This window comes from Myripristis murdjan, chromosome 18 (genome assembly GCF_902150065.1).
Source record: "Myripristis murdjan chromosome 18, fMyrMur1.1, whole genome shotgun sequence".
Lineage (NCBI taxonomy): Eukaryota > Metazoa > Chordata > Actinopteri > Holocentriformes > Holocentridae > Myripristis > Myripristis murdjan.
The window spans coordinates 22,308,741-22,450,738 of NC_043997.1; the positions used below are offsets into that span (position 1 = coordinate 22,308,741).

Here is a 141,998-nt window from a genome sequence, read left to right on the forward strand (position 1 = left end):
GAGTTCCATTCTCTGCTGGGCCGGGTGTGCGCTGAAAAGCCTTTGATCGTTGTGCTGGATGGGTTAGATGAGCTGTCTGAGGAGCACGGTCCAGACCTCTCCTGGATCTCCAGCTCTCTGCCTCCCAACGTCCACCTCATCCTGTCTGCAACCACAGACTCTGCCTGCGTTCTCACTCTGCAGGTCAGCACAGTTGGATTAGGTTATATCACACTTCAAAAGGATAGTTCATCCATTTTGGAAAAATATATTAGTTCACTTACCCCCTTGCTGCTATATCCATAAGTAACGGTGCTATCCTCCTCTAATTACAAATAAATTCAAATTACAGGATGTGCAGAAGTTACTAAATCTTTCTGGATGTTGGTAACAGGAAAAATACAGTTGTTTTTTTGAGGGGGCGAGGGGGCTAAGTACTGTCCAACATAACAGCTAGAGGGAAGTAATTTTTCAAAATGACTGAACTATCACTTTATTCCAAAGATGACAGGGAGTGGAGGGGGCACAGGAAGCAACAGGATTTATGTAGATGTCTCACTTGTTTCTGATAATTTTACCGTCCTATCTCAGTCTAGTTGACAGTGATACACAGGCACTTAATAGTGGCACATGTAACACCTTGTAGTTCAAAAAGGAAATGAATGCTGCAGACTCTAGTTGATACCAGTTTTCTTTCTCTCTCTCTGTCTGTCTCTCTTTCTCACACAGTCAGTCCATCCCACCGTCCTGTCCATCCCGGCCCTCAGTCCCGGTGACATCACATCGGCATTAGAGGCCAAACTGCAGAGCGACCGGCGGCGTTTGCAGGAGCCGCAGTGGCAGCTCCTCCTCCAGGCCTGTGTGTCCACTCCCTCCCCCCTCTACCTGGAGGCAGCGTACCAGGAGAGCCAGCTCTGGACCTCGTCGTCCTCCCAGGCGAGCCTCAGCCTCCCAGGCGGCCTGGAGGGCCTCTACCTCAGCCTGCTGGCTCGCCTGGAGAGAGGCCACGGGAGGCAGCTGGTGAGACGGGCAGCATCACTGATATCCGTTTCACGATGGGGCATCACTGAAGAGGTGAAGAAAACTCCACTTACTTTAGTGCATATTTAACTGGAAGACCAATGTCACTTTGAAGGCTGATAATGACCCAGACAATTCTGGACTGAAGCTGCCAATACATGATATTTTGTATCTATATTGAATATCTTTGAATTTCTAGAAATTGCAAAAAAAAACAAAACAAAAAAACAAAAACAAAAACTAGAGTTTGTCAAGGAAAAACAACTTGTATTTTTTTTTTTTTTTAAGTATGAATACCTTTTCTATGTATACATTCTTAGTCTGGCTTTGATTTGATCATTAATCTCCATGCATCCATTTTCCTGTACAACATCAGGAGTTACTGGAGCTGCTGGCCAGGGATGGGAAGGTGCTTGAGGAGGTGAGCTTAGGTCACCCCTCCTCTTTAAGCCACCCCAGGGTGCCTTATGTCTTGTGGGCTCGGCTGAAACACGACCTCGGTCGTCACTTAACTGAAGTCCAGACAGACGGGACGTGGGTGTACCGCTGGAGCCATTCAGAACTGGGCCGGACGTGTGTAAAACACTACCTTAAAACAGATGACTCTCGCATGGCGCTGCACGCAGACTACGCCGACTACTACCGGGACAAATCGCAGCGTGCGCGCGTATTTCAGCCGCTGGCCTGGACACTGGGCGAGGAAGAGGATGGTGAGGGTAAGCCCAAGAGTTACATATTCAATGTGAGGAAGCTTCATGGGCTGCCCTACCACCTGGTTCACTCAGGCCAGGTCCTGCCCTTCTTGTCTGAGTGCATTTTCAACTATGAGTTCCTGCTTCATAAAGCCTGGGGATTGTCTGTCCTGGACATCGAGGAGGACCTGAAGAAGGCTGTGCTGCCAGACAAGTAGGTCCACTCACAATACAGTCACACTGTGGTGAAATGGGAGAGATGGCAGACTTCTCATATTTCCTCTTAGTTATAAGACCAAGAGTGAGCGAAAATCGATGTTTATCTGATCTATTTTTGATCCTTTTATATGCAGATGCGTTTATTCATTTACAAAGTGTATTATTAATCCATCTTTTTATTGTCCAGTTAAACATCACTTAATGAATTTCTCTGTAGTGATTAAGGAGACACTCTGGGTCCTTGGCAAATGTAAAAGCAAATAGCTTAAAGTAGAAGGCGAATAAGAAAAGGAATCCACGATTTCATTTCCTGTCCAAAAAATGTGTTATTAAATAGATTCATGAATCCAGCAGCTTATTTCACATTCAGAAATTGTATTATCAAACTGAATCATAATATTCAGAGAAAAAAACTCAGAATTGTCATTTATTATCCTATTAACAGATACAACTTGGCAAAAAAAAAAAGTTGAATTTTCACAATTTCTACCCTCAACTGAAGCAATGAAGACAGGCCAGAAACAGAAACAGGATACCTAGCAAAATGGATATAATCACATGCATTTGTCCACCTGCTCTTCTTCTTCATGCAAATCAGGCAGATCAGCGACTCTAAATCATCCCTAGGGATATGTGAGTGGCAAGCTGTTTCCCTGTCTTCTGCGCAATGCATGCTGGGATAGGCTCCAGCACCCCACAACCCTGAATAGCAATGACTGGGTAAAGACAATGAATATGGGTAGCTGCTCACATACACACACTTTTAAAAAAGTTAATGATGTTCAGTTTTTGTTGACAAAGTCGCAAATGTGTAAATTCAATTTAATGTTTATTTCTGAGGTCATAGTTAAAGGAGGTGTTTCTAATATTTTGTCCCACTTATTTTCCATACAGGGGCAGAATATTAGAAACAACTCTGAATATAATACAGCACAGTGCAACAGCACCATCAGTTGTGACCTCGATGCTAAACTTACAGTTGAATTAACATCTGTATGACATTGTAAAAAAAAAACATTATAGGCAACATAAAAGCAAAATGTAAGACCTGGTGTATTGGATTACATTAGATTGTACAGGTGTATCTAATAAAGTGGTCATGAAGCGTATACATACAGAGTTTATGCACTGTAAATGCTTGAGCCTCTTGTTTATGAAAACTAGAACAGTCCGGGCTGGGCCTGCCGCATGACATCCCTAATAATGTTTAATGTCACCTCTAGGGGGGTCCACTAGTCAGACACAGGGGTCGGATAATTATGCATGCCATTTAATTTGATCCTAGGGTGCTGGTGGACGTGGAGGTGCTGTCAGGTGCTCTGCAGCTGTCCCGGTCCGTGCTGCAGCAGGACCCCTGTCAGCTGGCTTCACAGCTTATGGGTCGACTTGGAAAGATAGTTACTGAGGACCGTCCCGTCGCTCCGGGTAATCGGACACAGAATATCCCTGTAAAGTTTTGGTTGTTAATTATTTATGCAAAATATATGATTTATTTTTCTTTTGCGGTTAGGCTGGTGTAACAAGCCCTCTATGACTTGTGTTTGAAAATCTGGGTTTAGGCCAGTCAGCCCACCTCTCAAATAGTGGAATTTCCTCTCTAATCTGATCTGGTCTCACCCAGGTGACCCGCTGAAGTTCAGCTACCTCCATGCCCTGCTGGCTCAGTGTGCCCACTCCTCCCTGCCTGTCCTGCTGCCCTCCTACACCTGCATGCTGCCCCCAGGAGGGCTGCAACACACCCTGCTGGCAGGTAACAATACTAATAAAAAAAATATCCTAACAGCGTTGTAGTGGACACCAAACTCGCTTGGCGGGACTTAAGAGCTACACGACCCCAGCCTCTTGGGTCAAAGTGAGCACGCGTGTCGATTTGAAAAAGTGCACTATTCGTCAGGAATTACTTGACAAAAGAACTTTTTCCTTGTCATTCACAGCTGAAATGTGCACTGCATGCTTTTGTACTTGCTCATATTTTATGCCTGTACCTTCAACCAATAAATCTGGATGAATGAACGAATGTTTGAAATTGACTGGCATCTATAAGGCTGGCACCACTAGCCTCATTTCAGCTAAATACGATAATGACATGGAAATTTAAGATTTGACACCAGAGTATTTTCATTACTTAATCACAATATAATGACATCATAATTGGATTTTTGATGTGCATATAGATGTGACCAGTGTTAATGTACTAAGTATTTAATTAAATTAATGGATTGAAAGGCTGTCTGTCTGCGCAGGTCACTCTTCCAATATCACTGCCCTGGGAGGGGGGCAGAGAGGACCTTTGGGTGTCACCTGTGAAGCAGATGGAAGCCTGCGGATCTGGGACCTGGAGCTCAAGCGTACCGTCAGGACCTTGGATGCAGCAGAGGGACTAGTGGCAGACTCCCTTACCCTCAGTTTGGATGACAGGATGCTTATTGTCCGCATGGGACAAAATCTGCAGGTTGGCCAGCTTGTATATCAATTCTTGTTTTAAAGGAATACTCCAACGTTTTGGGCATAACCTTTTACTGACTTACCCAGACTGAGACAAGATGTTCGATACTATTTTCATCTCTGTACGTCTACTGGTTTGGTTCCTATGGGTCATGTTAGCATAAAGACTTAAAGTCTATGGGAGTCATTAGCCTAGCTCCATCAAAGTAAAAAAATAAACTTTACAGCCACTCCAAATCTGTCTTATTTACCCAGTGTATTATGTGTATTTGAAATACATGCCCAGAACGTTGGAGTATTCCTTTGATTGTAAATTATTTCTACTGCTGTCACATCCCAGGCAGTAGCCACTTTGACTTAAAAGGTTAAGAGAAGCTAATTGGCAGCATTCACACATTCAAACTAATGTGGGGCATCAAGATGCAGCGAATTTCCTCTTTAGCTGCCCCTCCATTTTATTCAGCCACAAGGTAGAAATTAACATCTAAATAAGAGATCAGTAAAATCAGATAAGTAATCAAGATTAAATTAAAACTAAAAGGTAAAAATCTATCCTGTAAAGCTCAAGCCAAATACTGTAATTAATAAATATACATTGATTAAGTGATAACACTCAGATAAAAAGTTACCGTATAAAAAAAGATACTAACATATACAAGGACTGGGCACACATGCAATTAGTGACGGTACATTTGAATTTATGCTTTACTGGGAACTCAGCATTGCAATGTCAACCACAAATAAAAAAAAACAAGGAAAGTAAAATTTGTGTCAAAGATGTGAATGTATGAACTCGGGTTGTATTTCAGGTGAGAGAGGTGGAGTCTGGCCGAGTTGTGTATTCAGAAAGTGACTCAGTGGATGCTCCTATTATCACCACCACCTGTGAAGGACAGCTGCTGGTGGCCTTCTATGATGGAAGTCATCTGGTTAAGGTACTGCGAGCCTGTCGCCCCCCACATGATGACAGAGGGGGGATTACACACTGGGCTGTCCATCCAACTGCCCGTCAAATGTCATATCGCAGGTGATATCTCAGATACCACAAGGTCCAGGACTTAAATGGAGGAGGCATTTTGAAACCTTGATCTGCTGGTTAAAAAATTACACTGCTTTCCCTGATGGGGAGTTTGAAAGGCCATAGCTCGCTGCGTACATCCAGCTAAAGTCCATGGAGGACCTCTCACTTTATTTTACTTTAGAGACTTTCAAAGCTTTGATTTTTACTAAAACCAATGGATATTGGAAGAACCTTTCTCAAGATCCTTGATTGGTTCTTGAGAAAGGTTCTTGAGGTGAAATAGTATTATTATTATTATTGTCATTATCTTCATCATCATCATCATCATCATCATTCTTCTTCTTCTTCTTATTATTATTATTATTTGAGAATAGGTGGACTATCCTTTTAAGTCAACGGAAGAATTTTTGATAATTTTAAGCTGTATGTGTCCTGAATGTGTTTGTCAGGTTTTTGACTTGGCCTCATCCTGCTCTCTGCTGTGCTGCGTTAACATTTCCCTGGAATGCGAGGCGATCCACAAAGACCGCTCCATACTTGTGTCTAACAGCTCCATCAGAGACTACGTCCTCTTCGCCTACAGGTCAGAAGCTCTCCAGGTCAGAACTAGCTCAGGGACAGGGTTCGACCGATACAATCTCCCAGAACCTCAGTGTATTCCTTTACCTCATATTGGACTTTTTTTTCTCACTGCAAGTATGTTTGTTCATAGTAGGTCGTCATGAATGTCAAGTGATGGCCATCTCTTTATGGGCACATTTGCAATGCATGTGTCACAAGTGTCACTTTGAGTGACCTTGCGTTTAAATAATATCACATATCCCTTTGTTAACAAGCTGTGAAATCAGGCTGCCATAGTATCTAGACAAATTTCACCGCTGGGTTTAAAAACAGTACTGCATTATTAAGGTGATCCACTTCTCAGGTGCCTAGCCAGTGTAATGTAATCTGTAGGTGAGTTCTTTAAGCAGTTGCTTCTGTCACACAGATGAATGATGCTGAAGTTAATGCGCAGGGGATGCCAGCAAGATATTAAAAGTGATACATTTTCCAGAGAGCATTCTATCTTGATTTCATTACCTAAGTAAAATGAGTGAGGTAGATGCTTTCAGAGTAATTAGGATGGAACCCATACCCTTGCACTGGAGAGATGCAGGTATCAGACAGCAAAACAAATTAGGTCACCGGAGGTTGTTGGTAATACAAGAAGACAGAGATCGTTATAGTACTACACTCCTCAGGGCTGTCAGCTGTCTTATAATTCTCTCGATTCAGTAAATTCTCCTACTAACAATAAAGCCTTCATTCTCAGAACTGAAAGTATTGGATATGAGAAACTCTGACAGAGGAGCCCAGGCCACACAATGGCTAGTAGCAGTTACCATCTACATATGGTAAGGTCATGGCTTTGGTCAGATATCTGTTACACATGAGCAACGCTTTGTGTTAACCAAGGCACAGACAGGCCTCCGCTGTACTTAGGTCAGTAGCATTTCAATGGTTATGTAGTCTTTTGATGAATTACAAAGCACCTTATTCTATACATAAGATAACAGTGAAACAGGCAGAGAGTGATATATTTGTCTGAAAATATATATTCATAATTTTGGCTGATTAAAAAATCTTGGCTTTTGAAGTTTTTGTTAGCTTGGAAGCCCTTGGTGAGCAAAAAAGCTGATATTGGATTGCAACTAAAATGAATCATGTGTTACCAGCTAGCACTATCTTCATCATCTACCAAAATAGGAGAGTTCCTAAAAGTCTCTAACTGTAATAAAATTGGCTTTTAGGGGCTACATTTTCTACTGTAATCTACTGTAATCACTCCAGTAGGGTTAGGTGGGTTTTAGTGCTCTTACTTGTGTGTCAGCTAATGTTTTCCTTGTTAAAACTGCTGAAGAGCTCATTTGCTAAAAACTTCCACTTTTGAGGGTTTTAGTGGCAGATTTGATATGAGAAAATCTACCATTGACCCTGTCACTAGCTAAAGCTGCATATTAAATGATTAAATGATCATTAAATCTGTTGATATAACAGTACATTGGTAAACGTATCCTTGATGTGCTTTATGACAAACTGAAGTCAGTCAAACAGGAAATAGAAACTGAGGTTGTGTTCTAGTGGATTGGATCATTCCCACTCTTACGTGTGAACATTTTAAAGAAATGAAATTTAACAATGAAAAATTGCATATTTTCATTTACTATCCCTTTAAAAGAGATCTATAAAAGCACACAAGGCTGTCTGGTCTGGTGCAATGCCTGGCTGGGCAGCCAAGACTGTGTTTATGGAGATTTAATAAGGCCAGGCTTACAGACTGCAAGGTTCACTAATGGGGCTTTAATAGACTCTGTGTCTCTCACTCGTTTTTTTTTTTTTTTTTTCCCTTCAAGGTCTTCTCCTTTGTTGTTTCTGTTGCTGCTTTGCACAACTTTCTTTCTTTCTTTCTTTCTTTCTTTCTTTCTTTCTTTTGTCTCCCAAATGATGAAATTAGAGTTGGGGAGGTCGGGGTTTGGAAGTTCTCAGGTGATATCTTGGATTCCACTGGTCTGATTTTGGCAAAACCTGGAGAAATTATGCATTTCATTAGCAATTAGCCAAAGAGCCATCAACATTATTCATGAAAAATGACATGTTTACTTGTTTTCCTTTTCAGTGTGTTGTCTTGTCTTTCTGCTGTTTCCATGTCTGTGTGCTTGTGTTTTGCAGATCGGGGTGTCAGGCGGCAGTGCTCAGTGCCAGAGGGGGCGCCGTGTTGTCTGTCCTGTCAGCCAAGCATGATGCCGCCTCCATCCAGGCTGTGGAAATGACTTCAGACTACCTGCTGCTCTTCTGCAGGTATAGTACCAGGGATGTGGTGAAGGATAACACCTCCTTCACTCAAAGAGTAACTCAACACTAAATCACACAATGCAGAAAACGTCTGCTGCACTTTTTCTCTTGGGGTTGAAACTTTCAGGCCTGTTGCACTTCTGGTCACACCCAATCACTGATGTAGCAGCAAGTATTTTTTGCAGTGCAAGATGGACATCTGATGGACCACTGGAAGTTGTCATAGCCCTACCTTAAGAAGGACCAATATAAACTATTTCTTCTAGTAGTGAAACATTCTTCTCCTTCCACCCACTTTGTATGTTGTCTCTGTCAGATACCCATACAAGAAGGACAGTGAGATCATCCACATTGAGCTGTTCAGCACCACCTCCTTCGTGTATTTGCGGTCTGTGCTGGGTTGCAGCCAGGACTATATTTCCCATGTCACTGTGAACCGAATGGGGACTCATGCCGTGGCCTTTTGCCCCTCGCAACGCACTGGCATCACCGAGGTGGTGACGTGGAATTTAGAGACCGAGGACCACAAACACCTTGCTCGCTTCCCTGCAGTTCTGACCAAAGGTTTGTGTGGGTCTCAGCATGGGGTCCAGGGACACCCAGTGGTACCTGAGGGGGTAGGAGGGGTTCTTGAAAGGAATCACGCTCTCCTCTGTCTTGCAGGGTTGTGTTTTGATCTGCGCTTCTGCCTGGGAATCTGCAGTGGAGAGAGGTACCTCCGACTATGGGACCTGAGCTCGAGTATCACCGACCAGACTCTCACCTACAACGTCCACAAGCCGAGGAGTGACGGCACAGAGGAGATCGTCCCAGTGGGCAAAACCTCACGGTGGGTACTATAGATAGTACGTCCTGGCACTGGCAAATTACCATCAATCATGTATGTTGATGACGTTAATTTATCTGTGATGCATTTTGGAAAAGTCTGAAGGAGCTCAAGTCCACCATATTTGTTGTCTGATATTGACATTTAAAAGGGGGGTTTTCTATTGAGTATTATTCTTTTAAGTAAATAAGTAAAGTGTATTTATAGAGCACATTTAAAAACATCCCAATCTGACCAAAGTTATTTACAAGAGGACATCCTTGCAGCTGCCTTCTGGACCATCTGCAGGCCAGACAGTGAGGACTGAGGAAGGTCAGAGTAAAGGGCATTGCAGTAGTCCAGTCGTGATGTAATGAAGGCATGAATAACTCCTCTTCCTGACTGTAGTTTTAGGGTCTGCATTTCCTACAATAATACATCTGGGTGGCCCTTTGCTCCCCTTGTCCATATTGTTGCAACTCATCTGTCCAATGTGCAAAGAGGAGCATGTTCATCATTTTTCATAGCTAACATTGCTTTAGAGCTAACCTGCTAAAAATGTCCCTTTTGGAGGCTTGTTGTAGTAGTGTTGATGTGAGAAAGTCCAAATCTGATGCTACTGAAAGTAAAACTGGGGACCCCTCCAGGCAAAAAAAGACGTTTGACTCAGGAGAAATCAGCTGAAAGGCCTCTCTCTGTTTAGAAAGGACTTCCAGTTCTCACAGTTTCATGACGTTTTCTATACCTAATGATGGCAATAAAAATTAATTTAAAGAATACATATTATATTTTACTATCCCTTTAAAAAAACAATGTGGCCTGCTCAGTGTCATCCATCTCTGATATAATTAATATGATGCAATATCCCTGATAACATATTACTTATAATGTGTTGTATATTGCAAAGAAATATGCATTAATATGTAATATTACTATTAGCTGTATCAACAGTATCAGGCCTTTTTCAAAGCTGCCATTTTGACATTAAATGAAAGGTAAATCACAGGTGTTAGCAATAATATTAATTGAGGTTCTACTTTCCAGTGAGTTAAGACTTTCATTTGTGTTGTAATTGTTACTATATATTTCTGTGAAGAGTTTTAGTGTCCTGTAGTGATCTAAATGCTGTTTCAGAGGCTTTTCTTACAAGAATGAAAATATGGGGCTAACTCTGATCATTTTGAACTTGTTTGTAATTTTTTTTGGCTGGAAAATAAGACATTTAAAGCTGCTGCTCATCCTCACAACATATCAGTTTTCAACAGACTGACATTCCAAGCTTGTGTTCTGGCTCTGTTGGTTTGAAAGAGTCTGCCTCCCTCTGCTGGCAGGTATGCTGTGTGCCGCTCCATCAGAGCGGGGACGGTTCATGTGTGGAACTTGGCCAGACGCCGTTTCATAGGCCGAGCGGTCCGAGTGGAGCACGGCCTCTACGGCGGCACTGATGTGGCGCTGGCCCATGGCCTCAGAATGTACATCCTGACTGACAGAGGCCCAGCCAACAGCACAGACACCTCCTCACCTAGATTCCAGGTCAGGAACTCCACATGTTGAAGTCATTAGCTTTTTTCCCAAATGTAGATTGCACACTTAATAGTAGCCCTATCATTTTCACAGCAACGAAAGTGATAGGGAAGAAAGAACACCTGTCCCCTCACACTGTCTATCAGAGAACTGTTGTCAGACATGTTGTCAGACAGAAGGACCCTTCACATATTCTGCATCACAAATATGAGTTATTACCTTCAGCAGACGTTACAGAGCCAGCCAACGATTTAAGCTCTGTTTCATTCTTTAACTTCTATACTGCTACTCAATAACCGACCAACCCAGTCCTTACTTACAAGTGTCTCACCAGGAAGGAGGCACTGGTGCATTTAGTTTTATGTAACATGTATTATGATTTTTATTTTTATTTGTATTTATTATTTGTATTTTTTACATAAAAATTAAACATACCAACAAAAGAGTATAAAAATTATATCAATGATTTTATGTAGGTTTTACATTTTTATTCATTTTTTTAATGTTTACATTTGCATTGTCTTATTTTATCCTATCTTATCTTACTAGCAGAGAGAAATGTGTTAACTTCCATAATATCTTCTTGTTCAATCATATATTCAATTTGCAAACATATAGTTTTAATAATTTTAAATCATGTTTTATTTTTTAGATAATGTTTTGCTTCATTTCTGCATTTTTTTTTTTACTAATGCAGTTTTTTTTACTGATGTTGCAGCAGTTTTTTTAATAAAATAATTTGCTAATTTGCCTTTTTCCACATTTTCAAAAGACATCAAGTGGATTTGCTCAGGTTTCAAAGGGTTAAATGTCTGCATGTCTACTTGTAGCATTTAACATAAATAGATCATTACCACAATCATTTAGACTTCAGGATGATTACTTGTAAACACAAACCAACACCAGAGGAGTGACAAACTCCACTGGTGTATAAACTGCATTTTACATCATTTTCCCCCTGATCTACTAGGACAGATGAATCTATTAACTTGTCTTTGGCTCCAATGTGGCATCCACATTACTATCTGTCGTGTGTGTTTTCATTATGGAAATGATTTCCTACTTAAACCATGGCACACTGGGAAACAAGACCGCCCATAGTAACATATGAACAGTGGTGACCAGGTGAAGATTTTGTCTCAGCACCTATAACTGACAGTTACAAACTACCTACATTCGTCTGCTACAAATAGCAGTTATTCCAATCTCTATTATAATATCACAGACTTTATCATGTGTTGTCAAATACAAGGAGTTCCACTGTCATTACCTACCATGGGACTGGAATAAATAACGCTAGCTTGGATAAAATGCAACATTTATGGTGCTTTTTCTTCTTAATTCAAATTTATTATTATTTTTTAACATTTTACCGTCTCTTAGCAAAACGAGGAGTGCATATTATTGTTCTTTAAAAGAAATTAAATCTTTTTGATCAGTTAAATTCAAACCATTTAAAATTTAACTGAATGTAATGCACTGTTCAATCACATAGCTGTGTCACAAAAATACCTGAAATTGATTCATTTCATTGGGCTAAGTTAAATTAATTAGTTACAACCAACCCCTCGCCTGTCAGCTATTTCATTCCTAGCTTCAGCAAAATGTTGGTTTGAGATAAGCAAGAAAGAAATGCATTCAATTTGAAGAAGCACTTCTTAACCAAATATACATTCAATCATCAAAATATAGTTTGTACATAATATATCAGTTTTTGGGCTGTAAAATCTGCTGCTCTGATGACAGAGCCATGAAAGTGTCCCTGCTTGGTGGAGCTGGTGCTGTTACATTTAACCCCGTGTTACACTGATACCCCGTCTCCCCTACTGTTTCTGTGGTAGACTCTTCTGGTGTACGATCTGGTGAAGCAGAGATACGTGAGGAGACGGACCGGGCTCTACATCGTTCCCTGTCCTCAGCATGAATACAGGCTTCTGGACGACGGACAGACCCTCCTGGGCCTGTCAGAGACACGGTGAGAGCAGGGATTATAACGGTTAAATACTGAGTGTGGGAAAAGTCTGCACTTGTAGGGGTTTGGCTTTCCAAATAGAGCCGTGGATTCATATCTCATTTCTGGCACGCTTTGTGCCCTGTAATTCCAGACTGTGTATAATACCTGTAAGCCAGTCATAGTCCAACTGATCCGTTCCTCATGCAGAGTGAATTGAAGTATGTGTCCTCCTCTTTAACTCCATTTGAGGAGAAAATGAAACAGCCACATGTCTTAAGAAGGAAATCCTATATTTATGAATCATTGTGTATCAGAGTTGAAATTTAGTTTGGACCATCACACAGATTTGTCTGTAGAACTGATGAATACTAAACTGGGTGGCTGGAGGAAAGCCCTTAACCCTACAGTGAGCAGTATAATAATGTTTCTGGCCTGGAGTGGAGAGCTTGAACGTCCCATGATGTTCAAAACGCTGATTCAGTGGTTTTTCTGTCCTGCCGGAAACAAGAGTTTGTGGAAAACACTAAATACCTTTAATCTGTTTTATTTATTTAGCAAGAAAATGACCGGATTTAAATTTTAATCTGATATCACCTGCAAAAAGCTTCAATCCAAAAATACCATAAATATCGGCCTTCAAAAGCCCATCTCAAGTTGAAACCCCGTCTGTTGGATATTTGGATGTCGTTGCAGAGATCATCTGATTCTTTGGGATTTGGAGTCCGGCTACATCAAAGATTGGATCAAACCGTCCCGCAGAGAATCCGTCCTGTCCAGGAGCACCGTCCGAGAGCAGAAGCCTCACATAACACCAACCAGACAGGCAACAAGTCGGCTGCAGCTTTATTTTCATTTCAAGACTGTAATACCCTTCACTGTATTAAAGGCACAGTTCACCCATTTTCAAAAATTTCACTCTTGAACCTTCTTTGAGTGGATTAAGGTGGTTATTTTTCAGAGTGTTAGCTGGGGGGAAGTTCAGGAGGCAGGAGGCTAACAGTTAGCATTTGGAGCGTCCAGCCAGTATCCAACACTCAGGAACAATGAGAGGAAGATAGTACCACTACTGTTCTACAGAACAGCTGGAGGGAAGTGAAATATAAAACTTTCAAAATGTGTGAACTATCCCTTTAACTTCATGCTTATCAAACTTTATTAATATCTAGATAGAAGGTGCTGTAAGTGGTGTTTCTGGATAAATCAAACTGTAAGACAGAATGACTGCTAACTATGATGGATGTTTGTTGCCTGACCACAGTGATGCCATGGGACATCCGGACAGAGAGCCTCTCTGCCAAGAGGAGGAGGCTGGAGAGGGAGGCGCAGAGGGAGAAAGAGGAGCAGAGGAGGCTGGACAGAGAGAAATACAACTCGATATACCAGTACCTCCTCAGTGGAGATGAAAAGGTACAGGGCAAAAGAGCAGTGAACACACTAACTCAGGATATGGAATGTAAGCAGGGATGTAGTTAAAGGTAACCCTACAGTGACTCCGTTTAGCCATATTTTTATTTGCAGAGACAAGTTTACCATCTTTTCTTGTTGATCTAAAGCCTATGAAGTAACGTAATAGCACACTGTACATCCTACCAACCAGTATCAAACTGATCATGTAAGTCACATGATGATAGCGTCTTTTAAGGGAAATAGAAGTTGGTTTATGCTTATCCAAAATCACTAATAGGAAAAAAACAGTCATCAGGAGCTCCTTTTAGGAATGGGTACAGAAATATATTGAAAATGATTATCTGTTGTGAGGAGTCTAAGAACCATTTGATTTGTTAAAATGAAACGCTTGTTATTCAGAACCCAGAGTAGCTGATTTAAATGATTTAAAGAATCTCAGCTTGGAGCTAAAGAACCAATTTAGACCAGTTTTTAAATTCTTTCCTGCCCCAATAAGGGTTCCACTGAGTTTAAAACCACATTCTGGTACCCCTTTTGTTTTGAGACAGGTGTAAAAAGCCTTGAATTCTCCTTGAGCTTCCATAACTTAAATAAAATGTTATAATTTCCTGGCTTAGTAATATATTAGTCTGGTTTTAATTCTCTTTGGTCTGGAAACAGCCGAACACAGTCAAACAAGTTGCAAAATACATACAAAACACATTCTGGATTCCTGTAAAGTGACCCATTTGTGAAACGCCCCAACATTTACTGATTTCCCCAGAGAATTGATCAGATTTGCTGGCTGTGTCTGTTTGGAACACATTTCAGGGAGTTTGCACTGGGAGCCCTACTTCAGTGTGCAGTAGTACTCCAGTTTCTAGGTCTGTAATTCTCTCAGCCGTGTTCGATGTTGTGTTCTGTAGGTTTTGGTGTGCTCTTATTTTGCCCACCACCTCAACATCTTCAGTGTGACGTCGCGGGAACATCTCCACACCCTGGAGGATAGAAAATCATTGTTGAGCCTGTACACCGCAGCGCTCACCCACACTGGCAGTCACCTCGTGCTAGCCAACTACAACGAAGCCCAGCGCACTCCCTACATCACCCTCTGGGACCTACAGAAAGGCACGGTGGGTAATAACCTTCTACCTGCTCTGCACTTTGCTGTGTTTGTTTAAATGGGACTACTACTTGCTTGTAAAGCACTTTGCAGCTCTGTGTTACCAAGAGCTCTGAAAAATGGGTTTAGCTTAAAGTATTACAGTTTTTATTAATACACAATAGTATGGACTGGATGAACTGGCTATATTATATTTAATTTTAAAGCTATGGAAATTTATTCATGCAGTTTAAAAATGAAATTTGATAATGAAGCTAATGTATTAAGGAGTTTGTAATGATGCACATGTTGATTTTTTTTTTCTCAATATGACGTCAATAAGATCATCAGTGTTTTGGGCCAATATTGAATATTGTTAAACTTGATGAGTTCCTCTGCAAAAACAGTATTTCCCCAGAGTTATATTCTTGTCAGGGTGGAAAAACCTCTCAAACTTTATTTCATGTGTCATGGCACTCTAAAACATCTCCATTGAAATGCTAAAGGAACTGTTTTAGCAGGCTGAGCAGCTCTTCCACCAGATGCATGCTGGGATAGACTTCAAGCCCATCCATGATCCTGATTATGAATAAGCAAGTATACATACTAATGTGTCAGCAGCTCCTCTCTGATCTTGATAATGGTCTTATGAAGAGAAGCTGGAGCTCTGCTTCATCTTGGTCCCCAAGTGAGGGCCCCCACAGTGGTCAAACAGAAAACAACCAGCAAAGTTTTCTTTACTTTTGCTTTATTGTCTGTTTCCCAAACTGACCTGAGGCTATGCTTTGTCTAAATGCCTCTAGGTGAGGAAAAGACTGAAGAACGAGCCTGGAGTTTGCTGCTTGGCAATCACAGATGACGCCAGCAGAGTTGCCTTTGGGGTCTCAGGAAGCAACAAGTAAAAACTGTTGGTCTTTGCCACAGTGAAACAGGCCTGTCTGTGCACCAATCTGGTTATCAGCCTGGATAGAAAAAGCTAGTTCTGATATGATTGCATGCTCACAAGGTCTTATGTTCCCAAGGTCCCATGGTTCCATGTTCCCATGTTCCCAAGGCCCCGTGTTCACAACGTCAGATGTTCCCAATGTCCTGTGTTCCTTAGCTTTATATAGCACATGAAAACCTGAAAAATATGTTCTCCAGCTCTGTATTCAGGGGGTTCGGGTAAATGTGTGTAAACAGAATATTGAACTGGAGAACATAGGGTCCTGGGAACATAGGACTTTGGGAGCATAGAACCCTGGGAACATGAGCTAGCCAGCAAGTGGATATTATCGAAGGCCAAATTGATCACACATTAATCAGGTGATGAAAAGGTTAATTCCAGTCAGAACAGAGCAGAACTGGTACATTTAGAAACACAACCATGTGTCCACAGCTAGTTTTGATTTAGATTGTAAGACCTTCAGTAAAGCTGCCAGAGGGTAACTTAGATCACCTGAAAGACCTCTCTGTCAGCAGGCTCATGGGTCTCAGAGGGTGGAGGGATGAAATGTTTTATTTAACAACCTAAACAAAATTCCCTTTAATTTTTGGAAAAAATATTTTTAAAAACAGCAACTTTTTTTTTTTTTTTTGTATTTTTGCCTCAGAAAAGATCTTTTGTTGGTGTTGTTGTTGCTATTGTTTGTTTTTTGTAGGGTTAGTAGTTAGTATTTTTTAAGGGTTAGTATTATTTACAATGTTTTAGTATTTTTTCCAACACATATGTATGTATCTTGCACAAGACTCTACTTAATAGATCTTTGTAAGCCAGACTAGCATTTTTTTATGATTTTGTAACAAATAAAGGAAGATTTTGTTCAGAAGGTTAAATAATCCATTTAAAAATAAAAAAATAAAAAAACTCATGGGTTGCAGAGGGTTAAAACATTCACCATGAAAAGGTTTTTACACTTACTGCACATTAATTAGTGCTGTCTGTCTTTCCTCTGATAGGCTAAAGGTATGGGACCCCTTCAACAGAAACCACAAGAGCCTCTCTGGCTATGGCAGCCTGAGGATAGGAGTGTCCAGTAAACTTTACATGACCGAGGGAGGAGCCAAAGCTATTCTGCTGTCAGGTAACAAATAGCATCATAAGACTGGAGTCTAATTCAGGATAGTTCACCCATTTTGAAAAATGTGATATTGTTTCATCTCCCCGACAGCTGTTATGTAGGACAGTTGTTTTTCAGAGTATTAACTGGGGGGAAGTCCACTTCAGTGGAAGGCGGCTAACAGTTAGCAGTTGGAGCATCCAGCCAGCATCCAGCACTCAGTAACAATGAGAGGAAGATAGCACCACTACTGTCCTATGTAACAGCTAGGGGGAAGTGAAAAAATATCACATTTTTGAAAATGAGTGAACTTTCCCTTTAAAACGTCTGTAAAGGAATAGCCAGATTTCTCTGGGTTTGCCATAGATGTGTTTGTCATCACATTAAGGCACTTAAGCGCTCCTACAGTATATGTGTGTGTTCTCAGGGAGTCTTCACATACAGGTGACATTTTACAGTGTGTGTGTGTGTGCGCGTGTGTTTCAAGTAATTTTTCCTCTAATTTTCTGGTAATTTTTTTGCAATGTGTTTTGCAAATTTTCAATATTGTTCCAGTAATTCTTGGCTTATTTGCTCAACGCCTTTCTTCCCATGTTTTTGAAAGAACTCAAGTGAACCTGCTCGGGTTTCAAAGGGTTACATCAAGGCCAATGTCCTGGTTTCCCATGCAGAACATGAATCTGTAGCTGACCATTTTCAGGAACTTGAAATGTGCATCAAATCTTTTTCTTGCTGACTTGCTTCGTCCGTGCAGGACAGCTCAGCCTGTGGGACCTGGAGGCCTGCCGCGTCCTGTCTGTGCTCTCCTTGGATTCCCGTGTCCGCTGTGTGACGCCACTGAAAGGGCAAGGAGTCTCCATCCTGGTGGGCCTGAGCCACAGCCCCGTCCTCGTCACGGTCAGGTCCACATCCCAGGCCGTCACCCCGACCTCACCACTCTCCAGAGACCAAGACCTTTTTGGAGAGTCCAGTAGCAGCGAGGATGAGGATGAGACTTCATCTACAGCTGGGTGATGGAACTAAATCAAGTATCACCATGTACTGAACGCACTGATACTGATGTTGTGAGGACATTGTGGGGATGACCAATAGATTTTTGATAACCAGTCATTAGTAATGTGGATATGATGACCAAACAGGTAGAGACAAATAACAGACCAACTACAACAAGCCTAAAATCTTCACGAAAGGGAATGTGTTTATTTTATTCTTTATTTGGATCCACATTTGCTTCCATAAGTGATAAATGGTAAATTACCAAGCAACTACTGACTAGTCAGCCTACTGTAATGCAGCCTTTAAAACCAGGGAAGGATGACAGTGATATTCATGCCATCATCATATTACCATATCCAAAAACCCAGGCGATATCTGTCTCATATCATGACATGGATATAATAAAGAAACATCGCCCAGCCCTGATAATCAGTCAGTCTGATGTTCAGTGTGTTGAAGGAGTTATTTTATAATGGAAGGTTTTAATTTACATTCTGGTGGACCCGCCCTCCTCCAACCTGCCACATCGACTTCTTCAGGTAGAGATGTCCTACATTACCCAGAATGCCCCTAGAGAAGAAACGTGAACTTTTTGCATTCAGCTGTGGATTTGTCCATGTGGCTGTTGAACATTGGTGCACAACGCCAGCTCTTTGGTTGAGGGGAGCTGACAGTAAAAGCTGCAGTTTACTTCATGTTTGAAGCATTTTCCTGCTGTCATGCTGGGCTGGAGCTGCTGGACATGAGCGAGCACCGCATCACGCCCTGCATGTTCATCCACAGGAACAACAAGCGTGAAGTCAGGTCTTACAGGACAGTCAGCTGATCTGGGCTTTTGTTTCTTGGCTCTTGAAGTATCAAACAAAGCCGCTGCACAGACACTGCCTGGTCACAGTCACATGACTGTCATGGCGGTCACATCCCAGCAGAGCACAGGCTGACGTCTGTGTCTGTGAATGAATCACTCATTTTATGCAGTAATAATGTAAATATGCATGTTATGTACTGTTGCAATAAAATAATATAAAAGATGTCAATCAGTTTTGCTAAAATGTTGATTACTGAGTCATAACTGCTAATATTAGTCTGAATAACACAGGAAGTAAGGGACAGTTTTCTGATAATATGGAGCAGTTATGAAAGCTTCTTCAATATCTGTTTATTTTGTGTGTGTGTGTGTGTGTGTGTGACTGGGAATGGGACTCAGCAGGAACAACACAATATGATTCATATAATGATTCATGTAATGATAATTGTCATTATTGTGATTGTGTAAATATTGCAACTTGATATTGTATAATTTTAGACTTTTTACTGTTAAAATTGTTGTAATGTATAAAGATGAGAAATTAAATTTAAAAAATAACTAAATTAAATAAGTAAAATAGAAATAAAAAATAAAAGTAGATATACTTGATTTAATTAATTAGTTTGATTTAATGAAGGACAAAGTATCAGTTAAGGGGCAGCATGGTGATACAAAAATACAGACATTTGTAACTGAAGAGATTTTCTTTCTCACATCCCCAGATATTACTTATCAGACATGGGCTTAATTCTTGCAAAAATAACAATAAGTCAAGATAACTGCTTTTTGTTTGTTTGTTTGTTTGTTTGTTTGCTTTGAGTAGATGAATGAGTGGAAAGCCTGATCATTTCACTGACTCCCACACAGGATATTGAGGGTAGAACATGTCAGTGAGAGCGGCTACAAAGCCTTTATCAATGCATTTCCTTAGGAGAGTCTCTGCCATCAGTTACATAATGATGTGCAGTTTGAGCCAGCAGACGTCCTGCATGAAAAGACATGGCTGTGCAAGAAACAGATCAGGCGACAGGTTCTGAGACATTTCCTGGAGGAGACTCTTTCTTCCTGTGGGTGTCACATGATTGACAGTGAGCACACGGTGGTGGCAGGGATACATCTGAATTGTAGTCGAGGAAAATGTAGGTGGGAGTAAAGGAGAAAAGACAAGGGCCACATCGCCAAATTACTGCATAACTTTGTTTAATGAATATAAAAAGAAACTGACACAGTAGTGACAATAAGCCAGTGACAACATGGAGAATGTCCACAATCATGACGTCCTACTCCAGTGTCCCATCAGCAGTCTCACACAAACAGTTCATGTGTTCATGTTTTCCTCTATAAGCCATATAGAGTTCACTCACCTTTCTCATTATTGTATATCAACAGCCACTGATTTGAAATACTTATGACTGATTTAGGTTTTGTGAGCTGAAATGAGGGACAAACTTAACATTTCTATTAGCAAAAAACAAACATAATACAGACCATTAGTAGGAATATCGTATTAAATTAGGACTGTGTTCAGATTTTTTTTTTTATAAAAAAAAAAAAGACAGTAAACCAAAAGATGCTGATACTTCTACTCCATTCTGTCACACATCAAAAAATAAAAAAGTCACAGAAAAGGCTAAACAATACAGTTAGGGGAATGCTTTCTTTGGACAGTCTCCTGTAGATATACAACATAATGTCAAATGATATTAAATTTAAATACTGTATCAACAACAGTTAAGTAGAATATCAATAAACCATAAATTACATTTCAACATGTCCATAAAAAGTTATTGTGGATCCCACCAGAGTTCAGGGCAAGATGTGCCCACCAGCACTGTGACTGGTCATAAAAATTGCCCATTCTCTAAAAAAGGCTTGACATAAGCCCTCACCCAACCAGAACCCTAACCTTAACCCTGTGGGTTGATACCCAGAACTCTGGTGGGTTTCATAATAACACAGAGGTGGTACAGCAGTAAAGTCGACCAGGCCGACATGTTGGTTTGAATTCAGAAAACAAATAGATAAGTCCAAATGTTGCTGAAATCTAATTTATGGCTGCTGACATTCTCCTCTCTCTTGTAGATATTTCTCTGATATATCAGCTGATATTCTGCTGAACATCTGTAAAGGACTATTCAAAGAGAGTGGGGCTGAGACATGGCAGCTTCAGGCTGATGATTTGTCCCACTGGCTGTGATGCAGCCAGTGGGAATCATCAGGGATGTAACAGCACAAGTTTGATCACAAGTCCTGGATTAACAATAAGCGCTGCTACTAATAGTGTTCGATTGTGCTCTCACGACATCTTGTGTACTGTTACAAACTACGTCTGGTGGTCTTCACCTGAGGGCGAGGACTCTCCAGAGCGAGCATCTTGCAGAAGGGAGAGGGGGGCACCCGCCGACTGGTCACTACCTCGACCTCCGGTCCTTTCTGTTCTTGTCTAGGCTTTTGTCCATGGTCTTTTCGTTGTCCCCTCGGCATTTGGGGCAGTACCACTTGCCTTTGGGCTTGTAGGTCAGCCCCACGCAGGAGAAGTGGAACCACTCGATGGGGCACTGGTCGTTGTCGCAGCCGATCATCTCACCATACGACACCTGCTCACAGAGGCAGTATGTGGGCTCATTGGGGTCGATGGCGAAGTCGACAGGCGAGGCGTCGCGCTCCTGCTTGGCCTTGCGCTTCTTCTTCTTGGCAGACTTGGACTTCTTCTCGCGGGGCTGCGAGAGGGACAGCTCCTCCACCGGGTCATCAGCCAGGGAGCCGTTGGCCGACGGGTGGCACGAGTCGCGGCTCTCGCTGTTGCGCTGGCGACGCGGGCGGCGGGCCGAGGTGCGCTCCGGGGCCGGGGACTCCTGGACGCCGGAGCGCCGTTCGGTGGTAAGCCGCTCGGTCTCGCCGGGCTCCTGGAGGCACAGCGAGTGGGACTCCATCTGGCGAGAGCGGTTCTCCACCAGCTCCGTCATCTGGGTCACCACGTGGATCTTCTCATCGCCCAGCTCCTGGCTGATGATGAGCGCTCGCTGCAGCTGGATCTGCAGGCGTTTCCGCTGAGTGGCATCCTGCTCACCTTTGTACTTCTCAAACACTTCATCCACCTCCTTCAGCACCTCTGGACCACACAACACACAGAACACACGGTTATTACACAACTTCTGACATTTATCTCTAAGATCTTCTTCTTGTACACACAGCAATAAATCCATTAAGCCTACAACCCACCAACCACAAAGCTCAATTAATGCTTTAAAACCTCATGAAATCACTTGAGTTCTTTCAAAAACCTCAAGAAAAAAGGCAAAAAAATTACCCAAAATTGTATAGACCAAAGTTACAATAACTGGAATTTAAAAAAAAAAAAAAAAAAAAAAAAAAAAAAAAAAAAAAAAGTAAAACAAACACAAAACTAGCACAAAAAAGGACGAAATTTTGAATTTTTTTTTTTGAAAATGATCAAAAAGTAAAACAAAATACTACAAAACTAGTTAGTATTATTATAATTAGATATTCAGAATTAGGGTTTTGTACGGCTTTTTAAGAGTAAAATTCAAGCACTTTCAAGATACTGAAACCAGGAATTTGTAGAATTCCCTGGTTGGGATCAATAAAGTATATCAATAAAGTATATCTATCTATCTATCTAGACTCTCAAAGTCTTTATCATGACATATAAATTGTTACTATAAATGCAACTGAAAAAAGTAAATTACTGTCTACCCAGACCACTCAATCTTTATTGTCACTCTATTTTTCCAGCGGTTCATGTTAACTTTGATTATATGTATAATGTAGTGTCTGCTCATTTCCAGCATAAGGGATCAGTACAGGACTTATATATGGATGATGAGTGAACACGAGACAGAACTTTTCTTTTTTAATCTTTGATGAAATGAAAAAGTCTTTTTATTTTAATGCAACCTAAGACTGCATTTAGATCAGCCCGTTCTGATCAATAAAATACTTTGTGAAGTAACTCGTACGTACATGTGGTATTATTATGCTGTTTTTTTAAGAATGCTTCATTGATCTGGCTGGAATATAAAGCGAAAATGACAGAAAATCTCTGTATGGAGAAGCAAGGTCATTTAAAGCTATATAAACAAGTAAAGGAACTTAATAACTAACTTTAACCAGCCTAACAAACGAAGGCAACGAGTACTAGCCAATCAGAGGCAGAGTTCCCGGAAAAAAATAAGGCGGACGGCGCTGCCCCCACTTCCGCATTAAACGCCTGGCGGAAGTGACGTCAGTGGTGTGTTGAAGGGGGTTGCCTGAAAGAAAAGAACGCTTCGCTCCGGCTGGGTCCAGACGGAGCAGAGGTGTGGAGCGAGCCGCGGGAGCTCGCCTGAAAACCACTCAAGATGAAGGCGTCGAGCTCCCACCTTCATCCGTGTACTGTGCGACTAATGTCGGCAGCGGAGGCTGGCGGGAAGCCGCTGCACGCCCCGCGTCAACATCAGGCAACAATGAGTGAAAACAAACCTCTGCCGAGCCAACTACGTGAACGCTGAGCAATAACGATACATGTCCTACCGTGTTAGTACGTCAAAGGGGCTTAATTTCACCCAACGCGTGAATACTGTCCTCCAAACAACCGCAAGACCAAAATAAATGGCTGTACCTCGGGGATTTGGGTAGCAAAACAAGTTGCAAATCAGCCCCTATACGCTCGGCTCCGTGTACGCCCGACTGCATTGAAAATTCTATAGAGAAAGGTTGTTTTGCTCATTGGCAAAGCATCACACTTTACGAAACAACGCCGAAGACATTTAATGGCTCATCAGGATTTGAATTTGACTTCGGCGTATCTCCAACCTACCAAGCGGGACTTAATGTCAATAAAATGCCACCTTTTGCAGTTGCTTCCCCTATCGGTTCCCCAATCACCTTCCACGAAAATAACCCGTGGTGGGCGGCAGCGAACAGCGTGAACCAATTGTAAAAGTTGTAATTTTATTGGGAAATATTGCTGCTTTGGGGGTTTTATCAATGCCGAATTTGCCAATGTTTAGTAAAGACATATACTGGACTGTATGTGTTGTTCTACCGAGCACTGGCTTTGCCCGAGAGAAAGAAACATTTAACTGCCGGATTTTTTCATGAGTTTCGGCGTGACACACAGGAGGGAACGGAATGTATCGGGGCTATGCTAACTGATTAAACGGTACTGGCTGACTTGGGTTTCTAACGCTTACTTCGTCAAATGAAATTGTAGTCGGTCACGTTTGTGTTCATGGAGGCATATTTTAACAACTGCAAGCGGCACTTGGGTTTTTTGCAAAATGGGAACACACGCCTGGCGACTGCTCCTCCATTTCAGCACTGCCGGTTAGACCGCAGTCCAAACTTGGCAGACTGAAACACACACAAACACACAGTTGTGTTGGTCGATAAGCTACGTAAATGCCCTACCTTGGTACTTTGCATCAATTTCTCGAAGGAGAGAAACATTTCTTTGTATGTCCAGAGGCAGGGACTCCACACATTCCAGATAATCCTCCACATAGTTGACCAGTTGTTGTGACTTCTCGGCGTTTGGATAGTGGTGGCCTAACATCGTTCCTACGATGCATAGAGAGGCACTAAAAGAATATGGAAGAAATGTGAAGAATATTCTGTTACAATCAAATGCTTGGCGACTTTGCTGCTTGCAGGGCAGTTCCAGGCAGCAGTTCACTTCAAACAAAACTCAACCCACTGCGCATGCGGGAGTATTTTCCTTTTATGGTAATACACAGTTTCCTCTCCCTCAGCTTCGGGGAGGCGGAGCCAATCGCCATTTCAGTGTGGGGATTGGCTCAGAGTGACCTTATTATCATAAAATTTTCCCGGGAAATAAAGCCAGTGGGGAAATCTAACACAATACAGCTTTACTTCAAACAACACTTGACCTTGTAGATGATGTCATTATTATTTAGAGCAAAGTTCCATTTAAACAGTTTGTAAAATAGATGCATTTATTTTACTATTGCATATATTCAGTTACTTTTTGGACTCAAATGAAAGAAAATACACTGTGTATAACATGTCATAAAGTGAAAACTGAATGTAAAAATGTCATTACTTATCATAGACATGATGAATCTAATAGTGATTTTATTGTAAACTAGTTCATTCTATATGGAAAATTTGATATATGCGTTTATATATTTTACATTTTGGAATTTGAATTATTTTTGAAGAATATATAAAGACTAACAAACTTACAAACACTAAGAAATGTAATAAAACTATGAACCTGTGCTCTGAACTCTAATTCTAATTTGTCACATTAGCTCAAATGTTTTCAGTGGTAAGTCATTATTCCACTTTCTTGCAATAGAGATTAAGTTTTGGACATCTGGTGGCACAAAGAAACCATACCTCAGTCTTTAGTGGGTTGATTGTGAATGCTCAAACAACAAACTGAGCAACTAGACAAATGAAACCACATAAAAATAACAAGGCATGTGATGTGGCTATCAAAACACTTGGAACGTAATAATTATGAACTAGGCCAGAACTTTCCTTGGCTCAATCTTGTGACAGCCAAGACAAGATATACAGGTTCCTCTCCCAGTCACATTTTTCTGATAAGGCAAACAATGCCAATGCAACCACCACTTGTTTTTGAGTGTGTGTGTATGCGAGTGTGTGCATGTGTGTGTACTCCATGAAGTTTTATGCAAATCCACTGTACTGAGAGATTCAAAAGTCCGAGTCCACGGCCAAGAACTCTTTTGTATTTGTCAAAAAACAAATAGAACTTTTAGTCAAATTACATTCCACAAACAAGATTATTAACAGTGAAATAATTCTGTCCATGGTAGTATTAAGATTTGTCTTGTCATCAGAGATGTTTGGAAACCCCTGTTCTCCCATGAAAGGGGTAGTTCACCCATTTAGAAAAATGTGATATTGTTTCACTTCCCCCCCAGCTGTTCTGTAGGACAGTAGTGGTGTTGTCTTCCTCTCATTGTTACTGGGTGCTGGATACTTTTACTTTTACTTTTTATTGTTTGCTTATTGTCTTTTTTTAGTTGTATGTAAAGTGTTTTGCAACTTTCTTGGAAAAGCGCAGTATAAATAAAGGTATTATTGTTACTACTGGTACTGCTACTCCTGCTGCTATTACTACTGCCACAGCTGGTATTACTACTGCTGCTGCTGCTACTTCTTCTTGTACTACTACTACTACTACTACTACTACTATTAGTTCTTAGTTTAGTTAGTGAGAAACTTTATTGTGCACAAAGTGGAAAATGTCTTCAGCTTCACCACAATGAACATGTATTACAGACAAGAAATATTTTTATTCTACTGTATGCTATTAAATTTTTACATTTGTTGTCCTTTAGATATATTTCATGAAGTACTGGTATTTAATCACTTTGTAAACTTCTGTTGTTAAAATACTATAAATAAAGTTTGGCATAATCATTATTACTACTACTGGTACTACCTGTTTTTACTAGTGCTGTTACTGGTATTGATTTTGCTATTACTACTACTACAGCTGCAAACACTGGTACTACAACCACTACAACTACAATAACAAGTGCTACTACAACTAGTACTACTACAACTACTATTACTACTATGACCAGCACTATTTCATTTCATTTCATTTATTTGTTTCACACATGTACAAATACAAAGAGAAAGGCAGGGAATCATAAAACAACAACAACAACAAAAAACAAGAAAAATATGTGTGAGGTGTGGTTAGAAACCTACTACAACTACTACAACTACTGCAACTATAACTATTATTACTACTACAACTACTATTATTATTACTACTACTACTACCACTACTACTACAATTACAACTATTTATTACTACTACTAAAACTACTACAACTACTATTACTACTACTACTACTACTACAACTACAACTACTACAATTGCAACTATTTACTACTACTACTACTACTACTCCTATAATAATTACAATTACTACTAAAACTAATACAACTGCTATTATTACTACTACTACTACTATAACTACAATTACTACTAAAACTACTACAGCTACTATTATTACTACTAGTACTACTACTGTAAAACAATGACTACTAAAACTACTGCAAATACAATTAGTACTAAAGCTACTACAATTACTGTTACTACTACTACTATATCTACAATTACTATTAAAACTACTACAACTACTATTACTACTACTACTGTATATACAATTACTACTACTACTACTACTATATCTACAATTACTATTAAAACTACTACTACTACTATTACTACTACAACCACAACTAATATTAATATTACTACTACTACTACAACTACAACTACAACAACTATGGCTACTACAACTATTTACAGCTGCCATTACTATTACTACTGCTACTGTTTCAATTACTGATGCTGCTGTTCCTACTCACAGTCAGAGAACTAAATACACTCTTAAATATAAGTATTGCTGACTTGCATATACTTTTTTATTAACCCAGGAGCAAATGTAATAGTTGCTTCCACCCTTGCTGCTACTATAACTTCTAGTACTACTACCACTGTGACTACTGACAGCTATACTACTGCTACTGTTGTTACTATTACCATTGTTACTACCTGTAAAAATACCATTACTACCACTAAAGGTATGATATTCTCAATCCCACTAGATGCCTGTCAGCTAATCATGTTAGGCCAATCAGCACTGCCCTAACACAGTACAGTATGTTGCCCTGGGCTGGTGGGTGGACTTGTGTCTCAGCAGGGCTGGCATACAGAGCACTCCTAGGATGAAGCACTGCCTCTGGCTTCACTTGAAATGGACACGATGTTGGTGGCTCAGTTCTGATGATGATTCCATCTGAGTTTTTTTTTTTTTTCGTATAAATTAAATGACATATGTAACTTTAATGTGATGAGAATTATTTCAGTCAAAGTGTCACTTCTCCAGACGTTGACCATTGTGTACACTTTCAGAATGAGAGAAATTAACGAGGCAGCAAAACACAGAAACCTTTTCGGCACTGGTTTCCTTTTCCAAACGCGCAATCTGATCACAGCAGTTTGCTGTTGAGCAATCTGCTGACCCAGCTCTGCTCCCAGTATCCTGCTGTCACCTTTACTTTCGTTTCCTAAGATTTTTGTAAGTTTACAAGATAAATACATTAAACTATAGCGCTTCCGGTTACTGATTTCAAAATAAAGGCTCTCTTGAAAATGTGTTATAACATCTGTTGGGATCACTTCTCAAAAACCCAATTGCTTACTCATTAGTTGTTATTCATTTTAAATGTAATACTGTTGTGTCATAAAAACTTTATAATACTCCCTCGGAACATTAATTACATCACTTCTCTGTTCTTCAAAACATTGTAGTTTCTTGTTTTGTGAATGATCAGGAAATCAAACAGCATTGACAGCCAATGTACTTCTCTTGCTTCAACTCAGAAAAAGTCGACTTTTCGACCATTTGTCACTGATGCAGTGGGAATACTTTTACCAATTTTCATGTTTCTTATAAGATATTGCTGAATTCTAAAAATGTCAAAATACATTTTTAATTTATGTACGTTTGATACGACTTTAGTTGTAATATTTCAGTAGGATGTCTTGATAGTATTCCCAAGTTTGGTATTTCCTAATGCTGGTCACAATAATTGATTGAGGAGTATTGGTGCTCTATTTTCTCTCTTTCTTTCCTTTCTCTCCTTTTATGTAGTGGCGTATAATCTACTTTGATATTATTTTCCTCTTTGGTGTACATTTAGAGTAACTAGCCCAAGGATAAGTTAATCCTGGGCTGGCTGTCTTTTGAGCCTTGCAACTTAGAACATAGTTCGCCCTGGGGGCGAACTAAAGCCCACTCCAAAGCAGGATAGCCCTGGTTTTCTGGGGATATTCCCAAAAAGTCAGGGTTAAGGTCAGACTGTGTAAAGTTAATTTAGACTGGAAAAAAACTATTGGTGCTTTTAATGTTATTATATTATTTTTTGGGGGAAATTCTGCTTTAGTTGCTTATGAGAGTAGAGAGAGAGAAAGTAAAGGCAGGGGAGAGAGCCTTGCAAAGCCTTGGAAAGTGGCAGATGCTCCATCAGGTGAGCGATTCTTGTTGCTCTTATTGTGAAAGCGACCCCGCCTCACTTCCTGTAACAGTTGCGTGTTATTGTCTCTCGCTTGACGGCGCTGTGTTTAACGGATGAGCGCAGCTGTTCAGTTCCACATTCAGCTGCAGCCTCCGAGCCGAAGCGCTGTCTCTCCTCTTCACAGACCAGCCAGAGCAGGAAGCCACCTCAATTTGAATTTTATTTTCAGTCAACATCTGTTACAATGAAGGGGGCCCTTCTGTTACTGCTTGTCGGCTGTGCTGTTTCAGGTAAGTCTAGTGGAAATTATTTTTTTTATCAAAGTGTTTTGTAAAGTCAAGCAAGTATTGTAGGCTACATGCACTAACATCCGTTTTGTGAGAAAACAGGCTTTTAGGTCTACGAGTGTAATTGCCAGACTTTACAAAAATTACCAAAAATAAAACAACAAACAGACAAACAAACGCAGCCTTTTATGCAGATCGTCACTTTGGTGTTATTTACTAACGCACAACACAGCGGGAACTGGGCCAAGTGAGCTACATGTTGACACAAAGGCTTTTTTCTTTTTTCTTTTTTTCTTTTTCTTTCTGTTTGCATGAATCAAGTAGGTGTTTTGTTAATGATACCTCAGCCTTACTTCCTGGTTGTTTAGAGAACAGAAAATTTCCATGCCGCTGTCGGTGAGGCAGCAGCAGGTCGCAGTCACATGTCAGAGCGCTGTGCTGGGGGCCGCTGCTCCTGGCGCGGGACTGAGCCCGTGCAGGGGCCCCCCGGGACACACAGGCTCCAGCTGCCCGCTCCTAATACAACCGAGGCGGATGGAAAATAGTCTAAACATTGAGGGGTGTCGAGCAAGGACGTCCACCTCACAGATGCTCCCCGCTTCTTTTATCACAGAAATTAACTTTATTCCGCATGAATCATTATACTGTTTAATCACAGTGTGTGCTCCAGCAAGAGAGATGGTGTCGACTTACACAAGGAAGAGTCTTTTAAAGTAGGAATCATCTTGTCTTCACCCCATAGACAGATAGAGGACAAATCCAGCCAGTTCAAACAAGTGGTACAAAGAGCTCCCTTTATGAACAGCTTTAAAGTGCAGGAATATGATTCAAAGTGATGTGGAAAGCAGGGCACCAGTATCACCAAGATGGTCTATATTCTGATAACTACTTTCAACATGATATATACATAAAATGAAAATATAACAAAGTAAAATAATACAGTAAAATCACAACAACAACAATAATAAACCAAAAATGTAAGTAAAATTGAAAATTCAGTAAATTTTATTAACTGACTGGAAAGCCTGACACCTGGCTGGATATTGTGGGGGAGGAGTTAAGATTCCCAGATTAAAGTGATAAATTGACACCAAAAAATGCACAAATTTATGAGAAAAAAACTCGAAAATTCTGAGATTATTAAGTTACACATCTGCAAGAAAAAAACTTGGAAAAATAGTTTTTCTGTTCCTTTCTATCAGGCCTGCAGCTGATTATATCAGATTATATTTTGTAATGGGATTTAGGAACAAGGAAATCCTGTTTATTTTAGCCCAGAATCACAATAGGCCCGTTTCCACAGCAGGGACTTGGGGGTAATTTTACGGGGCCGGGGCCGTTGTTGCGTGTCTCCACCGCAGGAACCACCTCGAAGGAGAGAGTTCAGGAACTTTTACAGGAGCTAAACAAGTCCCTGCCTCGGCCCCGAAAAACTCTTGGGTGGGGCTTGGGGTTTACTTGGTGCTGATTGGATATACTCAAGGCGGGATGTGACGTTAACAGAAAGTGACAAAATAGCCGGCATTTTTAGGGACATTAGCTTTAGCTAACATTAGCTAACGTTTGCGTCCCTAGCAACACAGCCAACACTACCAAGCTAACAATAACGTGCTAGCTAACGTTAGCTAACGCTAACAACATGCTTTTTTAACAACACACATTTTGACGCCCCGGTCAAAATGGTCATGCAACGATTACACCACATCCAGAGCCCGGTAACTTTACAGGAACCTTCCTACTACTCCGCCCTCAGTGGAGACACGGCAGTTGAGATGGCCGAGCGAGAGTCGGCCCAAGTCACAACAATGTCTCTTCAAAGTCCAGATGCTGATAAGAAGATTGTGATTCTGGGCTCAGATCGCCAGGTCTTCCTTCTTACTGAATCCCAGAGTAGAAGAAAAACTAGTTTTCACCGCTTTTTCTCGTAAATTTGCGTAGTATAATAATCTCAGAATTTCAGAGTTTTTCTCTCAAATTTGTGACTTTAAAATCTCAGAATTTTCAAGTGTTTTTTTCACATAAAGTTGTGATTTTCTTTCTTGCACATTTACCACTTTAACCTCAGAGAATGTTCAAGTTTTTTTCTCGTAAATTTACAACAGTAATCTCAGAAATTCTGATTTTTTTTTTCTCAGAATATCACCCCCTCTTTCCGTTTAGTATTTTTTTTTTCTCTTCTACGATGGCCCTCATATGCCATCATATTAGTTTAGATATAGTTTTATTTACCACTGATCGCTTCCCCAATCCAGCTCAATCAGCCCAATGTGAGAGTGGTACTAAACACTGCACAGAGCCCAGTACCCTGTGGTTTGCCTGGCACATAAACTGTGTACTGGAAATGGGACCCAAATTGTCCTAAACATGTGTGGTCTTGTTTGCATAGATAAAGGCCAGGACAGAGTCTAGATGATATCAGCTGATGTCAGTATGTAAAGCGGTTAGGGCAGGTAAGCAAAGTTGGACTTGGTAGACTCTCTGTTGTGTTTAAAGAAGCTCCTACTTCAGCTGTCAGCAGCGTGGACAAGAGTAAAAATTATGGGTGGAACAATTAATTGCTGATGCAGTATATGGCAGTACTTCCTGTGGTACGAATGTGATACATTTGTGACAAGGATCGATATCGGGAGGATATTAGGGCTGAACAGTTAATCAAAATATTATCACAATGTGGCCAATATCCAAATCGCAGGAGCTTAACTTTTTATGATAAAAAGGTAAAAATATGTGACAGAACATTGTTGTAAATAAAGCCTTATGGCGCTAAAGAGACGCCCAGGCCTACAAATTGTATTTCCCCGATGGAAGAAAAGATGCTTCGTCTGTACAGGCCCCTGCAAAAATCACAATGTATTAATAGCTTTTTCAGACAAGATGAAAATTGTAACGCCAACATGAGCATTCCTGTTAAAATCTTAAAGTGGTAAAATTAATTTCAATATTAGTTTTTGTTTTTTTACCATGTCGTTCAGCCCTAACTGTGATGTATCATAGTGGGCAGTGGTGGACAGTAACAAAGTGCACTTCCTTGAGGACAGTGCTTAAACCCTATAAAGCCATTCGTATCATATATGATACACATTTTCAATTCTGTTTTTCGTTTTCAGTTTAATCAATACTTGACCAAAATACTGTAGTATACCTTTGAACACTTCCCCTGTTCACCCTGGACCATACCATTGGCACTTCAAGTACTTATCATATATCATACACCAGAAAGGTCGTGTAATAACATATTTTTTTAATTTTATATATATATATATATATATATATATATATATGTATTTTTATTTTTGTTATAGGACTAAATAATGGGTTCAATTTCAAAAAATTGGAATTATCTGCCAATTCTTTCATAGTTCAGGCTTTATAGGGTTAAGTACATTTTGCGAGTATCTGTACTTTACTTGAGGAGTTGTTTCTTTGGAAACGTACGACTTTGACTCCTCTACATTTCTATGAAGGTTTTCGTTACTCGATACTTTGAGTCACAGTACACAGTCAACTGGATTTGGTGTCCAAGTGGAAATGCATCACCCAGCTCTGTGAATAAGTAAAACGCGTCCGTTCCAATTTGTTAGCAAAGCACAACTGACTAATCCAGCAGTAGTCAGTACATTTGTGTGGAGTGGTTCTACAAGCAAGTCAGTGCATTCATTAGGTGATTCAGAGAGTTACAAGGTTCTGTAAATGCATTTTGAAACAATACAGCAATGTGCTGATAATTAAAAAGAGAACGTACTTTTGAATACTAAAGTAATTTTGAAAGCAAGAACTCCAGTACTTTAATTATCCACCACTGATAGCTGTTGATCTTTGAGTATATCACATAATGCAGAATTGCCTATAATGTGATACTATGGTTATTGTAGGTAACATATCGTCATTGTATCATATCGTGAGTTACCCAGTGATTCCTACCCCTAAATCGTATGTATTGCAATGGCTTGGTTCTTCTGTCTTTTCCATTGAAGCACTGGCATCTCAGGAAGTCAACGAGCGATCCAATCCCTCTGCAACTGTGTCCCCTGGTCTGAAGTTTTCCCCCACTCCTGGCCCTGGCCAGGACACCACCACCCCTCCCCCCAAGACCACCACCACCAAGCCAACAACCACCACCAAACCAACAACCACCACCACTACCACCAAGACGCCCACCACCACCAAGCCAACAACCACCACCAAACCAACAACCACCACCACTACCACCAAGACGCCCACCACCACCAAGCCAACAACCACCACCAAACCAACAACCACCACCACCAAGCCAACAACCACCACCACTACCGCCAAGACAACCACCACCAGCACCACCAAATCAACGCCCCCACCACCTCCAAAACCCACCCCGTCCGCCAACGTGACTGCGGGAGATTACAGCGTGAAAACAAAGGATGGTGTTACATGCATGATGGCTCACATGGCCGTGCAGATCCGTGTGGCTACAAAGGTACATTTCAGTGTCCAAAACAGACACAAGACTTCTGGCAAATACAGTTTGAACATCACGCTAATACTTTGAAGTAGAATATGATTCAAGAGGTGCATTTAGTAATCTGTGAGGTCTGTTTACCTCTATGGGCAACCAGTCGAAATTGGTCACTAGAGCTTATCTCCTGCACAAGACACTGACTCAGCCCTGAAATCCACCAGCTGCAGATTATGGAGATTGCCAGATCTACAGTTTTAGACAGTTGTTTTCTATTGGTGTGGCCTCAAGGTGCACATTCATCTTAAGTCATTAATTCTTGGTCCGTTCACAGAGCAATTTGACAGCTAATCAATTTGATTTTGCAAAATGAACAGTGCATTGATCCACAATGCTTTCATGGACTGTTAACCCTCTGATAGGTTGCAAGGTAAATGAAATTCCATTTGTTTCTTTAATAAAAAAGATTTAAAAATCTTTACTGTGACCAAAGAAATCATTTAGACTTTTGTCTAAATGATTAAGGAATTAAGGATTTAGGCCTGGTGTAAAAATTTGCTGGCTTCAGGACCATTTTCAGCTGTCTAAAACATCTGGTCTGAAATGGTGTTGGTGCTCTAGGCCTGTAGCACATTCAGCTCAAAGAAACTTTGCTTTTCTGAATTCCCCAAAATAGATTAGAGCTATAATGCTACGTGGTTACTGCAGGGTGTTGACTGTGTTTTTGTGTAAGTTTTGATTTCCTCATTTTGACCTGATCTGATGACTGCAGAGGGTTACATTTTGTGTCATAAGACTGTTGTTACCATTCCCTGCCAAAGTGTCATGACTCATCTCAAAGCGCAGTGCAGCTGCTAGCTTAACTTCTTCATCCGTGGTCAGCACAAGCGCTCATCCTGTATGCCGAACTGATCACATGTACAAATCTTCTGTTTCCTCTCTGTCTTTAAGGTCAAAGGAATCTTCACTGTTCAACCAAATTTGACAAGAGTTGAGGGGACTTGTGATAAAACCAAAGTCAACTTTACACTTACCTTCAAAGAGGGAGCCATCACCTTCATGTTCAACAAGGTACTTTTGAGTTCCTATAGCTGTTATGAACATGGTGTTATAGTATTGAGAACATATCGGGCTGAGGTGTGACTCAAGCACTCCTTGTTTCATAAAACCATAGTGATAATTTATTCACAAAGCTTTGAAACTTTATATTTTAGCACCTTTATGTTTCAGTACATTTAAGCAGATTTGTCAGATTAAATGGAATAAAGCATAACATTTATGTGACTTTAATGATAACCAACCCATTCAGCCTTTTGACAAATACCAAACTGCTAAGCTTGTAACTTCATATGGGAACTAGAATTAGTGAGGCTCTGTGAAGAATAAGGAAGTGTGGTTGACAGGAGTTCTGCTCGTAGAGCATGTGACAGGATAACTTTGTGATGAATCAGATTACAGAGACGCAATATTGGAACATTCCCTGTTGCCCAGTGTGCCTGAATATATTAAACCACAAATCCACTGTTACAAATCCATCACACTGTCCCCCACCACAAGGCTGCTGTACTTCATCCAGTGCTTATCTACAGTGAACTCTACAGAAACAGGATGTGAACCTCTAAACCTACTCCATATAGCCATTTTTAACACCCAGTATGTGAAATACTCATTAATTTAAATACCTTTGTATAATTACTGTAAATAAATGAGTCCATGGTCAAGATGACTATATTGCTGTGGCATGGATGGAGAAACGGCCGTATGCAAATATCTGAATATTAACAACCGCCCAACAAAAAGAGACATGTAAAATTTACAAATAAATTATTGAAAAAAAGAAAAATAAAATTTGCACAAAAAAGTAAAAAATTACAAGAAAAAATTACAAGAAAATTATCAGAAAATTTGTAAAAAGTTACTGCAAAAGTACAAGAAACTTAATAGAAAAATTTCCCAAAATACTAGAAAATTAGACAAAACATTACCTGAAAAATAGCAAATTTGGTAATGAATTAAAATTAAAATTAAAATTAGTTTTAAAAATTACCTGTCAAATACAGCTTAGAGGCTACATGGTATACAGTAATAATACCATGTCAAATTTAATGTTGTAGTGATATATTGATATTAACATGACACATTTAGCACCTTATTTACCTAATCCTGTCTGGTAACAACCTGTCCTTTTCTTTTTCCCCCCATCAGAGTGTTGCTGAAAATACTGTCTATGTGAACGCTTTGTCTTTCAGCCTGTCCTACCCCTTCGCTTCCAAAGGTAAGTCAGTCAGTCACCAACCAAAGTATGGCAGTAGTGTCAGGATGAACCTTTTTTTCCAAACTGCACATATTATGTCATCAGTTGCTCATTGAAACTTTGGACCTTTCTAATTAGGTCATGCCAGGCGTTCATTTTCATTGATTTCAGCTGCAGGTGGTTGTTGTGCAAGGCGAGCAAATATTAACACAAGCAAGAAATTCTTGACAACCACCAGCCAGTACCACATGATCTTCCTTGTTTGTGTGGTTTTTCCACTATATATAGACACAGTCTGATGAATTACCGTCAAGCACCTGATGCCAGCACTGCTATCAGTGCTATGCAGACAAGCAAGTTTGGATTCATATCTGATTGTTTGCTTTGTGGTGACTCGATGCCCTGTTTTCACTACAGAGTTGCTCTGTTTCAATGTTACAGGTGATAGCCCTTATGTTGCCAACAACAAGTCAGTGCACCTCTTTCCTGCCAAGATCGGACACTCCTATTCCTGCAAGAATGAATCGCTCTACATGGGGAATGGACTGTACCTGGAAGTCTCTCATGACAGGATGCAGGCCTTCAATTTTACCAACAACAAGGACTTCGGCCCCTGTAAGTGTTCCCACAGGAATGGGATTCATCATATAGCGAGGTCATGCAAGCTTTGGTGTCTCATAGCTCAAAGAAGAAGCTGTATGTGGTTATCAGTGAAATCTAGGAGTCTGTGGATGGCTAACTAAACTCCAAGATTTGGGAAGATCTGGGACTATCCCCAAAAAAGTCAGGGTTTAGGTCTGTAGTATGAGTCAAGGTTAGACTCAAGGTCAGAACAACAGCAATAGAATGCTCTGTGAAATCTGTAGGTGCTCTGAGGACATTAACCCTGGGCTTTGATTTTTAAGTGTGAATCCTTAACCCAGGGCTTAGTTAGCTTTGGGTAGGGGACCCAAGTGCAAAAAGGACTAAAGAGTCAGATTCATGCCAGCTAAACTAGTCTGGATGATTAATCATAGACATCAACAAAAATGAGAAGATCAGAAGAAACCCCTGCTGGCATGCCCTGTTGGCTCACCAGATAAGAGCATACCATGTACCAGTCGTGGACGCAGTGTCATGGGTTCAAATCCAAGCTCAGGGCCTTTGCTGCATGTCATGCCCTTTCTCTCCCCCGCCTTTCCTGTTTCTCTCTACTGTGACTGACAAATAAAGCAGAAGTCCCAAAAGAAAAAAAATTATGAAAAAAAAACCCTGCTGGCAGTCAAGTAATTTCAGGACAAACCTGAAGCACAGTCACTGTTTTTGCCACACCCTTTAAACCTCTGTCAGTCACAAAGCACACACCACCTGAAACCATAGCATAATTATTTCAAATGTCACCATTAAGGGACTTGAAGGAAGTGAAACTAGCTGCTGAGATAACATTGTTGGACTAAAAAATGTACTGACTAGATTTTTAGTGAGACATTGGGCTATTGGTCACATTGACTTGTATTGAGGTGGAACAGGTTTGGGGTTGCTCTGGAGCTGGCCACTAGATGGCATTAGAGGAACTGTTTGTGCTGCCATTTGACCACATTGACTTCAAACTTCACTTGTGATGTTGGTCTCATGATGAGTGCTGCGAAGTGGGTGTCAGCAGGTTTGGAAGTTTCACTTTGAGTAGCTGCAGGATTTAGTGGCTTGATGTCGATGTTGGATCCGATGTCATCAGTTGTTGCTGCTGTTTGTTCCAGCTGACCTCTGCCCCGCTGACAGACCAGACTACCGCGTGGCTGTGGCCGTGGGAGTGACGCTGCTGGTGCTCATCGTCATCGTGGTGGTGGCCTACCTGCTGGGCCGCAGGAGGAGGACCGACGGCTACCAGACTCTGTGAAGGGGCCCGCCTGCTTGACCCAGAGGTCATTCCCATAGTGAGCCAGAGCCAGTAAGGCTGTGGTCGCTCTCAGAGGCTAAGGGGCATTTCCATGCAACCCCTAATAAGCCATTGAAATGTTTTTTTTTTTTTTCTTTTTACCACTGTCACTGTTTTTAACACCACTTGTTGCTTCATATTAGGATTTGATTGATATGGGTGTATGAAGGCTGACATTGTTACCAATTTTTGAATGTTGACACCTGACATTGTTACCAGTTTTTGAAGGCTGACACTGTTACTTTTTTTTTTTTTTTTTTTTTTTTGGATTTAAACTGACATTTTGTGCCAATAATCTTTAAATTTGAACATTTTACACCAAAACAAAATGACAAGTAATCAGTGTCTCCCCTGCTGTGTTATTCTCACAAGGGTGGAAAAGCCTCCAAAACAACATTTAGACTATTATTTTTCTCTGACAGGCAGCATGATAATACTAGCATTTGCATACATATGAACATACATACATATTCACGCAAACTTTTATAGAATCTAATTAAAATGTCTCAGTAGAAGCAGGATAAGGCGTTCCATTGACTGAGTAGTAGTCATCAGTTCATCAGAAATTTACCTGCATCATATTTGTCATATCAGATGCAGGCGACATTGATTTTTAAAACATCGCCACCATCCCATTTTCAATAAAAGGTCAATATCAGCTCCATTTATCAATACTGCCATTAACAAGAATGTGTGAGTAAAATAAAATAAAAGGAAGGAGGTTCAAAGTGGCATTTAAGGTCCATGCCCCACCTCTAACATGGTTAATGGACTAACTTAACCTTCAAACAGAAGGTCCAAAGTTTTTTTTTTTGTTTTGTTTTGTTTTTTGGCTAAATCCAGTGGAGCTCATGTGTCCAAACACATCATGTAGTGCATTTGGATTTTCTTGTGTTGGTTTAGCACTTGTTCTTGTGTGTTTTGTTACGGTTTTCTCGGTGTTTTCAAAGGATCAGGTCATCTCGCTTGCTTTGTGTTACAAAATGGAAATATTGTCAAAATGGCCAAAAGGGAAGTTATCCAGTCTTCATTACTTTTAAGAAGGGATTATGCTCATTGTGCATGACAGTCTACACAAAGGGATTATTAGGGAAACATTTTGTATAGGGGATTATTGGTTGATTATATGGTCAGCATTTAATGCACTGATTCTTGCACTATTCCCACTGAGTGGCCTTGTCTTCACTTTTAGCAGATGCTGCTGGTGAAATCGATCTCATTTCTGTGGCTTAGTCTCTGTCTGCCTTTGAAGTCCAGTTTTTCTTAAGACTTGTGATGTTACACTTGGTTGGAGAGTTGTAAAGTTACATTTTGGCTGTGTATAACTGAATAAAGGACACAGATGACAGCAGATTCCGCCTGCCCACCTATAGAAAACGGGTTATCTTCCAGCTCAGTGCTGCTCTTACACATTCTGACTATGAAATCGATATCTGTTGTGAAATCGATAACTGAATTCAGCTTAGGGACGTAATATGTACCAGCACTTTTACATGTTGTAAACCTCCCGTGCCAATAAAGAAAAATGTGTTTCTAAGCTTCTTTCCTGCGTGTTTAATCTTTGTCTGCTAGAACATGCGTGATACCTCATTTTATAGATTCCTTATTATTGTGTTTTCACAAAGCAAATGTCTGCCCTGAAAGACTATTTGATGCATGTATTCTTTTGAAATCTGAAAGCCTGCAGGTGGCCTTTTATTTTGAAAACTGTTGTTGCACCCGCTGAACAAAATTTCCTTTATTTCTCTGTTTTTATCATTTTAGGGATTTTGTCATTTCTTGACTTGTAATTTTAAATATAAAATTATAACCATAACAAATGTAGTTTTTGTAATGTTTTACGTTTTCAAATTTTCTGTTTTTATAGTAATTTATTTTGTGTATTTCATTAATTAATTTTATTTATTTATTTATTTATTTATTGGTGTAAATAAGGGGAGAGTATTAAGCTGGCTATGGAGGTTCAGTGGTTGTTTTTGATACATAAGTCATTTTATTTGGCAGCTGATGCTATACATGTGATTTGATTTTTTTTTTTTTTTTTTTCAGCCTTAATTTATCGGTACTATTATTTCCCTCTCCATCTCCCCATTTTTCTACTTTTTTTTACTTCCTGTTCCCTCCTTTCATTTATTATTTTGTTATTTTTATTTATTTGTTTATGTTTTTCCTATTTTCTCTCAGCAGTATATTTGTCGATTTGGAAAATGAAGCATGGCAGCCCCACCTTTTGTTTTCCTGAAAATGATGCTTCACAATAATAACATTCGAAACACATGAAACATATCAAGTTCTCAAGAAGTCCTTTGTCTCCACCCATCCCCCCCAAAGAACAGGAAAAAGAAACTGGGAAGTCGGGTGTTAAAAAGGGGGATCCAGGAATATGTGCCCTCTAAAACTCATAGTTTAGTCACTTACAACTAATAATTTATCACAGTGACCAAACATAATATCAGGAACTTCGTGTTTTCCAGCAGGTTTGGAACCTCTAAGTGCTATTCTGTTCTTGTTTTATTTTTTATTGAAACCTGTTGTTCTCACAGGCAGGAAATGTGTTGCAGGAGTTAAATTCCTCTGCCCAAGAGGAGGCGGGACTGGCCTCCAAGAAACGGAGCTGCACGAAGCTTCAGGGCGGTGGTGTAAACATACCAGTGGAGCCTCTGGGCAACAAGCAGAGCCGCAGCTCGGTGAAGTTGTGGCGGACACGGTGACCATGGCAGGTAGAAACAGGCCTTTCCAGCTGCACGTTTCTTCCTTTTCCAACTTAGGATTTGTCAGATGAAATCTCTGCAGCTTCTCTGATGAGCTTTAGGGCTGATACAGTGACGCTCACAGGCTGTAAAAGCATTCTTCATCATTTTTGCTTCTTCGTTTGGAAAAAAAATACTGCAAAATGACCAGTTTCTCAGGTTTTATCTCTTATAGGTGCATGTATTGATGAGATAAACAGTTTTGTTTCATTTTTTGTGAACTGCTGACAATATTTCTCCTAAATTCCAAATAAAACTATTGTTCTTTAGAGCATATATTTAAAGGAAACGACAACACCTCAAAATAACAAAGATGATGCAGTATTTGCTGCAGTATTTGCAGAACTTTAAAATTCAAAGAAAACAAATGCCAATTCATTTTCAGAAATCAGTATTTGGTAGAATAACCCCAATTTGCAATTACCGCTTTCATGCGTTTTGGCATGCTCTCCACTAGTTTTTCACATTGCTGTTGGGTAACTTTATGCCACTCTTTCTGCAAAAAATCAAACAGCTCAGCTTTGCTTGATGGTTTGTGACTATCCATCTTCCTCTCGATGACATTCCAGAGGTTTTCGATAGGGTTCAAATCTGGAGATTGGGCTGGCCATGGCAGGGTCTTGATGTGGTGATCCTCCATTCAGACCTTGGCTGTTTGGCATGGAGCATTGTCCTGTTGGAAAAATCAATCCTCTCTGTTGGGGAACACAGTTTTAGCAGAAGGAAGCAAATGTTCTTCTAGGACAACCTTGCACTTGGCTTGATTCGCCCTTCACAAAGACGAATCTGCCCGAGTCCAGCCTTGCTGAAGCACCCCCACATCATCACTGACCCTCCTCCTTACTTTACAGTTTGAGAGACACTGTGGGTTGTGGCCTCTCCAGGTCTCTGTCTAACCATAAGACGACCAGGTGTTGGGCAAAGCTGAAAACTGGACTCATCAGAGAAGATGACCTTACCCCAGTCCTCTACCGTCCAATTCCAGTGGTCTTTTGCAAACCTCAGTCTGGCTCTTCTTTGCTTCTCACTGATGAAGGGCTTTTTTCTGGCTTTGCTTGACTTCAGCCTTGCCTGTAGAAGCCTGTTTCGAAGCGTTCTTGCCATACACTTCACTCCACTTTTAGTTTGCCACTGTTGTTGAAGGTCACTTGAGGTCAGCCTACAGTTCTTGAGTGACATTTGAATAAGTTGGCTGTCATCCCTCTCAGTACTGACTTGTTCTCACCCTCTTCCAGCCTGTAGCTTTGTTGTTCCTAGTGTCTGTTGCTTGACCTTGTTCTTGTGAACAGCTGTCTTTGAAATGTTGAGGATAGAAGCAACCTGATGCTCACAGTATCCTTGTGCCAGTAAAACCAGGACTGAGCCTTTCTTGTCCTCACTCAAAACCTTTTTCACCTTTTTTGGCATGGTCACTGGTTATTTTTAAATTTCCAATTACCTTTGAAGGATTTCTAGCACCGTTTTCCCATCCAACTGGTCACATTGCAAGAGGAGAGTGTTGATTACAGCAGTGTTTTTTTTTTATATATACTTTTCCTCATTGAATAAGATTTGATTCATGTGATCCCCTAATCAGTACCTCATTAAGCAGAATGAGGTGTGCTTGTGTAGAAATTTAACCAAGACTGTCATGGAATGCTTGTCATACTCATTGAGCTGCTGATTTGGGAATAAATTGCAGTGGTCTCGTAATTTTTTCCAGAACTGTAAGTAAGCCAGCCTGTGGCACCTGTCATTGTGGTTTTACAGCAGAAGGAGCGGCTGTGGAGGCGGGGAGCGGCCCGGACCAGAGCCCCCTGGTCTCAGTGACCTTCCAGAGAGACCCGGCCAGGAAGCAGAAATACCTGGAGTCTGAACCCAAGGCTCTGGGGGTACACAACTGTGTGTGTGTGTGTGTGTGTGTGTGTGTGTGTGTGTGTTTGTGTGTGTGCGCGCACACACGTATGACTGCGATATGTTATTAGAGTCATATATAAATATGTAGACTAATTAGTCATAGGCCTGTACAAAAATGAACTTTGAACTTTTAGCCTTCCTGATGACAAAACAACTGTTTTCCCAACATCACTAACATTTTCAGCTGAATTCATGTTTTCACAATTGATTATTTGAGGTAAGAATGAACAAATTCACTTTAAATACTAACCCACCAACAGTGTCAGTTGTGGGGTCTGTTGTTATCCTTATGAATTTAAATAAGGCAACAAAAAACGAACCATTACTAGATTTCAGTTACTGTACATGCACAGGTTTATGTCTTATTTTATTTTACATCCAGGAAAAATGTGTCACACAAGATTAACAGCCATATTTCCTTACGTTATTGTACCTGTTCTGTTTCAGTTTTGTCTCTCTGCTATGATTTGCTGCTTGCTGAACAGTTACTAGGTATAGGGACATCTTTATGATGATTCAGGACTGTTCTTAGTTCGTGTTAGTGGAACATTAATGCATTATACAAACTGTATTAATTTAAGCCACAAGCCACTGTAGCTTTCAATTTATATCAGATCTAAAATGTCATATAGCCCATGTGTTTCAGTAAACTTGTCACTAGAGGTCTTCAGGGGGGCAAAATCTCATACATGAACCCAAAAAGATCCAGAAATGTCCGACCTGTGGCCAGACCATATCCGTTATTCCAATGCAGACCCAAGCAGAGCTGGGAAATGTGGCCCTGAACCCAGTCAGTCCCAAGACAAATGAATGGCAGGGATTTCGGTTGTTGTGACAATTTGGTGAAACCTTCCATTTTTGGCAACAGTTGCACTTTGTAGGGAGCAGGATCCAGCCTCATTACATCACATGTTTGACATTTCTAACAGAAGACTATTGTTAATGTTGCTTTACAAAACAATGATGAAAAAAGAAAATCAAATCACTGTTATTAATGGGTCCAAATGGACTCAGCATTTCAATGTCAGAGATCTGGGACCTTTGGTATTAGGGGAGTCAGGCAAACCTGAAGGCCTCTACTTGACACACAAGTTGACGTCTCAAAGGGAAGGTCTCACGCTTATTTATTGTCGATTGGGGAAAAAAATGAACAAGTGACCCTACGTAACAGCTGCCCCCACTCTCCCCTACCTGACATGTCCTCTGTCCCAGATCACTCAGATCGGCCTCAGCGTGTTTCAGATCAGCGTGGTTTCTGTGTTCATGGCCCGGGGATTGGACCACGTATCAGTTGAGATACCGTTCATCATCGCATCACTGCTGGTAAGCATGCAACAGCACATTCATGTACTTAAAACCTTTCCTCCCCTTATTCTTTTAAGCAAAGAATCTTCATATTTTATTGTTGTGTTGTTTTTTTGTTTTTTTAAGGCTTAATAATGTGTTATTGCCGTTGGTTTTAGGCTGTTGTCACATTTTCTTGGTTATTTTGTGTTAACACAGTGCATGAACAGACTGAAATTCCAGACACTTGGTCCTAATGTTGCTGAGGAGCTAGTGATGATGTTCTTTGTCGCTCTCTGAAGGTGATAATAGCCGGGAGTGTGGCCATAGCAGCGCAGAACCTTCATCTGCCCACTGTGAGTTACCTGGCTGGAGATGAGAAGCCCTTCTCCATCATTTATATACACAAGGGGTGGACAAAATCATGGAAACACCATACAATACATAAATATCAGATAAAAAGATAAAAAAAGATGAAGTCATGACATATTATATCTCAAAGGTTAACTTCACTGTGACATCATAATGTTCCGCAAAAATGTTTTTCGGGCCATTATTCAACACCATCATTCAGCATTTTCACTTGACTTTCTCTAACTGGGTGACTAACAGGACAGGGGGCCTCCTGATCCTCTGGTAGTCCACCACAACCTCATTGGTTTTGCTGATATTGAGCTTCAGTGCACCACGTGATGAAGCTCTCTGTCATTCCTCTGCACTCCTCTGTAAAAATAGTCTCCATTTCACCAAAAATACACTGGAAACATTTTATTAAATTCCTTCAAAACTGATGTAAACGGCAAGTTTGCCAGGTGGACAGAGGCATACAACCATGAGGTGGTATTTCTAGTTTTTTTCACATTTCCCTTTCAATGTCTTGGGCACCATGCAAAAGTCTTATAAATGCAAGGAAAACACTGCTTTTCCTGTCTGTGTGTGCATGTATCTGTCTGCCGCTAGTCTCACATACTACTGGGCCTCATACTGTATGATCAAGGGTCTCTTGTGATTCAAAACCTTTGAAAAACCAGTCCATCTGTCTTTTGTCCACCCTCTATAAATGTCTGAAGCAGAAACACAAGAGGACTAACCTTTCTGAGGCATGAGTGAGAAGCCTTGTTTTTTTTTTTTGTTTGTTTGTTTCCAAACTGAAGCTGCCTCTCGGTTGTGTGTGTGTCTCAGCTGAAGGCCTGTCTGGGGATGCAGATTGTGGCCTGTGGTGCGTCCCTGTTCAACATGATCCACACTGTGATTAAACTGGAAGATCATCGGTATCGTTGCTGGTATTACGATGAAGAAGATCTCGGCACATTGAATTTCACCACTTGCAAGCAAGTTTCAGTGAGTTATAAATGTGCTCTTCGGATTGATTGTATTGTCATGATTTGACATTTGGTATGCTAGTAACTTGCAGGTAGGACTAGGTGAGAAAGCCAGAATGTATATATCATTATTTGTTTGTTTTTGCATGCATGATGCAAAATTTACATGTCACTTCTGCCTAATCGGTTTGCTGCTTCAGTGGCCAAATTTCCCTGCAGGTCTCATCCTATTGTCCTGTCAGTCTAACCTCTGCTGTTCTCTCTACACCAACAGGACGCCTATTCTCACATGGATTCTGAGAGCATTCTCGTTCAGGCTGCTCTGGTGGCTATCTCCATCACTCTGGCTGCCTACTGCTGCAAGGTGGTCAACTGCTGCTCCCCGGCCCCCAAAATGGTGAGCAGCAAGTTGTTGTGTTGGAATGACTGTATTTCTGGGGCTAAGACACATAGGAAGTTATCTCAGAAGACTTGTCAGACCTGTTTTTTGTTTGTTTGTTTGTCAGTCACTTTCAACTGCCCCAAGATAGCAATGAAGCAGAAGAAGACGAGTTTGGGTGTTTTGGTGACAAATTCTATCAGATTTAGCTACATGATTGTACTGTAGAGTTCAGTGAATTGATGCCCATCAGTACAAAGTGAAGCGCTCGTGTTTCAACAGGAGGCTGCTGCTCTGTCGGCCATTAGTCTGTTTTCATTTGTTCTTCTCCTTGTTTCTCTCTCTCTTCCCAGCCGGTGATCACTGTACAAGCCCCTCCTGCCCCGCACTGAGGACAGATGCTGTCTGAGAACAGAAGCCAGGCGCAAAGCCTCATATAGCTCCTTAAAAAAATACATAAAGGTTTATAAATGTCAACATGTATGGTACAAATGACAAAAATACTGTATAATCCTGTGGTATACAACATTGTTTTGTTTACACTTGATATCTATGTTTTTATATGGACTTAATCTCCACTGATGTGAACTTTGTGCATAAGGGTTACTCACATTTTTGGAGAGAATTCCTCATGAGGTAAACCCATAAAATATATCATAGTAATTTCCATGATGTAAGTCATATGAAGAAAGCATGTAATTGATTTTTGTTTATCTTGGTGGTTTGTCTATGGCTGATCACCAACTGGAGGAAATACAGTTTCCTCCTTTTTATTTAGCACCACATCACTGCATTTAACTACAATGTCAAATAAAGATCATATTTCAATGAGCTGCACTTCACCAGTTTATTTTAGTTGGAGCCCAGTGGCTTTACCACTGTTAGAGACACAAATATACAATGGAGTGACCATCATATTCATGTTCATAGTGTGGCTTGTACTGAAAATGCTAATATTTCCATGAAAGTTGATATTGCTATAAAAATGGGAAATTATTCGGATGTCAATATACACGGACATCAGTGGACATTTTGGGAAGTTCTCTGCTAAATGACCAGATTGGCCTCACAATAACATCTTTTCTAAAGCCTACATCCATATAATACTGACTAGAGATCTTCTGATTTTAAGAATGTGTTACACACTTTTTAAAAGAGCTCAATTTGACGTGTAACTTGTGGTTAATAATTAAAAAATAATGAGGCTTTTATCATTATAATGACGAAGGGGCAAAACAGAGGAAACACCAAGAAAACAAATGAGAAGTCGCGTCTTGAAAAGAGACAAACAGTACATCCAGCTGATCATGGGCGTCATTTTCGGAGTTTCTGGAGTAAAATCACAGCACATCCCATCCTGATCTCTGGTCGAAGCTCGTCATGATCTCACAGGCAGGAAATGTGTTGCAGGAGTCAAATTCCTCTGCCCGAGAGGAGGCGGGACTGGCCTCCAAAGTCACGGAGCTGCACGAAGCTCCGGGGCGGCGGTGGAAACTTCGCGGCGGAGCCTCTGAGTTGTGGCGGACACGGTGACCATGGCAGGTAGAAACAGGCCTTTCCAGCTGCACGCTTCTTCCTTTTCCAGCCTAGGAATTATCACATGAAATCTCTGCTGCTTCTCTGATGAGCTTTCAGGGTGACACAGTGACGCTCACAGGCTGTAAAAGCATTCTTCATCATATTTGCTTCTTCATTTTGGAGCTTTTCTGCTGCGAGTTGCATGAGTAAGCCAGCCTGTGTCATTACTGTTATTTTTTTTACAGCAGAAGGAGCGGCTGTGGACGCGGGGAGCGGCCCGGACCAGAGCCCCCTGGTCTCAGTGACCTTCCAGAGAGACCCGGCCAGGAAGCAGAAATACCTGGAGTCCGAACCCAAGGCTCTGGGGGTACACATCTGTGTGTGTGTGTGTGTGTGTGTGTGTGTGTGTGTGTGTGTGTGTGTGTGTGTGTGTGTGTGTGTGTGTGTGTGTGTAGGTGCGATATGTCATTAGTGGGCTAATGAAGGCCAATTAGTCACAGGACTGTTAAAAAAAAAGAAAAAAAGTTAGTGTCAGTTGTGGGGTCTGTTGTTATCCTTATTTAAAATGAATTTAAATCAGGCAACAAAAAACGAACCATTACTAGATTTCAGTTACTGTACATGCACAGGTTTATGTCTTATTTTATTTTACATCCAGGAAAAATGTGTCACACAAGATTAACAGCCATATTTCTAACATTATTGTACCTGTTTTGTTTCGGTTTTGTCTCTCTGCTATGATTTGCTGCTTGCTGAACAGTTAACAGTTAATTAACATCTTTATGATGATTCAGGACTCTGGAACATTAATGCATTATACAAACTGCATTAATTTAAGCCACAAGCCACTGTAGCTTTTGGTTTTGTCATATAGCCTGTGTGTGTGTGTGTCAGTGAACTTGTCACTAGAGGTCTTCATGGGTCCAAAACTTCATACCCAAACCCAAAAATATCAAGAAGTGTACGACCTGGACCCAGCCACCACAGAGTCCCTCCTGTTTGACTGAGAAAACAAAGGATAAAAACATGACTTTTAACCCGACAACCTGACGACCGTGAGACAACAGCTAATGTTAGCATTCTGCAGAACATTTGAACATTGACTTAAGAAATGAGTCCAAGGTGTTCATATATATTTCATAATTACTTGACACCTTTCCTATCGTATCACTGAAACATGGGCCCGATGTCCGTCTGATTTTCACGATGCATTGTTTTCTCAGTTGCTGATCAGTGAGGAAGCATTGAAATAATAATGCTTTGTCAGATTTATAATCGATGCAGCCTGGAACAGAGCATGAGCACAGCGTTTGAACTTCCCACACTGAGCGTGATGTCAGAGGAAAATGGCTGCCATGTGAATATGGTCTGCTCGGGGAGTCAGGCAAACCTGAAGACCTCTACTTGACACACAAGTTGACGTCTCAAAGGGAAGATCTCACGCTTATTTATTGTCGATTGGGGAAAAAATGAAAAAGTGACCCTACGTAACAACTGCCCCCACTCTCCCCAAACTGACATGTCCTCTGTCCCAGATCACTCAGATCAGCCTCAGCGTGTTTCAGATCAGCGTGGTTTCTGTGTTCATGGCCCGGGGATTGGACCACGTACCAGTTGAGATACCGTTCATCATCGCATCACTGCTGGTAAGCACGCAACAGCACATTCATGTACTTACAACTTTTCCTCCCCTTATTCTTTTAAGCAAAGAATCTTCATATTTTATTGTTGTGTTGTTTTTTAAGGCTTAATAATGTATTATTGCTGTTGGTTTTAGGCGGTTGTCACATTTTCTTGGTTATTTTGTGTTAAAACGGTGCATGAACAGACTGAAATTCCAGACACTTGGTCCTAATGTTGCTGAGGAGCTAGTGATGATGTTCTTTGTCACTCTCTGAAGGTGATAATAGCTGGGAGTGTGGCCATAGCAGCACAGAACCTTCATCTGCCCACTGTGAGTTACCTGGCTGGAGATGAGAAGCCCTTCTCCATCATTTATATACACAAGGGCTGGACAAAATCATGGAAACACCATACAGTACATAAATATCATGTACCTTATGTAGAATGAGCCCACACCTGCCTTCAGAACACCAAACATGAGTGCATCTGGATGGAGGAAAACGCTGAAAGAATTAACAGACCAGGTTATTTTTCTGCACTGCCCAGGGCTCTTTACATAAGGTAAAAAATTAAAAATTTCACACAGCAACTCAGCGCTGCCAAAGTGTAAAGTTACTTAGTGAAATTTGAATATGACTGGCTGAATATGGCTGTCTAGTTCTGTAGTTTTCAAAGAGGCGTCTGTGGAGCCCAGGGGTCCTCAAGGGGCCTCCAAGGGGTCCACAGTAAAATGAATTTAGTTTCACTGTAATTTAATTTGCTAAAAACTGTTAGAATGCAGACAATGTCTGAGGAATCATTTTCCCATTTTGAGAGCCTTTGAAACCTGCACAAATTCACATGATTTCTTCCAAAACTAGAAACTTGAAAATGATTTTTAAAAATACTTTAAAATTACAAGAAAACTATTTTATGACAATGATTCAAAGGGTGAATTTCAAGGTCAGATCAGTGAAGCTTCATCAACATCAGATTTTTTTGTGTTTAAATGATCGTCAAGTCATTTAAAACCAAACACAAACCAAAATATAAGGGTCACTTAGGGCAAATCACTTCACATGGGGGTTCGTGGTTTAATGAAAGTCAAGGTGGGGGTCTACAACATGACACAGTTTGAAAACCCCCTAGTTCAGTTGTGTTTTTTTTAAATTGCAGTTTAGTCACTACAAAGTTCCCTTGAATATGTTTCCTTAATTTTGTCCAGTGTCTGAAACAGAAGCCCAGGAGCAACTGCTTAGAGACATTTTTCTCAAAATAAAAGTGCCTCTCGGTTGTGTGTGTGTCTCAGCTGAAGGCCTGTCTGGGGATGCAGATTGTGGCGTGCAGTGCGTCCCTGTTCAACATGCTCCTCGCTGTCATTAAACTGGAAGATCACAGCTTCTCCTGCTGGTATTTCAATGAAATTAACGGCACAGTTCATTTCCCCAGTCTTTGCCGCCAACTCGAGGTGAGTTCTAACCATGAGCCAGCGATTGCATTGTCATATTTTGGCATTTGGTATGTTATTAAGTAGAGCTGAGTGATATATAATGCATGTGGCATTAGGATCAATCTTTTTTTTTTTTTTTAGCAACAATAAAACAAAAAACTATTAAATCATTTTTCAGCTGTAGCTCCAGTAAAAAAAAAAAAAAAGAAAGAATCAAATTCACAGCTTGATTTCTACTTCCTTTTTGCTTTTTAAGAGTGAAGCCAAAAGCTAAACTTTCAGTTTTCTACTGTGAGACAGTGGAGCAGAAAAGCATCTCTGCTGCTTTGTTGTTTTTTCTTTTCAGTGTGATCGTATTGAAGTCACATCCACCAAAATGTGAGGACAGGAAGTACACACTTATATTCAAAATGAAAGTCCCCCTTGGTAGTAGCAGTGGTTCAGTGGTTGAAGTTTTTTATTCCATGATAATTTTGTCAACAAATAAATAATGTTTATATTTGGATCACTGGCCAAGTAGGGTACACAGCCTTGAGCAGTAATTCAAACACAGATATGCAGTTAGGTCTGTAAGTATTTGAGGGTTGATCAGCAGTTCAGTGCAGTGGAGATGCTAATCTAAAGCATACACATCACAAAACTTCCACTTTGCTTCTCTTTGACCAGTTGTCAAATGTCCCGGGCCGTCCTCACAGGTCTCATCCCATTGTCCTGTCAGTCTAAGCATAACCTCTGCTGTTCTCTCTCCACCAACAGGACGCCTATTCCCACCTGTGCTCTGAGAGCATTCTCGTTCAGGCTGCTCTGGTGGCTATCTCCATCACTCTGGCTGCCTACTGCTGCAAGGTGGTCAACTGCTGCTCCCCGGCCCCCAAAATGGTGAGCAGCAAAGCCTTTTCTTGAAATGAGTGTATTTGTGTGTATTATTCCTATGACCATGTGCAACAATTCTCAATAGCAAAAAGTCCTGGTTAGTGTTATGAACTCAATAATGTGTTTTTTTTTTTTGTTTTGTTTTTTTTCAATTACATGTGAACGCAACGATCAAACAAGTAAAAATGACGACCCCCACCAATTGTGACACACACTTTGATCAGCACCGTGTGAGGCAGCGGGATGTCAAGAAAAACTGTTGTTGGTAGAGAGTTTTTCATCCACTCAACATAGAATGAGATGAGCAGATAAATGAGTGAGTGAAAGTCAGTAGATCTAACACGGTGGGCGTGGCCATGCGGAAACCAACCTATCAGCAGCTGCATGCCGAGTCAGATGGACAGCCCACGTGGCCTGGGAGAATGCAAGCGTGGCCCAATCTGTGCAAGAGTGATTACATTTTCTTTATGCTGCATTCATGTCATAAGGTATTTACTATGAGTACCAACTTCCGACTTGTAAACAGCGCTCACACCAACATGCAACTTGGAATTACAACTGGGAAGCTCTGATTAGAAGGCAGATAACACAAATATCTGAAAATGGCGACCGTTAGACATAATTCAATCCAAATCTAATACCACTTTCATCATGCGTGCTTTTTAAACCAATAAACCAGGGCTATTCAATTACAAATTCAGTTGGGCCAGATTTTTAACCGAGACCTTAAGCTGGGCCAGACATTTTCCAGACATTTAAAACGGCGGTTTTCATCGTCAATTTTTCGTTTAAGGGTTGAAAAAGACATACTTTTGAGCCGCTAGCATCAGTAACTTTCAAAACAACGCGCTGCAGTGTGAGTTGGTTGTGTGTTGCTAGGCAACGTGGAGTGTTGCATTCACTTTCTGAACTACTGCAGGGATTTCGAGTTCATTCTCGCGAATGTTTTTCTCTGCTTTTTTTGGTTGAACCACGAGCTGGGCCACTCGGGAATTGCTTCTGGGCCGCATGTGGCCCGCGGGCCGCCAATTGAATAGGCCTGCAATAAACCATACAACTGAGCATATTTTGTCAAATTAATGGATGAACAGTGGTGCATCTTGATATGGACGTGAACAGCTGTAACATTCGCTTACTTAGTTTCACTTATTTTATTTTCCAGCTGATGAGAACACTTACAAGACGTACTGATGGGAAACTTTGTGACTTTTACCTTTTTTCCCCACACGACATGAATGCAGCATTAGCTCAGCACAAACTTGTGTGCTGAAATTTCATGGTGTTGCTGTGGTCTGTGACGTACCTGCTTTAAGATTTGTGTTGACGACTGAATCTGCTCAGAGGTTACAAGCCCACCACGCCCCCTCTGTCGGCCATTAGTCTGTTTTCATTTGCTCTTCTCCTTGTTTCTCTCTCTCCTCCCAGCCGGTGATCACTGTACAAGCCCCTCCTGCCCCCGCAGCCAGGACAGATGCTGTCTGAGAACTGAAACTTCAATATGCATTTTGTAATACAAATTACAAAAATACAGTATTATCCTGTGTTATATGAAATCGTTTTGTTTGCACTTGATATCTATGTTTTTATAAGGACAATCTCCACTGACTTTTAGGATAGCCTGATGATGTTTGATTGTTGATTACAATGGACTAAAATGTACTAAATGTATTAACACATAATGATGGACGCTGTGGAGAGTATTTGTTATTTGTGCATAAGGGTTACTCACACTTTTGGAGACATATATAATGTGTTGTAGTAAATAGCATCAAACTAATCTAAGTCATTTGAGGAAAAAAAGCATAAATGAATGACTGAAAATATCATTGATTTTTTTAAAAACTTTTCTTTTCTTTTTTTTTGGAACTGAGGGGTTCTTTTAGCAGGTTTCCAGACAGCATGCAGTGCTGCTAAAAGAGCTACAGTCCATATTTATGCAACATAGTTCAGATGCAACTTTGTTTTTCTGATAGGACAGAGGGATGAAAACTGCTTATAAACTTATGGACAATTAATTCAAATGTTTCAGAGTGAATTTCATAGGCACAAAACAAAACTACTGGCGTTTAAAAAAAAAATATTCAAGGGAAATCCAAATGTTTCCTATCTTTATCATTAACAATTGAATACATAAATGAAGTCACACATCAGTATCAAATGGTGCACTGCAGTACAGGTATAGTAACACAGGGAAAAAAGAATATCAAGAGGATATATATATAGATAGATAGATAGATATAGATATAGCTAAGGTAAGGTACAGACATGTCAGAGATCAGAGGGAAGAGAAGTAGTGTTAGGGTAATGCAGGTTATTATTATATGGCTTTCAATTCACATGCTGCAGTGACAAAAAGACAAGCTTTTCATTTCCAACAGCTCAGATTTCTCTCAGCAGTTCCTCCTCTGTGGCTAAAGGAGGAAATGAGCTGCTGTGGAGTTTGGCCTGAATGAAACCCGCAGCGTCTCGGGAGCTCTGACACGTGACTGACTCCCACGACAATATGGTTTGGTCTGGAAATAAAACTGCAAATGTGCAAAATAGGTAGTGGGGGAGGACGGGGTAAAATGGACCCTAAACGCTCTGCCACCTACAGCAAAATGAACGGGTATTTATTATAACAGTAATCACAGTGTACACAAAATGGCTCAATTTACCTCAGATAAACAATAACAGATACACCTCCGTCTTTGTCACATTTCCAGCAAAACAAATTTTCTACATCAGTAACATCAAGAGGCCAAGTACCAGTATACCACTAGAAATCAATAAACATTTCTGTAGTGCATTTAATTTAGCATTTTTAGTTGAATTCAATGTTTCTGTTATTGCTGGTGCATGTTCCTTCTACATTTTGAAGCAAATCATTATTCCCTTTCACTAAGCTTGAGGGTTATTGTTTTGTATTAATACAGATTTTTTTTTTTTTTTTTTTTTTTTTTTTTTTTTTATTTTACATCAGTCTAAGCAAACTGAATGTGTTGTCCTTGAATGGACAAAACAAAATGTGTGCATTATCCACCCAACATTATGGGCCAGCTATTCACACTATTGCTTTTGAAAGGAAACATTCATGCATTTTAGAAAAAAAGTTCATGATTTATTTACCCCAAAATACAAAAAGAAATCATTTTAGACAAATATTCAATACATCAAATACATACACTTAATTAAAAACATTTTAAAAATCATACTTCACACGCAAGAAATGGCATCATCAGTTCGACACATTACTTAATTCTGAGTGATGGCTTCAAGTCGGCATTGCAGTTCATTAAAAGTTGAAAGTAATAAATATTGAGAGGCTCCATTCATTCAGATCTGCAGGTCGTCTGCCCAGTGGCTCTGTGGAGGATCACAGGACAAAACAGTCAAGCAAAAACGAGCAAAGGAACACAAAGGTTTGCTTTTGATGGTGGGGCTTGATGCACCACTGTGTTTTATGTAGCATCTCAAAAACTGGCTGTAAATCCAAATCATGGATTACAATAAACATCTTATGCATGCCAAAAAATAGCTGATGGGAAGTCACTGTTTGGGTAACTGCTTAAGTATCAGCTTTATTATATGGGCAACTAGATGAATACATGCCAACTTAACCCCTGTTGAAATTTTGACATTTTGAATTACCATGATATTTCGCTATTTAAAATGTGGCCAGGTGCCAGAGATTTTCTGCAGCACTTTATAGTACAGATGGGATGTCCTGAAAACAGCACATCCCTCTACACTATCACTGTATAAAAGCCCAAACTCCCCTACAGTGTGGATGCATGCACTGACAGTGAGACCTACGCCATGTTTCAAACAGGGTCCAACTGTGACCTCTGCTGGCCAAAAGTGACATTACAGTCAATGAGGGCCATGTTACTTTGGGAGTGTCACATCTCATCAACTTCTAATATAAAACATTAATAAGACTGAGAGTTGCCTACTGAGGTTTTTCCACACACTGGTATCTGACTGAGACATTTCACTGACACTGACCTGGGGAAGCACATAAAACTGGTCTCAAGTTTATTTAACCCTTAGAAACCCAGGGAGCCCGTGGACAGGCCGCTATTTAGAAAGGTTTTATTTGAACCTCGGAACAAAATTCACCGTATTTCTTTTAATAAAAGGACATTATTGGACCTGTTCACTATTTTGATAATCGATTTATTGTACTGAGTCATTTTCAAGTTCTCTGATTCCAGCTTCTCAAATCTCATTTTTCACCTATGCACCAAACAACTAACCAATTAACTAATCAACAGATTAAGCAATAATGCAAATAATCATCAGCTACAGCTCTATTTATAGCAGCAGCAACTGATTCAGGCGACACGGATGTATCCCGCTGACTTACTCTGGATGAAGACGGCGTGATCTCCTCCAGGTCTCCGTAGCAGCCGTTTTTATGGCGGATAAGGCTCCCCCAGAGCACTGAATGATGACAAGCGGGACATTCCCCCTCCACCGGCAGGAGGTGGGAGGGCTCGGACTTGAGGAAGTGCTTGGCCAGGCAGATCAAATGGCTGCTCATGCCACAGGACGGATGGAAACAGCTCAGCTTTTCTGAAGCCTGCAGAGAAGAGCTTTGGGTGACAAAAATGTTTGTGCTGTCTCCCTGACTATCAAACAGGTCCAGAGTAATTAGGTTTTGACCATAAGACTGTTGGGTAACAACAACAAGCAACACCTTTAAAGCACAGGTAGCCCTATGGCTTTGTAACCTCACAACATGTTTAATATTAGGGCCTTTACAATAAAAAAAAATTAAAAAATGTTATTTTATTGTTTGTAAGATTTTGGTCGCACCAGGTTTTAGGGTCGCAGAATAATAAAGACTCAAATAACCACAACGCCTCTGTCAAGTCCAACCATCACTGCCCTCTGCCCTGATGACAGCTGACCGGTGAATGAGGCTGTGTTTTTCCACAAAGTACAAAGGTGCTTCCCATTTGTTTATTTTGCATCCTCATTTCCTCGACACTCATCTTTTCCTTGTGTCCCAGTGACAGCACGGCAACACTGACAGGTCGGGATGGTTGGGACTAAAGCTTGGGGTGTGGTGGACCAGTGTGGGTTCTGGTCAGGTAGGACATTTTGTTGAACACTTTAAAACTACTTAACACCTTAATGTATCGTAAAACAGCTATCAAACATCAGCCCTGGAAACACACAACTTAAATGGCCTCATGAGGTCAGAAGACAAGAGAAATGAACGCCTACACACACATTTATGAAGTGATCCAAGTATAATTCCAGATGCCACAGATAAAGTAGGTAAGGAATTGACCCCTGACATCAAATATTTGGAGAAAAAGTCAGGATACACCTGTGTTTCCTTGCTCCTTGCTCCTCTCTCTGAATTGGGACATGAGTGATGATGGAGGAGAGAGATCAGTTTCCGGGTCGAGAGCTGGAGGATCGAGGAAATGAGGAGGCATAACATACGCAAATGGGATGCACCCCTAAAACAGTGTGGAATTTTGAAAATTTGTACTCCGGGATTAGCCGGCATGCATTTTGCACAGCCCATGATGGTTAAAACTACCTATCTGCGTGACCTACGGTCTTAGGACCATGATGTTGCATGGCTGAAATGTTGTTTAGAGTTAACTGTCACTTGAAACATGACATGATTCACTCTACCTTGACGGGCCCTCTGCAGAGCGAACACCTCACGGTCCCTTGCTCTTCCGGCTTTTCCCCCAGCAGCTGCTTCTTCTTGGCTCTGACGCTCCCAAAAGCGATTGGGATGTGCAGGGGCGGCTGGAGACTGGGCTCAAAGTCCATCCTGTACTCCTGTTTGAGCCAGCGGGTGGTGAGCGGCAGGCGGCTCCACGGCGCCACCCGCAGCATGTTAGAGACGACGCGCCAGTGGAACTGCAGGCTGGACTCTTTCTTGGAGCGCCGGGAGACGTGAGACAGGCGCCTGGAGGAGTGGGGGTGCTGCCACGCCCACTCAAACTGACAAAACGTCATAATACCATTCTTTGTTATTTGTCCATCAAAAATCATCTCTGCAAAGAATATTACTAAGAAGTTACATAAACATTTATTTATTATCATTGTCATATATTTTATTGACTAAAATGTTCAATGGCATTTTTGTGTGCTAATTCTCTATTTAAAGGCAGTATTGTGTCCAACTGAGTGGGTAGCATGTAGGTCACTCAGCCTGGACGAGCTGCCAGCCCTGACCCTGTGTCAGTAATCCGGGTTTCAATTAAAAATGGGACAATACAGGATTTCATTGCAGACCTTGAAACTGCCTGTGGTGAATTTCTGGAATCATTATAAATCAGAATAATCATGAATATCCTCACCTGTGATGTGCAAAAGTTGTCTGACTCGCTAAAGCACAGTCCTGTATTGATTTCCTGATTTATTTTGAGTTGCCATAAGGAGGAGCCTGACTCTTACCAAAAATCCAAATCCAAAATCCTAAGCCACTAAAACAAGACGTGTCCTATCTGTGATGCAGTAAGAATATTTGTTTCTTAATACAATGTATGGTGAAGTCATTCCAGTAAAAGCTTTAAGCATATTTATATTATTATTGGGATAATATTAAGAATCATAATTATTTTGGCAAGGAACATTGAGACATGGAATTTGATTCCATCCTGCTTGTCTTAAGGCGGAAAGGGCCCAGAAACACCATTAACAAAGAACATATTTTCATATAACAGACTGTATACTTTGATTTATTATGAGTGAATGAAAGTCAAATTTTAAAACACTGAATAAAGATACAAGACACTGTTTACTGGCAGCTTCACAGACCTTATCACAGATCCTACTTACCCTCAGAGCAGCGATATCAGAGGGGAAGCCATGGATGATAAGAACCATCTCCCTGTGGATTACAGAGGAATACATGTATTATGACAGATGAAGTGCTTCATAATCCTGAGGCCTGTGTAACACTGTGTAGTCCTCATGATCATACCAGGGTCCTCTGCCACTGGTCCTCTTGGCCCCCCCTCTGTGGCTCCCCGCGTTGTGCTGTCCGATCCGCCGCTCGGGGTTCACCGTGAAGCCGATGTAGATCCGACCTCTGAATTTGGGGTTGGTGCAGTACAGCATGTACACACCGAAGAAGCTCTCTACCTCTACCACCATGATAGTTGTCAATAAGACAAATAAGGGCAAGAACAGCAAACTTATGTCCTAACAAACAGAGATACAGCATCCATGCCAATAATAGTTACTGCAGCCAAATGACGGCTGACTGACAGTCCACAGGAGGCTGCATACACACTCACTTAGCTGGCTGACGACGCAGGGAAACACAAATACACATACAGCACCGGACAGTTTAACCTTTCCGCTGCCATGACTGAGGTATTATCATAAACTCGAAGAAAGATGCATTGCAGTAAAAATGTATTGACCTAGAGCTGACGTTCAAACGTTAGGGCGAGTCTGATGACGCCAGCACCAAAACATCAAAGTGAAAACAAACAGCGGCTCACAGCTTTTTAGCAGTTCACTGATTTGCCTGATAAAATCGTGTCCAAAAAGGCATTGTGGAGCTAGTAGTCGCAACAGAGTAAAGGTGTTTTTGGTGAATGACAGTTAAAATAGCTAATATATCAATGTCTGGGGGATGGATTAACATAACATAGGGTTTAGTTTGTGTATATTTATCAGTCAAAACGCTAAAGGCTAGCTTGCGGTGAGGAGCCCGAGTTTTCTTTTGCGATTCGCTGCTTCAAAAAGCAAACCCCGCCCACATGTTCTCTGTAGCGTCTCTGATTGGCTGCATTGCCTCAATGTGATTGTACATTTATCATTTCCAGGTTATTCCATCCTCTTCACGCACCCGGCGACAGAAATTATCCAGAAGACAGTTGAGTCTCAAAATAAAACCCCGAGTGACAACGGTGTATTTTAACATTCCCTTTGAGCTACAGTGACGCTGTGTTTGTGAAGGCAAAGTAACGTTATTTCCGGTACCATTCTGCCACTCTGTCTCATTTTACGTTTTTGAAAATCTATGAAAATCGATACAAGGGTCCACAGTGCAACTGCTAACTCAAAACACCGCGCTTTTATTCATTTTTAGACATGGTTGTCTCAGCCGAACACATTAAGGATAAACTCACCAAGGAGCTCGGAGCTACACATGTGGTAGGTTGAAGGCTGTTATTCAAAGCACATGTTTTCCTACTACAGCCAAGCCCCCGCATGTACGGCCCTCCTGCTGGGGATAACGTCAGACCAAACTTCATTCAAAATTTTGACAGTTTTATGCTGTGTTTGTTGGCAGAGCTACATGCCTGGTGGAACGAAACTTGGAGCTTTTATGCATAATTTAAAACATAAATATCGAATTGGACTTTATTAAAGTGACAATACAGAAGGCCTTAGGTTGTGTTCTCACTAGTGTGTATTTTTTGCAGACAATCCAGGGTGCGTTAAAAATGACACATTTTTGAATGAAGTCTGGGGGTGACTTTACAGAAGTGAACAGCCAAGACCAGATGGCATGTTGTTGTACTACTGATAAAAATGAGATAGGCTTACACCTCCATAGACAGACAGAAAACAGTCATCTACATAAATCCCAATTCTTGTTTGATGCTAAAATTGTCTACATGCCTATAATAACAATATGACAACATGAATTAATGAATGCTGCTTGGAGAACAAATTGAATTTTCAGTCTTGTCTGTTCACTTCAACAATAGTAATCTCTCTAACATTGCTGTTTATAAGATTTCACCAAAGCTGAAACATATGAAATTAAATATTTCTTGCATACAAGATGAAGGTATGTGTTTGATATTTCATCCTAATCCGTGACTCGGGATGATTCCAACATTTATCTTATGTTTTTGTCCCAGGATGTGGAGGATACGTCATCCAACCGGTGTGCTGCCAGCTTCAAAGTTCTGGTTGTGTCGCCCCAGTTTGAGGGCAAACAGCTGTTACAGAGACACAGGTAGGATACAGTGGAGTAGCTATCATATAATTAATGTTTACAGTATTGCTTTTACTCAAACAATAATATCCACATTAAATGTACTATTGCTATAAAAAGGAGAACTTGTTTGGATAGTGTTTGATGTTTACCTTGTAAGAAAAGTTGATGAGTGTTTCTAATGGGCTTTGAATCTGTTGGTAAAGCATCATGATGTGTTCTCATGCTGCTGTGTGTGTGTGTGTGTGTGTGTGTAAACTGTGATTCTGGTCTGTCAGGATGGTGAATACCTGCTTGGCTGAGGAGCTGAAAGAGATCCATGCGTTTGAACAGAAGACCCTCACACCAGAACAGTGGGAGAAACAGAAATCGCAATGACACTGGCTCACACACACACACACACACACACACACACACACACACACACACACACACACACACACACACACACACAGTCGGAAGAATGATATAACACATATGTTAAAGTACCCATGAGAAACATTGTTCACCAACTACATACTAAAAAAAATATTTTTCCTGCAGCATGTGGGAAGCAGACAAGTGCTCCTTCATTTTCTGTTAATCAGTGAAGTGCAGTTACATGTAATGGAGCATACTGGTGGCAATAAAACATTTCAATACTTTACCAGTTGAGTTGTGAGTGAATTGAATCGTGGTTGTGTCCTGTCTCCCATTCAATGCACTAGCACTGTGATCTGCAAAGGGAACTATCCCTTTCTGAAGATTAAACAGTATTACAATTGCTGCAAATAGCTGCACCCATAAATGTTCATGACATGGATTGCTGTATCCTTTATGGTTGCACCCAAATAGTGTTCAGCCAGTTTGGGTTTTTCAAGGTTGATATTGACATTCTTGGGACAGGATATTTTGTTTTAATATTCTATATCTTTAAATATTCATGCTAAAAAATTCAAATTAATTCCCACAGAATTTTACTCTTGTTAAAATGGAAAAACCAGTGAAACATCATTTAAATATTGTCCAGTATAGAGCAAATATTAAAATGCATCATATTATACCAGTTTTAATGATAATGAAAAAATAATGCTGGCCACATATATCACTTCTCACCATAGTGTGTATTAAAACTGTGAAAGAGCAGATCAGGCATGCAGCACTTAAAAATGGATACTGAATATAAATGAGTAGATTCATTACACCTATATGTCTGTGTGTATGTGTGTGTGTGTGTGTAGTGAAGCCTAAAGCACAGACATCCCCATCAGGCATGAACACAAGGCAGACCCCCTGCTGACAGCTCCTCATAGCTGCATGCTTTCCACCCCAGCCCTGTGTTGTGATCAGTGGGTCTGCTCTGGCAGGGAGGGTGATGCTCTCATTAGCTCTGATCATGCCTCTGACTCAGTGTCCATTGATTTTATCAGAACATATCAACCACCTGAGGTGCTGTGGACCATGTTAGTGATATCTGCTGTTTTTGGTGGTGACACCATGGACTGTAGAAAATACCTACCTTTATCCACTCAAAGGAGGTTTAACATGACTTTGCAAATGTTGCATTCTGAAAATAAAATGCACATACAATTACTGAGAGCACACAGATGATCGCTCTGCTCAAATTACTGTTGTCAGCATTCAGAAAGATCTGGTAGCCACCACAGAAACAGAAACTGTGAAAACATACTGAAAACAATGATCCTCACTATTTATAGTATTGTAATTATATAGAAAATGTACCATAAAATACAAGATAATGGTCAGTATCAATAATAACATAAAATAGCCTCTAAACTGAGAACATAGTACAAATCATCTAGAAGTCTGTGTGTGTGTGTGTGTGTGTGTGTTCCAGTGTTCATATGTCGTGCATTTCACAGAGATGTAGGCATGCCATTAAGCATGACTGTGTTCAGTGTGCATATAGATGAAATCCATTTGTTCGATTTGTTTTTTCTGCATATTGTCTTTCTGAGTAATCCACTGAGAAATATCAGTTACAACCAAACTGACTAAACTGGCAACCACTAAGTGTGGCACTACACTTTGATTATTATTTTGTACCTGAGATGACCTCATTGGGTTCAAGACCAATACCAATGCTTTTACTTTTGAAACTGTCAATACTCTGTTTACACTAATATCAGAGTTTACTTGTACTTTCATAAAGAAATTATAAGTATTCAGGTGCAGGTGTCCACTGGGAAGAGCAGGCTGACTGATCAAAAAACATAGAGCTTCTTTGTGGCTATTATAGTTGTACATACAGTACATACAATCATATCTAAATCTCATCACTTTGGCCATATAATATTTAATAGGTTGCTGCAAAGTGCCTCTGAAACAGCATTTATGCTGTTATTGGACACTAAACTCTCTGCTGCAACACAGAATAATGAAGGTCTTTGACTGTTAGCAGCTCCTTAAGCCACAATGAACCCCCTCACCCATTCAGTGATCGGAAATCCAGAATACTATGAATAATTAGAGGAGGTGGAAGAGGAAGACATGCATATTTGAAAATGTTCCTTTAGAATCAATTTAGATTAATCTCGTCCCATAGATGTGAAAACAAAATTCCCTCTTTGTCAGAAATGGATGAATGTTGATTTGATTTTATCCTTCAGTGAACAGGTGAGAGAGGCAGCGAGAGAGAGTGAGGATTATTTCCACCACTTTCCCTCCCATGGCCAGCTAATGGAAGATGTGACACGGGGGGACAGTATGTGCGGTGTGTGTGTGTGTGTTGGGTCGTGGGTTAAGCACGGCAAGGCAGTGTGTTTCTGTTTATCTGTGGAGCAGTTTAAATTTAGAGAGGAGGTCTCGACTCGGCAGAAATCTTTGATTATTAAGACTAAAAAGTCAAAGTGATGACAGGCTATATGATATTGATTTAATATTGGTGTCATCGGAAGCTATCAAAACACATTACCTCATGTGAGTAAAATCATTTCAATCACTATTGGCTATTCATAGTTTCACTATATTGTATACTGCGCCATTAAGGTATATATTAGAATTTGACTGGTTTGACTGGCAGGTTTTTAAAAGCCAATATGGAGACTACTGTTGCTAGGTGCTCCATCTCTCGGTGCTTGTAAAGTCCTTATCTGACTGAAGGACAAGCAGCCTCGTGGCTAATTTCTGGAAACAATTCTTTCTACCTAACAGAGTGACAAAACGGTCCACATAGTGCAGACATGCCCACCTTCTGCTATGACAACACTTCTGCTATTTACACGACAAAGGTATAAGACAGTTTGGAGACAAAACTGTGTTGGAGTGGAAGGGGCAGTTTAAAAATCCATAGCAGCAGAAATAAATCCCCCTGCTGGATTAGGATTAGAGGGCGGCAAATCAATAAAGAAGCCCCGTGTGGTATCCATGATGTTAAATTAGACCGCCTGATTTCTCCACAGGAGCTGACTATTCCAGCGGGCCACACACAGCCCACCTCACATATGTGGTGAGTGGGAGGGAGTTGGGTGAGCAAGCGTGAATACATTAGGTTCCATTAGGCCGGCCACCAGCTGATCTCTCAGACCGGGTTTAAAAACACTTCATGGAGAGGAATTGCTCACCATTGCTGGACTCACACTCAAGGTTGATCTCGGAAACTCCACCATCTGCGGCCCACAGACATTTCATCCTGCTCTGGTAGTTTCTCAATCAATACTTCGAATGAGCAAAAGTCAAAGTGTGCTACTTGAACCTTTAAGCCTCCACTGCCCACTGGAAACCTGAAGGGCAGTGACAATGTCTAGTGTGCCAACATCCAACGTTTTGTAACAATACTATTACTGCAATAAATACTACCAATTAACTATGAATTGTGTCCATCTGTTTGCCACACAGTGGTATAAATTGGTTGGTCATAGGCCAAGGAAGAGATAGCCCCCCTTGGCCAAAAGGGGGTGTAGTAGTGAATGTGTCCTATCCCAAAAAGGGTTATGACTTCTTGACAGATTCACACATCATCATAAAACTGATTGATACGTCATCCATAGTGACAGTGACTTGTTATGATCCGCAGGACAAAATAACAACCAATCAGGAGACAGGACCGGTGCTGGACGCTCCAGCAAAATATTGTTGAAATAGAGACAATGTTGAACAATATTTGGGCCCAGAGTGACAACACCCGTTCTGTTCATTGTCAGTCCAGACAAACCTGTTGAAATTGATGCTATTTTATTGATTTTTTACAAGTCATTCTGTTATTCCCTCACTCACAGCGCTTTTCTGGCCAAACAACTCAAAGTCTCACATTCCCCCATCCACACACACGTTGATACACTGATGACAGAGGCTGCCATGCAAGATGCCAAGCTGCCCATCAGGAGAGGTTAGGGGTTTAGTATTTTGCTCAAGGACACTTCAACATGCTCTCTGGAGGATAACATGTTTGCTTGTATTAACACTAAAACAAATTCACGTATTCTTGAATCTGACAAAAATGTCACATTAGAATCAATTCAAGTCAAGGGCTTCTTTTAGACAACCAGTTTGGTATTGATTCTATTCTATTCAATTCTACATTCAGCCTATAATCAGTCAAACTGCATTATAACCGTCATATCATACATGGACCACAGTGATTGGTTAGTTTAATAAATGGCCAGCACTGTACAAATATATCGGCAGGACAATCTATCCTAGTATTCATACAGAGGTTTTATTATTTGTCAGTCACTAAACAATTAATTTAAAGTGCTACGTCTCACCTGTCAAGGTTGAGAACCACGTCAGGTCCTCCAACACATGTACACAGCCCTACACACTGTGTATTACCCACATGGCCTCAACTGGTTTACCCTCACACATAATGTCAGTGATAAGAGTCCTAAGCCAAGTCATATCAATCTGTCATGTCTCTTTGCTCCTTTTTGCCAGTTTCTTTGGATGTCATTCACGACTCTTGTTACTGACGTCCAACATGCTGTGCAGCTCCCCAGGCTCGTATCCCAGCAGGCCTTGCAGGTTGCAGACAAAGCGGTAGACGTAGCGCTTGCCCGCGGTCTTGTGGATGATGTTCTTGTCATAATAGTAGCGCAGGCCGCGGCTCAGCTTCTCGTAGTTCATCTTGGGTTTGTTCTTCCTGCGACCCCACAGCAGGGCCACCTGGAGACAAAACCATACAGTGATGCCAGAGGAGAGCAGCAGGATGGCCATGAGGAGCTACAGAAGTTTCTGTAATCCATAAGTAGTTTTTAGAGATGCTTTTGATAGCATTTTAACATGAATTATTCTTAAACAATTTTATGTAGTAAAAAATACTGTAAACAAACAAGACTATTGCCAAAAGATTGGCAGCCTCTGCTAGCCTCTACATGATTTCACACTATGTTTAAATGCACATTAAAGATTTAATCCTAACCCATTTAAGGCAGTAAATTCCTTAATCTGATTATTGCAATATTTGACAATAACTGAAATACAGTTGCAATATGATTAACGGTCACTTAAAGAGGAATTGTGAGATCCTTCTGCCAACACAGGTGAATATTTTATTTCGGCATTTGTGTGTGTATGAATGGCAAATGGAAATGTACGGCGGTGTATCAGGGCCACTGCAGGGAGAAAAAAGATATGGAGCCAGGCGAGAGGGGGTAGTATTCCCAGACAAAAACTCTTTCTGAGATTAAAGGCTTTTCCGCCCTGATAAGAACAAAATTCTTGGGGATATGCTCAATAAATGTCATATTTGTATAGATATTGAATATGAGCAAAAACAAAGGCTACATGCAACTTAAATCGTCCAAACCCTAGTGGACTTCTGATGTACCTCGTCAGGGTCTGTCAGCTTGAACTCCCACCCATCACCTGTCCAGCTTATACATGATTGACAGCTGCGGTCTGTCAGAAGCTCCAACAGAAACTGCCACAGCTGAATGGGGCCGCTTCCTATTGAAATAGAACAGGAAGAATCAGTTTGATTATCCACTGCATAGATCATCACATGTGGTCAAAACTCACTGGTGTGACTCACCAGTGTAACCAGCAAGGATGGCTGCTGGTATCACAGCTCTGCCCAGATCAGTCTTGTTGCCCACAAACTCCTTGAAGCTCCTGTGTGGCCGTGGTAAGGTGAAGTCTTCTTCACACACGGTCTCTTCCAGTCCTGGCTCTATGTCCTGGAGTGGATCGGTCCAGGACAGAGAGCCCGCCATGTTGGTGTCTTCACTGTGGACCATCTCCACCTCTGAGTCTGTCTCTGGATGTACAACAGTGGAGAAACATGAGTTACTGGGAACACGGTGGAGCTGGATAATAGTTATCATATTGTTATCTAGATACGAACATACGTGATATTAATATCTCAGAGGGAAATTATATGGACACTATTAAACTTAGGGTTAAGGTTAGCCTAAAAGTGATTAATCTTTACTGATCAAAAAAATATTCTGTGAAGAAACTGCATTTTTTATGTCCAGTTGGTATTATTATGCTAGTTTTTGAAGAATGCTCAATTTTCACTGCTGCTACACGCAAAATTTAAGGTGTGAACCCAAGGTCATATCTTATATATTGTATCGCCACTGAGATATTTGGCATAAAAATAGAGGTATAAAGGTACTGGTATAAGGTAAGGTATTGAGGTATAACGTTGGCTTGTTGGGTAGCCAGCAGTAATATCTGGATAGTCAATCTGGTGGCAGGCAGTGACATAGGCCAGGGAACTATACAACCCAACACTCTTTAGAGGTTTGTGATACAAGTGCAAAGCTTGCTATCTTCTTATTTACCTCTTTCTAGGTATAAAATCTGTTTTGAATATTATTTATAGTGGTGTCAAGAGATTAAAAAAATTGAGAGATTAATTAATTATGATCTTTAATTAATTGATCTAATTAATCTCTTTTTTAATCTCACCTAAAATTGCTGAGAAAAGCCCTCAACTTGAGGTATTTCCCTTTAAATTCATTACATTATTGTAGCAGATCAGTCCGATGCGGGTCGGGGGGACGACCCCTCTTTTTCAAGACCCTTTTTTGGAGAAAAAAAAAAAAAAAATTATATGGACAAAATCTTGTTTGAATAAAAAAGCCACCGGTCGGCATCAGGCGAGCCGGCCGCGGCACCGGGTCTGGTCTGCCGGATCTGACAGGTGAGCGGCGCACACATAGCCTACTGCCATATCAATTTTTGTTCATACGCGGCTGCAATGACTGCGCAATGCGGCCATTCGCCGGTAATCGCGGCATCAGGCGAGCCTACCTACTGGTTTACATAAGCACAATACATGTGTATTTGCTTAGACCCCCAATATTAGACGAGGGCGTTTTTTCAGGGCATTTTCAATGGAAAAAATATTGTCTTATATTCGGATAAATACGGTAATGTATTAACTTCGATCACGCAACCTTTTCTTCCACCTCCTCTCTCCTCTTCTCTCCTCCACAGTCAGACACACACACACACGAGTCGCGACACCCCCTCCTCAACATGCGCTGCCTGTTTACAACGGACTCGGACTGTTGGGGCGGGTGTTAATCAAAACAAACCAATCATGTCTTCACCTCTTCACAGGTTGCTGGCCTCTGATTGGCCTGGCCTGTCTCTCTGACTTAAAAAAAAAAAAAAAAAAAAAAAAAAAAAAAAAAAAAGACGGGCAGGCCACCGGGCCAGTGACAGGCCGGCGCTTCGGGAAATCTCCCGATGTACAGTTCGAGCCTGACAATAGGAGCCTATCAGCTTATGCTAAACAAGCCCAAACACAAAAAGTAAAGTTAGAGATTAAAAATTAGATTAACTCGATTAAAAAACATAACGCGCTAAATATGACTGTAATTAATTAATCTCAATTAACGCGATAATTTGACACCACTAATTATTTATGTTATTTTCTTACCCCCATTCTCTCCTGGTTCTTGTAGCAAAGAGGCCATATTCTTGTGAAGACCCTCTGTTTTGACCCGGTAGTAGTCTTGATACTGCACAGCTACAGGGACCAGAGTATGGAGGTCTGTGCTCTCTGTGTGATGATACTGAAGAGGGTAGCTCGGCTTGTCTGCATGCTCCTCGACGTAAGATGAATAATTATCTGGGTACAACACACACTCGGGCATTATAAACCCGTTTATGCAGTAATACACGTAAAACACGGGAAAATGGTGTGAATTATAGTTTTAAGGTAGACAAAAATATAAAAGTCACAGATACCTTTGTTTATTTGAGACTGGCAGTACGACGGCGTTATCCAGGCAGCTAGTGAAGAGCTCCAGTCATATTCACTCTCTGGAATTCAATTGAAATGACAAGTTTTGATAAATATTAAACAGCATCAACAAATTTTCAGACACAGACAAAGATGCAAAGGAGGATAAATGCTTCTCTACTCAGTTAAAAAGTCTCTTATTTACAGAATAGAGTTTGTCACATTTTTGGATTGGTATGGATTTGAATGATGAGGAATTCATTGTATGTGGTCATGTTTTAAACAGCGGGCCCTTCTGTTTGGGTTTGGTGAGCAAAGGGAGTTGCTGAAGCCGCTCTTTGCCTTGTAGTTTAATAAAAGAAAAAGAAGAAGCGTTGGACCTCTTCCTTGGGGAGGGTTTTACCTCTGCGCATGGTGTCCAGGTGCTCCCACAGGATCTCTCCAGCGGTGCAGTCAGACGTCAGGCCCAGGAAAGCCTCTCTGTCCAGGCCACAGAGCTCGCTGCCTCGCAGGCCCCTCAGGCCGGAGCCAAGGCTCTGGAGGCCAAACTCAGCCTGGCACCAGTCCAGCCAGTGGCTCACCTCCCACTGAGACCACAAGGTCACATCTGCACACCAACATATACGGAGCTATCCAATCATTTTTGCAGCTGACAATTTACCAAGAAATGATATGATCATGTATTGGTATAACCTCTTCAACTAGCACACAAAAGTTTTTCAAATCCTTTGAAACCTGAACAAAACATAGGGAAATAAGGCAAAAAAAATTGTAAATTTGAAAAAATGGTAAGAAAAAAAAAAATCCAAAAAATGAGAATGATCTGAAAGTTAGCAAAAACAAAATTGCCACAAAATACAATAAAGCGTTTGAAACCCGAGCAAATTTATTTGATTTCTCACAAAATGTGGAAAAAATGTGATGAGTAAATTAGCCAATAAGACATAACTTGAATAAATAATAAATAACTTAATAATAATAAATAATAAATAACTTGAAATTGGAAAATAAAACATTTTATAATAATTATAAATATTTAAAATTCAGTTATAAGAAAATTACTATTAAATTAGCAGAAAATTCTGCCAAAAAGGTTTAAAATAACAAGAGAAGCTACTGAGTTTCACAGGATTAAATGATCATATTAAAATATTCTCCAGGTGGGACTGCCGGTACCTTGTGGGAAGTGTCGGCTAATTCTCTCCTGGGCAAAACCAGCGAAACTGGCCCTAAGTGCCTGGCTCAGGACCTCCTTACTGGTCGGGCTGAGAGGAGGGACCACCAGGCTGTCCGGCTCTTTTGGTCAGAGATAAAGCAGCAGTAAGACCAGCCGGTACTTTCTTACAATAAATCAGACAAATAATGCCTTCAACTTACTTTACTTCAAGGAAACATCACCATGACTCTAAAACATATCAACTGACAGCATTCACAGTCCTTTTTAATGTCCTGCTCATAGTTCAAACTACACAACCTCTGCCAAACCTTCTGCCAAGTTCAACATGTCATAGAGAACAAGCACATTTAACCAGCCACAAATTCATCAGAAGAGCTTGGCAGTTTGAGATGATTTTCATTTGAAGGTGAAATGCTGAGCAGATGGAACAGGTGGCTCACCGTACGCACTCCAGTCCATCCTGGTCTGCTGGGGAACGGGGGTCAGCTGGAGGAAAGTGAGCCCACAAAGGGAGAGATGGTGCTTTAATATGATGGATGGGAGGGAAGGAGGGAGCCGCTTGGAACAGACACATGTCAATCATGTGGATATGGGCGGGGCTCCGGTCTGAGGTTTGAGGCCAGATAACTAAAATGTGTTATCAAACCACTGGCTGAAGTGAAGAAGTGATATGATAGCTAGAGGCAAACTTGCACCGTATTTTACTGTCTACAGCAAAAAGGAAATACAACACACAGTAAACATAGCAGCCCATGGGCAGGATTTTATTTTGAAAGGTATTATTTCACCCTTTTAAAAAACACAATTTCTTTTTCCTTTAATTTTGTGATGTTTTTCCTTCTAATTTAAATTAAAATATAGAATAATAAATATTATTTATTGTATTTTAGAAAATGTAAATTTTATTAAAATTTTTACATATATACATACATACATGCATATATGTATGTATATACACACATATTCACACATACATATATACATACATGTGTACATATATACATACAGTATATAACCTTTTAAATGCAATATATGTTGATGAATATATATATTTTAAATGCAATATCCATTCTATTTATAGCATTTATTTCAGTTTCATATTTATCAAATGAGTTTTTGTTGTTGTCTTTAATTTGTCTTAATTGCATTAATTTCAATGACCAGGAGCAATATGTATGGACCCCGTATGCGTGTTTGGGATCGTAGGCGTGTGTGTCTCTCAACTTTTAAATGAATAAATTTTTTTGTATAAATGAAACACTACTTACTAGAGTGCCACTTTACTCCAGTTTTAAAGGAAAAACACAAATACTAGAAGTGTCGACCAGTGACTTTTTTTAATAACTACATCCTTAAATGAGTATCAAAGTAAGCAATTCAGGACATTACACTGAAAGGTTCCACAAATATTTCATTTAAATAAATTATTTTTAACACTGCAGACCACCAGATATTTAGCTTCTGCTCTTTGAGCCTTTTATCCTGTGGTATCCCGTCACTGTATCATTTTATCTAAGGAAACGCGCCTTAAAGGGATAGTTTGCTGGCCAGATACTCCACATGCTGGTTATTAAGAGTGTTAGCTGGGGGGAAGTCCACCTCAATGGCAGGAGGCTAACAGTTAGCATTTGGAGCATCCAGCCAGTATCCAGCACTCAGTAACAATGAGGGGAAGATAGCACCACTACTGTCCTACAGTACAGCTAGGGGGGAGGTTAAATAATATAAATTTTTCAAAATGGGTGACCTATCCCTTTAAGTTTCACATCACATTTATACAGTCTTTTAAAGTCCATTCAAGTGATGTACCATTTAGTGGTATAACAGAGGTGAGCTCAGTAAGATGCACTTTGAAATTCCGTAATAGCTTATGCCATATGGTGCTTTTTTTTTTTTTTTAAACTTTAATATTTGTTAAGATTGTTGCGCAAATTCTTCTAAAAATGAGATTCAAAAAGGACAGCATGGTAGAAAACGGTGAAATAAAAACAATCCAGACAATACAGTGGAGCTGTAGGGGCTGATGGATCTTATATCCTCATTCTCTCCATAACCGTCCAGACAGGCACTGTCATCGAGGGTGAGCCAGATACATCACTGCAGTTTACTGACATATCCAGTTGATCTTGGCCTTTTGGTAAATACAGATATCAAATGGTCAGTGTGGTCCCTCTGATATGACAGATGTTCCTCCCTGACCACTGCTAGTATTATTTTTATGTCAGATGTCTCAGCAGAGATAATCATGCCAGTGAGGCATAGAAAGAGTTTATTCAAAACTGCGTACCTGCAATAAAGTGATTTTAGAAATGGATAATGATCTTCCTTTGAAATACTGAGTACCAGCAGAAAGTATCAGCTAACAGCTTCCATCCAAAAGTCTTGGTACTGATTTTAAAAACCCCGTATCAGACAAACTGTTTTATCATTGTCTACTATGGGATCGCTGGTGAAATTTTAGCCCTCCACAGTTTCGGAAAGACTTCCCACACTGTCCGCAGACATAGGGCTTCTCCCCGGTGTGGATGCGGAAATGCCGGGTCAGCGCACCAGAATGACGGAAACACTTGGAGCAAACGGAGCAGGTGTAGGGCCTCTCCCCGGTGTGGATGCGGAGGTGGGTCTTGAGGTTCTCCAGCCGGTTGAACTCTCGGTTGCACTCGGTGCAGCGGAAGGGGCTGCAGCCTGGAGGGTAAAGCTGCAGTTTGGTCCTCTTGGTTCCCTGGACGGGCTGCCGAAACCCCTGCTGCAGCCTCTGCTGGCACTGGCCGTAGTGCCTGCGCAGGAGGCTGGGCTGCTGGAAGGTCTGACCACAGATCTTGCAGGCGTTGATGCCGGTGGAGGGGTGGCCGAGGTTACGACCAGTGCGGATGCTGACTCCGTAAACCTGCGGCGGGTCTGCAGGGATGGCAGCTGGCTCTGTTGGCTGGAAGATGTCGGGGAACTCTGAGGAGACGGGTGGAAGATCACTGGCTGCTGAGACACTGGTGGTCATGTTTGGAGGATGAGCTGTGGAGAAATCAGAAGTACCATCAGTATTGCTGCACAATTTTAAAAATCAAATTTAAGGCTTTTTAATACCACAAGAAAAACGTATATGTTCTACACCATAACAAACCCATACAAACTCAAATGTGGCATGCATTACCATTTATTACCTGGACCGGGGTTATGTTTACACAACATCCCATTTATCTATTTGTTACAGGATCTCTCACCAACTTGCCATGTTCGAAGCAGTATACTTTGAAAAATGTAAGGTAAAACAATGACAGAACCTGATGGACACATCCTGGAACATGGATGCGTAGTACACTGCCTGAGTGAGAACTGGAACTGTTTTTGTGCCACTCCATGCCAGGACAGGGCACACAATGGTCAGGAGTTGCCTGTTGTACTGTAAGCCAGTTTGACATGGGAAACATGACACCACACCAGAGACTAGCAAACTACGCCTACACTTGTCAACATGTCATGTTTAATTTTGGATGAGAGCAGCACCTTCAACGTGGAAAACAGGTTTCCCAAAAGGCGAAAAGTATATAAAAGCTGTGACAGGTGCTTATTTTAGGGCTGCAATAAAAACAGTTTTTGTTCCTTTTTCAACATGGGTTCCATTCCAATCATTTTTTATAGTTTCCAAGTTTAATATAACATATTTGGTTATTCTCTTAGCACAAGAATGCTAAAAGTGATGTGTTGCTCCCAAAGACACCTGAAGTAGAAAATGAGCCAAAACTACAATTGAAATCTGCCCCCTGGTGTCACTGGTGACACAGCTGGCCAAGTGATGTCAGGACCAATCACAGACAGGGAGGTATCAGAAGTAAAAAAGACAAAAGAAAAGTTTGCCTGTTGAGGCTTGCAAAAAGATCCCCACAGGAACCCGAATAACCATGTCCTGAGCCTTGTTAGGACATCTTTATGCCCTAAAAGTTCCACTTCCTATGAGGTAAACTGGGGCTTTAAGTTTTGTTATATTCAACATGTGGAACTGGCATGTTGGGACAACTGCATAATGTTGGCCTGAGTGATTTCTAGTTAAAATGTAAAAAAAAAAAAAAAAAAAAAAAAAAAAACTGTCTATATTATACTTGATTTACTATTTACTGTCATGGTTGTGTTGAAAAGCAACCCTTTGCTCTTCATCCATAGTCCTTAACTGAAAGCAAACTACCCAGACTCATAAACTGAAAGGTCTAAGAACACACTAACACTAAACTAAATGAGATTTTCATAGGAGCTGTCGCTTTAAAAACTATGTGGATCTTGTTATTGGGTTCATGGTGTTGACTCCTAGTGTAGCAAAGCCACAGCACTGAGGCTCTCAGAGTTGCTGTGGGTGAAAAACGACACAATGCCATGAGCAGCTGTGATGAACTGGCAGGAAAACCCTACTGAGGCATCTGTTACCATAGAGGGCCATCTTGTGGCTGTGTGAGGAGCTCACTGCTGTCTTTCTTACCCAGAGCCAGCAGCTCGTCCGCCTCTTGGCTCTGAACATCCAGCAGCTCTGGTTTCCACTCCTCCAGCATTTTGGTCTGGACGAGAGACAGACTCTCCGGGCCAAAATCCTCTGCTCCGATCGAGTCAAAGCAGCAACCCGAAGTGTCTCCCATCTCTGCTGCTCTCTCCTCCTTCACCGAGACCTGCTCCGATGTTAATGTGTCAGCCCCGCCAGGGAGCGGCAGCAAGTCTCTGTGTTGAGCTGCTGGGTCCTGGCACGTCTGGTGAGGGCTCTCCACCTTCGCCACACATAAGTCGGAAACATCTTCACTGGGTTCTGGGGAAAACAAGACCAGAGAGGGCAATATGCAAGAGGTCGTCTGAGATTTAAAGGGAACACAGTCTGTTTTTAAAAGGTCAGTATTATTCAGAACATAACAGCAGAGGCACATTTGTTGTGTTACCTAAAAATCATCAATTATCATGTTCTGATTGCAGATACATGATGTAATTCGTATATATAATAAGTAATTCTCAAATTATGAAAAATTTGAGAATTACTTCTGGGAAATACATTTAAAGGTGCACTATGTAAAACTGCACTGAAGTGAGGACCTTTTAGATTGAGACAAAAACACAGACCAGTGTTATGATTGATTGTACATGGTTCTTATAACCAGACTCATGATGAGGACCCTTTAGATGCAACTGACCAAAAAAATTCTGTGGAATAAACAAGAAATTTCATTTTTTTAGCCCACTCAAACACAATATGTACAGAGACTGGCACTTAATTTACATTTCTTGTCAGCTGAGTCTAAATGAACCTTCAGTTTTGCACAGTGCACCTTTATATGGAAGAAGGAAACTTCATGAAGGCTATTTAAACAGTGACAAGCGTTCCATCTTTTTGGCACAGAAGAAAAATGTCCTGTCCTTTATTTTTCACTTTTTATCTGTAGCAATACCTTTATAACTCAAATATGGAAAGTAATCAGAAAACCTGACTGAGTTTGATTGCTTGATTACAATCACTGACTACAAGTTTGACAAGGTACTAAATAGTGGGCAACATATAACTCTGCAACTATTTCTGGTCCATGTTGATGTTTTTATTGTTTTCAGTTCTTAAAAACAACCTCAATTTATGATTGTGACCTATTATATTCTGTCTCACCTGACAAGGCCTTATTGGAAAGAAGGCGGCCAACAGAAAATAGTGCAGCATCTACGTACCAGTGAGCAAGGCACCATAAACAGCTGGTTTTCTCGAGGCACAGCTGGGAATCTCCTTGGAGTGGATCTGCCCATTTTCACAGATCTCACTGAAGTAGCCGTGGCTCTGCTCCTCCTCCGGGTCCACAGCGGCGCCGTTAACCGGCTCCTTCTTCACGTCGGCGTTTGTGCTTGGCTGTGCAGCTTCGTTTTTGGTTGCATGGTTGTCTTGGGGGTCAGGCGGTGGATTTGCCTGCTTTAGAGGGGTGCTGCCACCTAGCCGCACGCAGTCCTGCTTTGGGTTCCCCGCGGGTGGACAGTCTTGGGGCTTGCGGCTGGCGTTCACCAGCTGCTTTGCGGAAACATTACCACTTATTTCCCCCGTGCACCCGCGCACACACTCCAGCGTCTCCTCGGCTTTCTGCAGCCGCTGCTTCAGGGACTCGTTCTCCCGCTGCATCTGGAGCTGGAGGTCTCCCATTGCCTGGCCGACCAGTTTGGTCACCTCCAGAACTGCGATGTCCACAGCCACCTCAAACGCTCCGTGGATCGTGGCGACGAGCTCGTCGTGGAAAGCCAGGGAGAGCTGCTGGCCGGCGGCTGCTGCGGAGGCCGGGGACGGGGGCTTTCTGCCCCGACTCAGCTGAGGCTTCATGACGGACTCAAAGGCACATAAGCGGAGCCAAGTGCAGCACAACTACTCAGCACAGAGAGGACGGACATTAATTGTTGTTGCCTTGTGCGAAGAAGAAGCGGCAGGGTTCACTTCCGCTCGCTGCGTAGGGGGTCAAACCCAAACCTGGTGCTTTTTTTTTTTTTTTTTTTTTTTTTTTTTGCGGACAAAAACAATGTGCGTTACAAGCAGGCTACAGATTATACATTACAAGACAATGTACATTTAATGTGGAATAAAAAAAAGGGTTTTAAATGTACTACTGGCAGTTAAGTTTTGCTTTTGAGTGTCGACTTCAGCAAAAACTCTTTGCTAAAAAAAAAAAAAAACGGCTTTTTTTTTAACCAGTAAATGTACTTTTAGGAATATAGAATTTTGGCCATAATTAACTTTGGTGTACACGTGTTCTTTTGGGTGTATTATTGTCCAAGAGACCAAACAATACATTTTTCCAAAGTAAAACAAAACATTCAATATTTTCAGTTGTAAAAAGCACGTTTTGTCAAAAGTTTGCATTAAGATTTTACATTTTAGGTTTTAGCTGCGTAGAATGATGAATTAGTTTAAAGGAAATTTCATTAATGTGATGAGTAATTAAGCATGGATTAGGCAGAGGCCAGGCCTAAATTTATCTCATGATCCACAAATTGATTCCAGAGTGAAATCCCCCGAGGTGTATCCCTGTGTGCAGCAAAAGCCTTGCAGAGCTCTAGTTTTTGCAGGACTGATATGAAAAACTAAGTGTATTGTGGACATTTAAACAACACATACAGACTTCAGAGGATATTGAAGACTTTTGCATAATCTCCATGTTTTACAGGGATATATTTTAACAGACTATTCATAAGAAAAAAGACCATCCTTATTCTATAACTTGTCAGCCAGTATTTCTTGTTCCATATGAAAATCACTTTCAGGTGAAAAACTGAGTTTTCTTTTTAAATGTATTCTTCTTTAAAAAAAAAAAAAAAAAAAAAAAAAAAAGGTACTGTTTATTGTGGAAAAACCCCAAATTTAGCCCACCATTTTTATAGGAGTCCCCATAACTGTTCTGTGATGTCCTAATGCCCAATTTCCTATTATCTATAGGAAATTGAAGAGCATTTGATCAATGTCTTGACAAAGTAGGCCAATGCTGTAAATTCTGAGTAATCTTTTAGCCAATAGTAATCAAATATCTTGTAATAAATGTTTGGGAGACAAATTGGACACCAACCTGAACCTCAAAGTCACTTGATTACTTTTAATGAGTCTAAGATGAGTGTAAAATACCATAAATATGCCACAAAATTACCAAGATTAAAAAAATGAAAAGGAAAATAGAAAAAAAATCCAACATCACAATTAGCAAAAATAACTGTAAAGAAATTACAAGAAAATTACAGATAGTTTGGATTATCAATTCCAGTATAATCACTGAAAATTATTCTACAATCTTACCAAAAATCTGGATGAAAAGGATATAACAAAAATGTGAAATTTAAAGCCTTTCAAATTAAAAGCCCACCCAATGTTTCCCTGGTTTTAAAAAGGGATATCATCTTACAGGGATAGTTTGTGCAATTTGACAAATACCACAGTTCAATGCCAGTTCAATGCCAAGGTGTAGCACTGCTAGATAGAGGGGCCTAGGCACATCCTATTTCAGCTTGACTACCTCAAGTCCCAGAGAAAGGAGGTGCTTGAACATGTGATGCCAACCGTGAGAAGATCTGCTTGGTATGCCCACAGCAAAATGATCCTCCAAGCCCTGCTGTGCTCTGAGAAGGAGAAGGTCATTGGGGTGGAGCGAATCCTGGCGATCAGGGGAGAGGGGGACCCAAACACCCAACTGGGGGACCCCTCTGTCAGGATCAGGAAGACCCCTGACATAAACAGTGAGGCTGCCAGCCTCAGTGACCTGATCAGCTGGTCAGGAGTGTCAGAGCCACCTCTCACCTGCTCCTTAACCACTTCACAGGTGAAGAGCTTCATTCACAGTCCAATGGAGGTGCTCAACTGGTCATGCCACACTCAAAGCATCGAGAGGGTTGTCAAAATGGTGACTGAAGCTCCAGCAAAGTACTTCTCACTGGAAAAGAGGGATGGAGCAATCAGAGCTCAGGAGACCAGCAGGAGGCTGATGTCAAAGAATGACTCAAAGCAAGACTTGTACAACCTGATCAAGTTCAAGAAGTAGGTGAAGGAGGAGAGCAGAAAGAAAGAGAGAGATTGAGCTCTGAACTTGATTCAAATTATATGCAATCATAATATGTTCACCATTTAATAAATATGTAAATGTAATATGGCTTTGTCAATATTTGTATGAAAATTCTTCCTTTGAAATCTGCTGCAATATGACACCACAATACCACTGCTCTCTGAATTCCCTCAATCAGGCCCCTTGGTGGAGGCAGGACAGTCAGTCTGTGCCAAAAGGTCGAGGCAACCAAGTTATTGACAATTAGGACCCTTCCCCTGTAGGAAAGCTGAGGTAGCAGCCATTTCCATTTAGACATTCTGGCACACACTCTCTCCATGGCACCCTCCCAGTTCTTCATTTTATACTCCTGTTCCCAAAAAAACACCTAAGATTTTCATGCCCTGCCGTCCCCAGCTGAGCTTTCCTGGTAACGCTGGTATTTCTCCTTCTGACCACTGCCCAACCTGCAGAGCTTCACTTTTTTCCCAGTTAACCTTTGCTGATGATGCCTTTTCATACATACTTAAACTGTTGCTCAACGCCTCTACATCTTTTTGATCTTTAATAAGGACATTTACGTCATCAGCATAAGCTGACACCACCAGAGGTGGGCGCTGAGGCAACCCAGGAAGCAAAAATCCTGACAACTGAGCTCTTAGTCTATTTAGAAGGGGTTCTATTGCTATGGAGTACAGATGACCCAAGAGAGGACATCCCTGTCTAATTCCTCTTTGAACCTACACCGGACAACTCAACCCACCACCCACCTTCACAAAACAACTAGCCTCCCTATAAAGCAAACCCAGCAGAGACACAAAACCCTCACCAAAACCAAAAGCCGTTAAAGTGGAAAAAAGAAAACCATGGTCAACCCTATCAAAAGCTTTCTCCTGATCCAATGATATAATCCTCACATCAGTACTGTACATTTTACAAACATCCATTAAGTCCCTCATGAGAAAAGGATTGTCCATAATAGATCTGTCTGGTACACAGTATGATTGGTCTCTGTGGATTATTACCTCCAAAAAGTCTTTAAGCCTGTTAGGCAACACTTTAGACAGAAGTTTATAGTCAGTGCATAACAAAGCAACTGGTCTCCAGTTCTTAAGTAAAGCCAAGTCTCCTTTTTTTGGCAAAAGTGTGAGAACTGCATTCCGACAGGATGCAGGTAACAGGCCAGTCTGAGAGCACTCCTGTAGCGCCTCCCACAGGTGAGCTCCCAAACACCTCCAGAAATGCTTGTAGAACTGTTGTTGTTGTTGTAGTAGTGTGTGACTGTCTGTGCTGTTGTGAGCGAATAAACTGTTTTCTAGATCCCTGATTTCTTTTTCTAATTTCTGAATGACTTTTCTAACTGTTACTGTGGAATGACTGGTGTATTGTTGACAAAAAAACCCTTACATGTGCCTTGCCCACCTCCCACCACTGACTGAGGGACCTAAAATCTGTCTTCCTCCCTCTCCAGATTTCCCAGAAAGTTTAAAATTTCTGGCAGAAATTACTGTCCTGCAGCAGCTTGACATTAAAATGCCAGTAGGAGCTACAGTTAGTGGTTGGTGTAACAAGAAAATCAAAAATAACTAAATGATCAGTGAAACCGGCTGGGTAGATGTGACTGTTCAGTCACCTGTTTTTGACGTTCTGTGTTATGTAAACCCTGTCCAACATTCCCATTCCCATCTCCCCCCACCACCACACATTCACTCTGATCACATTGCTTTAAAAAATCCTGTTTTCTTAAAAATGTCCAGCCTATCTAGACCCTGGTTTGGAGCATAGATGTTAATAAAACAAAAACATATTCCCTGAATTTCTGCTCTGACTGCTAAAACCCTGGCTGGCACTATCTCAGTAGTGGAGATGATGTAACAGCTACACCTGCAGAGAAATTTGTCCCATGAGACAGAAAATATTGGCCTTTCCACCACAAACCCCAGTCTAGCCTTTTTTGTGAAATCATTTCTGAAATGACTGCCCTCTTCTGTCGATCCCTCCCACCATTAACATTCAGAGAGCTGACCCTCACCTTGTGCATGAGAGGCTGAGAGAGAGAGAGGATAGAGACAGGTAGAGGAAACAGTAAGAGGAGAGGCACCCAGTGGAACACATTCATCATCACTTCACTTATGAGATCTTAACCTTTTTGAATCTTTTCCTTTCGCCTTGATCATTTTTCTGATACTTGTCACGTGTTTCTTCAGACGATGACGTTTTTCTCATCTAACAAATCCACACCTACTATTTTTCTCAAAATCACACTTTTAATAAATTTCTCTGCATCTGGAAAATACTCTGACATTTTCAGACTTCCCATAAGTTTCATCAAGGAAGTTGTTAATTTTCTCCAGCGTGTACAGCTCTCCACTGTGAGACTGAGAGTCTGAGACAGAGACACAGTCTTAAGGCACCACACTTTCTTAAACTCCTCCAGGTTGTTTGTTAAAGCAAAGAAATTAAATTCAGTTTTTAATCATGCCTTTAACCTACGTTTAAAGATCAGCAGGACATCAATATCAAGCAAGTTATCCAACTTGTTTTTCCTGCTCAGATAGGTTGCCATCTTTGCCTGACCAAACAGAAAATTGGAAAAATTGACATTTGATTTTTTCCTTCCTGTTATACTTATACCCGAGAATATACATGTGACTTGTGAAAGACTCGTCAAACAAAGCAAAAAAACGAGTAAAAAACTGAAACAATAAACAGAGCCGTCCACACTCCAGAAAATAATGAAAGACTGCCTCTCTCTGTGGGAAGAAGGGACAGGTATCAGTAACACCTGGACTGATCACAGACACAGATGCATTCACAGCCACAGCAGCATGGAGGATGCTCCACTGCAGGTCAGCAGCCCTCTTGGTTAACGGTGGTATATGTAGTGCTCTCTCCAGGGAGTATCAACTCGATCTTTCAGTTTATTCTGATTCAAAATTTTAACGAACAAATACATTTTTTTTTTTATCTACCATTGTGCTCAACTTATCAGTGACATTGTACAGTTTTACCAAAACACCATCACATTTCAACACAGGTACAATTCTGACCTCAGGAAAGGGGTCATTTACATCAGGCTGAATCAGTCCGTTACAATAATCAGCAGTCAGTAAGAGTTCAGAGTGAGCCAGCTGCTGCTTCCAGTTCCTCAGCAGGAGGCCGGTCACCCCCAGGCGGGACGCCAGGCCTGCAGCATTGTCCAGGTGAGGGCCACGCACCTCCACCACATGTCCCAGTGTGAAGAGTTTGGCTTCACAAGGTCTTTGAAGCAGAGTTGGACCTGTTTCGCACCGGAGCCGGGTCCCATGAACCACAGGCTCTCAAAGAGTCACTGCTCAGTCTCTCTTTACGGAACATCCCCCATATTTTAAACAGTCCTTTATAAAACGGTGGAATATTGTTCAAATTTTGTCCATTAAAAACAGTGATTCAGCCAGACCCAGCCCACCACACCACTCCAGTATGGCACAAGCTACAGGTCTCCAGACCAGATCAGCAGGTCCAGTCAGAAGTCTCTGGATAAACTGGAGTCTAAAAGCAGCCCCTCTGCTCGCCAGGTGGACCAGCCCATGCCCCCCTCCTCCTTGGGCAGGAACAGAAGGCTCTGTGCAGTGGCAGCTCTGCCAATGTTGGTGCCCTAGGCGAAATTACTCCCTTTCGCCCTTCCATGCTGCTACTCCTATAGCGCAGATGATTTTTTTTTTTTAGTGCTCATGCCGCCCCCCATGTGTCATGAAAAATGTCAAAAACCGCTACTGCTGACACAGACTCCGTGTCTGTGTTTGCTGAAACCGGCCCCTTTCTCAGTGTAAGTAAGTTAAAGAGAAGGTATTTTTAGTTGTTTGGTTCCGCAAGGTGAGCGATGTGTTAGTGGTGAACGCCTGACTTGAAAGAAGCTGATTGGAAGACTTGCTTCCAGACATAGGTGGAAATCCCGGGGTGTAGTTTCCCCCCCCAAAAAAAATCACCTTGAGTTGGATTATGTGCATGTCAAATTAGAAATGCTCTGACTGAGTTACGCAATTGGAGCTCATATGTGTTGACCTGCAGCTGATGAGGACACTGTGTGCGTCGCAGGTGATGCTGCGTACATGATAAGAGTTTGTGATAGTGACAGAGAGGAGAAAAACTGCAAAGATGACAGTTTCCCAGAAAGTCTGATATCAGCTCTATGGTTCATGAGCTTTGCTGTGTGCTGGTTATCTGTTTCTGACTGTTTTAATGTACATAAATCTGACGAAACGCACACACACATAAACACACAACTTATCTTCCTCAGGCAAGCAAATAAATGTTCATGCAAATTTTTGCAGTTTTTCCATTGTTTCCATTCAGATTTCTTTTTTGGAAATTCAGAATTTATATAAAAAATTGTTTTGAACTGACTCGAACGAAGCTGATTGGAAGACTTGCTTACAGACATAGGTGGAAATCCCTAAGTGTAGTTTCCCTCCAAAAAGTCATTGGAAACAAAACTATGTCATTTTAAATTGTACAAAATACTTTGGAGGCACTTGGTTAATTACAGATGGAAAATAATGTGTTTAAGTTTTGAACCATTGACACATCCCCCTGCATGTCCTGTTTTGATTCCTACTGGTGTGTGTGTGCGTGTCACTTCATCTTAAAAATGAAGTGACAGACATTGTCCATATTTTGATTTGAGACACAAAATAAATACATTTTTTGAAGAATATTTTGATTTAGTTGAGCAACTCAATTCAGTATTTCTCATGCCTTTGGAACTGTACTCATTGTTACGTTTCCCCTCCCAAGTAGAACACAAACTGGAGAAACAAAGGTTGCTAAAGGGGAAACTAACATAAACTGCATGAAAAAGAAAACTGGGTCTTGGGTTCTAAAAGGTGGCAGGGGAATTTGACTTCTTCCTGCCATCCACTAAATCTATCAAAATGATAGAACAACAACAACAAAAAAAAAAAAACAGTAAAAGAAAAGAGTGGAAATCAGTGGACCAGGGGAAGGCCAAAACACAAAACCCCACACAGCACACAAAGTCAGTTTATCCTCACTAAATGCCAAGAGAGCCAACTGAGGGTGTTGACTCTCACACACACACTCACAACCCATCTGAACTGAGCAGCAACTGCTCCTTATATATCCACCCGCCCCGCTGATTAATCAGACCTTCAGCTGGGAGTGGACACCACAGGTGCATCCACTTGCTCCTAATGAGCAAGGTGATTCTTGTGGGGGAAAAACTCCAGTACTACCAAAACAACTCATAACATCATTTTGAGCTTTATGTTCTCGTAAAGCCACTAATTAGACCAGTGACTCAAATTTACTGTATACACAAATGTAATAGGCAAAGTTATTCACCACTTATTGTAATTATAAAACAACACCCATGTATGGTGTATAATTGCCACCTTATGCACTGGCCATTTAGAAAAACAGATAGATAGAGTGTTGAGAAAAAAAAAAACACTGTTGTCAATATGATCCTTCAGACGTTTGAACATGTCGGAGTGACCCTCATCAATGATCTTGTATAAGGCAGTAATAATGATTTCCTCTGTATGCAACAGAAAGAAATTGACTAGACCAAGAAATAAATAGATTAGCAATCAGGAGTGTCTGCACACAGCTTTTGATCACAAAACTGTAAAGGTATGACATCATTTATGGTTGTTGTTGAATAAAGCAAACTATATATCTCCTCTTCTTGGGCTGTTAGTTCAGTGATTTTGGTGATGAGTCGACACTGACAGGCCTGTCTGTGGAGTCTCAGCTGTCATGGCTAGCATGCAGCAGCAGATTGCGAATGGTGGAAATGTGGCAAATAGGGGGCGCCGTGGGCATCACTTTTGATGTCCCCACTAAGAAGTGCTGAGGGGAAATTTTTCTGTCTCTTGTCCACCCTAACAAGGAATTGGAATATCTGCCCTTGCTCAGACAACACACCGAGGGGCTTTACTCTACTGTCAGTGAAATAAAGTCATCATCTAATTGGAGTGAAGTCCTTCTGGTTTTGATTTTCATCTGAAAATCTATTGTCACTTTTCTACTGCAACACGTCTTCCCACCTCCTTGTGTATCTTGAAGTCTGTCATTAGGCTCTCTACAAGCTGGGCCTTCCTTCTCCACTGTGTATTTTTAGTGCTGTTAACACATATATCACTCCTTTGTAGCAAGTCTGTTTCAGCTTTTTCAGGTTATGACAGTTTCCTGCTAAACAGAGCCATAGCTTTATGCTGCCACATTGTTACTGTCCTCCACATAAAGTTAAACACTTACAGATTGTCTGCATTACCTTGAGTTGGATTATGTGCATGTCAAATTAGAAATGCTCTGACTGAGTTACGCAACTGGAGCTCATATGTGTTGACCTGCAGCTGATGAGGACACTGTGTGCATCGCAGGCGATGCTGTGTGCATGATAAGAGTTTGTGATAGTGACAGAGAGGAGGAAAAGATTGCAAAGATGACAGTTTCCCAGAAAGTCTGATATCAGCTCTATGGTTCATGAGCTTTGCTGTATCCTGTTTATCTGACTATTGACGAAATGCATTTAAATTTAAGTTTTCTAAAATAACCTGTTAAACTTAAAGTTCATACTAACACTAGTGTTAAAAACTCTGATCGTCACTTTTGAAAGTGTTCATGAACACAATCAGTGTGTTTTGCCAGGTCCTCCCAACACCCACATTCAAACTAGTAGTAGAGATGAACATGATAAGTCATCCTGTATCAGTGATGTCAAACCCATTTAGGACAGTATAAAAATCCTTTCTTAGTCACAACCTGACACAGACACAGAGGTAGAAGCAGCTGGCAGAGAGGATGGCTTCGGTCGCAAACATCAGCATTGTACTTGCTCTTCTCCTCAAAGCCGTTCACGCAGAGGAAGATTTAATTCATTTTGGACAAGAGGGTCAAGACACATTTGATTTGCTTTATGTAAAAGAAGATGACATCAAGGCAAATTACTGTTTGGTCTTCCAGATCAGAGCTGGAGAGGACCGAATGCTGTGGAACTCCTCAGAGCTTTCACCGGACAACGCCACGCTGGAAACTGACCTATGACATCGACTGGAAGTTAATGGTTCAATTCTTGTTATCAGAAAACTCACAGAGTCAGACTCGGGACGTTACAGAGTGGATTGTTGGAGAGATGGACAAGTTACACTGCAAAGGAAAATCACCCTCTTTGTCTGTGGCACGGTGATTCATTCGTCCTATCGAATATCAACATCAAATCTGCACTGTAACAGTGAGAAGAGTGGTGAGAACATTCATTGGTTTTCTAAAAACACAGACTGGTCAAATATGTTACGTGAAGGAGATCAATACACACAGACTCGGTTTGCTGAAACTGGCCCCTTTCTCAATATTAGTAAGTTAAACCAAGGTATTTTTATTTGTTTGGTTCTGGAAGATGAGCAATGTGTCCGTGGTGAGCACATTCATGTTGAAACTACAGGAGCATTTTTATTTGGCTCTGTGGGAGAGAGTGTAACACTCCCCTGTTTTGACAATGACCCTAACACGACAGAGATTACTTGGACCATGGAAGAAAACAATCCTCTAACATCACTTAATCCCAATCACTCTGTGGCCAGTCAGAGTCAGATGTACATGATGGATGGACGAAGGTCTGGAAATTACTCCCTTATCATTCCCTCTCTAAAACTGGACCACATGCAAACCTACAGCTGCAGGAAGAATCCTTCAAATCAGCTGATAGCTGCTTATTTGTTAATCGTCTTTTCCAAATTTGATCCTGTAACAGTTTTCTTCTCACAGGGAGAGTCGGCTGTGCTCAAGTGTATCACTGACATTCATGAAATCACACATAGGGTTAGCGGTAACACTATCATTTATGAAGACAGACGTAACGCGATTTGGTTCAGAAAAACTGCTGAACGAGACTATCAGCTTCTTGTTGACCCTCTTCATACCGTATATCCTACGGGTCTGGAAGGCAAATTAAACACGTCGATGCTCCCCTCCTCACTCATCATCTCTAATCTCTCCCAGACGGACAGTGGGGAATATCTGTGTGCTGTAATGTCTGATCCTCATTTTAATGTATCAGGGACCAAGTTCTTGTTGACCTTTGTGGACCCTGACATGTATGGAAGCGGCTCCACTTTCTACATAGTGCGGTCTGCTGTATTGAGCAGCGTTCTGCTGGGGATGATCTGCGCCGTGATCGCAGTGAACGTCAGCATCTGCAGAAGAAACCAGGAACACAACCAAGGAGCCAACAAGTAGTTTAAAGAGTTGCCCTTTACACCAGGCATTACCATGCATCTCATATCTTGTTTCCAGAACTCAGTTTCCTGGATTATATTATCACATGAGATGAAAATAATGCTTCACTATCGCAGCAACAGCAGTGGCAGTATTGTACAGTATTATTTCAGTTTCTATTGTTGTTATATGTGTATTTTAGTATAAACATTTAAATTATATTTCTGTTTGCCTGATATTGGTTTTCCTCTTTGTGGATGTCTTAAGTCTTTTAAATCTGATAGTAAACTCTTTTTATCACATTCACCAGTGTTCTGATAATACATTTTTGATAAGTATGTTAGAAAAAGATAGCATCTCTTCTTCTCCTGTCTTGTACGTTACAAACCACAGGGTCTGCCCACTTGTTTTGATTTGTGCTGCATGGTTGATCTGTGTGTAAAACAAGCGCAAATGCATCTGGAAGTAGCTCTGCAGGTGGACTGAGTGACTGAAACTTCATCACATGCATTTCCACCTGGATGCCAAAACTACCTTTCATCTATCCAGAGACAGTCTGATCACTCAAGATGTTAATGTTGGATTCAAAGGAAATGGAAGTGTTGAAGTGAGAGAAATAGATCATATAGAAACCATTATAATGTTATTTTTTTGTAAACTTTATTCCATTAATTTGGCTACTTCGAAATCAAAAATTTCCTTTTAAAGAGACATTTGGCCAAGAAAACATCAACATTGTCAGCGCTGTAAATAACTGCCAATAGTGTACTCATAAAATGGCTTTATGTATTTGACTTTGCACAAATCATTCAAAATATATTTCAAACCCTGCTGTTCAGAAGCGTTTACATCATGGCAGGGCTGCAGAAGTGTGAATATTGCTGGAAACTACAGATTGTCCTGTTGTCAAGGTTGATGGTTAAAACAGGAGGAAGGGGAGAAGTGAGAGAAATAGCCTACATTATGTAGGAGCTTCACTAACAACAATAACCTGAAGTTGTTTTATCTGTCTCCCTCCCCTAATTGTTACTGTAATGAAACAACAGATCAAATGTGTTTAGTGGTTCATTTCAGGGCTCAGTGCTCGTCTATTTGGGACCATTTACTATAGTCAGCTGTGTATGGAATGCTTCATCTTAAGCGAGTAAAGAAATCAATTTCACAAAAATGATTTGTTTCAGCGTGTTGATTTTTCCAATAGACATATGTTTAATAATCTCACAAATGGATACAACACACATGCAGGTGTGCACTCATGTTTGCTCCATGTTTGTGCTCCTTCTGCAGATTTGAAGAGGAGAAATGAATGTGATGGATTTTAAATGCACAAATTATTTTGTATAACTCTGTTGCATTTGATAGCTACTTTCGTTATTATTAAACATATGATTTTTTTTATTATTATTATTACAGAAGGCCTATCAATTAAAACTAGCTTTTCAAATTACACATTAAATTACTGTGTGATTCAAATATAATACAGTACAGTAGCTCTGCAGCCATTTGTGGCTCTTTGTAAGAAGTCATTTGGTTTTTGATAGGTACTGAGCTGCCAAAACCCTGAAGAGCAACCCGCTCTGATGGAGGCTCAGAGTTAGCATGAAACCATGAAAACAAGAAACCAAGTGGCAGAACCCGACGCCCGGTACTGGGATTCAGGAACTGTCAGACTTGATCAGGCCCCTTATGGAATCACCCCTTCCCCTCCAGTCTTTATGTGTTGCTACGTAGGTGCTGAGCTATCTGATACTGCAGGTAGGTGATATGTGTTGATGTGATCTGTTATAGCTAAGTGTTTTGTTATTAAGTTTTCAAGATCCATGTGGCCTGGGGGAAGAAGCTCCTTCTCAGCCTCTCAGTCCTGGCTTTGATGGAGCGAAGCCGCTTGCCTGAGGGCAGCCACTGGAACAGCCACTGGAACAGTTTGTGGTTGAGCACAGTCTACACGGAGCAGTCACGACGGCATCTGGACTCGTCCGCGCCATCTAATAATGAGAATAAGAGCAAGAATAACAATAATAAATTCTTTGACAATGTTGACGATAAGAGTTTTGTCGTCAGTGTCAGACACTGATGTTAAAAACTATGACACAATGAATTGTAACTAATATTTTGATAATAAAAATGACCTTCATACTGGGGATTGGTTGCTCCGAGTGCTTTACATTAAAGTGAAAAGAACAAGAATATAAAAAACAAACAATTTATGATCTGAAAACATAAAGCATCACATTTCGTAACACTGTCACCTCAGTTCAGTATAATAAACAGTCATCCAATTATTAAACACTAAGCAGGACCCCGTTCATTAATAATGCCTGTCGGTGTCTTGACCTGCTGAAGTCACATCAACATCAAATCAAGGAGACTTTAGCTTCAGCAGTGGAGAAAAAAAAAATAAAACAATTGAATATTTTAATTATTCCTTTTTTTGTTGCATGCTCATGATGTTAGTTTCAAAGTTTTAAACCATCAGAAATCAAACTTTTTTTCTTTTTTTAAAAAATCTGTAAGCACAAACAAAGTCACCATCAGGGGAACTACAGATGATGTAGTTCTGCTCTTTGGTCACTAGATGGAGCACATTAATTACTTTAGACATTTTTCAGTTGAGGTCCATAAAATTCAATAAAACATTTTATTTTTCAGGTGTTTTCTGTTGTAGGAGTGACGTGAATGAAAATGAATGAGGGGAACAGACTCACATCTGTGCTGTCTTTCATTTTCAAACATGGATTCTGCATCTCTCTGTGCAGTTCTGTTGTTAGTTATCGCTAATATCAACATCAATAATATTATCAATAATATAATTATGTGACATAAATGTGGCTTCCTGAGAGGGGAAGATAATTCATAATATTTTAAATTTGTTTATAAAACAGTAACTACACACACTCTATTGAAAGATAAAGTCAGCAAGAGAGATAATAAAAAATAGCTTTCAGAGTATTTTACTGTTTATCATTGTACAGCAGGCTAATATGAACCCTGTACTTTCCATGACATTGAACCAAAGACCTTCATTTGAAAAGACTTTACCCTTGGGACCCTGATAAGAAAATACATTTTATTTGGGTTAAATATTAAATTGTTCAGATGTCATACTTGAAGAATGACAGACTAACGACTGACTAGAAAAGTTAAACTAGCCATTCATAAATTCTCCAGTTTAAATTAAATTAAATCATAGAGAAATTAAACAAGGTTTCTTATTTTCGTCAGCCTGTCATCTTCTTTTGGCTCCATGGCATGGTGGCCTGGTAGATTATCAACGCGCCCTCTTCACAACCAAAACCGCTTTCTGCTTGAAAATCAGTAGCGAACATAATCCCAGGTTCCTTTTATTACACAGTATCTAAATTTTACAGCAAATGACATTGTTAAAACACAGACCCAATCCATGATATTCAAAAGAGCCTATCAGATCGCTCCTGCATGTTCCCTCAGGACCGAGATGCGCATCCTTTAATTTCAATTCATTTCGGTTCCATTTAATTTCAATGTGATTCCTTCCCTCTACATTAAATCGGTGCATCTACTAAACAAGCTTCTCCCCTACTTTTTTTTTTTTTATTATTATTTAATTGCTTTGGCAATTAAATAAATAGTGTTGTCGCTCTTGCCCAGGTGGGGAGTTGAACCCTGGTCTCCTGCATGGCAGGTAGACACTATGCACTGTGCCACTGGGGCTTATGTGGCCTGAAGTAGAATTGAGGCTCTATAAAGCACATACTGTAGCATGAGTGATAGTGGTGCTTGGCAGAGGACCACCTAAAAGTAGTGGTCAAACAAATGCTTTTTTCTCAATGACAGTAAGTCCGAGCAGAAAATATAAGGTATCGTGAGAAAGGTAAGGCTTTGGGCTTTCAAACTGTGTTAAAATTATTTTCCAATTCCCAAAAATGCCCACCCTAGAGCGAGTTACAAAAGTGTGTGTTTCTCCTTCTCTCCCCAGAGTCTATGGGAGAGAGAGCTGGCACTCCTGCCTCGTTAAGTGTCACCGTTTAAAAAGTTTAAGCTACTTTGCTTTTGTATTTACATTTTTCAAAGCAGAACTTGTTTTCCTACTATTTGATCCCAAATGTATGCATGTGGAGTGAATATTGTGGCCAGGAGAGCAAGTTAAAGACAAAATTTTTAGACGATTTTAAGGGCTGCTGCACTCTAGCTGTGATGTCACTCACTCTGGCACTCCAAACATTCCACCATTCGTGTGTATTGCGTCCGAAATTCCGAAATCAAACTGGAATTGTGGAAAAATGGAAAGTCGGAACGGCTTGAAAATCGACACACAAGCTGTGTCCCAACTCAGGGTCTGCATCCTTCGAAGTCCGGGTCCTCCGAAGTCCGCGGCCTTTGGAGGACCTGGACTTCGGATGAAGCATCCTCCCCTATGATCCTCCCCGTCAACCAAATGGGACGGTCTAGCCTTCGGAATATTTCCTGGTCGGGTAACCACCGTTCCCATGACAACAAACTCCGGAGACAGAAAGAGAACGTTTCTTTCCGTCAGACAAGACAGAACAGTAAAGAAAGGGGTTTTGATTTAACATATATGGTGTTGGATGTTCAAATGAGTAAAAACCGAATATTTTATAATAGTGAAATCTGAATACTTACACATACTAGATGCCGCCGTGGCCATTTCAGTTAACTTTTTTAGACTGAGCAGCAGCACGCAAAGCATCTTGGGATGCGGGAGCCTGAGAAGGATAGTCGCGGTGCATCCTCCGAATCGGCTACCAACGGCTGAAAAGGAGGACGCATTTGAAGTGCGAATTTGAAGGACCCTTCGACTTTGGATGAATTGGGACGAAGAATGCAGACCCTGAATTGGGACACAGCTACGCAGGTCAAAAGCTCTTGGCCATGGAGCCTCGGGAAGTTTTGGCCATTCATTGCAGATGGCCGAAAATTTCCGTAAAATCGGAATTGCGAGAATTCCGTATGTCGGATTCGTTATAAAAGTAATACCACACTTCTCCCATTGATTTAGTTTCATGTTTTCTCCACAGAGTCAGGAGGAGGAGGCCAGGAGAGACCAGAGGTTTCCAGCAGTCAGTCTGCCCAGGAGCATCAAACAGGCCTCCTGAAACCCGGAGCTGGGCTTTTATTTTGAAAGGCTTTATTTAACCCTCAATAAAATTCTCTTCTTTGCTTTTCACATAGACTACATTTAAATTTTAAAAAGTCTTGTTTACTACTTGTTTAGCTAAATTAGCTGATGAAGTTTATTTATTTATTTATTTATTTATTTTATTTTGCTGTTACCTGTGTTATAGGTCTAAAATGTATGTAATCTGGGTCAATGAAAAAATAAATAGGCTTTAAAAAAAAAAAAAAAAAAAAAACACTTGGATGGCTCCTCCCCCAGCTGCTCATTTGAAACTTGTGTTTGTGTTACTCCCCACCAATTTTCCATGTTTCTCACCTTTATTTCTATATTTGTCTTCTCTTTCTCACTACAAATCATCGGTCAGCTGTTCAGGGTTCAGGGGTCAGGCTTTTTGAAGTTTAAGTCGTGTATCTGAGCTCAGGACGAGCATTGGACCAAATCATTTAAAGATATTTAGAAGGCATGAATGTGAAATATAGATCCTTGCAACATATATAGACAACAAACTTAAATGATAGATTTTCTTCTAGCAGGATCTGACATTAAACATTATGAAACAAACATATCAAGTTAGCCAGGTGCTTTAAGATCTTAGAAAATATCTTTTGTGTACCTACATTTAGTAAACGTGGCTGAATCAGATCCCTGAAACTCCAAGTCAGTAATTATATCACAAGTCTTTCATATTGACATCAAATAACACTGAAATTCACATTGCTACAAGATGTGAATAAGCCATATCATCAGACAGCTGTGTGTGTGTGTGTGTGTGTGTGTGTGTGTGTGTGTGTGTGTGACTCCGCGTCCTATGTGAAAGCCCCTGGGGCTTTCACATAGGACGTCTAGGATGTCTAGGCTTTTTTTTTTTTTTTGATAATATCACGGTATGGAAACGGTATGGAAACGGTATATCAAACGGTATATCAAAAAAAAAAAAAGCCTAGACATCCTAGACGTCCTATGTGAAAGCCCCAGGGGCTTTCACATAGGACGCGGAGTCACACACACACACACACACACACACACACACACACACACACACAGCTGTCTGATGATATGGCTTATTCACATCTTGTAGCAATGTGAATTTCAGTGTTATGGGGCTTTCACATAGGACGCGGTTTGGGCGGCGCGCAGCGCTGGGTACAGCGCTGGGTGCCGCGCAGAGTGGGCGCTGAGCACGGCGCTGAGTAGGGCGCACGCATGCGCGTTGTGCTCGTATTTGGCGATGGTTGCTATGCGACCGATACAGACGCTGAGAAGTAGTTTTCCGTTCCGGCACACTTTTTTCTGGCGGACAGCACAGCAGCTTCGGATACACCATGTACCTGTCACCAAGTCAAAGATCAGCTCTGGCAGCAGTTCTTCTGAGGAGGACGAGGTGGAGGAGGAGACGAGCAGCAGCAAGAACAGTTACCTGTTGTGTGTGTGACTTCACATGGGATTTTATAATAAATATATGACTATACTGCATTGTCTTTTCAAGAGTAGTGCATATCGCATGATGTCAATCACCTAGATTTCTAAATACATACACCTCCTGTCCGTTTAGAAAATAATTTGCTTCAGTTTACAACAGTATTGGTGTTTAATTGCAGAAAAAAGAAAAAAAAAAAAAATCGGCTATTGTGGAAAGGAAAAACATCATATCACTGACAATTTTTAAACACACCTGGTACTCCTAAACTGTGGGATATTTCTCTCCATGTCTAGGCTTTTTTTTTTTTTTTTTGATAATATCACGGTATGCCTGCAGTCTATTGTCCCACAGCTCTGGACGCAGAGAGACAGCCACGATTCCACTATTCTCTCCTATTGGGTGCGCCGAGGTGACGTCACAGGCCCAAGTTGAAATTTTCCAACTTGGGCGCAGCGCCCTGACCCGCGGTACCGCGCTGAGCGCCCGCTATGTGAAAGCCCCTGGGTTTTTCCTGCATATAAAATTCCGAGGCGGCCGCCTCCGCCTAATTTCGTGCCGCCCCCGGCTCTCAAAACTCAGCGCACTGACATAGATTGTGTAACAATTAAAGTGAAGAGTTCCCACTCTGCATTAATTTCACTGGCTAACAGCAGCACACTGGCCTAGCTTGTCTATTCCAAGAAGAGGTATCACTTTGGCTTATTTTTCAATCTATGTTATCACATGCATACTACTGCTCATTCATTGGTAGCTGAATTGTTAGGTCTGTTTGATAAGTAATTTACATTTTTAAAATAATAATAATTTAACATATTGTTAACATAAACATACACTAACAGTGTTTGAGCAACATATCTCCTCTGTGCTACAAAGGGTCCGTGGTAAAAAAAAAAAAAAAAAAAAAAGCCCCAAAAAACTCATCTCCGAGGTGAACCCCCAGATACTTGAGTCCTCCTCTCTTCCACATGAGGCCTTCAGGTAAACACAAACTATAAATCCTTCCGTCATCTATGGCTAGGGCTTCGCTCTTTCTCCAGTTTATTTTAGCAGCAGAAAGTTGCTAAAGTTGACCACGGTTTTGCTAAGAACATTAATATCATTTTGATTTTTGATTAGAACAATAACATCATCAGCATATGCAGATAATTTAAAACAATTTGACATTCAGGAAAGGAGAAACCAGACAACCGAGACCGTAATTTGTACAAAAAAGGTTCAATGGCCAACGAGTACAACATGCCAGACAAAGAGCACCCCTATCTGACACCCCTTTGCACTTTAAATGGAGCTCTTGAACCACTGTTAACCACCGATAACACATGAAAAAGGCATGAAATCTCTAGAGAAAAGTTATAACCCCTCCCCTGTTGCTGCTCAGATGACTGAAAAAACAGCCTCTCCATCCCACTCCCTCCTCCAGTCAGATTCATTATCACTGGTGCTGTGAGTTTCCTGAAGAAACATTACATTTAACCTCCTGCTCTTGACAAGACTAAATAATGCAGCTCTCTTCCCATCTTCACGAGCACCGTTTATGTTAAGGGAGCCCAGCTTTATGTCACACGTACTTGCTGTACAGCTGCATCTTAACAAGTACAAAATACACAAATGTAGGAAAAAGACAACAAGCTTAATCATCATTTACAATTTGGGCTCGAACCTTTGACAACAGTTTCTTAAGTCTGAAAATTTCTTTATCAGAAAAAGAAGGCTGCCCGAGGCCTCCTGTGTTCTTCAAGAAGAACTTGACAGAGTCACAGAAGAGCTGCAGGTCAGGAAAATATTCCTCAACTCTCACAGCCCTCAGCCTTTTTCTTTCTCTCAGAAAAGTTCTGATTCTTGGGAAGGAATACCCGCTCTGCATCTCCACCTGCATATCCTCCTCCTCACCATCACGCTCATGTGTGTTGTGTGTGTCGCCCTGTGTGTCTTGTGTGTCACCCTGTGTATCACTCTGTGTTTCCTGTGTGTCCTGAGTGTTTCCCTCTGGCTGAGAAAAGGCCAGCTGAGGTTCTGTCTTTGACACCTTGTTTGTTTTTACAGTGCTCTCCTTAGTTTCTGTTTGTTTTCTTTTAAAAGACACTTTCAGCATCTCATCATCCATCACAGCTTCCTCACTGAGCACAGACTTGGCCACTCTGGTTGTAGTGTGTCCTGCCTGCTCCCTCAGTTTTGCCTGAACGCTGAGCACATCCTGATAACTCTGACTAATATAATCTTGTTCAGTCTGAATATCATGTGAATCACTGTGATCGCTGTGCTCTGTTTTCACCCGCCTCTGTATCTGTGTGTTTCTGTGCATCCTGTGTGTTTCTGTGCGTCCTGTGTGTGTGTGTGTGTGTGTGTGTGTGTGTGTGTGTGTGTGTGTGTGTGTGTGTGTGTGTGTGTCTGTGCGCCCTGTGCGTTACTGTGTGTCTCTGTGTGAAGTTTGATCCATTATCTGTGTTATCAGTGCAATCCAGAAAAATCACAACACAACTGTTCATTCTAGATGCAGATTTAACGCTGCCATTGCCCACAATTTCATCAACGGCACTCCTCCACTGAAACACCGACAGCCAGAGAAAGTTTGACGGCGTGTCTTCTCCAACCCGGAGCCGCTGTGCAGCACCATGCCGGCCAGCATGGCCGCTGCGGAGCTGCCACCAAACAAACACACCAAAAAAATAAACAAACAACACACTTGTGATGAAAGAGAAAAGACGTACAAACACCTTAACCACCACCCAGTGGAAGAAAAAGAGGCAAAAAGCTTTGAAAACTTACAAACTTTCACAATCGCTCTCCGACACACTCGCCAATCACTCTTAGCATTCACTCAGAGAGAGAGAGAGAGAGAGAGAGAGAGAGAGAGAGAAGCAATAAAAAGTGCAGCAATAAAACATAAAGCAATACAACATTTTTGGAAAGCTCTTGACCTCTACTATCATACCCAATGGCAAACCAATAGGGGGTGCCACTGACTAGTGTCAAAACATGGAAAAAACATGATTTCACTATCGTAAGAAAAAATTAAAGCTGCAAGCAGCGTTCGACGGGCCCTTGCCCCCCCCAAAGTTCAAAGTTTAAATGAGTCACAAGACTCGGATCTATAAATCTCCCATTTACATGATTTTGCTATCTTTTATCTTTTTTCGTCCTCTTTCCATCTGCATAGTTTTCAAAGCCGTCAGACTTTTACTTTAGACTGCAGGGGCCTAATTAGTGCCAAGTCTCAGCCTGTGTACACCAAACTCCATGGGAAAAAATGAGGTGTTGGTTTTGAAATGCACTGTGTCCTCTGTCATGTATCAAATTTTCAAGCCACTGCCATTTACGCCCTGAGAGGAGATAGATTTTGTTCAAAGCGGAATTTTGGACGAGAACGTGAACATTCCAACGCAAATTGCGGACTTCCTGTTGGTTTTAGGTCAGGGGTGTCAGCGTGTGATTTGTAGGGCTTGATGAGACCTACATTTTGGTGTTGGTTTGGTGTTTCTATCACATTCCTGTGGGCCACAGCGGCTGCCTTTGTGTGCCTAGGTGGCGCTACCGAGCCCATTTTTGCACTTAGGGGGTCCGTTTGCCCATTTTATCAAATTTTTCGCCAGACCTGGCCTGCGTGCCGAAGTTTTTGAGCATGTTTAGGGGGTCAAATTAAGCGTTATTTGGGCGTAATAATAAGAAGAAGGAAAAATGAAGCAATAACAATAGGGCTTCGCACTGTTCCAGTGCTCGGGCCCTAAATAAATAAAATCTGACCAAAAAGGCGTTCTTACCACACCCAAAAACTTTAATTAAGATTGCAAAATTAGTGATCACAACATCATATAATAGACATAACATGTCAGAACTACAAAAACTATGGCGCAGGACACCTCTGTGTTTTGCAACTCCGTGCAGATTGTAGTTCTGGTACCCCTCTTCCGGGTTAGGGTATACATTGTGAAATTAGGTTTAGAAAACATATACGGTAGTTTTTCAACAGCAAAAGTATAACCTTAATATGTAGCCTATGTCACGAGTAAAGATGTGTTATGAAAAAAAAAACAAAAAACAAAAAAAAATGAATCTTTAGTGCTATTTTTGACGTGTTTCCACGGTTTTTCCATCCGCTATGTTTCGCTGACTGAAAGGGTGTTCAATGGCGTAACATATCAGCATATTATAATCTTCTTTTAAGAAGATTTGACAACTTTCATGCACGTTATTGATGAAAGTTGTCAAAGACACGTCGCTGATTAGGATTATGGGTAATGTAGTGCTTCTCCGTGATATGACATCGCAAATAAAACGTGTTTTCTTAAAAATAAAGTTGATATTATATGGGACTTGTGGAGTCAGCAGAAGCACATGCCATCGTTACACAACCTCATAGCTCATGGTAAGTCTGCAGAAACTCAAGAGCAGCACTGGTTTTAGCCTGTTGAGCAACTCTCAGCCTACCATGTGATTAAAAAAAACGAACTATACCTACTTAGTCTTCAGTGGTTTACCAGGCTCGAGGCAGCTTTAAACGCTAAACTCGTGAGCAGGCAGCAGACCAGGGATATCCAGTGCCCAACTCCGAAGCATACCCCCACCCGGGATAGCCACTAAACATAATAAACTAAAACAACAAAGCAAAATAACAAACAAGTGCTCCGATGGAAGGGCAGCACAGCTACCCAGCTGCAGCACTCTAACTAAAGAGAGTTTGCTCAACCATATAGTGAATGTTAATTCGCCGTCCACAAAACTGACGTCCAGTCTCCAGAAAAAAATATCCACGATCCCGGACGAGCCCCCACATGTTACGACCCTGGCTCGTGGGCCGCAACATAAAGTGGAGACTGACATCAGATTATACATAATTTTATTTCAATAAATAATATAAATTAAAATCTGGGGAGCAGTTCAAATACACAACTGTTTGTGGTGAGTGTGCAGCTCCCCTCAGGAGGCAGTTTCCCTTCCTTTTATCCACTCCTTCTCAGGTGTGGACAATTAAGCCAATTTAGCCCAGGCACCACCGAAGACTCTTGCACTGCACTGCAGAGCCAATGGTTGTGCAGAGGGGCATAACACGACGTTATGGCTAATAATCAGAACTATTTTTCCAGAATATCGATTAAATTTGCACTTCCGGGATCTATGAACCACCACCCACAGCGTGACGTCTTTGAAGCCGAGAATCCGTGTGTCCAGCACGGATCCTCGCTGACTTTCAGTGGACACTGTTTGTGTGGTGACCACACGGAATTAAAACCATAGAAATCTATGATTAAAACAGGTTACGTGCGAGGAGCACGCAATGCGTTACTAAGAGGTCGTGCTCATTTCACGGATTTCTGTGAGATCATGTTGGGCAGACTCTATTACCACGTTATATGACGCAGAAAACGTCACGTTACCATGACAACAAAGAGTTAGTTGATGCCCCAAATGCTTCCCGTGGCACGTTGTGGGAGTTCTATATAAGTCTGTCGGTTTACCCAACTCGTCGAAAACTGACGAGAAACGGGTGCCTAATGAGTCGGCATGTGACGCTAAGGGACCCTGACCATACGTCAGGCTGTTGACACATTGGGAGTGAGAACATGTTGACACAGCAGCTGCATCACCAAGCCAGTGTGTTCAAATCTCCAAAACAGCAGATTTCATTATTTGTGTCCGCCATATTATGCAACACTGCACGTACATCATCTAAATGAGCAGCACTGGAGCCCAGCACTGGAGACATTTTCAGTGTTTGAAAATATCTGAAAATGAAAATGTCATAACCTTGTATATAGTGTATTTATTGACTCATCCAAGTGTTAGCTCCCGATTCTTTCGTTGAAAGCCCAAGAACAGACCGGAGTCAGTCTTCAATTTTCTGATGCAATATTTATTATGGTCACATATAAAGCAAGGCAGCGCTGGTCTCAGTGTGACAGAGCTCCCGTTGGCCTGTCCATGCCAACAGTGGTTGGCATGGACAGGCCAACCACTGTCCATGCCTTGTTTCTGGAATGTGCTATGCTATGTGTCTGAATGTTGACTGGGCGTGTATCTAATGCAACAGACCTAACTAACAAGATAGAGAAAGTACATCTGGCTTTTGCTTTGTCTTTCCTCTGCTTAGCAGCCAAGCTGCCCTGAACTATGTAATACATCGGATAATGCAAGAAACATTGAACTATAAGGCCAATTGTAACACAAGTGTGTCTCTGATGTGGCCATTATGTGTACAACTAAACTCGTTGTTTAAAGGGCCCTCTCAGTTTCACTTCCTCCGCTCTAGCACAGTTTGAGGGGGTGTGCTTCAGCACGATACTGGTGCTCATGCACAAGCACACGCATGGTCACGCACGCAGCATGCGAACGTGGATATGACATGTATCATGCAACCGTCCCTCCCACGTTTCCTCCTGCCTCCAAAAACTGTTTTAAAAAAAAAGTTGAGTTCAATAGTTGATGAAACTGTGCTCTCTCTGCTTTTACTGCTAAAAAACATGGCAACAACAACACCCAACATGCTTCACATAACAAAAAGCAGGTGGTGTGTATATGCTAATGTGGGGAAAGTGTGTATATATGTGTTAGCGTGTGTGTGTGTGTCTGTCTGTATGCATGTATGTACACTACCTGTTAAAAGTTTGGACACACCTCCTTTTGGCATTCTGAGAGAGAGGGAGGGACGAGTGACAAGAGAGGGCTGGGAGGGAGGGACGAGAGACGAGAGAGGGCTGGGAGGGAGGAGCGAGTGACGAGAGAGGGCTGGGAGGGAGGGACGAGAGACGAGAGAGGGCTGGGAGGGAGGGACGAGAGACGAGAGAGGGCTGGGAGGAATGGGGCAAGTGACAAGAGGGAGGGACGAAAGACAAGTTTTCTAGCAATCTTGGCTACTTTGCTCGATGCTGTGAAGGACCCTGGATAGGAAACTAATGCACAAGGTGAGCAACATTTCACTTTTTTTTTTTGCTTTTTCCAGTTTTTCTTCAAGCAAGGTATGAAGGCTTGTTTCCAAAGCTAACCAACTTGCTTCTTTTCTTGAATCATCACTGTGCCATTTTCTTGATCTTACTGCAGCTGATCTGCCTCATTCTGCCTTGTTTAACATGTAGAGAAACTCCTGAAACAAGGTGAAACTGCACTGGAAACAAATGGGATTATATCATCCCACTTGCAGATTTGTTTTTTACCTTGTTGGAGGAAAATAAAATTTAAAGAATAGAACTGAATATGAGGCTAAATGACTTGTTGAAATGGAGAATTTTGCGGTGTCCCATCACAGGAGGATAGAAAGAATGAAAGAGTTGATCTCAGTGATGATACAACTACTAACCCTCATCTGAACTTATTTGTCCCGCCAGCAGGGGCGCCTCTGAAAAAAAAAATCTATTTACTAGATGATGGTTTAATAATTTTATATTAGTTTTTACCTATTTTTGGGGGGCCCTGTCAAGCAAGGGCCCTTGGAATTGTCCTAACTTTTCCCCCATATACGGTGCCCCTGCCCGCCAGACAAGGAAGTAAATACTGCTGGTTCCTATCATGAGCATAAAGGAAGCACTTGAGGTGCTGGCATGTTGCACCCCTCCTCTCTGCTGACTGACTGTGCTCAGGGAACTGCAAGTTGAAACCTTTACAGTGTTTCATATTTGTTGATTGTGCCATTTTGTAATTAAATGGTGAGGGAGCAGTGAACTGCCAACGTAGTAATGAGTCTTTATTTTAAAAATTACATCTTAACATCTCCCTCATGTCATGAAAAACTGCTTTCGTGAGGCTGTAAACCTTGTCGGCAGATAGCATGGCACACAATCAGGTCAAAAGGAGTTTACTCTCTGGTTTGGAATGTGTGTGTGTATTTATATATTTACAAAATACAATCTTTCCCTGTGGTTTCCCTCCACTCATTCCCCCTTCTGCATGCTGCATGACCCCCCACAACACCTGGAATCAGTAGCCCACATCATGTACAGTTGCCCTTCATACAAAGCACTACATACTGCTAGACATCACAGACTTGTAGACCTCATCCAGATCCCCTGTGTGGCTGATGCCGGGGCGCCCCCTTAACAGGGAAATTAAAGAGGAAATCAGAGTTGAAGGGATTAAAAAACAAATCATCTGTATTGGTATGTTGGGGGTTTTGGTGTGTGGAAAAAGGTCATTTATTTACAGCGCACATTTCATACATAAATGCAACACAATGTGCTTCACATGTGAAATACAGAATAAATAAACATACATGTCATAAAACAGTTAAACAATTAAACAGACAAGCAGGCAAAAAAAAAAAAAAAAAAAAAAGAGTAGGAGGGAGTGTTCAAAATGACCCACCGTGATAAATCTCTCTGAAATCATCTTCATGTTGTCTAATGTCTTCCTTTTTGTCGTCCTCCCTGTCCTTTCCTCTCCTCCTCTCAGATGAACCTGACCTGCCTCAGCACCTCTGATCCAGGAGCCATGAAGGCCGAAACGTTGCACGACCACAGTGCCGCTGGGTCCCTGTGGATGGGCCATGGCTCTCTGCGCCCCTGTCTCTCCACGTCCCCCCCTGCTCCCTCCAGCTGTGAGGTGTGCACCACGAACGGGACGGTGCATGCTGTGTGCCGGGAGCTGCTGAGGACAGCCAACCTGGTGCTAGAGGGTGAAGGTTTCTCTTTTGACCCCACAAAGAGCGGTGAGAGGCTCCTTTAAGTCTCTTCTTGTCTTTTTGTTGACCTCCTGCTCTCAGCAGTCATCATCCTAGTAGCTGATGCAGTTAGAAATGAAATGAAAATGGGTTCTCTGGGCAGCCATGGCTCCCCCCTTTGCAGACATGCCTACCTTCTGCTAATCCCATGCAGTTTGGGTCCAAATGTGTTCTTTTGGCCTGTTGTAAAATGGTGTGTTTGTACAGACTGGGGCCTAAACAGTCTTGGAGTTGCGTCAATTGGCTTTGACTGGAAAGCTGAGACTCGTGGATTCAAAGAGCCACATTTGACATCGCTGTATAAAATGCCCTCTAGTGTTAATAGTAACAGTAGTGCTTGCCCCTTGTGATTGAACTAATAAAACTAATAAAACTAATAATACGAAAATGAAAACGACTAAAAACTAATAATAATACTACAACTAATAACGATTTTTATAAACATATATTTTATAAACAACTCGTTCCAATAAGGCCAGAATAAAGCTGTGTAAATATATACCAGAATGGTTCAAGATGTTTTCTTTATGTTTTCACAGAGTGTCCCGCTCTTCTCAGGGAAACAGGTGAGTGTCATTTTGGTTTCTGTTTCAGATTTCCAATTCTGACTAGGCTTTCTGCAGCCGCTGGGCAGACCGCTGATGTGGTGACACCAGTAACCATGACGACAGATGAAAGCAGCTGTCTGCATCATGTGAAGTGTGTTTAGTTGTGTAGTTTAGTAGTTTACTGTGTCACTGACCCACTGGCTTCACAGGACAGGTTTAGCAGCAGATTGGGAATGTCAGCGCTGTGATGTCTTGTCTCTTCCTTCTTCATACGTTCTTTGGCCAAAAAACAAAACAAAATTACGAGAAAAACTATTTTCAGAGGTTTATTTCTTGCAAATTTGCACCTTTATAATCCCAGAAATTTCTTTTTTTTTTTTCATAAATTTGTGAATTTACATAAAAAAATGTTCCTTTAGAAACTATAAATGGTTCTTTAAAGAAAATGAGCAAAAACAGGTTCTTTAAAGAACCATTTTTAAGAACTATTAAGTTCTTTGTGGACCCAACTGGTTCAGTAAAGAACCTTTTTTAAATGGTTTTTCAGCAGTTTTTCAGATTAAAAGGTTCTCTGAGCGTTTTAAATCAGATGACTGTGTGCAGGTTGAAAACCAACATGAACATGTTGTTGGCCGGTTCTCCACGTTCCTTGTTCCTTCATTGGGTTCCAGACGAGGTATTAAAATTCTCAGCTGCGGCACTTCTCCCTGTTTTCTGATGGTTTATAGAGCAAGACAATCCATTCACTGAGGAAATAATCTGCACATTAATCCACAAGGAAAAGAATTGGTAGCTGCTTCCGCCACCAAATAACTCCAATAAACATGAAGAACCTTTAGGACTTTAAAGAACCATAGAAAGTGTGTGGAGAACCAGCCCCTAAATAAAGAGGTTCTTCAGCTGGTGAACCAGAGAGTCTTTTGAAGAACCATTAAGAACCAGTGTTTTCTGAGCCTGTCCTCTGTCTCCTCTCTCTCAGTGGACCGGACATGGGTTTGGGCTCTAGTTCTAGCTGGTGTCGTCGTCCTGGTTCTGATTTGCTTCCTCATCTGGAAACTCATCCGGAACAGGCAGAGGACACGAAGGGAACAAGGCGGGGAGACGATCCACGGGGACGTCCAGATGGAGGAGGGAGTGGCCAATGGTCTGATCGATCATCCTGACATTAAGCCTAAGCCTATTTAAGAGCCTCATCTCAAAGTGCCTGTATGTCTGGATAGAAAAATATTCAATAAATTAACTCATCATGAATTATTTGTCCGTATGTGTGCGTGTGTGTATAATAATTACAGCAGATTCCAAACAAAGCTACAAAGTGCCTCATAAACAATAAAGCAATGTTAAAAAAAAGAAGTGGTTTATATGCTGAAAAAGTGAATTATGAAATATAATTACATAGAGATTGATTGGCAATTGGCAATTACAGTATGTAGCCATGTCTTCTTGAACTGATGGGTTGTTTGATTTTAACAAACGGGTTTTTTTCCCAGCACACTGAGTTAGGCTCTCAAGGAGAAAACTTTGCAGCGGAAAATAAATCTGTTGAAACATGAAGTAAAATAAAGACATGCAGAATATAATGGAATGATTGTATGGCAGAGCTGGCTGCTCTTGGAGGCCAGGCTGTGTTCGCTGTGGCAAATATAAAGAAATAAGAGTGTGTGTATGTGGAGAGAAAACCAAGTGTGCTGTTACATCAGCAGAACAGATCACACTGTCACAATATTTCCAATATTTAATCTGCTATCATCTGCATTGTTTTACCTTGTTAGGGTCATGTTTTATTGAAAGGGCTCTTTATAAAGTCAGCAAGACACATACAGCACCAGACACACAAACTGGGGTGACAATTTTTATTCTAATAATTTTCTGGAGGTTTAAATCACTGGGGTCAAATTATCCCTGACTGTAGGATTTGGCTCATCAGAGAGAGAGAGAGACGCAGACGCAGGTTCTTCACCTGGTGTTTTTCTTTTTATTTTCTTTCACCAGTATGTGAAAGTGCAGTTGTGCAAAGCTGAATTGAAAAATGATATTTGCAAAAAATGAAAAATACAAAAAAAAAAAGAAAACAAAGTAGAATTCTTCAACTTAACCAAGCAAACTTATGTCAAACAGACAAAAGAAAAAGGACCAAAACTAGGCCCCCTAGCTCATGGGGCTCTAGCTGTTTCTGCCTTCCGGGCCCAAGCCACACTGCCAAGATGGAGGAGTGGCACAACCTGGGTAGAGCTAAACGTTTGACTCCGCCCAATAGCAACTGGGTGAGGAAGAGTGTGTGTCTGAGGCCATAATATTGTGCTCTTTTCTGCCTAGAGGTAAGTTGCCACTCTCTGTTCATGTAAATTAGAAACTATTTTATGGAGAAACCAACAAGATGATCATTAAACTATTCATGCAAGTAACATGCATAGGTTTCATGTTTATATCAGCCATGTGAATAATAGAATTTAGGCGCTGTTTTTTGGCAATTTTCATGTAGATTAGCCAACTAAGTTGCCGCGCTCTGTTCGTGTTGCCGTGCTCTGTTCATGTAAATTAGAAACTAATTTAAGGAGAAACCAACAAGTTGATCATTAAACTATTCATGCAAGAATATGTTTTGTGAAACATTGAAACTTGATTTAAATTTTGCTTTTCCCCTCCAGATTTGCCTGTATATTCTATCGACATCATACCACAGCTTGCACACCCACACTGCACCAGGACATTGCACCACATAACACACACAAAAGCAACAGTTCTTTTAACCCTCATATGGTATTCGTTTTTTTGTTACACAGGGAGTCCTGCTGGGTCTGGTGGACCCGTTGCATTTTGGGGCTTTTAATTCAACATAATCATAACTTTTTTTGTTAAAATACTCAGCAGATCTTTACTTCATCCCAATTGCAAGTAATATAAACAATACATATGTTAAATTTCTTCCCTTTACCTTTGTAAAATCACATTTATAAATAGAAATAACACTCATTTTTTTTTATTAAAATTCAACAAAATAAGAAAATCTATCATAAAACAGGCATAACTAGAAAATAATCAGCAAATGTACAAATGAAGGCAGTTTTTTTTTTTTCATAACTAGTGTTTTATTTGAATTTCATTAGAAATGTAACCTAACATTTACACATAAAATCTGTCTGAACAACACATTAGCCCAATTGAACACGGCCATTTCATACCAGACTATGCCATACAATACGTGCAGAGTTTCACTGTGTGTGTATTGCGAATGTACTTCTTGCACTGGGTGCATGTGTAGTGTTTTTCTGTCCATCTTGGGTCCACACACCTCACAGCGCTTCTTTTTGTTACTGGCCACAATCTAGAATAATGAGAAGATAAAGATCTTTACTAACACTCGTCACATTGGCAGCTATGCAGGGCGGTTCATTTCTTGAAAACGAAGACCATTCAATTCTGCCATTTCTTGACATCCATATGTTGTCATTTTGAAGCTGCTCACCACTGGCCCTGGGGCTGGCTGCTGGCCTGCTGCTCCTGAGGTACGCTTGCGTTTGGGAGGCAGCTGACGGGCTGATCCTGGCCTCTCATGGGCTGGTCCTGGGCCTGGTTGCTCATGGGCTGGTCCTGGGCCTGGTTGCTCGTGGGCTGGTCCTGCACCACATTGACAGAGCTATCTATAGCGTCAGGTCCCCGAGATTGGTTCCCGCAAGACAGAGGGTGAAATGTGTGGGAATGTGGGTGCAGTTAGTGTTGGGTACTCCAATTTTCTAACAATGTTGCAACCTTGTGTGGGAACAGGTACACCCACAGTGTGCACCTGTTCCCGCACTCGCTCTCTCTCTCTCTCCCACACAATACACACACACACACACGCACACACACACACACACACACACACACACACACACACACACACACACACACACACACTCACACACACACACACAGAGGAGGAAGGGAACATGAGGGTGCACAGGATCTATGATTTACACACTTTCACTAGGTCCGGGTCCAGTGGACCCGAAGACCCTGTATGTAATATAAATGTGTAGAGGGGGTATGCAAGGGGGGTAATTGAAAATTTTTTTCTGATTCATGTTCCTCACAGAAAATGACCCAAGGCCAATAAATATCAGTTTGAAAAAATAATTATTAGTATCATTTTTCTTAAGCTAAAAACTGAAAACGGGTCCCACAGACCCGAATACCTTATAAGGGTTAAGAACTTCTCTCTCTTTCTCTCTTAGTCTAGTAATTTTAAGCCAAATAAGGGTCAACGTCAAACAAATTGCAACAGAAGCAAATCCTCAGTATGTCCTGAGTGAGGGAAAAAAAAGCTCAGAAGAATCCCACTGGGGGAAAGTTTCGAAAAAGACCAAAATATGGCCCATTCAAACGCCTATTAACTTTTTTTCTCATGTGAATAGGGTAAAAATTTTAATCTTTAGGTATGTCATCTGAACGCTGACTTTGCTCGAAGGAGCGGGATGTTGCTTTCCAGTGCCACCACATACAATCTTTATGGTATTGCCCACGCCGACGGTCAAACTGTGACTCTAACAGGTGAGGCCTTGGAAACAATGGTGGACAATAAATGGTTTGGTGAGGAGCGTAAAGTCAGCCTCTTGCGTTTGCAGCAAAATGCTGATGCAGAGGGTGTGCCTCTGTCTGTGCACCTGACTGTGGGTGGTCCACCATCCAAATTTCATATCTCTGTTTATGAAAAAAAGGTAACTTATTACAGTAGATTGGGAAGAGTGATTGTGTCATATGACTCAAAGCAAAACAACTGGCATTGTCCCTGCTCTAAAGTGAGACAGTCTTGTATTCATAAAGCTGTTGCTAAATGGCGTCTGTTTGTCACAAAGAGCGAGCTATTTAGGAAGGTGAAGAGCCCAGAGGCAGAGACACTCAATCTTACCCAGATCACCACAGTCCAAAATGTCAGCAACTCTAAAGAGGACAGTTATCCACCAGATGACAAACAAATTGCGAGGATACTTGAATACCTCCTCAACAACATAGAACTCCCAGCAGACATACCCCAGGCTCTCATAGAGCAGTCGAGAGAGGGAAGGACACAAGACAGCTTTCCTAAGCACCTTATACTCGCTCACTCACTCACTTACTCACTCACTCACACAATAACTGTGTAGTCCACCCTCCCTTTCATTTCTATCACAATGAAAGGGAGGGGGGACTGGGGGCGGGGGAAGCACGCAGAAGCACGCAGTCAGTTCAAACAGGCAACAAAACACACAGCAATTAAACAGTTTTATTAGCTGATGTACAGTACACTGCATGTATTTGAATTGTGTGACGTCCTCTTTGATTGGATTAAAAATGTAAATATTATTCTTCTCTTGTTTTATGTTTATGTACTATGGAGCCACAGAGGGGCCACAGAGAGAAAAATAAAACACACCATGCTATGTTTTACTACGTTGTGCACTAGAAATCTTTGAGTGCGAACCAGATATAATTTGACTCGCTTTTTGAATAAATAAATTTTGTATAACTGTAGTCCTCCTTACAATCTGGTGCCAGGGTGAAAGCTTACTGCCACTGCTAGGGGCTGTGGGACAGAGCCAGACGGCTGAGAGTCTACCCGGAGTGCACGGGGAGTCCGTGCAGACAGTGAATGCCTGACCTCAGCTGACCTTTCTCTCTATGGCCTCTCTTGTATTTTACCTAACGTATGAGTTACCTTAAGTGTTGACGAGCCACGTCCTGAGAAACACGTCAGGTCCTCAGGGGACATTTGCTCTGATTTCACTGACAGAATATTTTTATCATATCAATATCATATATTCTGTTTTGAGAGTCTGAATGGACAAGATGGACTTCCTCTCTGTTCAGCTTCCCCATCTATTTTTTTTCCCTTGTGGCTTATTGTTTCTGCAAACCTCTATTTCTATTCTGTTTCTCTCATCATTTCATTGATGTTTGATTGATATTTTTGTCAAGAATTTGAGTAACCCAATTTCCCCTCTGGGGGGCGACAAAGTATTTCTGACTGGGATTGTGATTGTGTCATTTCTATAAAATCACTTATCAGTGTCTTCCTGCATACCCATCTGTAATAATAATAGCTATCAATAATAATGATAATAATAATCTATTAAACACGTCCATATCAATAATATTTCTGTATGGCATTGTGTGAGTGTTTCAGAAAGCTAGTATTTAACTATTATGATCAGTAGTAGTAGTATGAGGAGGAGGAGTAGGACTAGTAGTAGTAAATTCAACAGTGGCCAAACATAGATTGGGGTTAGCAAAAGTGGATTGAAATTCATTTTTTTCCTCAAAATTCTACATACAACACCCCATAATGAAAATGTGAAAAAAGTTTTCAATTTTTTGCAATAAAAATAAAACTGAGAAAATTAGATAGTTTGGATTATCAATTCCTGTATAATCACTGAAAATTATTCTACAATCTTACCAAAAATTTGGATGAAAAGGATACAACAAAAATGTCAAATTTAAAAAGCCTTTCAAATTAAAAGCTCATCCCAAGGTTTCCCTGGTTTTAAAAATGGATATCAATTTATAGGGATAGTTTGCCCAATTTGACAATTTGTCAAATTAGGCAATTGTCATTTCACCTTATGGTTGACATCACATCCTGACACTAAAATGCACACGAGTACCAAGGTCACATGGACAATAGTTTTGCTCAAATTACCATTTAGAACTATATTTTTCCTGTTACCAGCATCAAGAGAGATCAGGTCTGCCTCAATGGCAGGAGGCAGACAGCATTTGGAGCATAAAAACAGAAAAAAAAAATACATAATGAAAAATAACATGCACCACTCCTTTTTTCTGTGCCTACTTGCAGGGGACTGCCCCAATTTATTGTTTAATCACAGAAGTAGGCTAAAACTTGTAACAATTACAAAACTTCAGAGCAGATGTCATAAAGTGATAAATTTGTTCAGCAAGCTGCTGCACTTCCAGAGGTGTAAATCAGCCATGCCTCTTATAATGGTCGAGGTGGGCAAGGATCCAGCCAGAGGGTCCGAGGACGGCCACAGTCAAGACGGTCATCACAAACAGCGACTCCTGCAGGGCACAACCCATACTACTTCAACCTTCCCGTCATCTTTGACGTCAATGTGACCCCATTCAGTGTTTAAAGGCCCATTCATACCCTACGTAAAAGACGGAAACGGAGACGGACGGAGCATTTCATCCGTCCTGTCCGATCATTTCGTCCGTCATTTTGCACGAAGCGGGGGAGCTTATGATTACGGACGAAACGGAGCAAAACCGACGGAATTCGTGGGGGCAGTATTGAGTTTATAGTCCAGATTGTCATCAAATCACCAGAGTCACGAAGAAGATCTGCAAAGGCATTTAAAAATGGAGCGCGGTGTTGCAATTATAGATATCTATGGTTGCAACTTGTCAAAAGTTTTTTTTGTTTTTTGTTTTTTTTTTTTAACTTGTTGAAAGTTGGGGCGGATATCCTTAAATAGGCTACTGTTAATTTCCTACTGGAAATGCCGCTCGTCATCCATTTCCCGCATTGGCAGCACCAAACACCAAAACTCCCCATTGAAGGGGCAGCTGAGGTTTAGCGGCCTCACGTTCCACCGATTTTTTTTTTTTTTTTTTTTACGTTTGCAGGGCAAATACAATAAAAAAAATTTCTTCCATAGTCGCCGTGTTTTATTAATGCCGTTTAATTGGTGCTCGGCACTGCCATCTAGAGGAAGTGTTGTGCTAACGCGCACGTCAACATAAAAGACGTACGGAGGTTTGAAGTGTATACACGTATAGGACGGACGGATGAACAGACGGACGGACGGACGAAAAAAGGGTATGAATGGGCCTTAACACCTCTCAAATACATGACATATTTGATAACCTTTCCTAATTTAACAGGGAAAAGTGGGTAAACATGAAATTAACATACATTTTCAATGCCCTGGACACATTTGACCCATCAGTGTTTCTTTAGGGTCAGTTTGACCCCAGGCTTTTCTAGCTGTATAAAAACGAACTCCAACATGCCATTATAACACTTCCCTCAGCCTCAGGGCCCTCAGCAAACAGAACCACACCTGTAGGCCTACTAGTGAGGGAGCCACCAATAGTTAATGTGACATTTGGGAGAGACAAACATGATTCCAACAAGAGCTTTCCCCAACTGATGAAAAATGTAGTAAATTTTAAGGTAACAGGAGCGTTAACCAGCTGTAATAATGATTTACATTAGGCCTGTAGCCAAAGTCAGGTATGCTCACATAGTTTTCATAATACTCTTTTCACAGCAGCCGTATTGACTGGGAAAAGCAGGCTAAAACTTGACAATTTAGGCTAACACTGACAGTTAAGGGTCTGCTACTGCACTGTGGTTCATCGGAAATATTATCACAGGTGTTTACCCTGCTGTTTAATGTCAAAATGGCGGCTGTGAAAAGGCTCTACCGCAACAGGCTTTCCCCTTCTTTCACTCACAGCGGCGCCGACGCTGTCTTTGGGCGGCTTGCTGTTGATGTAGGTGGCTCGGTGCTGGAGCATGCCGCCTGCCCTGGGACTGAGAGCCTGTCGGCCTCTCAGCAGTCCAACAAGAATCCCACACATGTCTGATACCAGAGTCTGACACAGGAGACCAAAGAAGTGAACGGCCAGGTGCTTTGGAGAATTTAAACAGGTGCGCGCGGCTGGATTAAATGCGGTTATCTTACTACGTCACACTGGATAATTAATTTGATTGGCACAACAGAGGACGGTAAGAGTAATGATGCGTTCAGGTGCTATAGGAATAACTACAGGCAATTAGCGAGAATCTAGCTACTTGAAAAGATTCAGGGTCACTTGATTTGGAATAAAGGACCACCCCGGTGATTTTTCATGTCCAGTGTGATATCTACAAAATGTATCTTTTCCCAAAGCAAGCATAGCCTATTTTATAACTCCAATGTCATTTTTCCTCCCTTTCATCCAGTCCTTGGTTTCTATTCAATCCACTATAGGCTAATATGAAAATGAACATTCATAGACTTCAAACTTTCTTCACACCAGTATTCCATCTTTGTAATAAAGTCGTCCATATTAGTTTTCCTAAAAGAAACAGCACTGCTATGTTTTGAGGACTTGGAAATTGGAGCGGAGTGAAACGGTCCCTCCGCCAGGAAAAATAGTCCCTAGGGAAACATTTGCTCTCCACAGCCAGCTGTCAGTTCTGTGGTTTATGAGTGGTGATAATAGAGTTATCGTTTCCAAAGAAAGAGGTCGATTCCCACACACACTTTTTCACCTCTGCATTGATTTATTTCAGGGAGTTAGTCGACGTTTAGATTAGAAGAACCTTTACAAGAACCTTTCTCGCAATATTTCTCATGATCTCTTGAGAAAAATTCTTCTATCTGAACCATCAATTCACTCCCTGAAATAAATCAACACAGGGGTGAAGAGGTGTGTGCAGGAATTGACTTCTTTCTTTAGAAAGGGATCTTTGGAAATGGGCTTTTTCCCTGCACCACATGAGACAAAGCAAGTGGTGTGCGAGTTGTGTTCAAGTCATCTGACAGTAGAGTTATCCACAGAGGCAGAACATTATAAGGTGGGAATTTCAACCAAAAATTCTAATTTAAAACTTGAGGGATTTTGATGTTTGCAACAAATCATTTTGCAAATCATACGGGGGCAGTAATGTAAAATGTACATAAATAGTAGTTAAATTGGTCAAATATTCAAAATCACTGGTTTAGTCCTTTAAAATACCAAAGCATCAAATAAATCTTAAAATTTATATTGCTACTTATGCATCTCTTGGAAATGATGAAGATTAACTGACCATTTGTTTTTTTCTCTCTCTTTCTTGAAATGGTGGGTCGGTCACCACGGTTTTAAAATAAAAGAGCTCTCCAACCACAAAGCCAAAATGAAATCAAGTTTCACAGCTGCTGATGAGTAGTTTTGCCATAGTTTGTTTATTGACTTCAAAAACACGGAGTCACAATGACGATGTCATGTTAAGCGTTCCTTCTAGAAGCTCTTCAGTGTGTGGGCCTACGCTCCAGTGCATCACATCAGTCAAACAGTGACGGGCAGTGGCTGAACCAGGGGGTTAATGCTGTTACAGTACATCAAGTCAAGCTGCTATGGATGTGATGGGCTCACCTGAATTAAACACACACAATTACACATAACTTGCAAGGACAAATTCAGTCACTTAGGTATTAGGCAGAGAAGGCTTAGTTTGTCTAACAGGTCATTTGTCAGGAACAATACAGTGAAGAGGACATAATCATGCCAAAGAGAACACAGCTAAAACGGATGGCTCAATACATATACTCATCTGCATTGCAGGGCTACCCCAATCAGTGGTGATAACACAGAAATGGATACATTCAGCAAACACCATGAGACACTGAACAGCTAGAGAACTCAATGACAGATTTTAGGCATTTCTGATTTTGACCCATTAGCGCTGAGAATGAAAAGTGTGAGTATGGAGACTTCCAACCAGTCACAGTGCTGCTGAGATACTGTTGTGCATATTTGACATGCGAGGCAACTTTGTGTCCCTTTGCTCTTCCATGGAAGACGTCGGTTTTTGGTACCATAACAGTGGTGAGGAGTTCTAGTTTTCTGAAGTGTTTTGTGAGGTTTTTGCCAGTCGTATAGGCTGAAAATTAGAAGGGGAATGTGTTCAGAATGCTAGAATAGTGGCAGTGTCGACCACTGTGGCACAGTTAGTACGGTATCACTGTTGTGTGAAAACCTCATAAGTCATACAGTAATTCTCATTTTGCTGTTTCAGTTGAAGGGTTACATAAGTAGGGATTTTTTTAATCACCCTTGGGTTTACAAAAACTTCAAAAACCCATTGGATACAGTCAAAAATGCATCGCAATCAAATAAAAAACTAAACTGTTTCCTTCGTTGCTGAAAATCTGACATTTTGGAGATACGAGGTTGTCATCCATCAGTGACAATATGCATTGCTGGTGCATGATGGGGGAAAATTCTGAATAAAGCCCGCTTTCATAAATATTAATGCCAGACGAGTGGAAGGTGCTACAGGTCAAAGGTCATCATGTTCTACAGGGGCCAACGTATTTAATAATCTACAGTTATACTGCCACATTTTACACAGTGCAAAAGCTACAGGGTTTATCTCTTGTAACTGAACCACAAATTAAGTTGCTGTGGGGGAATCAAATGCAGTGCTGGTTTTTAGCGAGGATCATCAGGAGCTCCGATCTTCTCCAGACTGGGCTCCATGCCCCAGATTTCCCTGGCATACTGGGCGATGGTACGATCACTAGAGAATTTCCCGCAGCCGGCGATGTTGTGAATCACCTTCTTGGTCCACTCTTTAGGATTCTGTTGAGACAGAGGGTGCATGTAGGGGAGGGTGATCACAGGGTTAGATGAGGAAATTAGATCACTTCAGCAACAACCAAATCCATACAGATGAGAATCTCATAGGAAGACGGTCATATAAACATACACAAGTGAATAACACTTCAATATCTTGAGTGGAAATATACAAATTAAAGGAATTCTATCATTGTGAGGGTGTGCAAAATAGCTGTTGGGGTTGTGGGATAAGCAAAAAATGTGAAATGTGCAGTTTGAGATGAGCGGAAAAATTAAAAAGTCTTCATGTGTGATACCAAATGAGAGGCATACATGAAGGAAAAGAGAGTGAATTTACAGCATATACAACAAACAGGATATGGAAAATGTGCATCGTGTTTGCATTACCAGGCCAACAGATGGCACTTGAAGAGTGCAGACGTGTTATAACAAAACATAGATATGAGATCTTCGAACTTCATCATGCTGCTTTAAGACTGTTTGACTATAGGCAAGAAAAGACCTCACCCATCACTCTGGCATACTGACCTTGTAGAGCGCACTGACTTTCTCTTGGCATTTGATGTAGTCTTCATAGTCTGCAAACACCTTGAACCTGCAGTACAAAAACAGGGATTTATCAGTGCTATATGTAGCATTTTAAAGTATCACAATTAAATTAGTTGATAAAATTACATTGTTTGACACTGGTATTGTTGATTGGTGTTTAAAAATGAGATGAGACACTGTATTGGATGTTATGTGGCTACGTAAATAGAAGTAGACCCTGATTCGGTTCCTTACCTGTCATGGTGCATCAGCATGTTGACAATGTCTTTGAAGAGGTCAGGCTGGCTGGGGCTGAAGAAGCCTCCAGAGATCTGGTCCATGGCCTGCTTCAGTTCGGGGATACGGTTGTAGTATGACACAGCGTCATAGCTGAGGAGAAAACAGGGAGATCTCAGGAGACTGATGTCTTATGCAAAGGATGTGCACTGATGCTCATCGGAGGAGAAGGGGGAATGAGCTCTATAAGGGCAAACACTGTGCCGCACACCGATTCTGAGGGTTTCTCACTGGCATGCTTTATTTTAAAAGGGGAATCCTATCCTAACTGTGTTAGAGGTCAACAACTCTGTGTTCATGAAAAGCGTCAGTCTGCCTGGCCTTGTCTCCCTGTGTCTGCCATGTCCCAGACGTATGGCCTTGGTGGCATGGAGACAGTATGTCTTATCGATGTAGCTCAAAAGGACCTAAATGTGACCTACAGCTGCACAGAAAATCCCTTTACACCATGAATCTTCATTTGGATTTTGTGATGAAGTGTATATTGTTAGAGAAATGAAAACCACTTGCAAGTCCAGCTGTGGTTGAAATTCAAGAATTCCAGGAGTCTTCTGTGGCTTGGGATAATTCAATAACCCTTGTTGCTTATGGGACCCTGTCAAAACCCATCAGATAAACTAAGAAAACGATGGTCAAGTTGGGTTACTACGGTGATGACGTAGGTGTCAGTAACTTAGTGATTCATCCTGATGGCACAGCTTTCCAACACAGAAGCATGAGAAATGTACAGACTTTCTACGATCAATCTGGATATGCCAAAAAATGGGTTCAGTCTGAACAAGGCCTAAATGTCTTTGCTTGCTTGTTGCTACCTAAAAGATTCAGAGAATGAGTATGTTACAGTCCATATCTATCCTTTCATTATTGACCTCACCCCTTTTTGTCCATAGCCTCCACATCAGGCACCCTCATGCCGAAGATGAAGAGATTCTCCTCTCCAGCCTCTTCTGCCATCTCCACATTGGCACCATCCATGGTGCCGATGGTGAGGGCACCATTCAGCATGAACTTCATGTTCCCAGTGCCAGAGGCCTCAGTGCCCGCTGTGGAGATCTGCTCGGACAGGTCGGCCGCGGGGATGACTGAGAGACGAGAGAAAAGATAGATAGCAAGAGAAAGAGAGGAGTCACTCAGTAACCAAACAGGAAGGACAATCAATGCAGTATGTCCAAAATTGCGGGACCACAGGGAACTAACACACTCCATCAAAGAATGTGCCTAACATGAATACTGCAAAATTCCAGATGTGTTTGTAAAGGTATCAGCTACAGTACACCCAGAGTGGTACACTTCTGCATGACTACCACCAACTTCAAGGCATCCTTTCAAATGGAATACCATTTATATCTGACAGGCTATCTGGTTTGGTTTTTCATAGAATACATTTTCTTTCAGGTAGCCAAAACCATTAAAAATCATCTTTAATCTGCCAAACAATAACGTAAGTGATGCTGCTGATGAGGATCCCAGATTTATGGACCTCCAGTACCATTATAATCAAAAAAATACTTTTCTGCATTCTGCATTTCTGCAAATGGCAGCAAGGGGTTACTATTTGAAATTTTTAAATATACGCAAAAATCCTGCAGAATGATGTCAGTTAACTACAGTGAGTCCTGATACCATAATTTAATGCAGGTAAATAGTGAGAATCTATGGCATACCATTTGGATGGATTTATGTGGATAAGACAGCTGCATTTTTATGTAAAAATCTTAATGTGTTAGCCTGCTGCTAAGTGAGATCTACATATAAAGTGTAAACATGCCTTACCCTTCTCAGCCAGAGTGACGCGGTAGTTCTCCAGGAAGATGACCTTGAGGCGGTCTCCCACCACGGGGTCATTGTTAACAATGTCTCCAATTGATGTGATCAGCTTGATAATCATCTTGGCTGTGTGGTAACCTGGAGCAGCCTGTGAACAGTGGGCAATGACATGGTGAGAAACACAAACAGAGCCTCATTGTAAGTGATCAGAGACTCAAAACATGGCTTTGGGAAGCAGGAAAAAATAGCATCAAATATTATAAAAAAAAAATGTCTGTTGGGAAAGACCTTTTCTAATATTTCTCTTACAAAAGCATATTTTCATTATAAGTAAGGCTAGATATGAATTGATTAGTCGATACTAATTGCCCATGGAGTTAAACCTCCATGGGCAGAGCCAAAGAGCCACAGTTTTTCCAAGTCTACATTCTCTAACTGGCCAAACTGTTTCCATGTAGGGCCTATATGGAAACAATTTGGCAGATCACGGTTAACCAAATTACTCAAATACTGTGAATCTTTTCAAAGTTGCTTAGCAAACTCATGACCCCTAAAGGAGGAATCCTATTGATTTTGGTGACCTCATAACGCGCCACCAACAGGTCAGTCTTTCAATTTATGAATGCAATTACTGCAACAGCTCTTATTTCGGTCATTTCTGTGATCTATCCAGCTACAATTCACACCACACATGATGTGCTGAGCTGGCTGTCTCAAGCCAGCAGTATCAGCTGTGCTCTTAGTCATATAACTGCTGATACAGTTTGGTTTCTTAAATGCTGAGCAGGCTGTTCCAAGCTCACAGTATAGCTGTCGCATTAGCCTGCTGAGATGAATGTAATGTTTGGGTATTACTCATATTGGGAAATGGTTCTGGGATACCAGAAATCCCTGTTGACTCCTCTGCAGATGTTGTAGGTCCAATTCAATGGAAAATGCATTAGCAGTGGGACAAATGCCAATTCATTTCCATTAGGGACATCAATCTAATGGTCAGGTTCCACTATAAAATGAAATCAATGCATACTGTAGGTCACACAAAGACTTCTTTAGTACAGTTATAATGTAATAACTTGATTGCTGACCTTTCCTCCGATCATGATAGTCCTGGGGGTCCATGACTTGTTGGGCTCCCTCTTGATACCTGATAAAATAAATTCTTTTCTTAACTCTGAGTCCAGAATTTCTTTTTCTGAAAACAGGTTAGTAAAAGAAGAGCCACCCACGGTTGTAAAACGTGATGATGTGCAGGCAGTTGAGCAGCTGCCTTTTGTACTCGTGGATCCTCTTGACTTGGACATCGAACATGGAGTTGGGGTTGATCTTCACCTTGTAGTGCTCCTCCAGATGGACAGCAAACTTCATCTTGTTCTCCTGAGATTTGGGGTTATTCAGAGAGACTTTTTAAGACATAAATCACGCTGGCAACAATGTGTTAACCAATGTCTTCTTATATTAGCTGATGTGTTCCTCATGTTAACAATGTAATAGGCCTAAATCCATTTCTGCATATATTTACAGTGATAAATTTCCAATAAAAGTAATGGTGAAGTGAAAGTTGATGACTGGGACAATCAAGCCACATTGCACAATTTTTTTTCCTCACTTGTTTGACTTTGGCAACATCACGAATAAAGGCATCATCATCAACAAACTTGAGAAGTGTCTTCAGCTGGTCCAGTTCGCGGATGTAGTCCTCACCAATCCTCTGTAAATAAAACATACTGATGAAGCAAACCTGTATTGAACGTGTCCCAAAGTTTGAGCTGTATCAAATTGTACTGCATTCGTCTTGACAATAATTTCACTGTTTTTTTTTTTTTTTTCGAATTATGAAATCTTTTCTCATAGGGAGGTCTTTTCTTGTTACTGTGCGAAAAAAATTACAGGGTTGAAGTTGTTTTCTGATTTGCAGCTTCTAAAGGAAAATTAATAGGGTAACCTCAGCCTGTTTCTAACCCTGTTTCTAATATCAGTACACGCATTTACACTTTCCTTACAAAGAACCATGTGTTTTAATACTATTTGGTCACTTGATTTCATCGGTATTTCAATCCAGCATTCTGTAATTACTTGAGCTGCTGAAGCAACGCATTTACAATACAGAAAATTTGCCATAGTAGTGGACCTAAATGATTTAGCAGAGGATATGATGTCACTAACAACAATTGTTGATGAGCATTTAAGAAAATAAGTTATCAGCTGCCTGTAATAGCAGGAAATGTACAATGGGAAACTACTATCCTTAAAATGAGAGCAAGGGCAATGTTAAACATGTAAGTCTGTTATATTTCTAGGTTAAATTCCTTTGGGTAGTTGGAATCAATTTGTTTAGAAAATATTTCTTTTTAGTTATTAATCAGTTGTGTCAGTTATTCAAAATAATTTAATCAATAGAAATATGAACTGAACACTGATAAACTTATGGTGAGTACCTGCATAACCCTGATATTTCTATCACAAAATCCACATGGATAAAGTTATATATGATTGTCCTGATGTTGTTGTTGTTTTTTTAAAGTTAGAAACATATTTAAATTTCACATGCAAATAAGAAGCCCCAGATTGGAATGGACATTCATCATTCCCTCAATAGTGCAGACAAAACAACTTGGCAAAGCTGACTCTTCACAATGAAAGCATTATGCCTCCATAATATCCAAATATTTGCAAGAACAAACACACACCTCTGCGATAACATCAGCCAGGCCAGGGTTGCACATCACCAGCCAACGCCTGGGTGTGATGCCGTTGGTTTTGTTCTGAAACTTCTGCGGGTCAACCTCGTAGAAATCCTTAAACCTGGTGGACAGAAGCAAGAAGACTGCTAAAACAAAAAGGAAAGTTTGATATTTTACCATCAGTTCATTAAATTCCATAATCTTGCAGTTTACATGGTGGTCAAACTGAAAATAAGACCGTACTTTGTAGTTGTTAAAGCAAAACTGAACTTTGGTAGAGTGTTGGTTTGCGTAGTTCCCTGGGTGCTTCCTTGCACAAAGTTCAATTTTGCTTTAAAACTTCCAGAAATACAGAAATACTGTCAGCAGTGTTGGTGTACTGGACAGTCATAGACAAAAGCAAGAGATTAGATGAAAGTGAGCTCATTTCCCTACACAGTGTCTTTAATGATTTCGGAGTGGATGCGGGCCACTCCGTTCACGGCGTGAGATCCCACAATGCAGAGGTGAGCCATGTTGATTTTCTTTTGGCCGCCTTCTTCGATCAGGGACATCCGGCGGAGGCGGTCGTGGTCTCCGGGATAAAGCTTACTGATGCGCTGGAGGGGTTAAGAAAAAGACTTGATATACATCAGGACTCTTTGTTCTATGGAAATGTTAAGGAGAGGAACTGTGGCGGATATACCATGCAGGGGCGTAGTGGAGGATAGGGTCTTTCAAGGGGAAATATAATTCATTGTTTGAAATCTGGACTAGAGGTCAAAGAATACCTTTTTACCTTTTTATTTACCATGGCATTAACTGTAGTAAAAAAAATATTACAGTTAAGAGAGCTGATTTTCTGGAAAAGTCCAAGTGACCGCTGTTCATGTGACTATCTCCGGTTTCACCTCCACCCTCTGTACCTCCATATGCCGCCTGTTGATCTCGTAGATGATCTCCAGGTGGCGAGGCAGCAGGTTTTGGAAGAGGTCGATGGGCCAGCGCTCCAGGGCTTCAGGCAGAACGGTGTGGTTAGTGTAGGCACAGGTACGAACCGTGATGTCCCAAGCCTGGACACAGCAGGGACAGGGGACAGACAGGGCTGTCACAGACATCTGGCAGTTTCATATATTATGTTAAAAGATCTTTATATGCAGAGACTCTACAGTGTTTGTTAAACCCATAGAGCAGCTGTTCTCAACAGGTGGGACGCAGACCACAAATGGAGCGCAGGTCGATTTTGAGAGGAAAAAAAGGGAAAAAAGTATTCAATATAGTAGCACAGATATCTAGTGGAACCTTTTCATTCTGAACTACCATGCAGTGCAGTCCTTGTCTAAAAAAAAACTGAAAAATCTAAAAAGAAGTTTTTAAAAATCCTAAAATTTAAAAAATGAAATGTATGCATTTGAATGTGTTAAGATAAGAGCTTGACTTCAACCAATAGAAGATGAGCAACACAAAAAGGGAAAAAATCCATCCTTTATATTTTTTTAAAGCCTATATTAATAAGATATATCTGTAATGAGGATATTAAAAAAACAAGCAACCCTTCATCCTTAAAAGTTCAAGGTCTTGAAATAATTCCAAAACATATCCGTGAAGGCGACAGACTAAAGCGTCTACTCCAGCGTGAGAGATTTGGAATTTCAAGGCAGTTGAGTTTCCAGAACTAAATGAAAATGTGGATTTCAGACCTTTTCTGTTAATATGTGGTCGTTTTTACCATTTTATTCTTCTGATCAGCTTTTGCGATTTGATAATACAATGTCTAGTCTACTATCTACACACATGATGCCCACGTCATACCTGCGTCTGCTGGCCAACAGTTATAAATGTACCTGTTTGCACCTCCTTCCTCAGCACCATGAAGAAGGCAACGTAGCTGCTATTTTAAAATGTCCTTATTGTGCATATGCCCCTTTAATGAAGGCCTTTTAAAACGAAGCATGTGGCTTAAGAGTGCCAGGAACCTCTGACTTTTTCATGAATTGTCCTTGAACTCAAAGAGCAACTTAAATCAACTCCTGGAAAGACAGGAGGAACAAAGGGAGGAGCGTGCCAATTTTTTATGGCCTTTTCACAGCCTAGTTGTGTAATGTGACCCCAGCCTACGATAACTCTCCATATGATATCTGTGGATGTTAAAGTTTAACGCTGACAGTCTAGACTGGCACACTGGAGTTCAACATACCTTCTCCCAAGAGACCTTCTCAGTGTCCACCAAAATCCTCATCAGCTCAGGGATGGCCAGAGCAGGGTGGGTGTCATTCAGCTGGATGGCCACCTACAAAGACAGACACATATAGAGGCATTTTGAATTGGGGGATGATACATCACATCACTGTGTTCTAGGCTTTTCAGACTTACACTGATCAACACAATGAGGCTGCGATTACAGGTCATAGTAGAGCACATACCACTTCAAAGCTGAGTCCTCACCGCGGCATCCTGGGCTCCGATTTGAACCCAGGCCTCATTTGCTGCATGTCATCCCCTCTATCTCCCCCTTTCCTGTTTCTCTCTACTGTCACTAACAAATATCAAATCAAATCTCCCAGTGAAGGTTGCAATGAGATGACAAAGTGTTCCTAAACCTTTTCTTAAATCAAATTCAAGCACTTTGCAAGAATTTTCAAGGTGCATGTTCAAGCTTTCCCAGCACCTTACAGCTCTGGTAAATGCAATTACAATTGCAAGCAGTTTCAAGCACTTTATTCAAAATTCAAGCACTTTTCAAACCTTGAAAATACCACCTTGACATCAATTCAAGCATTTTCAAGGATTTTCAGCAGCTGTGCGAACCCTCAAGACATTTTCAATAATACAGTATCTAGTGGTTATCCTTGCCCTGCAAGTTTGCCTCCAGGACCATCAACATTTTCCATACTGAATCCACATTTTCCTAGAACGACAGCTGCATTATATGGAGAGGAAATGTTCACTGTTGCCTTGTTTAAAATTAGTTTTATGTCATTTTTTCTTATTAAGTTAAACCAAAATGGATGAAGGGGTAAGTGAGAGAGCAGGGGAAGGCATGCAACAAAGCTTCCAGGTATCAAACACAGGACTTTGCACATAATGGACACAGTGTGCATTCTAGCCACCAGGACATTGTAGGCCCATCAGTGGATCCACAGAGCTGGCTTGTGTCTCACCTTGTCTGGCAGGGTGGAAAGGTCCATTCGCACGAATTCTGTGGAGCCAAACTTGGAGGCTTTGAATCGGCGGATGATGTCTTGAAGAGTGGCCGCCACCACAAAGTACTCCTGCTTCAGACGGAGCTCCTTCCCCTCGAAGAACTGAAGTCCAAACACAGTGCAGGAATCTGTTACAGCAGCCAACGATTCATTTTCCTAGAGGCATTTTCTGGAGGCAGAGATGACTTCAGGGGCAGAATTGAACCTAATTGGGTGGAGCCTAAGGACTAAAGTTTAGACTGCAGGCCAGTGAAAAAGGCAAGGGGTTAGGAGAGGAGGAAGCTGATGTTATGAAGCCTGACACTTGGGCTTCTGATAGAAAAACAGGCTTACTTGGTTATCTATGTTAGCTTTTTAGTCTGACATAAGTACAAATAACTGAGTTAATCCACTCAAAATTTTAAATAAACAAATTTAACAAACTGTTAACAATTAACAATGTTATCTAACAGTTTCAGTGGATTAAGGAGGTTATTTTTACAAATGGTTGCTACTAATAATGAGAGCTACGGATAAGGGAAATAATATGAAATTTTTCAAAAAGGGCCATTTAAAGCTTTTTTGGTAAACAAGTTAACTAGCTTGCTGACTTTCCTAGAGCATAAACGCCATGGCAATGAAGAGAGGAAGTCAGTACAATTTCTATATTCTATTTATAACTTGATCTGAGTCCCTCTCTGCCATTCAGGTTTGCCAGGTAACTAAAAGCCTGTATTCTTTGGCTCCGCCCACCGAGTTCCACCTCAACTAATGTGATTGTTTCTGCCTCAGGAGCACCTCTGCCTCTGAAAACTGCAATCTGCCAGCCTCTCCGATGTATACAATGATCCAATTTAACAAGATGTTTCATAAAATCTAAAGGATCATGGTCTAGAAAAATACTCTACATGAATATGGATTTTCTGTGAAAGCACACTGGGTATGAAAACAGCAGCAAAACAAAGTTCCACTCACGTTGTCGTTGGGGTAGAGGACCCGGGAGATGTTCTCGGCCAGGTTTCTGTCCAGCACAGCTTGGATGTAGCCGCCAACATTAACTGTGGAACGGCAACAACGTCATGCTTGTGTATTCCAATTCTAAGTTGTTGCTCATACCTGTCTAGTGAATTAAATGATATCAGACTCCAACACTCACAGTCTTTGAGGTTGAAGTCACAGGGTGCTTTGGCAGACCACAGTCTCATGGTGTTGACGATGTTGTTCCTGTAGCCGGGGACCGGGGTGTCGTAGGGCAGAGCCAAAACCACCTAGACACCAAGAACAGAGAAATATATGGTTGGTTACATGGATTAATATTGGATTCTACCCTGCTCCATGAGTTGCTTTTAACCAATATGGGTTATTTAAGGCTGATCATTTGAAACTGAAGAGCCATTTTTGTGCCTATATTCAGTATTTAAAAGTTTTATATCATTTTTAAATATTCTGATAAGTTGCAAATATGCAGTGTTTCCAGAGAAATATATTCCCCCCTGATTTTAAGGTAGAAAAGACCCTTAATCAGCATTTAGGCTACAGAATTCTCCAGTCAAACCCAGGAAAAAAATGCTAATAACATTCATGCTTATTTGTATGGAATCCAATCAAAATGTCTTTGGATAAGCAATAAAAGGACTTTCACTAGATAACCAATGTAACACTGATCAGTTCTTCAATATATGATCAATTAAACTGTATCTCATCCATCTTCTCAGACAAGAGCAACACTGACAAAATCCCAGTATCAGCCCAGGTATCCATCTAAGCTCACCTGTGTATCGACCCATTTCACTCCCTCCGGGGTGTGCTCCACTCTTCCATAGAAGTGGACTGGGCGCATGTACTCAGGCCGGGCCTTCTCCCAGGGATTGCCATAACGCAGCCAATCATCAGCTTCCTCCACCTTGGTGAGGGTATCAATTAGTTATGGTCTTGGCAGTTTCCTTTACATTTCATGAGTAACTGATGATCTATGCTGCAGCACCTGCTTTTGCCTGATGTGGTTTTTGAAGGTTGATGTCACCACTTATAGAGTAGAGGTCAGGCTCAGCTAAATAATGAATCAGCTCAAAGAAAGAAAATCACTATCCAGTCAGAGGTGGGCAACGCTGACTGGTTGATATGTGATATTAGATAAAAGGCTGATATTTGCCCCATATATTGTTTTAACCCTTGTAAAGGCCCCTTAAAAAACACCATTTAAATCTAGATGTAACCACACAGTGAGAAGTTTATGTCAAAATACCTGCCAGCCGCTGACAATTTTCTGGTTGAAGATGCCGAACTCGTAGCGAATGCCGTAGCCGTAAGCAGCTAGACCCAGGGAGGCCATGGAATCGAGGAAGCAGGCTGAGGAGACAGAGAGGCGGGTGGGGGTGAGAAAAAGCTGTCTGCACCACTAAGCATCACTGTCTGCGACCGGGCTATTCTGAGGAGGAGGCGGCAGCTCACCAGCCAGACGACCCAGCCCGCCGTTTCCCAACCCAGCGTCTTCCTCGATGTCCTGCAGCTCCTCCATGTCCAGACCCAGCTGAGGAAAACACCAACATTCATACACTGTAAGCTTTGTCAGCCATATCAATGTGTATTACAACTAGTCATAAATAAACAATAAACAATGGTCACACTTTATCAGTTGAGTTTCAGTTAAGTCACTTTACAGTGTAAATGCTCAGCTGAATTATCAATCGACTTGCCAGCTTTGAATCAATTAAAGGGATAGTTAACCCATTTTGAAAAATGTCATAGTATTTAATGGCCTCCTAGCATTGAAGTGGACGTCCCCCCAACTAACATTCTTAAAAGTGACCAGAAAATGAGCAAAATTACCAGAAAATTAGCACTCACACAAACAACCGACCAAGAAAATTACATACAAAACACATATATATATACATATATATATATACAAAAAAATGCATACAAAAATATTTAGACTTGAAAATTAAATTACCACAAAAAAAGACAAAAAATTACAAGAGAATTACAAAAAAAATCCTCCCAAAAAAGTGAAAAGGTGAATTTTGTTCAGACGACTATTAGTGATTTCCCATTGTGGTGCTCTCACCTGGTATGTGGCTTCATCGCAGGCGTTCTCCAAAGCAAGGTTCACCATGGTGTTCTGGAGAGTCCGGCCCATGTAAAACTCCAGGGAGAGGTAGTAGACTCGCTGCAGGCAAACAAAAGAAAAAACTCCATCAGTGACTGCTTGACCGATGCTTGACTCCACCAGTACCTGATATTTTCTTGCAGCATTTAATATCTGTAAATTTTCATCTCAAAACTGTCAAGTATCTAGCATTTAAACCAGAACTGGCTGGTGGACAGGCTAGAGCCTCTGAAACAGCACTGAGACCATGGGACACTAAAAAGTCAAACGCAGTATGGTACTGATGATACAACATTTTCCTTCATATTAGTGTGGAATTTAGAAAATGTCATCATTTAACTAGTGTTCTCTCCACAGCAGCTTATAAGGTTGTCAGCAAAAAAGGCTTTAATTATGACCATGTTTCACCATATTTACCGAAGAGTACACAAGATAAGAGTAGTTAGTTCCCTTATAATAACACTGTGTGTATAAAATTATCATATAGGAAAGGAGTGATAGGGACCAGAGATACAATAGGAGCTAAGGGGACAGAGGGTATTTATACTCACTGCCAAAGAAACAGAGCACGTTCTCAAGGGCTGTCTCGCTGGCTAAATATAGCACAACATAATTATACTGGAATTTATCTTTACTTCTTTACAGAAGTTTCACTGCTGAGAGTTTTAAATGATGTTTCTCTCAGCCAAAACAACGTTTGAAGTGCTTCCCATAAAAGGCCGTGAAACGTGGTTTGGTTAGTTCATCATGCCAAGACTGTCAAAGACGGACGTCAGAGACCTTGAGGACTCTTCTTGGAAGTTGGAGGTGCAGCTGGACAAATGGAGATGCACTTTTCACCCGCTTAAACAACCTCTGAGGTGGATGGGCAGTGACCAGGACATCCGAGTGCCACCACCCAACAATGTCCAGTGCATCTGGAACCTGGCCCGGTCCATGAGATGACACTCTGCTGCAGTATGACTTCTAGAGGGCGCTATGCATGCTGCAAACCGCAGAGGAAGTCAAGCAAAACTGAGCTCTGGTTGGGAGTTGGGTTATATAGCTACCTGGGTGTCATATGAGTCCACATGGTGATGAAATCTCTGTACTCCCCTGGGCTGCTAATCCACAATGCCGGATTTCTATCTCTGCATTCACTCCCATAGCAAAACAGCTCCCGAAATGACACTTTTAGCACATAATCGAACACTAACAAAGTGGATTAATCCGATGCATGAAACAACAAGTCCCGGTACACTTTCTTTTGCCATGTAGTTAGAATTACTTTTGAGGGTTCAGTTTAGTACTATGCAGATCCTGTAGACGCTTCCTGCTGGAAGAAAGAGAACCATTTAAGTTCCTCAGAAAATGGGCACCGGGTCTTGCTGCTCTTTATATTGGCATGTTACGCTTTGTTCATGGTTATCTATGTGCTAAAAGTGTTACTTTGGAAGCTGTTTTGCCGTGCTGTGGAAGTGAATGGAAAGCTTGAAATGCAATTAAAGACACTGAACCGATCTGACCAAGGACGTGGAGCGACTCTGCTGCTCTGACTAGAGGTGGAAGGTCAAAGGTCATTCCTCCCTTTTGGAAGGCCAGAAGTTGAAGAGTTAAAACCAAAGCTCCTAACCCTAACCCTAACCCAGAACTATCAATATGTGTCACCAAACATCGTCTCGCTCAGCCTCTACAGAACACCTCTACGTGGAGGCTTCAATGACCCTGCCATGGTATTTCTATTCAAAGACAACAGGTGCTGTCAGAGACAACAGCAGAGCTATTCCTGGCAGCTCCACTGAGACAAGCACTTACGGTGCAAGGCAGGGTCAGCTCAAACAACAAGTACACATTAAAGCAGCATGTGTCTCACTGCAGTTTAAATAGCTCTGATAGACGACGTGGAATTTAGCACGCGCTTTCAAAATGAACATACAGTGATGGTAATGGGGACGACTGTGCTCTACATAGTGTGTGATACGGACATGATGCCTCTGCTGCAGCAGGACTACTAAGTGGTGGCCTGTGCTCCCTTCCATTGACTTTTTGTCAGTTTGGATCTCATGGCTGATGGTGGTGAGAAGGCATGGAAAAAGTATGTGCCAGAGTGATGAGCATCAAGTGGTCTTTAAAAATAGAGGGGGTGGGGGTCCTGTAATCATGTCCAGAGTGTACCCTGTCTACACACCAAAGCTTATAGAAAGAGAAAGCCAAACCACGGCCACTGATGGCTACGAGTGCAGTACAGTATTTTGTCCATTGGGGGCAGTGTTGAGCACTTGCTAAGAACAGTAGAACATGTGGCGGTCAATGGGGCTAAATGCTACAAAATAATTGCTAAATTTGATTGCAAATATTTACCAGTAACTGCACTATCACTGTCATTGTTACACGATACTTATACTGAAGACAGAGCTATAAGCTGACGTAAAATCCATGGCTGTGCAATTATAGCAATTTCAGAATTGAGCATACATTAATATGTATAGGCAAACAGCATCTGATCATCTTCCCCACTGCACAGTAAATAAACAAAGATATTATATTCTAGAGAGCTGATTTTCTGAAAAAGTCCCATTGACCGCTGTTCATATGAATCTGTTAAACGCAGATTTAGTGCTCTACGTTGTCCCCTGGTGGAGAAACCACATTCTTGTGGGCTGAATATCTTCTTAGATTACAGTATATCGCTTATGACTATGGTTGCTCATACAGTGTAAGTGAATGGGCCAGAGTGCACATCAAACAGCTCACATTCACTGACAGAGAGCAGATTCGTGTTCTGCAAAGCCGTATAAACATGTTCTGAAGGAGTGCAGCGGGAGCCAAAATAATGGCTCTGTTCTGGCTTCACGTCACTAACTGCAGCAATGTATCCGTTATAAATTCTGCTGATTCATCTGCACTGATCTGCGGTAGATAACAGAAAGAAACACATTAGGGTTCCAGCACTTCATACTCGGACCCCTGCTGAACTGTTCTCAATTTGCTCTGAATCAATATAACATGCTTTGAATCATTTGAGATTTGTAAAATAAATGAGCTAGTAAATAAATGAAAAAAAAAAAAAAAAAAAACTAAAAAGGCCTTATGGTGATCTGACAGGATACTATCATCTGCAACTTTTTAGTCAACAGGTTTTTTTTTTTTTACTTTTTTTTTTTTTGCAAATTTCCTGGTCATTTTCTTTTTTTTTTTTTTTGTATTGTTTTCATGGTACATGGTCACTGCATGGTAATTTTCTTGTTTTCTTTTTAGGAATTTTTGTGGTAATTCTGTGGTATTTTCATTGTAATTTTCTTCTCATTTAAATTTAATGTTTTAAATTGAATATGTTTAATAAATTAAATCATGTATCAATTGTTTAATTTAATAAATTCATTTAACCATCTAACAAATTAATTTAATCTAGTAAATTCAATAAATTGAATTGTTTTTGAAAGACATCAGGTGAATTTTCTCAGTGGCTTAAGTGCTGCATGGTGTCTTTACCTCTAATCATAAACTCAGATAAAAATGAATCATTCCAAAAAAGATTTAAAAAAAAATCTTACACTCTTAAATCAGTTCTCAAACTAATGAACTGAATGAACTTGCTATTAAGGTAAAGATTCACAACCCTGATGGATGGATGGACTGCATTTCCACAGTGCTTTTCTAGTCGACTGACCACTAAAAATGCTTTACAGTGTTCGCCTCACATTCACACCTTCACACACACCATGCAAGGTGCCTAACTGTCCATCAGGAGCGGTTGGGGGTTCAGTGTCTTGCTCTAGGACACTACAACACACTCTGAACCCTAACATCATATCATATCATATCACATCAACAGATGGTAAACAGACGTGCTGCTGCTGAGAAAGTGGCTTTGGTTGCACGGTGCAGCAGGCAGTGCAGCAGGCTGTGCAGGGCCAGGTGCAGCCACTGCCCTCACTGCCTGTGTTTAATATATTATGGCTGATGTCTTGTTTTAGCTTCGTGGCTGCAGGTCTGACTGCACTCTGACTCTGACACATTAGTGGATTAGTTCAAACTGCAGCCAGTACAGCCTGATCTTTTTTTTCCCCCTTAATAGTGTGTGGCCATTTTATGATACAGTGCATGTGGTGGTTGTGGCTGACAGTGTCCTGTTACTTAATGCATATTTTAACAACCAGTTGAGCCTCTGCATTCTACAGCAGGCCTAACAACTTGTCTAAAAACTAATATTTTCATTGCATTTCCACCCATTCAACCTTGTTCTCATCTGCAATGCCAGTAGATCAGATCAAGGTTACCGAGGCGGCGGCAGATGCAAAACAGGCCGTTATGTAACAGGCAGCTCTGACATGAAGGGGCCCTGTGGACAGGATTTCCCTGACGGCCCTGCACGCTGCAGCCTCCCCATCCACTAAACCTCCGCGTCGACACAAAGCAGCTGCGATATGACTATAAATGGTTATGTAGATCAGTGTATTGGTGATGCACAATACACATGCACACACACATACACACTTGAGGCATCAGTTCATACTGCGCCACAATGTAGTCTGAGGGCTCTGCAGCCCCCTCCCACTGTTCCCAGGTCAGCTGTGTGTACGTGCAGGATGTGCGGGACTGCGGAACCAGCTGGCTGCCTGCTTACTTTCGGGTCTTTCTCGTAGTAGTGCTGCTGCGTCCGGATCCAGCGGCCCACCAGGTGGTCCCGGACGGTGTTGGCCAAGGCGAAGTAGTAGTCCCTCTTGGTGGCCACATTCCGGTCTTTGACCAGGGTGAAGTGGAGGTGCCGGTTGAAATTCGTCTTCAGGTCCGCGACGTTTTCCACCCCGGCCAGCCCCCGCACCGAGATCTGCTTCCTCTTCTCCTGGTCTGTCAGCGGCTTGGGCATTTTTATTGAGAGTTGGGTTTTCTTTTTTAACTTTGATTTTAATTAATAAACAAGATTTTTTTTTTTAGCTTGACTACTGACCCGCCCCCCTCTCTGGCCTCTCCACTGTGCGAAGACAGCGGATAGGATGTGCCAGTCCAGCCTCTTATATTGTCTCCGCGTTGTAAAGCCAGCCGCTGCGAAACAGCACATTTCCGGTTGGAGTTTTCAAAATAAACTAATCTTCGTTTAGACTGCTTCAAGTTGATAGTTCAACCCATTTTGAAAATCTTTGGTAGTATTTCACTCCCCCCCAGCTGCTCTGTAGGACAGTAGTGGTGCTATCTTCCTCTCATTGTTACTGAGTGCTGGATACTGACTGGATGCTCCAGATGTTAACTGTTAGCCTTCTGCCAAATGAGTGAGCTATCCCTTTAATACCTAAATACACAAAGACCAAGCAGGAAATACTTACAGAAATGGGAGTAAGTCAGTTTGATGATACAAGTAAATGTGACTAGTGTGATCAGGTAGATCTGTTTCCAGATGGAGCTTGCCCTCACAGTAAGCTGTCTTGTCTCTGTTCCAAAACACAGTGAGTTGACATGCGTTTTTACTGGTGCTGATGCTACTTTCTATTACATACATTATTCTATTATGCAAGTGAGATACGTTTACAATAAGGCTGTGGCGGCAACACAGCTGACCAGACACAATGGTTATCTATGGTTAGCTATAGATAGCAAGATGACAAACACAAAACAGGTCTGACACCAGTGATGTAGTGATCAGCTCTTGATCAAAAATAACACACAAGTTAACTATAGGCCATCTATTCATTTTTGCTGATTCTGCCAAGTAGCAGATGTTGCACTGGCCCCATTGCAGAGGACCTCTAATACAGCAAACTCTTCAGTACAGTACCTCTTTTGATCTGATTTGATTAGTTGTGACTATTTTTACTCTTGGGATAACTGTACAATTGTTGCCATTGTTTTAAAAAGTGGTATAAAGACATTAGTTTTATTTTGAAGACGCAAGCAACATACTTCCGGTCTTATTCTGGCGTACTTGACGCAGCTCTGCACTGTAGAGGCTGACAGGAGGGAAGTTCCAACCGCACATTTAATACAGGATGCAACTTTTATTGCTACTATTATAACGACTATTTAACGAATCGTGTGACACCTCAAAGCTGAACAAGGACTAAACACAGAAACATGTTATAAAAATGTCGAATACAATGGAAAAATCAAACATATCAAAATGCATTATTTGTCCAGCAGGCTCTCAACTGAGCAAAATGCAGCTCAGGAATTAGGGTGTGCAGAAAATCCCACTTTATCAGTCCAAAATACCACTTAGTTCTGTCGCTCATCTGTAGCCAGTTTCTCGAGTGTGATATTTCCCAGCAGCACAGGAAGGCAGCATATGCACCAAACAGAAAAGGGAGTCAGTGGAGATGAATGTATTTTCCATTTACTGTATGTGGAGGGTTCCACCATGAGACTGCATGGGAGCTCTGCATGGACAGTCAGCATGGACACCCAGGCTCCTGAGGGCTGCTGTCCTGTAGCTCTGCTCATCTGCAGCGGAAGTTGACCATGGCAGTTATTTAAAGTGACTTTGTCTTGCTGCCAAAGACACAAAGACGCCGCTGTGAAGGACAGCAACAAGCCAGACAAAAACACAGATCACACCATGTCAACTACTGCTTATCAGCTGTTTAAGACTTGTGAATTTCTCTAAAACTGCAGTGCTTCCGGGTGTTTTGGGAGGCAAAGGATACACTTGACTGAATCAAGTTATGTAACACGTCTGAAGCAGCACGTGACCCAGCCTGGGAAAAGGAAACCCTCTGCAGACATTGTCTAATTTAATAGCCCAGAACAGGGACATACAAAGAGGCTCCAGGGACGCACAGGGGTCCATGGAGGGACTCCAGGGTGTCCTCAGCCAAAATGAGCAAAAACGTTAACTTCACTGTAATTTAATTCACTAGATTTTTTTTAGACTATAGAAAATGTACAAGGGGTCTTTTGACATTTTCTTTTTTCTGGTTTAATCTATCCATGATTGTCAATTTTCAAGTAGTAAATTGAAAAAATGTAACTGTTTGAAAGCTGCACAAATTAATTCAAAACCATAGTGGGAGGGGGAGGCAGTGGTAAATTAGCAAGAAAAAAAAGTTACAAGAAAATAAAATATTGAAATGTAAAAAAGGCCACATTATAAGGTTCAAGGATTACAAAAAAAAATTCCCATTTTTCATGATTTTTTTTATTATAATAAAACTATTTTTATAATTAGTCAAATGATATACTTGGTCAGATCAGTAATTACTGATGTCAACATTCTTGTTTAAACGCTCTTGAAAAATGCCTTTCACAAGCATTTAGTACAGAGCACAAACCAAAGCATCTTTATGTCAGGGTCACTACAGGACAAAAATCACTTGACATGGGCATCAGCGGCTTACTCCAAGTCGGCTTTGCAGCCAAGAATATAAAAAAAAATAACCTCTGGCCTCGAATTCAGGAATAAAAAGAGAAATATCTGCACAGGATGAAAAAAGGTTGAAATTTGACGAGTTTAATGGTAACCAAGCAAGATTGCAACAGCTATTCATTCGGGCTAGAACCAATAACACAACAATATGGTCAACAGACCGATTCCAGAAAGAGTAAAAATACAATATCTAACATTTTTCTTCTCCATTCACTTGAGGGACAAAATAGAGAATTTAGTCCTTGCTGAAGCAACAGAAACACTGCACACAGCTACATATCAGAGCAGAGGGAAATGCAGGAGAGCAGGGATATTATCAGATTCTGGGTATTCAAGCAGTCCATGGGTCAGAAGCCAACAGAACATGGCACCAAATTCCCTTTTCAGTACGGACTAAGTGAATTAAACTGAAGCAGTTTCATAGCCGAGATGCAGGCAGGTAACCAAAACTCTAAACCCTGGAAAACTGAGACAGTATTACAAAAATCTGCTTTTTTGACAAAGGACTAAGTGATACATTTCACGTTATTGTTACAAAAATATTCATCTTGTTCAACTCAAAGCCAACAAAGGGAACATGACAGGTTGAGCTTATCACTTTAAAAAAGCTGAGGATCATGCGAGTTAGGAATTCAACTCAAGTTAACATGAGTTTGAATGGAAGTTCAAAGATCTGAACACAACATATTAAGCTGTTATTTTATTTAGTGAAATGATAATATTCAGCAAAATCAAACTTGCCACTATTTGAGGCAATTTATTTGGTATACAAGAAATATGACAAACAAAACTGATAACGCAAAATGACTGCTCATGAGCAACAGCGTTTGCATGGACACAAGGAGCTTTGTGTTAATACAAACTTTAAAAACAGGAAGAAAAAAATTAAGTTACGTAAATTTACAAATTGAACTAACAGCCTTTCATTGTTTAAGAGATGTCTTCACAATGGCAAAGACCAATAAAAAATAAAGCACAGGTATTTTTTTTCTTTTTTTCAGTGAGCACTGGTAGATACTCTGTACAGAATAATGTCAGTCTGATTTCTGGTGAACAACGTGCTGCAGGTTGGAGAAACTTGTGGGAGGACGATTCTTCTGCCACTGACGGAAACCAAGGGATTAATTCTGGGGTGGTGGGGGAGGAGGGGCGGGAGGCATGCCAAATGGGGGCATGCCTGGTACCCCCATCCCCATCATGGTGACAAAATTGGAGGGGTCCATAGGTGGTGGGGGTGGCGGGGGGGCATACATCATGCCGGTTGAGCCTGGGGGTGGTGGAGGGGGAGGAGGAGGGGCACCGGGGGGCAGTGGGGGCTGGACCCCTGGGGGAGGAGGCACCATGGAGGGGGTGCCCATGGGTGGAGGAGGCTGGGCTCCGGAGGCTGCAGGCTGCTGGGGCTGCTGCCAGGGAGGCAGGGTGCCTGTGCCAGGGCTGGACGTTGTGGTGGTATCTGTGGAGGGAGGGGTTAGTTAGTGTGGCAGCACTTAGTTAAGTTTATACTTCAAATCAACAAGTTCAGATCACAGGGGTGACACTCATAAATCTGCCACTGGGACCTTTCAAAAGTACTGCTGACAGTCACATTAGTTTATTTAGAGTCCACAAACAAAAATGAGCAACACTTGATAAACTAACTTCTGTAACTAGCCAGATAACTCAGCCCAATCTAATCAGAGACTTCTGAAACACCTCTCTTAATAGGAACAGTGGTTGGCTACTGGGTCACTTAAACTGTCAGCTTTTCACAAAGAAGCAGTTGTATGTTCTTACTCTGTTGCCATGGCAGTGGTGCACTTGTTGCCATGCTACTGGTTGGGGGTGGAGGTGGGGCCTGCTGTTGCCATGGTGGCAGGGGTCCAGAGGGCGGAGGGGGTGGCTGGTTGCTGGGGGGAGGAGGAGGAGGTGGCATCATGCCCATGGGAGGAGGCAGTAGACCTGCAGGGAAACCAAACTGTTAGCCCAAAGTCAAGTCTAGAAATATCTCTCTAAAAATTAATAGACTATATGACCACAGGATTATTCAGACAGCTTGTTGCATTGTTGTATAAATGAAAAATTAATTAATTAATTAAAATAAAATCTCCCTTACCCATGGGGTGTCCATGAGGTCCTGGACCCTGGCCCATGGGAGGAGGTGGGGGCTGCATCCACGGGGGAGGCAGGCCATTGGGGTTGGGGGGCATTGGCGGGCCTCCCATGTTGGGCATGGGGGGAGGGAAGTTGTGGGGCGCCCCGTGGCCACCAGGCCCTGCATGCATGCCATGAAAGTTCCTGTTCTCAGATGGGCCAGAGTTCATCCAAGGAGGCCGGTTTTGCTGCAAAGAAACAACATTAAGATGTTTGGTCTCAAACACAACTTCAAGGACAACTGAGAGAATTTAGCGCAAGGGTAAAAAAAAAAAAAAAAAAAAAAAAAAAAAAACAGTCAAAAACTATTACAGTATTACAGTTATATGTCTATATGTTTAAGGAATATACTGGTATGCTGCTAATATTGAACATCAGATCTGGTTCAGTAAATGTCCACCTGTGAACTGGCTGTGGAACTAATGAGACATTGACTGAATTTCACATTAAACATTAATACATTTATTACATCATCATCGGGTTCAATGGAGAGCTCCAGTCTTGCATGGTTTTTGGAGGCATTTTCAACTTTAGGAGAATGTAATTCTAACACTTGGAGTTTCTAAACACTGAAGATGTGCACAAATTAGTATGTATGGAGAGCACACATTTTAAAAGGAAGAAAAACCCTGTCGAACCCAGGCTCGTTCAGCCTTACAATAAGTAATGTGAGACAGCTACACACCGGTGGTGGCTGGTTATTGTTGGGTCCAGAAGCTCGAGGTCCTCCAGCATGGGTAGTGGTGTGTCCTCCACCAGACGAGGGGACCGGAGCCTCCCCCAGCTCGGCCATGAGAGACAGGTACTCCTTGTCCATACGAGCCTTGTCCTGTGCCGACTGTGGAGGCTCGCCACCGCTTGCCCTGTGAGCAGCAAATGAGCTGGGGAAAACACAACAGCATAGATTGTTAAAAGCACTGGAAATTAATCACTACCATCGCTAGATTCCTTCGTAAGGATATGGTGATTAAGTATTATCACTATTAATGACTGTTAACTAATGGTAGGCATTTTAGAAACTACAGTATTTGTACAATTCTATGATCTCACAAAAGAAAATTTCAGTTTAATTACCACAAAAACGTTAAACTATACATTTTCCAAAGACAGCAGATGAGACTTTCAGAACAACTGGAAATTTGTGATTGGACTTGGTCAACTCTTGGCGTTAATTACCTTGTGTACTTGCAGTCAGAGGAGATGTGGCCAGCTCCACCACACTTTGTGCAGAGGGTGGTGTTGGTGATGCTGCGTGGCTCAGAGTTCTGCCAGGGACGAAGGATCCTACAGAGACAAGTTGTGAACACATGCCACAAAGTTTATTAACACTAACACTGCCACCATTTTAGCGGAGAAAGTTTACTTAACTGAACTTTTGTTTTAGCTTTGTTTAAGTTCACACTGCCTCGGCAAAGCAGGGCTTGATAAATTTAGCTAAGCATCTTTCATTCTCAAGTAATAGCACTTCTCTGGTGTTTACATCAAAGAAATACCCAACTAAATATACCCAAATACCCAAATATACCCAAATGCCCAATTACTGAAAGTCCACTGACAGACTTGTTACTGACCTGTTGTCGTCCTCCCTCAGAGTGCCATTGAGCCTGGCAAGCTCCCGCAGCTGCATCTTACGCAGGTCGTTCTGATCCTCAGGTGTCTCAATGCCTTGCTTCAGGATGTTGCGGATCTGTGGATACATGTTTCGTATAAAATGTACAGCATGTCTTTCTTGCAGTAATAAACATACATGCATAAACGCTCACATAAATATGAGCAATCAAGTAAATGCACCAGGACCAATCTCTATGATTGGATCCAAACAACAGACTGCTCTACTGGTAGGCAATCATGCTGCCTAATGTTGGCTCAATATTCTAACATTTAAACACCTGTTTAACACAGCCACCTGTACCATCCACAATGTGTGTAGGATAAAGCAACCCATCAATCAAACTTCTAACAGTATGAACACAATGAGAATGATGTGTCAAAACGGGTTGGCTGGTTCGAGGAAAACAAGTGAACAAAGGTTTCATGTTTGATATTATCACGTGTGATCCATCATGGGGGTTGTTCCAGTGCTCCAACCTGTTCCACAGCTTTCTTGACGTTCTCCATTGTGTTGGCGGTAACCAGTGCGTGCAGAGGCTCATCTTCCCCAGGCAGCATCTGTCCGTCCTTACGGCCAACCTTCCCCTCTTTCACAGAGCCTTTACCACGGATCATGATCTTGGCACAACACTCTTTCTCAATGTTCTTCAAGGTATTACCACTGCAAGAATAGTGAAGAGGAAAAAAACAAACACATACTCATGTTTTTTGTTGTGAGCATATACTCGCCAAGACTTAGCTTTTACAAGGGTGCAAATGGTAATCATACCGTTTCTAATGAATTCTAACAAATGAATTCTGTTTCTAATAATACACAGTCGTGATGGGGGAATAAACAGGAAAGTGATTGGATCATGGCAAAGAAAAAAAAAAAAAGAAAAACAAAACTCCACAAAGCTGCTAAGTTTCATCTGAAATTGTATGCTTGTTGAACAGAACCAATCAATAGTCTAATCTTATTTCATTACGAGGCTGAAAAGCATAATATACGAGCAAGAATCAATCAAACATACCGTGGCCCAATCAGCAAACCAACAAAGTTGATCTCAGGATATTCGTCTTGGGGAATCATAACTTTGTCATTGACTCTGGTGGCTGGGGGCCTAAATAACACAAGAGTAAAAAATACATCAATTATTATAAATTTACAGAGAGCAGAAGAGCAAGACTATGCCACAAATTGGGTTAGTGATAATAAAATGTCAGCATGAGCATTCTTTCACATTTATATGTTTCAATTTAAACCGTACTTGTAGTCTGCAGGTGGTTTAAACTCGGGGTTGAGTCCCACCATCTCTGTGATGAGGGAGTGACGCTCCTCCTCCAACTTCTTTCGTGTACGGTATTCCCGAGTGTTCAGCCTCTTGCCCTCACTGTTGTATATGGGTTCTGGAGAGGGAGACCTGAATATGGTGGTAGAAAAGAGAAAGACAAGAACACCACCGTCAGTATCTCTGTAGAAGTGGATCAGTAGCAGTGACAATCAAAACAGGTTCCCTATAGCTATCTAAGCCTTTAAAAGTTGGATATCTTTAGTAGGACATTTTGATTAATAGCAATCACATGTCTCAGAGAAACATGGCCCATTTTTTCAAGGCAAGGGCACAAATGGTTACTTTGAGAATTTGGAACTAAGAAGGGAAACAAATCTCAGCCTCAGGCTATGTGACAGTGCAAGAGCAATAAAATTAAAGAAAATGGAAATTATGTAGGAACTCTGCACTGACTTTTTTTGGCCAAAGAGTTCCACTGATCACAGTTTCAAGTCAAAAAAAAAGGGGGCAACCAAAGCTGTACAGTGGTTATTATCCCAAAATAATGAAGGGGTATCCACCAGAAAGAAAAAAAAATGGCCATAACTAAACCTGCATACAGGATTGTTGGCCTACTAGAAAGGAAAAGTTGTAGGAAAAAAGAGAACAATGTAAAGTTCGCAATCCTAAACAGAAACGCTGGCTTTGGGAGATGTCTGGTGTTGACGTGGCGGAAGAGGTCCATACCTCCCCATGGATGCTGAAAACCTGTGTAGCTGCGTTAAGGAGGCTCTGTGCTTGAAAAAGGGTTAGGTTGACGTGGGGTAATTTGGGTTAGAGAAAAAGGAATTAAGATTAGATGTCCACCTTTTTCCTAAGCTCTCCCATCAGAGAGCCACATTTGTGTCCATTTGACATTAATTCAGAGAGGAAGAGTAGGAGAAAAATAAATAGAAGTCTTTCATTTTATACTTGAAACTTCCATCGGTGACAACCTGAAACACCCCCAGTTGTCTGTTTCATGTTAGGAGTGGGTGGTGACTTATAAGAGTCCTGGAATCAACTTATATGTCGCTGTGGAAATGTCTGATTAAGATTAAGATGAGAAACTCTATACCATATACAGACGACAGGGACTCTAGCTAACAAAGATAAATCTCACACACTCTTGAGAGCAATGGCATTTCCTGCGGGAATAGATCCTTATGGAGACTATGTTATAAGCTGGCCATCGCGCTGCCAGAACACACAGGATTCTGGCAGTTTTCTTCAACAGTCCATGTAGAAAACTGGAAACCGCCCCCCAGGTTGGATGTTGGAAGCCACATTATGGGAAAACCATAAATGACCATGAAGAAAATCCAACGGTTATTAATTTGTCAAGTGTCAGATAAAACCGTTAACTGTTGGCATTTTTTAAATTAGTGCTATGTGCACTGTGGCCAATCATAATTGGCAAAAGTAATTGTTACAATCTAAAATGCGAAATTATTTAAATATCCAAAAACTGAAATAGAGAAAGTGATACCCACTAATGAAAAGTTTTTTTTTTAAGATATGTTATCTGCTTCAATGAAAAACCTTTTCCAAAAAAATGCCAATTTATTTAATTTAGAACTACTAATACTGGTTAAATAACCATTTATAGAGTCACAAGTATTAGCCCAAACCTGTTTCAGAGTTGAGAAAAAAAAAATCTTCATACATTAATTATGCATCATTAATAGTACATTCATACATTCACACACTCTACATCACATACCAAAACAAGCAACGATGGTGAAATATATCCATGATGCATAAAAACTAGGACGCTAATGGAGACAAGAGCTGCAGTAAACTGTCAAGTTGGCAAGTAAATTGAAAAGTAGCCCAGTGAAAAGGGACAAGCCTCTTGAGATGATTTTGAGACATGGACGTTTGGACATCAGAATTTCAAAATCACTTGCCAAATTGTCAGCCGAAATACATCTGAGTTAAATTTCAAAATTTAAGTAGGCCTATATACCTAATTGATGGACTTATCATATCCAAACTGTGAAAACCTGTCAGATACACCTTCATTCCCACCTTAACTTCACAAAAAACAGTGTCAAAAAGGAATGATGAAACACTATTTGTACTGACTATTTGTAATGATTTAACAAAGCCACTTCAAAGCAAGCAGACAAAATTTAAAAACTGTGCACACTACCAACAAAAGTTAATTTAATGTACTATCAACTGATGGACTGAACAACCCAAGGGCTGACTATTTTTAAATGTAGATAATTTTATCTAGCACTCTGCTATGTCAATGTACAAAAACATTGGACTAAAGATGCTAAATAACACTGTCCTTTTGCTAAGATATAACTAGCTAAGTGCTAATAGTGCCAACTAATTCTAGTGCACCATCTGAGATTTAGGCTAACAACCATTACTATACTGAGAATCAACATCTGTCTTCAAAACGTCAAGAAGGTAGAGAAAATGTTACTGTTTGTGGGTTTAATCTTTTTCCGACCTGTCCTCAGGGTTAACAGGGATTCCCAGGTCTCCTGTACGCAGTTTACGAGTCAGGTCTTCGATCTGCAGTTGGACTGGAAGAATTCAGGTTAGGAAAGAAAAACAAGGATGGAGAGAAATGTGGTTACCACAACAACATCAGAGAGACAGCACCCTTCACATCAGAGCACTGTCTCGTTCATTACTGAGGCAAAGACAACATTACAGCAAATGATGAGTCTGTTAAATTAAAACAAGGGGAGATAAAATGAACACCTCATTATCAGATTAATTCTAAAGCATGAAAATCCTTACTCCTTTCAAGGTAAATCAGAAGAACAAATTAACCAATATGAAGAACACCTTCCAGAGTAAGATATAAATTTCAGAGGGCTCAAATGCTTAATTCAATTAAATAAGACTAATCAGCTTTCTCAGACATGGTGAAACAAATGGCAACATGTCATTAGATGAATAGACCAGGGTTCCTAAAAATGCACGCCAGTCCATTAATATTGCAAATCTCAACTTAAGTATATTTGCTGAAAAAGTACAAGGCTTCATCTACTGACTATAAACTGCAGGCATGTTAGGGATGGGAAGTGGCAGGGACCCAATACATTACGATTCATGATACTTGTGTCACTGTGTGTGTGTGAGTGTGTGTGATATGTGTCACTAGTCTGCAATTAATGCCATTCACTTTACAATATTCTGAGGTTTTTGATTACGTTTTAGATAGAAACCAACCAGGAAAATAAGCATATGCAGCAACAATGCTGGACTTGTACAGCGCAGTTCATGTCTAACTTGTCTTCACCTTCTAAACAATTAAAGCCAAGTTCTTGCAGGCTTTACTCCCATGATGTGACGCCACACACCCAGAGTTAAAAGTTTGTTTGAACATGTCACTCTGTATTGCATTCTAAGTAGCAATGTTTTTTACACCTTGAATAAAATAAAAAAATATCTAGCGTAAGTACAAAGTATCAATGCAGGGTCAACATGGTGAAATTATCAAATCAAATAAATTAGGAAATAAAAATTGTATTTAAAACGATTTTTTCCCATCCCTACAGCATATGATATTATGTGGCTTGGCATTTGGAGGACACACCGGGTCTACATCATTAATAGGTCTATTAGTTTTCATGGTTCAAAAACAAAACAAGGCAACCACAGTCACTGTTTGCACTCCGTAGATCTAAAGCTGAGGGGCTGCAGTTACACTGAAGCAACTCTTACATTGAGAAGGAAATGAAAGAAAGAAATCACTCATCTCATGCACAGTATGAAATTTGTAATGACAAAATTCCACCTGGCCCACCCCCCAACCTGATAAAGAGTCACTGGTCACCGAAATGATTACTTGGGATTCACTGAGATGAATACAGCCCCTGTGAATTGTGGTTCACAGCGATTTCATAGTAAAGCACTTCCCTTGGATTATTTTAGGGGTTCTACTGAATGAGCAAAGGAAAAAATAAGTGTGACAACGGAAGGTAGGCACAAATGAATGTTTACATACCAAGGAAGACCAACCATTAACAATGAGTGAACAACATCAATAACAAGTTCAGTTATTGACAAAGGATTTATCTGCTTCAAAACACCCTATTGAGGGCCCATGAAGGCAGAATGTTTGTGCTACACTGCTGCTGAAAGGCATAATAGGTTAAAGGAGTTGATTGATCTGAATATCATTAATATAATCCATTATCAATAATCCTCCTCACCTAAAAAGCAAGGCTAAACAATTCAATTAACCAGAATTGAAATTTAAAAAAAAAAAAAAAATCATGAAAATGTAAATGATTTGCCAACTGATGAATAATTCAGGTTGGTATGATTCAGTTCAGGTTCAGTCTCTTTTGCCATTGAAGCAGCATTGCTCACACTTGATACCAATATAAACAGAAGCATAATTTAGCATGTTAGGACAGTATGAGCAACCCCTCCATGCAAGGGAACAATACTGATGATGTATAAGGGAACAGGCAAGACAGTGAGTGACCTGCAGCTCAGGACAATTATCAGCAAGCAGTGGTGTCTCATATAGGACTGCATCTCATCTTGCTAATGGGTGCCCAATGGTATGCAAACCCTAAGACCACTGAAAACATTTGCCATGGCAGAACCATGTTACCTCCAATAGGGGAAAATGACCTTCATTAACACTCCACATCAATACGTTTGTTGCTCATTAGAATTGATTGCTGAATTTCAATAGTCAAGCAGTGGTCATAACCAGACCATAGATCGTTTTTTTTTTTTTTTTTTTTTAAATCTAGTCAAGTCAAACTTTATTTATACAGCACATTTCATGGCCAGGCAACTCAATGTGCTTAGCAAAACAGAAGGGTTTTGGTGAGTAACTCTGAACACTGTAATTTGAACTGAACCCAAAGCTGTGGTTACTTGAAGGGAGCTCTAACTGTTGGGAATCCAGCAAACATGATCTTGGACTGAAACTCTAATACCTGTATGCACAGTGTCAGGAAACGTGACCATCACACAGATGCAATTAACAGTCGTCTATAAAACAAATCTGGGTTTAGGTTTAATTTCATAATCTTGGTTCAACAAATAAACTGTGAGTCATTTTACCTATGTAGGCTCTCTCTTGATCCCGGGTCAGTCCGGGGGGAATGACAGTGGGCATGCCAGGTATCACAGTCTTCTGATCAGGTGTCTCGCTGCTCCATCGACTCCTCTTCCTCTGTTTCTTCTGACCAAAATCTGCTGAGGAAGTTTAGGGATATGCTAAGATACCTTGACTACAGTCTCAATACATGCCGCCCTGTGATA

General features: G+C 41.1%; 10 protein-coding genes and 1 long non-coding RNA gene across 17 annotated transcripts in view; 4 read left to right on the forward strand and 7 right to left on the reverse strand.

Moving 5' to 3' along the window:
* Positions 1-20,000: 20,000 nt before the first annotated feature.
* ing2 (inhibitor of growth family, member 2) lies at positions 20,001-24,528 on the reverse strand. The gene is made up of 2 exons (XM_030076815.1): positions 24,235-24,528; positions 20,001-21,934 (listed from the first exon to the last, which is right to left on the reverse strand). Exons 1-2 carry the CDS (start codon positions 24,377-24,379, stop codon positions 21,234-21,236), a joined length of 846 nt encoding a protein of 281 aa, XP_029932675.1. The 5' UTR covers positions 24,380-24,528; the 3' UTR covers positions 20,001-21,233.
* Positions 24,529-29,004: 4,476 nt separating this feature from the next.
* On the forward strand, positions 29,005-38,036 carry cd68 (CD68 molecule). The gene is made up of 7 exons (XM_030076812.1): positions 29,005-29,150; positions 33,122-33,213; positions 33,421-33,600; positions 34,531-34,650; positions 35,785-35,854; positions 36,275-36,448; positions 37,570-38,036. Exons 1-7 carry the CDS (start codon positions 29,105-29,107, stop codon positions 37,707-37,709), a joined length of 822 nt encoding a protein of 273 aa, XP_029932672.1. The 5' UTR covers positions 29,005-29,104; the 3' UTR covers positions 37,710-38,036.
* A 2,058-nt stretch (positions 38,037-40,094) lies between these two features.
* Positions 40,095-46,164, forward strand: LOC115376130 (uncharacterized). Its single transcript, XM_030075597.1, has 8 exons — positions 40,095-40,225; positions 40,310-40,468; positions 42,248-42,369; positions 43,607-43,717; positions 43,981-44,034; positions 44,861-45,019; positions 45,275-45,397; positions 45,733-46,164. The coding sequence occupies exons 2-8, from the start codon at positions 40,462-40,464 to the stop codon at positions 45,769-45,771; spliced, it is 615 nt and encodes a 204-aa protein (XP_029931457.1). The 5' UTR covers positions 40,095-40,225; positions 40,310-40,461; the 3' UTR covers positions 45,772-46,164.
* Positions 46,165-46,790: 626 nt separating this feature from the next.
* Positions 46,791-52,661, forward strand: LOC115376129 (uncharacterized). 2 transcript variants are annotated; one of them, XM_030075595.1, is made up of 7 exons: positions 46,791-46,921; positions 47,143-47,264; positions 48,433-48,543; positions 48,798-48,851; positions 49,809-49,967; positions 50,706-50,828; positions 52,248-52,661. In XM_030075595.1, the coding sequence occupies exons 1-7, from the start codon at positions 46,915-46,917 to the stop codon at positions 52,302-52,304; spliced, it is 633 nt and encodes a 210-aa protein (XP_029931455.1). In that variant the 5' UTR covers positions 46,791-46,914; the 3' UTR covers positions 52,305-52,661. The 2 variants fall into 2 exon arrangements, with proteins under 2 accessions (XP_029931455.1, XP_029931456.1); XM_030075596.1 differs by having other exon boundaries at positions 46,914-46,921; positions 47,146-47,264.
* Positions 52,662-53,738: 1,077 nt separating this feature from the next.
* slx1b (SLX1 homolog B, structure-specific endonuclease subunit) lies at positions 53,739-58,470 on the reverse strand. 2 transcript variants are annotated; one of them, XM_030076792.1, is made up of 6 exons: positions 58,079-58,470; positions 57,763-57,925; positions 57,618-57,669; positions 56,460-56,777; positions 55,171-55,386; positions 53,739-54,167 (listed from the first exon to the last, which is right to left on the reverse strand). In XM_030076792.1, the coding sequence occupies exons 2-6, from the start codon at positions 57,897-57,899 to the stop codon at positions 54,138-54,140; spliced, it is 753 nt and encodes a 250-aa protein (XP_029932652.1). In that variant the 5' UTR covers positions 57,900-57,925; positions 58,079-58,470; the 3' UTR covers positions 53,739-54,137. The 2 variants fall into 2 exon arrangements, with proteins under 2 accessions (XP_029932652.1, XP_029932651.1); XM_030076791.1 differs by having other exon boundaries at positions 57,763-58,465.
* Positions 58,471-58,603: 133 nt separating this feature from the next.
* zgc:112271 (bolA-like protein 2) lies at positions 58,604-60,383 on the forward strand. 4 transcript variants are annotated; one of them, XM_030076795.1, is made up of 4 exons: positions 58,604-58,748; positions 58,882-58,946; positions 59,663-59,760; positions 60,018-60,383. In XM_030076795.1, exons 2-4 carry the CDS (start codon positions 58,884-58,886, stop codon positions 60,115-60,117), a joined length of 261 nt encoding a protein of 86 aa, XP_029932655.1. In that variant the 5' UTR covers positions 58,604-58,748; positions 58,882-58,883; the 3' UTR covers positions 60,118-60,383. The 4 variants fall into 4 exon arrangements, with proteins under 4 accessions (XP_029932655.1, XP_029932653.1, XP_029932654.1 ...); XM_030076793.1 differs by having other exon boundaries at positions 58,608-58,768; XM_030076794.1 differs by having other exon boundaries at positions 58,608-58,753.
* Positions 60,384-63,997: 3,614 nt separating this feature from the next.
* LOC115376772 (protein c-ets-1-B-like) lies at positions 63,998-69,515 on the reverse strand. The gene is made up of 8 exons (XM_030076533.1): positions 69,497-69,515; positions 69,056-69,175; positions 68,283-68,486; positions 67,885-67,959; positions 67,574-67,765; positions 65,711-65,935; positions 65,507-65,625; positions 63,998-64,842 (listed from the first exon to the last, which is right to left on the reverse strand). The coding sequence occupies exons 1-8, from the start codon at positions 69,513-69,515 to the stop codon at positions 64,627-64,629; spliced, it is 1,170 nt and encodes a 389-aa protein (XP_029932393.1). The 3' UTR covers positions 63,998-64,626.
* A 1,359-nt stretch (positions 69,516-70,874) lies between these two features.
* On the reverse strand, positions 70,875-75,502 carry LOC115377116 (zinc finger protein 250). Its single transcript, XM_030077021.1, has 3 exons — positions 74,739-75,502; positions 73,522-73,839; positions 70,875-72,065 (listed from the first exon to the last, which is right to left on the reverse strand). The coding sequence occupies exons 1-3, from the start codon at positions 75,370-75,372 to the stop codon at positions 71,482-71,484; spliced, it is 1,536 nt and encodes a 511-aa protein (XP_029932881.1). The 5' UTR covers positions 75,373-75,502; the 3' UTR covers positions 70,875-71,481.
* Positions 75,503-108,309: 32,807 nt separating this feature from the next.
* Positions 108,310-110,021, reverse strand: LOC115376602 (uncharacterized). Its single transcript, XR_003929822.1, has 2 exons — positions 109,884-110,021; positions 108,310-108,555 (listed from the first exon to the last, which is right to left on the reverse strand). It is a non-coding gene; the product is annotated as an uncharacterized LOC115376602 (long non-coding RNA).
* A 1,394-nt stretch (positions 110,022-111,415) lies between these two features.
* Positions 111,416-129,222, reverse strand: pygmb (phosphorylase, glycogen, muscle b). Its single transcript, XM_030076016.1, has 20 exons — positions 128,980-129,222; positions 124,332-124,433; positions 123,716-123,794; positions 123,510-123,613; positions 123,036-123,167; positions 122,421-122,532; positions 122,240-122,322; positions 121,244-121,387; positions 120,280-120,372; positions 119,009-119,155; positions 118,539-118,702; positions 118,110-118,224; positions 117,029-117,130; positions 116,649-116,796; positions 116,508-116,566; positions 115,429-115,570; positions 114,530-114,737; positions 113,614-113,748; positions 113,359-113,425; positions 111,416-112,833 (listed from the first exon to the last, which is right to left on the reverse strand). Exons 1-20 carry the CDS (start codon positions 129,220-129,222, stop codon positions 112,684-112,686), a joined length of 2,529 nt encoding a protein of 842 aa, XP_029931876.1. The 3' UTR covers positions 111,416-112,683.
* Positions 129,223-131,769: 2,547 nt separating this feature from the next.
* The window catches only part of sf1 (splicing factor 1), an 11,591-nt gene continuing 1,362 nt past the window's right edge, over positions 131,770-141,998 (reverse strand). Inside the window, exons 2-12 of one of the 2 annotated variants that reach the window (XM_030075675.1) lie at positions 141,798-141,932; positions 139,210-139,285; positions 136,701-136,853; positions 136,464-136,553; positions 135,928-136,111; positions 135,411-135,526; positions 135,016-135,123; positions 134,525-134,720; positions 133,802-134,027; positions 133,483-133,647; positions 131,770-133,162 (exon numbers count right to left, since the gene is read on the reverse strand). In XM_030075675.1, the coding sequence (XP_029931535.1) occupies positions 132,831-133,162; positions 133,483-133,647; positions 133,802-134,027; positions 134,525-134,720; positions 135,016-135,123; positions 135,411-135,526; positions 135,928-136,111; positions 136,464-136,553; positions 136,701-136,853; positions 139,210-139,285; positions 141,798-141,932 (1,781 nt within the window). In that variant the 3' untranslated portion in view covers positions 131,770-132,830. The remainder of the gene's footprint in view (positions 133,163-133,482; positions 133,648-133,801; positions 134,028-134,524; positions 134,721-135,015; positions 135,124-135,410; positions 135,527-135,927; positions 136,112-136,463; positions 136,554-136,700; positions 136,854-139,209; positions 139,286-141,797; positions 141,933-141,998) is intronic. The other variant, XM_030075676.1, reaches the window with a different exon arrangement.

What these genes read in the sequence shown, in the direction of transcription:
- ing2 (XM_030076815.1), bottom strand. Translation starts at nt 24,379, where the DNA reads ATGTTAGGCCACCACTATCCAAACGCCGAGAAGTCACAACAACTGGTC. An exon ending in AATTGATGCAAAGTACCAAG is followed by an intron (nt 21,935 to 24,234) that starts GTAGGGCATTTA and finishes TGTGTGGTCCAG; the next exon opens with AGGTGCTGAAGGAGGTGGAT.
- cd68 (XM_030076812.1), top strand. Translation starts at nt 29,105, where the DNA reads ATGAAGGGGGCCCTTCTGTTACTGCTTGTCGGCTGTGCTGTTTCAG. An exon ending in CCACTCCTGGCCCTGGCCAG is followed by an intron (nt 33,214 to 33,420) that starts GACACCACCACC and finishes ACCACCAAGCCA; the next exon opens with ACAACCACCACCACTACCGC. An exon ending in CAACAAGGACTTCGGCCCCT is followed by an intron (nt 36,449 to 37,569) that starts GTAAGTGTTCCC and finishes TGTTTGTTCCAG; the next exon opens with CTGACCTCTGCCCCGCTGAC.
- LOC115376130 (XM_030075597.1), top strand. An exon ending in CCACTTGCAAGCAAGTTTCA is followed by an intron (nt 45,020 to 45,274) that starts GTGAGTTATAAA and finishes CTACACCAACAG; the next exon opens with GACGCCTATTCTCACATGGA. An exon ending in GCTCCCCGGCCCCCAAAATG is followed by an intron (nt 45,398 to 45,732) that starts GTGAGCAGCAAG and finishes CTCTCTTCCCAG; the next exon opens with CCGGTGATCACTGTACAAGC.
- LOC115376129 (XM_030075595.1), top strand. An exon ending in AGAACCTTCATCTGCCCACT is followed by an intron (nt 48,852 to 49,808) that starts GTGAGTTACCTG and finishes TGTGTGTCTCAG; the next exon opens with CTGAAGGCCTGTCTGGGGAT. An exon ending in GCTCCCCGGCCCCCAAAATG is followed by an intron (nt 50,829 to 52,247) that starts GTGAGCAGCAAA and finishes CTCTCCTCCCAG; the next exon opens with CCGGTGATCACTGTACAAGC.
- slx1b (XM_030076791.1), bottom strand. Translation starts at nt 57,935, where the DNA reads ATGGTGGTAGAGGTAGAGAGCTTCTTCGGTGTGTACATGCTGTACTGC. An exon ending in ACCAGTGGCAGAGGACCCTG is followed by an intron (nt 57,670 to 57,762) that starts GTATGATCATGA and finishes TGTAATCCACAG; the next exon opens with GGAGATGGTTCTTATCATCC. An exon ending in CTGATATCGCTGCTCTGAGG is followed by an intron (nt 56,778 to 57,617) that starts GTAAGTAGGATC and finishes ACGTTTTGTCAG; the next exon opens with TTTGAGTGGGCGTGGCAGCA.
- zgc:112271 (XM_030076795.1), top strand. Translation starts at nt 58,884, where the DNA reads ATGGTTGTCTCAGCCGAACACATTAAGGATAAACTCACCAAGGAGCTC. An exon ending in AGCTCGGAGCTACACATGTG is followed by an intron (nt 58,947 to 59,662) that starts GTAGGTTGAAGG and finishes TTTTTGTCCCAG; the next exon opens with GATGTGGAGGATACGTCATC. An exon ending in CAGCTGTTACAGAGACACAG is followed by an intron (nt 59,761 to 60,017) that starts GTAGGATACAGT and finishes CTGGTCTGTCAG; the next exon opens with GATGGTGAATACCTGCTTGG.
- LOC115376772 (XM_030076533.1), bottom strand. An exon ending in AGAACCAGGAGAGAATGGGG is followed by an intron (nt 65,936 to 67,573) that starts GTAAGAAAATAA and finishes TTGTACATCCAG; the next exon opens with AGACAGACTCAGAGGTGGAG. An exon ending in AGCTGACAGACCCTGACGAG is followed by an intron (nt 64,843 to 65,506) that starts GTACATCAGAAG and finishes TTTTGTCTCCAG; the next exon opens with GTGGCCCTGCTGTGGGGTCG.
- LOC115377116 (XM_030077021.1), bottom strand. Translation starts at nt 75,372, where the DNA reads ATGAAGCCTCAGCTGAGTCGGGGCAGAAAGCCCCCGTCCCCGGCCTCC. An exon ending in TTATGGTGCCTTGCTCACTG is followed by an intron (nt 73,840 to 74,738) that starts GTACGTAGATGC and finishes TGTTTTCCCCAG; the next exon opens with AACCCAGTGAAGATGTTTCC. An exon ending in GGACGAGCTGCTGGCTCTGG is followed by an intron (nt 72,066 to 73,521) that starts GTAAGAAAGACA and finishes ATTTCTCCACAG; the next exon opens with CTCATCCTCCAAACATGACC.
- pygmb (XM_030076016.1), bottom strand. Translation starts at nt 129,222, where the DNA reads ATGCCCAAGCCGCTGACAGACCAGGAGAAGAGGAAGCAGATCTCGGTG. An exon ending in TGGCTGATGTTATCGCAGAG is followed by an intron (nt 117,131 to 118,109) that starts GTGTGTGTTTGT and finishes TTTTATTTACAG; the next exon opens with AGGATTGGTGAGGACTACAT. An exon ending in ATGCTGATGCACCATGACAG is followed by an intron (nt 113,426 to 113,613) that starts GTAAGGAACCGA and finishes TTTGTACTGCAG; the next exon opens with GTTCAAGGTGTTTGCAGACT.